The following is a 107,416-nucleotide window of genomic DNA, read 5'->3' on the forward strand; positions in this document are numbered from 1 at the left end:
TGACTCAATTTATATATAGGCAGTCATTGAAAAGTAGGGTAGAGGAGGAAATTTGGTGTCCCTGTGCAAGGTGGGGCCTGTATTTATCTACTATTATGCAGCAAATTACCCAGAAGTTAGCAATGGAAGATTATAAGCATTATCTCAGTTTCTTTAGATCTGGAATCTGGAATTCTATAGCTGGGCAGTTCTGGCATAAGTTCACTCATGAGGTTGATGTTAAGAAATCAGCTGGGGACACAAGTCAGCAGAAGGCTGTAGGATCTATTTCCAAGATTTCTCACTCACATATCTAGCAAATTAGTGCTGATTATTAGCTGAGGGCCTCAGTTCCTTATCATGTGGATTTCTCTGTAGTAAACACTATGTGACATGACATCATCTGACTTTTCCCAGATTGAAGAGAGTACGAGACAAAAACTGCAATATCTCTTACAACCTAGCTTCGTGAGTCACACACCATCATTTTTGCAATATCTATAGGTTACACAGGTCTACCCTATTCAATATAGGAGGGGACTATACACAGACATTTATTACTAGGAGTTGGAGATTACTGAGGCCTTCTTGGAGACTAGTTTTATAAGATCACAGTAGAGTTTTCAAGAAAAGTGAAAAGACAATCTTATCCGGGGACAAAGGAGACTACTTCTGTAAGTAAGGGACAAAGGATTTGAGGAACATAGGATGCCATATTTGGAGTCTTCTCTTTTCTAGTCAATGCCCTAAATTCCACATTGGAGATTAAGTAAAACTGTTAATTCTACCTTGGTCATAATTCATCATTCTTCTAAGTCAAATTTTGCTTCAAGTTTTTGGTGTGTTAGACCTGTAGCTATAGAGACAAGGAATTTTTTTAGGAAAATCTGAATAAAACCCTGGTTTTCTGAACATGCCCTGAACTAAGAATTTGAAATCTGGAGTCTACAATTTTCTTTAAGCTTTTTTTTAGCACAATTAATACAGTTAGAAGCAATCAGCAAAACCCTTGTGCCTTCCACAATGACCTATCACTGCAACAAGTTGATCAACCAAAGAATTGCCTTTAATAGATACTTCATTCCAGATAACCAAAGGTAATAATTTTTAGAGCAAAAAGAGAATATGTTTTTATACATAACTGAAATTTTTCTGAATTGATCTAGATCCAGGGACTCAAATTATGTTAGTAAGAATCTCTACTCTTGACTATATCATTCTCTGTTGTGTTTATTTCCAGGAAGACTCCTTCCATGTGATAGCAGAGATGGTCTCTGTCTTACATTTTACTAGCTTGGCAGTTCATAGATGATAATTTTTTTAATTTTTTTTTAGTTGTAGATGGACACAATACCTTTATTTATTTATTTTTATGTGGTGCTGAGGATCAAACCCAGTGCCTCACACATTCTAGGCAAGCATTCTACCACTGAGCTACAACTCCAGCCCCACAACTGTTTCTCCACTGTGTATCATTAACCACTTGCTTCTTCTAATAGTAATCAAATTCTCACTTTCATATACAATTAGTTCAGAAAACTGATCCCACATTTATATTTCCTAGAAATTTGATTGCTTATAACTTTTCTTATTATTGCATCAATCAGAGTTCAGCTGCATAGCAGATAATCCAGTTTAGGCAAAAAGGAATTTAAGGAAAAAAGCTAAATGCTTACCACTGAAAAGACAAAAGGAGCAAGCTCTTAGACCAACTCCTCAGAACAACCCCTAGTGTTCACAACCACTCTATTTCTACCATGATTAGAAAAACTCAATACAATTGTTGCAGAAACCTGCTGCCATTTTTGCTCACCACACAACCACATTACCTCTGCTACTGATGTTATAGGAAACTGCCAACTCCAGACACAACACACATCACCTCTGACAAATCCACACGTGCATCTTTCCTCTCTTGTGTTAGTTCTGAATTCATTTCTTACAAGATACATTGAACTGAACTCTGGAATCCTAATGGAAAGGAAGTCTAGGAAGTGTCACTTGTTAGCTTTCCAACTTTTGCAAATTGGAAAGGGGTTGGGCTTCCATAATATTCTCATAACATTAATCCACAGCTCTCATAATATTTTGTTTATATCAAGAATTGTTATTGTACTATAGAATTGTTAGTTATAATGTCTATGTTAGATTGAGATTTCTTTTAAAACAAGATAAATTTTTATTCATGGTTAGGATACCCTACATTTACCAGGGCCTCCCTCAAACTAATTCCACAATTAAACACAATAGTATTTTACAAATTTTTGTTGTTTACTAGGAATCTTTGTGCATCAGAGTAAAGACTGGTCGTTATACAGTCCTTTCAGTCAGACCCTACTCATTGCCTGCATCCTAACCCCTTATTAAAATGGAAATTTGCTTCACATCATTTCCTTTCTTATCATATAGTATGCTGACTAGAAATATCAAGAATCTGGGATCAATTTGCATTTGAATTTTGGCTTATTTGCTTACCAGCTATATAACTTTGGGTAAGTTATTTATCCCTCTAAACCTTAACTGTACTATGAGGAAAATACTTTCCTCATAAATCTGTTGTGAGAGTTAAAATATATGAAATTACCTGCCACACAGCACACACTCAAAAAGTAGTACATATTATTATAAAAATGTCTTCTCCTATCTCGTACATATAACAGTGAAGTTGGGAAGAACATAAGAATTTATCTAATCCAGCCCCATAATACAAATAAACCCAAAGTCAAAGGAAGTAAAGTTTCACATCTCTTGTTTCTGCTTGCCCCAGATCATTCATGAATCATCTCCTGTGTATCAACACAATATTTACTACATGTTAACACAATTGCACCTCAGATTTCCTGATTAAATGCTTACTTGAATAGCTTTTCATCTTCCCTTTGAGTGAGATTTAGTATGGAATTACTTTCAACTACTTGGCCCAGAAATAGCTATCTTATCTCTATCCATGATATTTAGTCTCAAGGACAAAATACCCCTATGTGCCTCACTCTGAAAGGCAGTTATTGCCTCAGCTTTCTGGAATCCAAGAACCCCCTTTTAGACACCAGAACATGTAGTCTTGATGGCAGCTACTTATTTTATCATCACTATAGATTGACCCATCTTTGGCTATTGAATCTCTCCTACATTGTTGAACATGTAGGAGAGATTCAATAGCCATCAGTCAGGCCCAACGTTGTGGCAGTGTCTAATGCATAGGTTCTCAGCTGGGGAAGAAGATAATTTTGGTCTTTCAGTAGACATTTGGTAATGGTGGAAGACATTTTTCATTGTCACAACTGTGGTAAATGTTCTACTGCAGTTAGTGGATAGAGGCCAGGGATGCTGCTAAATATCCTACAATACACAGAACAGGCTCCTATAACTAAAAGATTATTTGGCCCAGAATGTTAATAGTGTGAGGATGATAAATTCTGGCTTTTTAGACCAAAGTCTTGTTCACTTAGCCTTGTCTTATAGTGTCATAACTTACTAATAAGTTCTACAATAGGACATTTCCATCAAGATACAATGCCTTATCATTTCTTCCCATAGAAACTTCTTCCTCTGCCTTCATTAAGGGTTTTAATCATTTATAGTCTAATACTCTCTTAATAGCTAATAGCTCTCTTTTATCTTTTCAACAAAGCCATGAGTAATTTGGGGGCAGTATCCCCATTCCCTGTATTCTAAAGCTCTTTTGTGTGTAACAGTATTAAATAATCCATAAAAATAATAACCTAGATTCATATCAAATCTTTCAGAACGATCCCACTTTCTGGGCAAGGGCCCCAAAAGAAAAAGAATAGGGTCCTTCTTTATGGAAATATTCAAACTACTTGAAGTCAAACAAGTCAAATCTCCTTGGCTTCATGAATCTCCATCCATTCCCACCCATTCTTGAGTATTCCTGGGTTTTGTCTCAGCTTTTGATTTCTTTGCAATCAGAGTTTTCTTCTGCTTATCTTTAAGTGCTTTCTCCACTAGTTACCATAATACCTTGTGTCTCTGACTACTCTCTCCAATAATACCTACAGCACCCAGGATTTCCTGTGTCATAACACTTAACATTTGAATTTCTTTTTCAGTGCCTTTCTTCCCCAAAAGACTTTTAGCCACATGAAGGCAGAGAAAAATCCTGTCCTCTTCATTATTATATCCCCAGCATCTTAACAGAATGCCTAACACATAGTAGGCATTTAGTAGATATTTATTGAATGAATGCAGCACCTCTGTGCCTGGCCTGAAATTATACTGTCTCACATTTCTCTCTGGCCCACATTAGTAAATAACAAAATTTATTTCCCTTGTCATAAATGCATTTGAGATTTTTTTTTCCAAAACGAGTTTCATTAAAACATAATGGAGGGCTGGGATTGTGGTCAGAGGTATAGTGCTTGCCTAGCAGCATGCATGAAGCACTGGGTTCAATCCTCAGCACCACATAAAAATAAAATAAAGGTATTGTGTCCACCCACAACTAAAAAATAAAAGTTCAAAAACAAAATAATGGAGTGGTAGAGCACTTGCCTCACATGCGTGAGGCAATGGGTTTGATCCTCAACACCACATAAATAAATAAAATGAAAGTATTGTGTCCATCTACAGCTAAAAAATTTTTGAATTAAAAAAAAAAAAAAACAACAGACTGGACTCCAAAAGGACATTCTGTGAAAAAAAAATGCAAAAAAGAAAATTGAAATTTTTAAAGTATAGCTTTCTGTTCTAACACTGATTAATTCCCAGGCTCATGAGATCTGTTTCACAGCCTACTTGACCATCTAATTCACCCAGGGTAGCCTACCTTTCTCCTCTTTCTTCCCTGAGGTCTCAAATAGGTAAGTCTAGGGGAATGTTGTGCACGAATGGCTGAGTCTTATGTGATGCCCTTACTCTTTTCCTGGTGCCTGTTAGAAGTTTATCTTTCTGTACTTCCATCTGTAGTGACTGGACAAGGGAGATGGTAAGCCTTTTCAGTCAATGAGGGGGAAAGAAAAGAAACTGTACTATTTTTATCTAATTAGAACCACTTCTTAATTGTCTCATTTGGAGAAACAGATATGCCAAATAAAATTCAAAACTCCATTCAAGTCAAACTTAATTTCATAATCACTTCCCCTTCTAGTCTTCCTGTTACAAAAAATTGGCTTGAGACTATATTAGTCTATTTAGTATCCTATAACAAAATACCATATGCTGGGAAGTTAACTACAGTAATTTATTTCTCACAGTCTAGAGACTAGAAGTCTCAAAATGAAAGTGCCAGCAGACTTCTTATCTATTGAGGGCCCTTGTTTTGATTCAACCATGGTGCACCTTCTCTCACACTGTGTCTTCACATGTTAGAGAAGTAAACCTTGGTCCTCTTTTATTACAGCATTAATCTTATTCATGAGGGCTGTGACCTCTTGATCTAATCACTTCTCAAAGCGGGGAGTTAAGATTTTAACATACAAACTTTGGGGATGGCGGGGGCAAGGTGGTATAACATTCAGATCATAGGTAAGAGAGATTTTCTTTTTATAAAGCCATGCTTGTTATTACTTGTCCTGTGATCAAAAGGAATAAGGCTTTTTAGGAGCAGGAGTCCAGGGATGGAGTTAGAGAGAAATGTTAAAACTCTTTAAGCATACTGCCCTTTCAATTAATTCATCAATTTCAAAGCTTGGCCTCCTGGTTCTATCTGTTCCCTAACCCATCCCCCAATGCTAATTTTTGTCCTGGTTTTTAATCTCTTTTTTTCCATCTCCCTCCCCCTGACTTCTTCCTCCTTTTCCTCTTTCTTTTCTCCCTCATTCTTGTTCTCTGCAATTTCTACTCAACATATAAGTACCCAACCAAGAATTTATGAACTTCTGAAATGCCTTATTATTCACTAAACTGTGGGTATGAGTGAATATGTTTGCCCCACTCCATAGGCTGTCAGAGGCTTTTCTTGATTCCCAGAGCTTACTATCAGCCAACTTCCATTATATTTAGTAACTCCCCAGCTTAGTGTGACACTTCCTCTTCTTGATTCTTGAGTCAGGCAGATATCCAATTCAGATTTAATATATTGTAGAGTTACCCTGAGGCTCTTTGCTGATTAATCTGAGGTAGTATATAAGTGGTGGTACAGCATTTGGGCTCTAACCCATACTGCCTGGCCTCAAATCCTAGTACTACTACTTAGTTCTCTATGCTATTAAAGAGAGAATAATAATATCAACCACCACCAAAGGTTGGTATATATATGAAAGCATTTAGAACATAGTCTGAAACATGATCTAGTAAGTATTAGTTATTATTATGAATTTACCAATGACCTTACTGGGGAAAGACACAGGTTACTTCTAACACACTATTCAACAAATATTTATTGAATGACCACAAGTGACAGATAATGTGCAGGCAGAATATAGAGATGAAGCAAAAACTAGTTCTAACTTCAATGAGCTGCATTTGGTTTATAGATAGAACTGAGGGCAAAGGAATAGCTGCTTTTCTAGATAATCCTTTACTATTATCTCTATTGACTTGAATGCAAGAAAGAATGTTTATCCTTTGACTAATATATTCGGTTTTCTTCAGAAGGTCAGAAACACATTTTGTAACCATATATCATGATCCCCCTTGCTCTCTCCTAAATATACTAGGGATTACAAAATTATATCTCTTCCTATTTTACTATCAACAAAAAGAAATAATAGGGGCTGGGGCTACAGCTTAGTGGCAGAGTGCTTGCCTAACATGCATGGGGCACTGGGGTCAATCTCAACACCACATAAAAATTTTTTTAAAAAGGCATTCTGTCCATCTACAACTACAAAAAAAAATAAAAGAATAATATCTTTTCCCCAAACCTCAGTTCTTCAAATTCTCAGATATGATAACTTTGGATGATTCTGGTCCTTTTTTTCTCCATCTGGCTTTGATTTTGGTGGTTTATCAATATATATCTGTTTTCCCTTTGTGTATAGTGAAATGTGGAAAAGTAAGCTGAGTCAGAAAAGTGTCAGAATTTACCATTGTTGTGGTAATTATTTAAGGCCCTTTCTCAACAATTTTTCCCAGATTCAGCTGCATATCTCTCTGGCTTATGATAACATAGTAAAAGCATGCAGACAGGAAACAAATTTAAAATGTTTTCACCAGAAGATAACAAACAACACTTTCTAAAACAAAACATGAAGTTCTAATATAAATGGTGCTTGAGAGGGGAAAAAAGGATTTTAAAAAAAGATACAGTGAATTAACTAAAAAATAACCGCCAATTCTTTGTTCTGGTTATCATTTTTATTCAAAACCAAGACATTTTTATTTGTATACTCTGATAAGCACTGTCTCTTCTAAGGGAGGGAAGGAGTCATGGACAAGCCCTGAGCTCAGCTGTAGGAATATGAAAATGGAGAAGTGCAGCACTGTGGGACAGATTAGTCTCTGGAGAGCACTGGGTCAGCATTGTTTTATCATGGTATGTTTGCTTTCTGTTTTGAGATCTTTGGTGACTCACAAATGTTCTCTCTCTCTCCACCCTTTATCTAACCAGCCACAATAAAATCTAACTGTCAGAGAACAGTATGTTTATTACTAAGGAAAGGCAGGTATTTGATGCAATAGTAACTAAAATTTGCTTAATTATGTAAAATTTGCCATACTATCGTCAAATTTTTTTTTTTTAGAATTGATTCATTATTCTCTTTTTAAGCCAATAATTATTTAACTAGTGATAATTAAAATTATTTTAGTAAATCATTAATCTTTCAATAATCTTTAAAATCACAATTAGAATAAATATGCTTTAGACAATTTTAATATGAACAGAGCAATTACATTTAGTTTCTTTTCAGTTTGATGGGGGTAAATAAAACTATGTTCTAGTTTGAATACCAAAATGTAAGATTCAAAAAAGAATACAACTGGTTAAGCTGTAAAAACTACCTACTGCTTTACTTGACATCACAGAATTTTCCCATTTTCTCACAATATCTTTCCCATTTCCACTAATATTTTCAGTCTAAAATTTGTAGCCATGATGAGTACTCAATTCTAGATCCAGACATGCTAGAATTCTCAATAGTATATAAATCTTTCAAATTCTCACCTCATCATTAAAGTCACTCTTTAAGGTTATATGCAACCTGTGGCAAATTATTAGGAACATAGAATATCTGAACATATAACAAATACAACTCTTGTTCACTGCCTAAATCTGAATCAGAATCAGGGATCCTGAATTCCTGGCCCAGGAAACCTATGAATAAACAAATTTTAAAGGGAGAGTATTTGGTCAGGGAATGTGGTATCCTGGCTCCTACACCTTGTGCAACTTAGGAGCAAGTCCCTAAATATAGATTGTGCCTCAGTTTAATCACCTGTGGAACTGTGATACTGACTATCTATGCTTTAACATCCCATCTTAGGGATACTGAGATCTAACGCAGGAAAGTGCTTTGAACTGCTCAGAAAATAGTGCTTCATAACTTCGAAGATTATCATTATTGTCACCATCTTTATACTTGATACTTATTCTTGATGTTCTTTCCATCAGAAAAATTCAGATTTACAAAGAGATATATGTATTCATATAGCATATCTCTGGGAGAAATCTCTAATTTCAATATGCAAAATAAGTAATTAAGCAAATTAAGTTTTAAGACAATTTAAATGATCCAAAGCCAGAATTCCAGTCTAGTATATACGAATATATTGGCTCTCAGAGCAACAGCATTATAAACTCACCCGTAACTGAGTCAATCTTCACATGACTAAGTAGCAAATTTTGTAATTTTGTTGCTGAAAGCTCAGTCCTTGTCCCCAATGTTAATCCAATAATGAGTACACTGTTTTGAGAAAAAGGGAAAAGAAGGTTCATTGCTTTGCTAGCAAAGGAGAAACACAAGAAACTCCTATCCCAAAAGCTGTGATTCTGCCCATCCGCAGGAACAGGGGGCTTTTATAGAGGTGATTCAGAAAAAATGAGATTAGGGAGGAGAGATCAGGAAGGGGAAGATCAGGAAAAGAAGATCAGGAAGGAGACGTTTAGGGAAAAGAATATCAGAAGATCAGGGAGGAGATGGGAAAGGAGAAGAAGGTTTGGGAAAAGAAGATCAAGGAAGAGTCTGGGAAGAAGAAAGTTAGGGAAAAGAAGATCAGGGAGGAGAAAAGAAGATTTGGGAAAAAGAAAAAAACATGGAAGTTTCAAGCCAGAAGGGATATAGTCAAAGCATCAAGAATAAACAATGTATTACAATTTCACTTTTAAAATTTCCTACAACCAGGACTTCCTTTTAAATGAATGGCTTTTTAAATTAAATTAATGATCAATATTTCAAAGAAAGTGAGAATGAGAGAAATTTCAGGTTTCCTAAGATGACAACTCTACTTGATCATAATAGATTTCCAAATAGCTACTGTGTTAATAGTTCTCCAGAGAAACAGAATCAACAAAGGGTGTATGTAGGGAGTATGGGGGACAGAAGAAATAGACAAAGCACAGAGATTTTAAGGAATTGGCTCAGTTGAATGTGGAGGCTAAGTGAGTACAATATCTTATGGGCTAGTCCAGCAGAATGGAGATTCAAGGAAGAGTTGCAGGTCAAATCAAATTGCAGATTGAATTCAAAGGTAGTCTGCTGACAGAATTCCTTCTTGCTGGAGAGAGGTCAGTCTTTATTCAGTTAAGCCCTTTGTTTTAGTCAGCTTTTTCTCTACTGTGACTCAAAGTGAGACAGGGTGTCATTCAGAAGAGTATAGCAGAGGAAAGCATCTCAGGACATGGTCATTGAGAGGGAGAGGGGGAGTTGGGGAGAGAGAGCGAGAGTGAGAGCAAGAGAGAGAGAGAGATTGATTAAGCTCAGTTTACAAAATATATACCCCAAAAGCATGACCCCAGTGACCCACCTCCTCCAGCCATACCCTATCTGCCTTCAGTTACCACTCAGTTAATTGCTATCCAGGGATCAGTTCATTGATTGGGTCAAGGCTCTCATAACCCAATCATTTCACCTCTAAACCCTGTATTGTCTTACACATGAGATTTTGGAGGACACCTCACATCCAAACCATAACAGCCTTCAACTGATTGGATGTGGAAGGAAATCTGATTTACTCAGAATCCAGTTGAAATATTAATATCATTCAAAAAACACCATCACAAACACATCCAGAATAATATTTGACCAAATATCTGGGCATTATAGTCCAAATAAATTGACATATAAAATTAGTGATCACAGCTGCTTTGGTTTAGTGGCACTAAACTATAAAATATAAATATACATTATTACATATTGTCTTCATTCAAAACACTTTGATTTTTTAATTGACATAAAATTGTATGTATCAATAATGTGATATTTAGAAGTACATATACATTGTAGATTGACTAGTTAACGTATGCATATTTATTTTGGTGATGAGAACACTCAGCATTTTTCAAAAATATAATGTTACTAACTATGGTCACTATATGGTCACCATGTTGTATGATAGAGCTCTTGAATTTACTCCTCCTAACTGAAATTGTGTATCCTTAATCAACATCTCTCCAACACTCCCCCCACCTCGCCACACACACAGAGACACAGCTGTCCCAGCCCCTGAAAACCATTATTCTACTCTGTAGTTCTATGATCTACTTTTTTAGATTCCCACATGAATGAGATAATGCAGCATTTGTCTTTCTGTGCCTAGCTTATTTCATTTAACATCATGTCCTCCAACTTCATCATATTGTTAATATATATGGCAGTATTTCCTCTTTTTATGGTTGAATAATAACCCATTGTATAAATAAATATTTTCTTTTTTATAATACACATCCTAGCAGGTATGACATGATATAGCTCATTGTGCTCATTGCATTTTCCTGCTGTTAAGTTATGTTGAGCATTTTTTCATATATGTGTTGCCGTTTGTGTGTCTTCCTAAGATAAATGTATATTAGGGTCCTCTAACCAGTTTTTGTTTTTGTTTTTAATTTTTTAAGTTGTCAATGGACCTTTATCTTATTTATTTACATGCAATGCTGAGAATTGAACCCAGTGTCTCATACATGCTAAGCAAGTGCTCTACCACTAAGCCACAAGCCCAAGCCCCTCTGCCCAGTTTTTAATCAGGTTATTTGTTTACTTACTATTGAGTTGTTTTAATTCTTTATATATTTTGGAGATAAACCCTTTAGCAGATATATGATTTGCAAGTATTGTATCTCACTCTGTAGGTTATCTTCACCCTGTTGACTGTTTCCTTGAATGCACATTTTAGTTCAATATAATCCCACTTCTCTATTTTCATTTTGTTGCCTTGGATTTTGGGGTCAGACCACAAAAATCATGCCGAAACCAATGTCGTGGAACTTTTCCCTCGATCTTTTTCTAGTAGTTTCATAATTTCAGGTTTTACATTTAAGTCTTTAATCTATTTTCAATTAATTTTTATATCTAGTATAAGATAGTGATCTAATTTCATTCTTCTGATGTATATATCCACTTTTCCCAACACCATTTATTGAAAAGACTGTCCTTTTCCTATTTTGTGTTCTTGGTATCTTTGTTGAAAGTCAGTGCCTATAGACGTGTGAATTTATTTTTGTGCTCTCTGTCCAGTGGTCCAAGTATCTATTTTGTTTTGTTTTATATTTGTTTGTTTTGCCAGTAAAATGCTGTTTTGGTTACTATACCTTTGAAGTTGGATAGTGTGATACCACCACTATATTCTTTTTGTTCAACATTGCTTTGATTGAGCAGGGTCTTTTGTGGTTCCATGTGAATCTTAGAATTTTTTTCCTATTTCTGTGAAGAATGTTCTTGGTATTATCATCATAGGGATTACATTGAATCTGTAGATTGCTTTGGGTAAGTGCAGATATTTTAACAGTATTCATTTCTCCAATCCATGAACATGGGATATCTTTCCTTTTCTATGTCTTATTCAATTTCTTTCATTAAATTTCTTAAATTTCATTAAAATTCAATTTCTTTCATTAAAACATTTCATTAATGTTTTATACTTTTCAATGTACTAATCTTTCATCTCCTTAGTTAACTTTCATTCTTTAGTGTTTTTTCTGTATTTCTTGTAAATGGGATTGTTTCCTTGATTTTTTTTTTCAAATAGGTTGCTGTTAGTATATAGAAACACTAATGATTTTTATATGTTGATTTTGTATCCTGCAATTTTACTGAATTGTAGCAGGTTGGGTTTTTATTTTGGGAGTGTTTGTTGTTGTTGTTGTGTGTGTATGTGTTTGAATGCCTTTTCTTTCTCTTGCTTAATTGTTCTGGCTAGGACTTCCAGCACTATATTGAATAGAAGTGGTGAGTGTGGCATTGTTTTGTTCCAAATCTTAGAGGAAAAGATTTCATCTTTTCCATGTTTAGTATGGTGATTTCTCTGGGTTTTTCATGTATGGACTTAATATTGTGCTGAAGAATGTTGTTTCTATACTTAACTTGCTGAGGGCTTTTATCATAAAAAGATGTTGTATTTTGTCAAATGCTTATTTCTGTTGAACTGATCATATCTATTAGTGTGATGTATTACATTTATTGATTTGTGTATGTTCAAACATCCTTGCATCCCTAGTATAAATCCCACCTGATTATAAATTTAGTTTCCTGGTATTTTGCTGAGAATTTTTTTTAATCTATTTGCCTTTATTTTTTTCCTTTTTCTTTTGTTTTTTATTCCTTTTCTTTTTATACTGTCCTTTTCTGGCTTTAGTATCAGAGTAATGCTGACCTCATGAGTTTGAATGCATTCTCTCCTCTTCAATGTTTTGGAAGAGTTGAAGCATTGATATTAGTTCTTTAAGTGTTTGACAGAATTCAGCAGTGAAGTCATCATGCTCAGGGCTTTTGTTTGATGGGAAAGTTTTTATTACTGATACAATTCCCTTACTCGTTGCTCTGTTGAGATTTTCTATTTTTTCATAATTCAATATTGTAGGTTGTATATGTCAAGAAATTTATCCATTTCTTCTAGGCGTCCAATTGTTGGCACATACCTGTCCATATTCATCTCTTATGATCTAATCAGTATAAATATATGAATATTATTTATGCCAGTGATATTGAGCCCAGTTGTATATTCTATTAATTTGTATTTCTTTTGTATTAGGGGCTTTTATTTGGTTGGATTTTGTTGTTGTTGTTGTTGTTTTGTTTTTGGTGGTGGTGCCGAGAATTGAACCCAGGGCCTTGTACATGCTATGCAAGCACTACCAACTGAGCTATATCCTCACCCACCCACCCCCACCGTATTAGTTTTAATGTCTCTTTTTTTCATTTCTGATTTTATTTAAAGTCTTTCTTTTTTTTCTCAATCTACCCAAAGGCTTGTCAAATGTTTATCTTTACAAAAATCATTTCATTTCATTGACCTTTTTCCTATTGGTTTTCTATCTACTCCATTTATTTCTGCTAACTTGGTATTCTGTTAAGAGATAAAAAGTCAAGCAAAGCCAGGTAGAGTGGTGCATGCCTATAATCCCAGCAATTCAGGAGACTGAAGCAGGAGGATCACAAGTTCAAGGCCTCAGCAATTTAGTGAAACCCTGTCTCAAAAATAAAAACGACTTGGAATGTGGCTCAGTGGCAAAGTGCCCTTGATTCAATCCCCGGTAAGCAAGCAACCAAGAAAGAAAATCAGCCAGTAAAGGAAAAGCCACTGGAATCAAAATTTTTGAATAGATATGGATGTGCCAGGTGCAGTGGCACACTCCTGTAATCCCAGCAATTTGGTATTGCAGGAAATTTGGGAGGTTGAGGCAGGAGAATCAAAAGTTCAATCAAGGCCAGTCTTGGCAATATAGCTAGATCCTGTCTCTAAATAAAAATAAAAAAGGGCTGGGAGTGTAGCTCAGTGATAGTCCCCTTAGTAAAATTCCCAGTTGCTACCCCCCCCCCAAAAAAAAAGATGTAGATATATGTTTATCCAGACCTCAGTTTCCTCGTCTGTAAAATGGATATAAGGATATTTCTTTTGAGCTGTGAGTGTAGCGCAGTGATAGAGCACATGCTTAGCATGTGAGGTTTTGGGTTCAATCTCTAGCACCCTGAAAAAAATTTTTAACTTCTATACAGAAGTGTTCTTAAAAATGTAAATGAGCACTTTACATTTACATATATTTACATTTACATATATTTTTTATCATTTACATATATAACCTGCTTTTTAAAACTTTTAAAAATTTGTTCTTTATATATATATAACAAATGCATTTTGACCTATTTTACATACATGCAGTATAACTTCCCATTCTTGGGTTGTACATGATGTGGAGTTACATTGGTCATGTATTCATATATGAACATAGGAAAGTTATGTCCGATTCATTCTACTGCCATTCCGATTCCTATTCACCCTCTCTTCCCTTCTTTCCCTTTTGTAATCCAATGAACTTCTGTTCTTTCCTACCACCCTCTTATTGTGTGTTAGCATCCGCATATCAGAAAGAACATTCAGCCCTTGGTTTTTTGGGATTGGCTTATGTCACTCAGCATGATAGTCTCCAGTTCCATCCATTTACCAGAAAATGCCATAATTTCATTCTTCTTTATGGCTGAGTAATATTACATTGTGTATATATACCACATTTTCTTTATCCATTCGTCTATTAAAGGGCACTTAGATTGGTTCTATAGCTTAGCTATTGTGAATTGAGCTGCCATAAACATTGATGTGGCTGCATCACTATAGTATGCTCATTTTAAATCCTTTGGATATTGATGTGTGGGTTAACTGGATCAAATGGTGATTCCATTCCAAGTTTTCTGAGGAATCTCCATACTGCTTTCCATAGTGGTTGCACCAGTTTGCAGTCTCACCAGCAATGTATAAATATACCTTTCCCCCCCACACACATCCTTGCCAACATATAATCTGCTCTTAACATGTATTTTCTGCCCTCTAAAGCATGCCAAAATACTTGGTTTATTGCATGTATATCTATCTCTCTATTGCAGTTTAATAACAATAATTTGCATTTTCTAGAGAATGATTCATCAGCTACATTGTTTTACCACATTTTGGTCATACTTGGATATAAGATGTATTATAAATAGGCATTATCACTAATAAAATTTATAAAGTACTATATAGTTTGCAAATGATTTTCTTTTTTTTTTTTAATTGTAGGTGGACACAAAACCTTTGTTTTATTTATTCATTTTTATATGGTGCTGAGGATGGAACCCAGTACCTCACCCATGCTAGACATATGCTCTACCACTGAGCTACAGCCTCAACCCCTCTTTTTTTAATAAATGAGAATGGATTCAATATTACCCCTATAATAACATTCTCAATAACTTGTATTCATATATGTTTTATTTCTTTGTGGGAAAAAAAGGAATACTAGGAATTACACATAACTTGAAGCATATTGTCATCTAAGTTGTTGCAATAATCTTGGCCACCTTTTAGCAGTATTTCTTTTCTAAACTATCTCTAACTTTAGTTTTCCTAAGTGAAATAAATTATGATTACAGTAAACTGGAAACATCTGTTGTTCTCCTCTACTTAACACTTTCAGTTTACAAGTCTAATATTTGAGTGTGTTGATGAAGTCTATTGACATCACCTCAGTCGTGCTACTATTTATACATTTAAGAATTTTAAAAAAATTTACTAGGGCTGGTAATATAGCTTATGGTGGAATACTTGGCTAGCATGTGAAAATTTCCAGCACTACAAAAAAAAAAAATTAAATACTATGTTTGACTTATAAAAATATTAGCAGGCAGGGGTATTGTCTATTAATTCTTTTGGTCTAACAACATGCATCATAAGTAAGGGGATCAGAGGCCATGGATTGCCTGGTATACTCCTGATTTTTGCCTGCTGTACCATTGTAATTAATAATAACCCCCTTTTTCAATCTCCAAGTATAATGTACTCACTGCTATTTATCAATGTATTACACATAGCATGTATTAGGAGTTCAGTATTTGTTAATGAATAAATGATAGTCCATATCCAAAGAGATAATCCCATTAAATATAGTTCAAAGAATATAGTTCTTCATTAAAATACTATGAGCATTTTGGTGAACTAAATGAGGAATCCCAAGAAAGATATGTTCATGTTCTAATCCCCTGGAACCTTATATGGCAAAAGATGTGATTAAATTAAAAACTTAAAAGAGTTTATCCTGGATTATCTGAGTGCAATCACATGTATCTTTATAAGACAGAGGAGGTTTTGTGATACACAACACACACACACAGAGAAGGCACTGTGAAGACAGAGTAGAGAGATATGACCACAAGCTAAGGAACAACAGCCAACAGCCACCAGAAGTTGGAAAAGACAAGAAATTAATTCTCTTTAGAGCCTCCACTGGTAATATGGCTTGCTAACACCCTTTATTTGCGGTTTAGGGCCCCTAAGAATGTGAGAAAATAAATTTATGTTGTTTTCATTCACCCATTTTGTGGCAATTTTTTATGGCAGCCAGAGGAAGCTAATACAAGCTTTTTATACATTGCTTACAAAAGTAAAAAAATAAAAGAATATCCTCATGGTTACTTATGTTGTTGTAGAGGAGAATTTTGTGCACTTGGGAAAGTATGAGATTCTTCCACACATTAACTAAATAAAATTGGAAAAATTACTTAAATTTCAATTTCTTGTATCTGTAAAATGGGAGACCTGATACATCTCTGCTTAGCCCAAAGTGGTTTTGTATTGAAACTAAATTGCAAGAATGTATATTTCATACTCAACAAATATTTATTGATGCCTACTATGTACCAGGATCTATTCTAAGTTTTTAATCTCTTGTTTTCCAATACATTGTCTACCAATGTATTTGTGTGTTTGTGTGTGTGTGTGTGTGTGTGTGCATGCATCTTTTAAAACAGACACCAAACGACAGTCATGGTTCCTGATGTCATTGAGCTTACATTCTAATGCAATGAGCAGGCAATACACAATAAAAAAATTCAAAACATTATTTCAGATAATAATAAGGACTTTGAAAAAATTAAATGAGGTAACCTAATAAAGTGCTTGGGAAAGAGAGCAATTTTACACAGAGTGATCAGGAAAGGATTTTCTAAAAATAGCTATTCAGCCAGGCATGGTGGCACATGCCTATAATCCCAGCAGCTCACAAGTTCAAAGTCAGCTTCAGCAATGGCTAAGCACTAAGCAACTCAGTGAGACCTTGTCTCTAAATAAAATACAAAATAGGTCTGGGAATATGCCTCAGTGGTCAGGTGCCCCTGAGCTCAATCCCTGGTACCACCCCCCCCCCCCCCCCCGCCGAAAATGGCTATTCAAGTTAAAACCAATTTAGTGGGGAAAGCCATCTAAAAAACTGGGATAAGAGGCTGAGTGCGGTGGTGCACGCCTGTAAATCCCATCAGCTTAACAGGCAGAGGCAAGGAGGATCATGAGTTCAAAGCCAGCCTCAGCAATTTAGCAAGGCACTAAGCAACTCAGTGAGACCCTGTCTCTAATAAAATACAAAATAGGGTTAGGGATGTGCCTCAGTGGTTAAATGCCCCTGAGTTCAATCCCAGTACCCCCAACAAAAAAAGAAAAAAAAAACTGGGATAAGAGCTTTTAAACAGTGGAACTTGAAAAACTAACCATAATTTTTGCATGTTTGAGGAATGGAAAGCTTTTCATGAGTTTGAAAAAATAGAAAAAGGTCCAGTATGACTAAATTATAGAGATAAAGGGAAACAATGCAAGAGATGAAGTCAGATATTCAAGGGTCAGATCATGTAAGGTCATGTAAGCCATAATAAGGAGTTTTGATTTTATTGTGAATATAATGTATATCCATGATTAGAGGGTTGTATGCATGAAACTGGCATTATCTCATTTACAGTCTTAAAAGATGACTAGATTCTGAGTAGAGAATGTATTAGAAAGCAAAAAATGAAACTGAGGGACCAGCTCAAAGAGACTGTTACAGTAATATAGGCTAGATATAATGGTGGTTAGATTAAGGTGACAGCCATGTAGATCAAGCAAAGTGGATCAAGTTTAGATATATTTTGGAGACAAACTTCTGATGGATGGGATATAGAAGATGAAATAGAAAAATTACGACCAATTCAAAGATTTTTGGTCTTAGCAACTGGCAGATGATGAACAATAGGAGAATAACATTTTTTTTTTGTACTGGGTATTGAACCTAGGGGCACTTAACCACTGAGCCATATCCTCAGCCCTTTTATATATTTTGCTTAATATATATATTGCTGAGTTGCTTCGGGCTTCACTAAGTTGCTAAGGCTGGCTCTGAACTCACAATCCTCCTGCCTCAGCTTTCCAAGCTGCTGGGATTACAGGCATATGTCACTGCACCCGATGGAGAATGACTATTCTGAACATGTTAGATTTGGAATACCTAATAGATATCCAAGAGAAATTTTTAGTGGACATTTCAGTACATGTGATATACATTTAGAGCTTCCATGATAGGGAAGTGTGGATTAGGGATGAAGATATAAATTTGCAAATAATCATCATAACACTGATATTTAAAATCACAGAATAGATAAATTACTTTTGGAGAAAGTACCCAGAGGAAACAGAAGGTCCAGAATAAATCCTTGGGGTACTTCAATATTTGGACATCAAACAAGGCAGAAAACAGAACAAAGACTGAGCTAAACTGTTGAAAGAGCCAATGAGATAGGAAAAAATCCTAAAGAAAAATGAATCAATAAAATGTCAGCAAGATAATATTCACTTCTGTATGTGTAAATAAATCTATTGGTAATACAGATTTATTTACATATACAGAAGTGAATATTATCTTGTACCACCAGCACAAGAACCTTATAATTTTGGAAGGAAGATAAATATAAGCCTCATAAAAACAATAGAGTATATTGCCCTCTAACTGGTCTTCCTATCTCCAAGTTTGCCTTTAATTTACTCCATACAAGCCACAGGTTAATTTCCCCCAAAAAACAGTACTCGTGTCAATGAAAAGTTATTGGCTTTAAACAAAAATGATCATAGTTCTCATATGTTCAAGAATTTTCTTTGCCTATGTAGTCAATTATCATCTCATTCTGGTGCTAAACAAAGGATGGCCACAGCCTCATCTCCTGTTAAGCCATTTATGAAATCTTTTTTTTTTTTTTAAGAAAAGATATTTATTTTTTTAAGAAAAGATATTTATACCACTGAAATAGTCCCATAAGAACAATATACACCATGTTTATTTAAAAGGATCAATTCCTTCCAAATACAAGAACTGTATTAAAGCAATACTGTCAACACGAAACAATGGTCACATTACATATCTGCAGGCTTAAGCATTGCAAATGATATATTTTTTAATCTTATGGCTAGATATTTTCACTGAAACACAGTGTTAGCACTTAGACAAGATAGAGCTGGAACAGAACAAAAACATTTTGTTCATGCTTTTTAGAGCTAATTGGTGGGTAATATATCCCATTTTAAAGTTTATTGCCTTAAACTGCTTTTATGACAATGGTTCAGGCACAAGTGCTCCTACTTAGCCACAAAAAGAAACACTCTTGCCCCTTAATTTTATTATTCAGTCTTACGTTTTCTATTTCTCATACGAGGACATGTCTGTATCACAACTGATGTTCTCCAGTTTTTACTTAAAGAACACTGACACACACACAGGCCAAAGTGAGACAGCTCAGAATTTAGAGCTGTAACTAGTGAAATACAGAAGAAAAATTTTGTGACAAAAGAATAAAAATTCCTGGTAATTTTAATCATAACAAACTAGGTTCTATTTTTTTTTTTTTTTTTTTTTTTGGTCATTAAGGGAAAAGCCCTAGTTTCAAGATGGGTCTGGCCTTAGATTTAGGCAATCGATAACACAATGAAGTTAAAACACAAGACATAACCTGTTCCCCAAGTCACAAAATGACACTGTTGAGTAAGTTTTTCTTCACTTGTCTTTGTCTTCCTTTTTTTCCTTTTTTTTTTTTTTTTTTTTTTGGTGGAAAACATCTCAGTAATCAATGCTGGAGAAAATATTTTTCAAACAGCATATTCATATGAGGGGAGAAAGAATTTTTTTAGCCTATTGCTATGATCTTCAAAAAATATAAAATTAAATTTACAAAAAACTGGAAGACCAAAGGATAAGCAGTCTGGTATTTGCTTCAGTGTCCAGCACTATCATAATGATTTCTAGCATAAAAGCAAAAAGTTCATGGATCTCAAGTATCTTCAATAACTGCCAGTATAACTTGTAACTACTGTCCTTGCTTCTTGGAGAGATACCTTTCCCAATATTTGTGATTTAGCTCCAAAAAGTCATCGAATTTTGCTATTTCCTTGAGGTACTGAGTTAATTTTAGAAGTTCTTTGTCCTTATCTCAATTTAGGTGTGCTTTCATAAAAGGCCTTATCTTTAGTCCATTTTGTGGATTCATTAGAAAATTTCTTCCTATGTCATCAAACATAATGGTGTTCTTTTTGCTGTAAAACTCGGAAAACTTTCCCCATATAACACCAAGAGGCTTTACATCTATTAATCCTCTTCTTGGAGTATGCACCGTTATCATAGCAGCACTGTCCAACATGAAGGTAATCTTGTAATTTGCATTTGTGCTCACGCCCAGCTCTTTCATTTTAGCTTCAATCCACTTCATATTTGTTGCAGACCAAATAACAATGTCATAATCTTCATATGCAGATGTTAGAAATTCATGAAGATATGGCCTCATTAATTCTACACCAGTCTCTGCACAAGACCTATGGTCAAATAATGTATAATCAACATCTAGTACCAAAAGCTTTTTTCCTTCTCTGGGAGGATTTAATATTTCCACTTTGTATTCTTTCACTCTGCGAGAAATTTTCAGTAGGTTTTCTTCCCTATTTTCTACTTCAACGACTTCATCTTCAATATCAAAGTCATTGACAACATCATCATTGTCAGGGGGTGGACCTAAGACATCTTCCAAGCTCTCCTCACGAGTTCCCATCATCATGATTTTAGTATTTGGTTTCAGTTTGAGAGCTCCAAGCTTAACATCATTTTCTGCAGGTTTGCCTTTAACTTTGAGTCCAAGTAACTTTTGGCGTTCTGGCAGCACTCCTGTAAGTGTCTTGAGAAACTGTTTGAGTTCTAGCACAGTATCATCTTCTGAAAGTGTGGTCACTGAATATTCCTGTTCACCCCATTTTACAATGATAGGGAGAGCCATTCTTGAAGCATATGAGGCAGTGAGCTTTCCTTTGGGAAAAAATAGCTGGAGCGCGGCGGACCCTGCTGCAGAGGACGCTGACACCGTCCACCAAAGCCATTTATGAAATCTTATAGCATTTTTTTCTTGGTTGTCCCATTTATCATTGATTTCACCCATTCCTTCTCTTGTTTGTAACTAGTGTATTTATTTTGTCTTTGTCTAAATTGTGAGCTCCTTGAAAACAGGTTACATCTAAGCTCCTTGCTTAGCCACTAGTATAGTAACTAAATGTATTTATTTTTCTTCCAAATGGGCAAAGACCAATAAATTTTAATCATATAATATTTAACACTGGTGTTAAAATGGAGCAAAGTTTGAGTATCATAAAATTAGATTAGGGTTAACTGTGGGAATGAAGGAGAGATGAAGTAGTCTGAAGCCAGATTACAAAGGGCCTTTTATACCAAACTAAGGAATTCAGATGCTATTCAGTTAGGGGAGAGCTAATGAAAAATTTTTAAAATATTTTATAGATGTTGATGTACCTTCATTTTTTTATTTATATGTGGTGCTGAGGATTGAACCCAGTGCCTCACACATGCTAGGTGTACCACTAAGCCACAACCTCAGCCCCGAGCTAATGAAATTTTAACACTAATATCTGTGTCAGGAATGAATCAGTAGAAGGAATAAATGAGAGTAGCCTCAAATTGCAAGCAATAGGACATTAGTAGGAATGAATTTTTAGGGGTAGCCATACCAATCTAACAGGCTCCCCAAAAGAAGATTGGGTGTCTGGGAGTGGTGAAAAATAAGACCAATGAAAGAGGAACAGAATATGAAGGACTTGAAAGCCAAGTAAAAGCATATGACTTGAGATCCCTGGTTTCTAATGCCTGTTTCCCTCCTTGGGAAACACCCCTTTTCTTTTCTGGAATGCAGTTTCCTTTTCCTAAGGTTTTCTTCAACAATAATGTTAATTTTCTATAATGCTCTGACCTGATATAGAGATTCTCAACCCTTGACTGCACATTAGAAATTCAGCAGATTAGACAAAGGGGAATGAAAAGAAGGAAGGGGGGTTGGGAATAGGAAAGACAATAGAATGAATCAGACATAACTTTCCTATGTTCATACATGAATATATGGCCAGTGAAACTCCACATTATGTACAACCACAAGAATGGGATCCTAATTAGAATAAGTTAGACTGTATGTTTGTACAATATGTCAAAATACACTCTACTGTCATGTATACCTAAAAAGAAAAAAAGAAAGAAAGAAATACATGGAGACCTTTAAATACTATTGATTTCTAGATTATGGATTTCAGATATTCGTACTTGTCTGAACTTGATTGTCTGACCTTAGATGCAGTCCCCAAGTGATTCTACTGTACAGCCAAGGTTGAGTTCAACAGATGTAGAAAACAGTGAAGCATCAAGATTATTAAATATAGTAATGATATGTTGGGAGGGAATGTTTTAGGGAAGACTAACATGAGTATACAGACTAGAGGGAAAAGACTGGAGCAAGCAAACAAGGATTTTTCAATAATTCAGGAAAAAAACTTCTAAGGCCTGGATAAGCATGCATGCAATAACACTATAGGGAAGAAGATGAGTGAAAGAAACATTTAGAGAAAAGAAAAGTAATACCAGAACTCAATAGTAGATTGAATATTAAACCTGATCAAAAGGAAAGAGAAAATATAAAGTCAAATTTCTAGCATAATACATTGTGAAACAGCTGGTTACTCATGATTATTGACAATATGATAACCAACATTAACTACTATGTCAGGGTCTTCTCTGTGTGCTTTATCTCATTTAATCTTTACAACTCTATAGATACCATCATCATTACCATTTTATAAATTCAAAAACTGAAGACAAGAAAGCAATTAAAGAAGTTGCTCAACGTTACACAGCAAGTTGTAGAGAAGATATTCCACCTCAGTGGGTCTGACTCCTTTTCCTTAAAATAGGAAGATGATCCGCTACATATTGAATCTGGTGAATTTGAACAAGCAACTAAGAAAAAGCAAAGTGGCTACAAAGAAGTCCAGACAAGAACATAAATGACTGAATCAAGTTAGATTTGACTATAGAAAATAATCTTTTTCTTCAATGATAGGGATCAAACCCAGGGCCTCCTCACATATGCAAGGCAAATGCTCTACCACTGAGCTACATACCCAGCTCCAAGAGGAAAACATACAAGAGGCTCCTATCCTGCTATACTGTTGCCCTGTGTGAATTTCAGGCCCATTATTGCCACTTCTTAAAGACTTTTTCTGAAAAGATGGAAATCTGGATTCATATATACAATCTCCTAATACTTAAATGTCAATTAATTCAAGCGTCAACACTACTGGGTTGTGAGCGCAATAGCGCTCATCTGTAATACCAGTGGCTGGTGTGGCTGAAGCAGGAGGATAGTAAGTTGAAAGCCAACCTCAGTAACTCAGAAAGACCCGGTCTCTAAACAAAACAATAAAAAGGGATGGGGATGTGACTTACTGGTTCAAACTGGTTTTGTACTGGGTTCAATCCCCAGTACAAAAACAAAAAACACTAATGTGGCCCAAACTAAATATGGCTGCAGATTTGCCTCTCTGATCAATAAGCTGTTAGAAATTCAGTATTGGATTTAGATTGGAAGATGTATGATTAGGGAATCCTTCAGCACAGAGGATAGAAATGCTGTAGAAGTAGTATGCACTGGAATAACTACCAGCATATAACATTTGTTAAAACAATGCAAAAATATATGTTAACAAGACAGGACTCTTTCATGGTTTTTTTTTTTTTTTTTTAGCCTTATAGAAAGCTGACAAAATAGAAGTGTAAAACTAGCAGTTGGAAGTATGTTTAGTTCAGTTTTCTATGAACTAAATTTTTAAATTCCAGACAATGACTTGAATTTTCAGGTATCCAACATGTGATGGAAACATTTGAAATTGTGAAAATATTTTTATCCCCACTGATTGAAAGGTAAATAAAAAATTGTGTTTTATCTACATTTTTACTTTTTCTTTGCTACTTTGGGTTACTCCTTCCCAGTCCAGTTTCTCACAAACACTCATATTTTAAAAGCCTATAGCAGAGGGATTTACTAGTAGCAAACATTAAAGATTAAGTAAAATCTTTTTCATTTTTAATCATTCAGTTTCAAGTTCCTTAATTATTAGAACATTCAGGTTTTAGGGCTAAGTAACTACTCACTTTGATGTCTAGGTTACTATAGTGTTTCTGAAGCCCATTCTCACTATCAGATAAATGTATTCATTATCAGACATGAGGAATGTAAACCAGTTGTGTAAAAATACACATATGAAAGTATTTTTTGCAACTGCAAAATCCTACAAAAAAGTATAAACAAATATTATTCTGGTATTATTTTGAAGCTAGAAGTATCCTGAAATTATAACATGAAACCTTTTGTATTTGAAACAAAATTTGCATCTTTCCCAAAAATGTTTCCTTTTTTTTTTAACACACAACTAAGTTTATGAATAAAAATGCTTTTTTCTGGTTCTTAAAAATAAAGTGAAATTGATTTAATAGCAATAATTATAGTAACAATAAGGTGGGGAATTTTTCCTATTCCATAGCAAAAATCTAAAAATGCAGAATTGTGTCAAAAACCTTCAGAACCACACCACTCCCTTCTATTATCAGATTTAAATGTTCAGGATAGTGCAACTGTTATGAAAACGGTATTCAGGACTAGGTACTTGGAACACCTAGAGCTGTTTTGACATGTCAAACCTAAGTTTGGGTCTTTGAAAATCCTGCCCTCCATTGGACACTAAGTCATTCACGATAACACACAGTTTTTCTTTTGATTACATTGTATCAAGAACTGTGCTCAAAATGGAGAAGGGGACATTTCTGTTGTTAAAATATATAGAAACATGACTCCATTTTTGTAAAGCTAAAATGTCGCAAACGGTGGAACACTTACCCTCTCCTTTAATATATTACCTGAGAAATATAGTTCAACCTGCCAGCTTTGAAAAGCCTAACCCTGTGTCTTAACGTGGACTTTATATAAAATGGAAATAAAACTGCTAACAGTTTTCACTGTGCTTTAAAGAAAAAAACAAAAACCAAGAGTGAGCAATTTAAAACCCTCCAAGCGCCCCGCGCTCTACCAACACTTCTTCAGAACAAGTCTGGCATATTCTGAGCATTCCTCGGTGACCGGTGGCCGGACGTTCCTTTGCGGAAAGCTGTTTCTAACCAGAGGTACCAGGACAATAAGCCCCTTCCTTTCATCTCTTTCTCATTCACTTTGTAGACGGCAGGCCAATAAAGAGCTTAATGTTTTCTTTCCGCACTGGGGCTTTTCGCTTTCGTCTCCTCTCCTCAGCCCTATCCCCGGATCCCCCACCCCTAAGCCTGCCGAAACCGAGGACCTGAAGACAGGTAGCGATTCCCCGCGCGGCGCCCCGGGGGCGCCAGGCCTCAACGCTGCAGGCTGGTCCCAGGACGCCTGGCCCGCGCTGGTCAATCTCAGCTCCCTAGGGGCGCCAGGGAAATCAGTGCTCAGACACGCCACGGACAGGGGTTGGGTGAGGTAGGAAAATCGTGCGTTTTCTTCCCAGGTTGCAGCAGCAAAAACGAGGAGGGAAAAGAATCGTGTACAACTCGAGCTCGGGATCCGGATTCTGGGAACAAAGAGCCTATGCAGGAAGACGAGGCAACCACACCAACGCACTCAAAAGGGCTCTCCAGCTTTTACGCAAGCGGCCCGCAACTCAACAACGCTCGGCTCCCCTTACGCCACTGGCTTGGTCCCAGAGCCTTCGCGAATAAGGCTTTGCGCACTGCGGCGGGGCTGCGCCGCAACCGAGCTTGGCCCTCTGGCTCCTCCCCGCCGCCCTGCGCGGATTGGTGGCAGATGGCAGCAAGGCTGCTGATTGGGTGGCGAAGGAGCCATTCGGGGCGGCTCTGGTGGGTTCGGCTGCCCCAGAGTGATAAGTTCGGCTTCTGACACGCCTCAGCGCCAGCAGCGAGTCGGAGCTCTATGGAGGTGGCGGCTGGTACCGGGTGGTGGCTGCAGCAGGGACTCCTTTGAGCTGAGAGTTTCAAGCCGTCCCCGACTCCTTCCTCCCCCTTCCCTCCCCCTTTTTTGTTTTCCGTTCCCCTTCCCCCTCCCTTCCCCGTCCCCGACGACCGGATCCTGAGGAGGCAGCAGCTGGTGGCAGCTGCTGAGTTCTCGGTGAAGGTGAGTGGAGTCGCCGCCGCCGAGCGGAGCGCTCTAAAATGGCCGCCGTCCCCGGCCGCTTCTTCTCGAGTGGTACAAAATGGCGGCCGCAGGCGGAACCGGGCGGGGCGACCCTATTTTAGTGTTTCCTCTGTACTTGGGGCACCTGGAAATTCCTGGCTTTTGCTCTCCTTTGCCGTTTCTGATGGAGTAGAAGAAAAACTGCAGCTTGACTACGCTTCGTGTCGGGTGTTGGCAGGGTGCGCCGACGTAGGCCAGGCGGGCCGAGGCACGGTGTGCTTGGGCGGCGGGCGAGCGTGGCGCGGGCGCCGGCGCGCGCCGTGGCGGGAGGGCGATGGGCCGCGGGAAGGGCCCAGCCGTTGGCGGGGGACCAGCGACGCGCAGGAGTCCCGGAGCCCGGCCTCCCGGCGGGGCGAAGTTAAGCGGGGCCTGTCGGCCGGCTGCCCTTCGTGGGGGGAGGCAGAGGGTGAGGGCTTGGGCCCCTTTGTCGGCCCGCGGAGGCAATGGCGAGGCGGCTGTCAGTCCCGGGGGATTTATGGGTGGGAGGGGGCCTACCCAGAGGCGGCGGGTGGGCCGGAGGCCGCCTTCCTGCCCCGAGAACAAAGAGCCGGGCGCTGAGCCGGCGGGGGCGGCCTCCGCCGCTGCTCCCGCCGAGGGACCCACGGCCTCGCGAGGCGCCTGTCGGTAGCACTTACCTAACTCCAGCTGGGGTCGGAGGAATCCGCTGCCCTATTGTTCCCAGTAAGGGAAAACGGGGCGGAGGTTTTGCTGCCATGTTGTGGCCCTGGTCTTCCGTCTGCCGAGTGCCTGCACGCCTGGGCCGTCGGCGAGTCTTAACACAACATGCCTTCTGCGAGGAGAAGGGACGGGCCGTGAGGAAAGCAGCGGAGCCGCCTTAGGCCTTGTCCAGGCGGTGCGGCTCGCCACCGAGGCAGCACAATTATGAGAGCAGACATTTCCCATCTAGTGCTCTAGGTGTTGATAAGTTATCTTTTAAGTTTTAAAGATAGTAGCATGTGGCTTGGTTTTGAGCAGTTTGAGTTCTTGTGTGTCTTCGAGGGCTGGTCTTGCGTCCTTGAGCAGCCGGCAGTTTCTTAAACAACAAAAAAAAATTCTGCCCATTTGTTTTTTGAGTACGTTCTATTTTTAGTGTTATGAGACCTGCAATGCAGTGAAAGTTAAATCAGCTGCAGTGCCAGGATCTGAAATAATTTATTGAATGAAGGTTTATAGATCTGTGTGTTAGAAATGTCTAATTTTGATGCTCTTTCTCATTCTAGGTTTTTCATTTCTACCATCCCCTCCCTTCCCCACCCTATCCATTAATATTATTCTTTTGAAGATTCTTCGTTGTCAAGCCGCCAAAGTGGAGAGTGCGATTGCAGAAGGGGGTGCTTCTCGTTTCAGGTATGTGTAGATTTCTTTAGGCGGATGGTTTGGAAAAGTGATCACAAAATAAGAAGTCACTACACTAAATAATTCTGACTTAACATGCTACAATTTTTAAAGTCCTTAAGTTTGTTTTTGTTTTTGTTTTATGACAGTTTTCTCAAAGAATAAATGCAATTATTAGTGTTTTCTCAAGGCCCAAGTTCATCTGTGGTGTAATTTCTGAAGTATTTTTTAAAAAATAATCTTTATTCCTTTAGAATGAGACATGATTGGTATAATGAAGAAAAAACTTTTTTTTTAAATAGTGCTTCTTCGGGCGGAGGAGGAAGTAGGGGTGCACCTCAGCACTATCCCAAGACTGCTGGCAACAGGTATGGTAAACATGTAAAAACATCAGCTTAATAGTAGATTAACTCTTGATCATCCCTTAAATAGATCATCTAATGTGAGTTGGGACTCTGAAACTGCTTATTCTTGGGTTATTTTTAATGATGTTATTTTTTGAGATCAGTTATTATTCATGAAGGTGTTTTATATGGAATATGATCACAAGATATTAGTGTTCTCAAGGTGTGGCTCCTGGACCACCTGCATTAACATCATCTGAGAATATATACTGGAAATGAAAATTCTTAGGCACTACCCCAAACCTGCTAAAGCAAAACTGGGAGTGGGCCCAGTAATCTGTTTTATGAAGCCCTGTGAATGATTCTGATATACCATACTATTTGAGAATCAATGATTTCCAGAGTTACTTTGTGGTGGGGCAAGTAGAGAAAGCATAGCATAGATTTTTCTGTTTGGTAGAGTTTCTGATCAGTGTGAGATTTGGTGTGTAACTGGCTGCTGTTTCACATTTTCTTGATTTATGAGTCTCTTTTTTGACGTTAATTAGCGAGTTCCTGGGGAAAACCCCAGGGCAAAACGCTCAGAAATGGATTCCTGCACGAAGCACTAGACGAGATGACAACTCCGCAGCAAACAACTCCGCAAATGAAAAAGAACGACATGATGCAATCTTCAGGAAAGTAAGAGGGTAAGTTTTAAATCTGCTTTCATAAGAAGACGTATAGATTAGCTGTATTTACATAGTGTATATGTTATACTATTCATAAGGTAATGTTCGTGCCCAGAGAGCATATTTTTTTCTAAATGTTTATTTTTTTAGTTGTAGTTGGACACAGTACCTTTATTTTATTTATTTATTTTTATGTGGTGCTGAGGATCGAACCCAGGGCCTCATACGTGCTAGGTGAGCGCTCTACCACTGAGCCACAACCCCAGCCCAAGAATATATTTTAGTGAATGTTAATGTTCACAGTATCCCAAATAGTCTTAAACTGAAGAGAATCACGTCAGTATTTGTACTGTTGGTTCTGGTCAGTTGGTTATAGCCATAAGCCTGTTGTCCTGGCATTTCCATCTTGGCTTAGTGTGTAACCCCATTATAGTAGGGAGTATAACTATCGAAGCTAATGGTCTCTATTTAGTCCCTGATAATGAGAGGCCTTTGTGCTCTTAGTTTTGAAAAAGGTTTGTTGTCAGACAGCTGGGAACCCCCAATTTGACAGATACTGTAGTCTAAATAACAGTGACAAGGAAGAACCTTTATTCTGTTTGCTGATATTTCAAATGTGATTCTTTTTTCCCCAGCATACTCAATAAGCTTACTCCTGAAAAGTTTGACAAGCTATGCCTTGAGCTCCTCAATGTGGGTGTAGAGTCTAAACTCATCCTTAAAGGGGTCATACTGCTGGTAAGTTTTAAATGTTGGAAACTTGGGAAGACAAAAATATTAACCCTAGGTTGTTTTTTTGTTTGTTTTTACCTTTAATCATATCTTAACCCTGAGGTCTGAGTTAGATGGACATGTGTTTCTGAATGCTGATAGTAATAAAAACAGAACTATTAGCTTTGTCATGAGATTTAAGAGTGAAGTTTAAGTTGTTTATACTGTGTTCAAAGGGCTATCAGCAAGCTATTTGTTTTCCTTTTGTAGAAATTAATTGTATGATAGCAACAGATTATTAGTGCCTTTTTCCACACATACACACACCCCAGTACCACCACCCCCCCTTTGAACCTCTGGCCTCCTGTGCTAGGCAAGTGCTCTACCACTGAGCTACATCCCCAGCCTTCCAGTGTCTTTTCCAACTTGGTGGTAGGGGAAGGAATGAGAATACATGAGGTCTTTTTAACAATAAAAGAAGCAAAGAGAAATAAATAATCTGTCGTGAAATTTAAGACTACCCCCAAAAAATGGTCATAAAAGGACTTGTTTGAAAAGCTGCCAGTTGATTTATTTATTTTTATAAATGACTTTCTCTGTAGATTGTGGACAAAGCCCTAGAAGAGCCAAAGTATAGCTCACTGTATGCTCAGCTATGTCTGCGATTGGCAGAAGATGCACCAAACTTTGATGGCCCAGCAGCAGAGGGTCAGCCGGGACAGAAGCAAAGCACAGTATGTGGTGACTTTTATTTGCTTATTTTAAAATTGATTTGAAAGATATCATTAATAAAGCCTGTGCCTTTTATTTTCAGACATTCAGACGCCTCCTAATTTCCAAATTACAAGATGAATTTGAAAACCGAACCAGAAATGTTGATGGTAAGAATTTGTTTATATTTGAGGGCTGGGATGTAACTCAATGTAGAGTGCTTCTTTAGCATAAGCAAGGGTCTGTGTTTGATCCCCTGCACCACACCAAAAAATAATATTTGATACTAATTACGTACAGTATATTTTCAACCTAATTCTAAGTGTTGGCTTTATTCTTTTCCCCCTTTAGTCTATGATAAGCGTGAAAATCCCCTCCTCCCTGAGGAGGAGGAACAGAGAGCCATTGCTAAGATCAAGATGTTGGGGAACATCAAATTCATTGGAGAACTTGGCAAGCTTGATCTTATTCATGAATCTATCCTTCATAAGTGCATCAAAACAGTAAGTATTACTGGGAATTTACACTTAAATTAAGATAATCAATGAGAGCATCTTTGGGAGGAATTGAGTCAATTATAATTGTTTTGTGCCGTCTTAGAAAGTAGACTCAGTGGGGCTATGGCTCAGCAGTGGAGCACTCGCCTAGCATGTGTGAGGCCCTGGGTTTGATCTTCAGCCCCACTTAAAAAGAAATAAGGTGTTGTGTCCAACTACAACTAAAAAACAAGTTAGTGGATGGTTAGTGAAATATTTATTTAGATGGCCAACAAAACTAAATGCTGTAGAACAATATTTAATATGAAAATATGGCATGTGTTTTATAAAGTAGATGTTGAACTGATTGCCCACATCAGAACTGCTTGTTTTGAAGGGATTGCCTTGAAACAAAACTGTACTAGATGCTATAGGAACTATGAATGGATCAGTGCTAAGCGAACTACTACATAACCCAGAATAACTAAAATTTTGTCAACATGGGGCCTTTCATTCTTTTGGTAGCTTTTGGAAAAGAAGAAGAGAGTCCAACTCAAAGATATGGGAGAGGATTTGGAGTGCCTCTGTCAGATAATGAGGACAGTGGGACCCAGATTAGACCATGAACGAGCTAAGGTGTGTACGTTGCTGATGAAAGCAGTATATGTACTTTATTTTTTGACATTAAAGGGGGTTGCCATGGTCATTTACCTTGGTGATACTTTAGGAGTCTTAAAAGCCTAAGACAGTACACATTTATTTTAGTTCTTTCAATTACGTATTTTTCTCTTTTATCAGTCCTTAATGGATCAGTACTTTGCCCGAATGTGCTCCTTGATGTTAAGTAAGGAATTGCCAGCGAGGATTCGTTTCCTGCTGCAGGTAAAACTGGTTTGTTTGAATACGTTGTTAAAGCTGAGTTTTTCTGTTCAGGAATATGAAAATGAAATTTACACTTTTAAATTACAGGATACCGTAGAGTTGCGAGAACACCACTGGGTTCCTCGCAAGGCTTTTCTTGACAATGGACCAAAGACGATCAATCAAATCCGTCAAGATGCAGTAAAAGTAAGATGATATGTGTGTATTTAATCAAGTAGACTTTAAGTATTTTTGTAGTAGCACAGGGACACAAACCCTCTTATTTGAGATTGTCAGTGGGAAGTTCTTACAGAAACATAGCAGTCTAACATTCTATAGGTTTTTCTGTTTTCCCCAATATTAATTTTAGTTTTCAGTAAAATAGTGTTCAAAAATGAAAGTACTTATTCACATCATTTTCAAAGGATCTAGGAGTGTTTATCCCTGCTCCTATGGCTCAAGGGATGAGAAATGACTTCTTTCTGGAGGCACCGTTCATGCCACCCAGGATGAAAATGGATAGGGACCCACTTGGAGGGCTTGCTGATATGTTTGGACAAATGCCAGGTAATTTTTGAACAGAAGTTTGGTTAAACTAAAAAATTAGTCTAAATTTTTTAATAGTAGAGTTTTTAAGAGTTGCCCATGTGTGTTTTAAGGTAGTGGAATTGGTACTGGTCCAGGAGTTATCCAGGATAGATTTTCACCCACCATGGGACGTCATCGTTCAAATCAACTCTTCAATGGCCATGGGGGACACATCATGCCTCCCACACAATCACAGTTTGGAGAGATGGGAGGCAAGTTTATGAAAAGCCAGGTAAGAAGGCATTAGGAAACAAGTGTTAATATTGCAATGTTCAATTTATTTTGCTTCTTTATATAAAGATACAGCTATTTTAGGTGTCCTTTCTAAACTAAATTTACATCCTTGGCAGTTATTTCAAATTGAGTGAAATATTTATTAAGATTAGTAAAGTCACATTACTTTGATAGTTAGGCTAGATTTTTATTCTTCCCTGTTTCATCTTTTACTTTCTCTGGGCAAATTCAATTAAGCTTTCCCTATGGCTTGGCTCATCCCTTTGGTACTTGATTACCATAATTTGTGGACCCCCTTTTTATCTAGACTTTCTTTCTCCCTTTCTGAAATAGGGGCTAAGCCAGCTCTACCATAACCAGAGTCAGGGACTCTTATCACAGCTGCAAGGACAGTCGAAGGATATGCCACCTCGGTTTTCTAAGAAAGGACAGCTTAATGCAGATGAGGTACATTTGCCTATGTTACTTATATATGGTAGTTTGTCGATTCAGAAAATCTATTGCCCGATGATTATAAAAAGACGCGTTATTAAGAGGACTTATGCTGGAGTTCTTTTCTTTTTTTCTCTCTTTTTCTGTCTTTCTTTTTCTTTCTTTGAATGTCCAGCGTCCTATGAGCGAAGATTATGAGATATGAGGGCAAGACTTTGTTAGGGTGAGGAAAATGGTTGTCAGTATGTTGTTCCTCGTTTCCTTTTAAGTAGAGTGATTTAAGAACAAAGCAAGATGTTTTCTGAACTTCATTTAATTTGCTGGGTTTTTATTTTAATAATGCTAGTCCTAAGAGAATTCCAGTGGAAATGTAAGGTTTATGACAATATCTTATTTTTCTGTGGATCAGGTCTTCAATTTTCTTGCCAGAAATTAAATGTATTATGTTAACATTGAATCACTTTTTTTAGTTTGTTTTTAAGAAACATTTCTGCCCTAGATTATATCATGTCTATAGAATTAATTTTAGGATATTAGAGTGTTAAATTTAACGTTAGCCAACTATATGTATTAACTTGGGTGTCTGGTATGGTTTGTTTTTAATTCCAGATTAGCTTGAGGCCTGCTCAGTCATTCTTAATGAATAAAAATCAAGTGCCAAAGCTTCAGCCCCAGATAACCATGATTCCTCCTAGTGCACAACCACCACGCACTCAAACACCACCTCTGGGACAGGTATGAGCCCCATAGTATGACATCATTCTTCCTTTTTAACTTCATGTTTTCTTCCACTAATGTCACATGTTCCTTTTATCTGTCATGTTGCTTATCTTTTAGACACCTCAGCTTGGTCTCAAAACTAATCCACCACTTATCCAGGAAAAGCCTGCCAAGACTAGCAAAAAGCCACCACCGTCAAAGGAAGAACTACTTAAACTAACTGTAAGCATCTAGTGATTCTATAAATAATCTTTAGTTCTTGGGGTATATTTGGAATAGAGAAAACAAACAGTAATTGGATTGTATTCTTTTTAGGAAACTGTTGTAACAGAGTATTTGAACAGTGGAAATGCAAATGAGGCTGTTAATGGTGTAAGAGAAATGAGAGCTCCTAAACACTTTCTTCCTGAGATGTTAAGCAAAGTAATAATCCTGTCACTAGATAGAAGTGATGAAGATAAAGAAAAAGCAAGTTCTTTGATCAGTTTACTCAAACAGGAAGGGATAGCCACAAGTGACAACTTCATGCAGGTAGAATACTTTTCCTGATTGTGTAATAAGAACTCTCCACTCATTGAAAACTGTAACAAACTGACTGTTGTGTGTTCCTTCTAAGGCTTTCCTGAACGTATTGGACCAGTGCCCCAAACTGGAGGTTGACATCCCCTTGGTGAAATCATATTTAGCACAGTTTGCAGCTCGTGCCATCATTTCAGAGCTGGTGAGCATTTCAGAACTAGCTCAACCACTGGAGAGTGGCACCCATTTCCCACTCTTCTTACTTTGTCTTCAGCAATTAGCTAAATTACAAGATCGAGAATGGTTAACAGAACTTTTTCAACAAAGCAAGGTCAATATGCAGAAAATGCTCCCAGGTAAGAGAATGCTGGTTTGTTAATACTAAACCTAGAGGTTCTTGGTAACTTGAGTGGATTTATATGGATCAGACAACTTTACCTTTCCAAGTAATAATAAACATTTCCCTGGATACATCTTAAGATCTTATTTTAAAAGGGGATTATCATATCTTTTTACTTGATCCATGTATTAAGAGTTCATTTTGCGGTTGTGGGGTTGTAGCTCAGTGGTAGAGCACTTTCTAAACAGGCCAGTTGGATAAAGTGAACTGCTACTCAATGATGTGAATTATTTTATCTCTTCAGAAATTGATCAGAATAAGGACCGCATGTTGGAGATTTTGGAAGGAAAGGGACTGAGTTTCTTATTTCCACTTCTCAAATTGGAGAAGGAACTTTTGAAGCAAATAAAGTTGGATCCATCCCCTCAAACCATATATAAATGGATTAAAGATAACATCTCTCCCAAACTTCATGTAGATAAAGGATTTGTGAACATCTTAATGACTAGGTAAGATGAGTGGCCTTCTATAAACAGTAAAATCCATGTTTTATTTGCTAGAGAATAAGTCTGCGAGGCAGGGAGCTAAAAGTTGTCTGTTTCTTGAGCCAAAAAACTCACTTTGTGGTTCTAAAAAGGCTTCTTTTTGTCCAGCTTCTTACAGTATATTTCTAGTGAAGTAAGCCCACCTAGCGACGAAACAGATTCTTCCTCTGCTCCTTCCAAAGAACAGTTAGAGCAGGAAAAACAACTGCTTCTTTCTTTCAAGCCAGTGATGCAGAAATTCCTTCATGATCATGTGGATCTACAGGTCAGTGCCCTGTATGCTCTGCAGGTGCACTGTTACAACAGCAATTTCCCAAAAGGTGAGATGACAGGTGTTAAAGGAATGAGGAGTTCAGGGGCAGTGCATGATGAGATAGCCCACTAAGTGGGGATTTTGGTTTTTTTTTTTTAGGCATGTTACTCCGCTTCTTTGTTCACTTCTATGACATGGAAATTATTGAAGAAGAAGCTTTCCTGGCTTGGAAAGAAGATATAACCCAAGAGTTTCCAGGAAAAGGCAAGGCTTTGTTCCAGGTAAATTTTTAATTTGGTTTGGGGTTTCTTGGTTTTTGTTTTTCCAGTTTCGTTGGTAGTATTTCAATGAGTAGTGTGCTAGCGCGCGTGCGCTCGCTCGCTCGCTCGCTCTCACTCTCTTGTAGCCACACAAAATACCTGTATTTTATTTGTGTTTATGTAATGCCAAGGATTGAACCCAGTTCCTCAAATGTGCAAGGCAAATGCTCTACCAGCTGAGCTACAACCCCAGCCCCCACTAGTTCTCTTTTTTAAACTAAAATACAGGCAAAAGATAGTCCTGAAAGTTTCTTAATTCGCACATATCATTTTGTACTGTTCAAAGCTATTAAAAGTGGGCAGTTAGCAGCATGAAGTAAAGCTAGGAGGTGAAGTTATGCTTAAATCCTAGTGGTTTTATAAGATGTTGAATTAGAGGTGATTGACAACTTTTTGGTATTAAAAGTACTTAAACAATTTTGGTGATTGGAAGTTTATTTTTTAATTTATTCTATCTGTAAGTAAAGAATTTAGTATAAAGGTTCTGGTTTAGTAGTTTTCCAGGGGACCAGCCTTTGGGAAACTCTAACCTTACTCCTAAGGGTTACAGAGTAGCCTCACAGGGATCATCTTGACTAAAAAGATTTCCTGAAATATAAGTGGACAAATGTCATACTAACCTTGAATTAAAACTTAAGGCTGATTTACACAGTACATTTGCAGCTGTTTGCAGTAATCAAAATGTGGTTTAAGACTTTTGCCCTTGGGTAAATGTTTGGTTTTGGTTATGTCTTGAACCTGCTGTTGAATAATAATTACAAATCTAATTTACAGGTGAATCAGTGGCTAACCTGGCTAGAAACTGCTGAAGAAGAAGAATCAGAGGAAGAAGCTGACTAAAGAACCAGCCAAAGCCTTAAATTGTGCAAAACATACTGTTGCTATGATGTAACTGCATTTGACCTAACCACTGCGAAAATTCATTCCGCTGTAATGTTTTCACGATATTTAAAGCAGAAGCACGTCAGTTAGGATTTCCTTCTGCATAAGGTTTTTTTGTAGTGTAATGTCTTAATCATAGTCTACCATCAAATATTTTAGGAGTATCTTTAATGTTTAGATAGTATATTAGCAGCATGCAATAATTACATCATAAGTTCTCAAGCAGAGGCAGTCTATTGCAAGGACCTTCTTTGCTGCCAGTTATCATAGGCTGTTTTAAGTTAGAAAACTGAATAGCAACACTGAATACTGTAGAAATGCACTTTGCTCAGTAATACTTGAGTTGTTGCAATATTTGATTATCCATTTGGTTGTTACAGAAAAATTCTTAACTGTAATTGATGGTTGTTGCCGTAATAGTATATTGCCTGTATTTCTACCTCTAGTAATGGGCTTTATGTGCTAGATTTTAATATCCTTGAGCCTGGGCAAGTGCACAAGTCTTTTTAAAAGAAACATGGTTTACTTGCACAAAACTGATCAGTTTTGAGAGATCGTTAATGCCCTTGAAGTGGTTTTTGTGGGTGTGAAACAAATGGTGAGAATTTGAATTGGTCCCTCTTATTATAGTATTGAAATTAAGTCTACTTAATTTATCAAGTCATGTTCATGCCCTGATTTTATATACTTGTATCTATCAATAAACATTGTGATACTTGATGTACTTTTATGTGACTTTCAGTAGCACCTGCAGCTTTGTGGGGAATTGTTAGCTTTTGAGGGTTAGAAGATGCATCTCAGTTTGAAGATTTAGGAACTTTTAAACGCAATCTACTTTTTTTTATGATAGGACACAAAATGAGTAATTTTTCAGGTCAGTTTATTAGAATTATATAGAACTATCAACAGTTTCTATAATCAAAGACCATAAGTCTCATGAATTTAGAAGAATGTTGCTATCTATGCATAGCAACCAAAACTGATATCTTCTCATCAGGCTGAAGTAGGTTGATAATCTGTTCTCAGGAAGATTTCACATCCCCTCTTGAAAAATCCATTGTCCCAGTAAAATTATCTGGCATCTTTATTCAACTAAATGTTCATCATGGGGGTTAAGATGTATTTTTCAGAAACTCCTTAAGGATTTACCCATGCTCCCAAGCCTTGGAAGATTTTTCACAATCCTGGGCCTAATGTTAAAACTTGGGCAGGGACACTTCTGCCACCTGAGAAGAATAACCTGGTCTTGGTTTACAGAAACCTTCAAGGCAGGCAGTAGTACATCATGCTAATGGGCACTGTTGAAAGAGGCCCCACCTACTAGAAAGGGGTGATAGGTAAAGCCAATATTTTTGTGTTCCGTTGGGATCAGAAAGGCTAACCCTTTGTGGGAATGGTCATCACTAAAATTCTAACAATTTATAGCTTTTGGTGGCTATCAGAGCAAAAATGGTAGGTGAACACAACCTACTTTAGATTTCAGAAGACTTGAAGGGTGTTCCGATAAAATTGTGTTATTCTTAGCCATCTGCTCAGTGTTACATGCCAAGGGTGAAAATTGATTAACTCAGCAAAGGTAGCACGTGGTTAGGGGTAATGGGTTGGCCACTGGGTTCATTTTATAGCCATAAATAATCCAATTTGGCCAGGGACTAGCATATACAGAGACTTAGAAATCTTGTTCCAAATTTCTGATGTTGTATTCACTTCCTTTTCTCCCAATCTCAAACCTCAATACCCTTTGTACCTCTACTCTCAAGGTCACCAGTAACTCAAATGTTCTGCAGTAGATTTTTGATCATCCCACTCATTCCCACCACTACATCCCTTTTATAGCATAAATGCCCCACTGTTAAAGTGTGACAGCCTCTTACAAGGCTCAGGATTTTGTACCAAATTCTTGATTGGGAAGAAAAAAAAAACAGGACAACTAAGTAAGTAGAAAGTAAGTTTACTGGAACCCAAGTAACCAAAATGGAGCCTAGAGAACCAGGCTTAAATATGAATAGCAACTAAGGGAAGGAAGTTAGGCAGCCCAAGCCACAGAAATTGGGGCAGATTTTTAACTAGCCCATTAGTCCTTGCAGCTTCCCTTACAAGTATCTTGAATGAATTCTCCCGGAGACAGAAGCCCCAGTGTCAGAACCCCAGGCAGAAGCTCATAGTTGCTAGTGGACTGTGTTAGTGTCATGCCTCCACCCTTCACTACCTTGGCTTCCTGTAGCAGAGCCAGAATATGGCTTTTGGGGTCCCTGTTAAATAGGTGTTGACTTCCTCCAAGGCTTACAGTGTGGGAGAAAAACTTTGGAAGAAATTTGGGTGGGTAGTAATTAGAACTGCCCATTCTCAGGCCCCTCTGTACTCCACTGCCTGATACCCCTGCTCTCAGCTTTCTCCTGTCTCCGGAGAGGACCATCTCCCTTCCACTGTCCACCAAAAGAGCATTTTCCATCCACAGTTTTGAATGAGAGGACACACTTCAAAATCTGTGGGAGGGGGCAGCAGGGGCCAGCTGTGATTCTCAGCTGTCCAGTGAGGCCAGGAGAGAGACCAGGATTTACAAACGTCCCTACTCACCTCACTGGCTTTAGAAGCAATCTTCCAAGGAAAAACAACCAAAGAGATGCCCAAGCATGGAGTGGATTGGTAGAAACAGAACACAGAGCTACATGGGCTACTTAGACCAAGACCCTGTCCTCCCCACCCCACATCTGGTTTAGGAGGATAGGCAGGAGCCCCATGACCCTGAAGAGACCTGACTCCTGTGCCCTCTGCTTTGTAGCCTTGCCGGGTGAGAGACCACTTGGCAGGTGAGATTCAAGGTTCTCGTCCTATACATCCCAAAGGAAAGCAAGACCCAGACCTAGCGAATACAGTCGCCAAGAAAGGGGAGTGAGAATTTTGCTCTCAGCTTGGTTCCCCTTCAACTATGGAAGATGCCTGATGTGCCTGATGAGCAGTGAATCCTTAAAGGAGAATAAACTTATTGTTTGAAGCCACCTAGTTTGGCACTCTGCAAAACTGCAGCCTTGGGGTATCAGTCGCCTGCCCCCACAGACTCACCTCCAGGAGGGCACTATGGCCTCCAGCTGTTCCCCTCCCTCTCTCCCCAGACCTCTGGAGTTGTTTCACAGCTCAACTGAGTACAGAGGTGAAGGAAGAACTTCCACAAACTAGTGGAGGAAAGAAGAAAGGAATGTGGCAGTGATTAGAACTCTGTTGAGAATTCTTTGAAGAAACTTACTGCACTAGTAATCCACCTTGACAATGAAAAACTAGAAAATAAAAATAAATCAGAAGAAAAGATAAATTAACATTGTCCATAATTTGCGATGGAGTGACTTTTGTTAGTATCAGAGGAAGTTCCAGATTTTATGGGATTGGAGGGCTCTTTCACTTTCTGTTACTAGAAATTAAATCAAGGAGTACTCTGCCACTGAGTTACATCCTCAGGTGTTGAGGGCTGCCAATCAAGTCAAGCTGTGTGTAATCAGTTAGGTATATATACCGCTGTTGTTCCGTAATAAAGCAGTTCCCGTTTCAACCTTCAAGTTGCTTGTCACCTCCCAGTTATTTTGCCCAGCCGGACTGTGGCACTCAGGCCCTTTTATTTTTTAATTTTGAGATGGGTCTCACTAAGATACTGAGACTGGTCTTGAACTTGAGATCCTCCTGCCTCCACTTTCCAAGGCACGGGAATTATAGTCATGTGCCACCATGCCCAATTTGAAGGGTTCTATCTAAGAAATTGAATCCAGAATTATATATACAAGATGAAGTATTGGGTCTTGGAAGAAGCCCAAGCAAGTGCGGAACCCTGATGCATAAACTTTATAACTTTACAGAAAATCCACTCGTGTGTGGAAAAAAAAAATCCACAAGTCATAAAGGAAAATGTGCCTTTTAATGTTTGATTCGAAATGCTACAAAGGACAATCTAAGAAAAATATTTCCTATACACAAATTATAGGCTTGGCCAAAAAAAGCTCTTTAAAAAAAATGCCCCCCTATTCCCCACACACACAAAGTGAATTTTAGGGCTGGGGCTGGCTGTCACTCAGTTGTAGAGCACTTGCTTAGCATCCAAGAGGACCTGGTTCCATCACCAGCACTGGAAAAAAAAAAAAAAAAATCAGTGGGGAAAATGTTTTGAACCCTGACTATATTAAGATGTTGAAAACTCGGTCCTTGTCCCCAGTACCAATCCAATAACAAGGACAGTTTATTGCTTTGATAGAAAGGAGAAACACAGGGGACTCCTGTCCCAAAGGCTGTGATTCTGCCCATCCGCAGAAAATAGGGCCTTTCATAGAGGTGATTCAGAGAAAATGAGATTAGTGAGGAAAGATCAGGAAGGAGAAGATGAGGGAAAAGAAGATCAGGGAGAGGTCTTTAGGGAAAAGAAAAAAAAATGTAAGTTTCAAAGCCACAAGGGATATAGTCAAAGCATCAAGTGAACCCCTGTTACAATTACTCTCAGAAATGTCTTGGGATGTAGACAAATGTCAGTGGAAGACCTAGGATTTTAGGTTTTGGGTAAGCCCGAATCTTTCTGGTTAAACAGCTCGTTGAAATTGGAGCTGGTTTCTAAGTGTGGTGAAAACAAAACAAAACATGGCTCCTTCTAGGTACTTCCCTAAGCTTCCTCTAGCTCCCACCAGCCTCTTGATCTGGAAACGCCCTACCTTTCCACACCCCTCCCCTACTTGATGATATCACCTTCTTTAAGCCCAAGTGAAAAATGTGATGGTGCCCTCTAGCAAGGGCACATTTGTCAGGCTATAGATCCTTGCTACTCAAAGTCTAGGCTTTGATCTAGTACACTTGGAAGTTTGTTAGAAATACAAAGTAATAGCTGGTCTCCCTCCACACCTACTGGATCAGAATCCCCAGGTGATCCAGTAGCCCATTAGAGTTTGATGAGTTCTGATCCACAAGACAACCTAGGCCTGCCACAGTGGTCCACTTTATGCATTGAATGTAGCCTTGCGGCTTTGCCACTGCAACTGATTTTTTAAATGGATGTCTTTCTTTCTCTTTCTCTCTCCCTGCTCCTCCCAAACCTCTTCCCCTCTGTAAGTAATCTCCAGGGAAATAGGATTACCTTTCTCCCCCATCCTAGGCAGATTTATCTGTCCTTGAGTACACACCCACCATAGGAATGAAATTCCAGACTTTGAGGATGGCACCAGAAGATCTCAGAAATGACTACCTTCCAAATTAACAAGTGAATTACAACTCCAATAGAGGACATGTGGAATATAGCTTTTGAGTCACCTCTTTAAAGGCCCCTGTTCCTGCTGATGAGGAGAATCACAGCCTCTGGGACAGGAGTCCCTGTGTTTCTCCTTTGCTAACAAAGCAGTAAACCTTCATTTTCCTTTTTCTCAAAACTGTGTCCTCGTTATTGAATTGGCATCGGGGACAAGGACCAAGCTTTCAGCCACAGGCCCTCTTACTGACTGCCAAGGATTATCTTCCCAGCTAAGTTGACCCTATGTCTCAGCTTCTACTTCAATTTAGAAGCAAATTCTCTACTCTTGTATCTTCCTACCATCCAAAGTATTGACATGCCAAGTAGTGTACTGAGACATGACTTCCTTCTCTTTATAAGGATGACAGGTTCCAGCTCTTTCCAAAGACAAAACCTCCTTAAGGCATGGACTCCATTCCCTAGAGCCAGATCACAGCAAAGCATCTGCACCCTCACCACAGAGAACCAGGGCTCACTGGCCCCAGCACAAATGTCCTGTGGCCCACCCCCATCCTCCCAGCTCAGGGGACAACTGAGAACTTCAAAGCAGCCTTGAAGAGGTATTTTTTTTTTTTTTTTTGAGAGAGAATTTTAATATTTATTTTTTTTAGTTTTTGGCGGACACAACATCTTTTGTTTGTATGTGGTGCTGAGGATCGAACCCGGGCCGCACGCATGCCAGGCGAGCGCGCTACCGCTTGAGCCACATCCCCAGCCCCCAGAGGTATTTTGTTTTTGTTTTTAAATATTTGTTTTAGCTGTAGTTGGACACAATATTTATTTTTATGTGGTGCTGTGGCTCAAACCCAGTGCCTAACGCATGCTAGGCAAGTGCTCTACAGCTGAGCCACAACCCTAGCCCCTGAAGAGGGTGGGGGGTTGGGACAAGATCAGCTGTTTGCAATGTGAGATTCCAGAAGTTCGAGTCCCTGGCTCTTCCTAAAGAACAAGAGGATGGAAACCTGTGTTCTGCAATTTCTGTGAACCACGAAAAAGGCTATGCAAGGCACTGCTAGAGAGTTCAGAAGAGGACCTCCAAGAGGATTGTGGGCCGCTGTGGCAGGGCTTTTATGTCTACTAGACCAGCCCCAGCCCTGGTCCCTCACACAATTGTTCATGGTCAAGGAGTGTAGCAGGGCTCCAGTCTCCCCCTTCCTTGGCCCTCAGATGCCCCTTCACACTGCCTTAGCTGCTACTCCAAGCTGGAAGCAGCAGGAGGTGAGATAAGCCAGGAGCATGTCTGAAGGTTCCAGCGGCCAGGACAATGGGCAGTGGTTAGGCAGGAAATGAAGTCTCCCCTTCTTTCCAGTTAAGGAAATGGAGCACTAGCTCCCATGGGAGAAATCAAAGCAGTATTGTTTCAAAGAACAAAACAGTTCAGAAGAGAACAAAGTTTTTGGCATTGACTCCTCTCTGGAGAGGATACTATCATATACACCACCCCACTTGGATGAATGCAGCCTGTCTGGCGGGGATTAACGACCAATGTACATGTTCATTTATGAGAATTATGCTCAAGGGTAGGGATCTTTCAGTGTCTTTTAATACTCCATACCTTCACAACTGTCAAAATGAGAACAAAATCTGGCCAGCAATGAGAGCCGGTTTCTAAGCTGGGAAGCAGAAGAGTCTGCCAGTGCATTTGCTCAGACGCCATATCTGTGAAGGGCCCTTGGACTCATGCCACGTGGTTGCCATTGACATGATTTCCAATTTGCTGGAAGGGTAGAAGAGAAGGATGGAGCTACCAGAGACGGAAGAGCCTAGAATCTAGTCCCTTTCCACAACTTCCACTTTTAGATACAAAGTTAAATTTTAGGAACAAAATATAGACATTAGCGTCTATTTCTTGCCAGGTCTTATGGCTTGGCCATTGGAAAATTTATGAAAAAATGCATAAACCCTGTCCTTAGGTACACTGTGTGATGGGAATATATACACAGAACATTTTCTGGGGCCTGACATTGATCAAATTATATTGTTACATTGTTTGCATGTACGAATATGTAACAATAAATCCCTCCATTATGTACAACTATAATGTACCAATATAAAATGTGGGGCTGGGGCTGGGGCTCAGAGGGAAAGCTCTTGCCTGGCATGTATAAGGCACTAGATTCAATCCTCAGCACCACATAAAAATAAATAGATAAAAATAAAGACATGTTGTCCACCTACAACTACAAAATTTAAAGAAAAAAAAAACTGGAACTGTGACAGGGGTTCACTTGATGCCTTGACTATACCTCTTATGGCTTTGAAACTTACATGATTTTTCTTTTCCCAATCTGTTTTCCCCTAAATTTCTCCTCCTTCATCTTTCCCCCCTAACCTTCTCCTTCCTGATCTCCCCTTTGATCTTCTTTTTCCTGATATTCTTTTCCTAAACTTTTTCTCCCTCATCTTCTTTTCTCTGATTTTCTCCTTCCTAATCTCATTTTCTTTGAATTACCTCTATAAAAAGCCCCCTGTTTCTGCAGACAGACAGAATCACAGCCTTGGGGACAGGAATCCCCTGTGTTTCTCCTTTAGCAAAAGCAATAAGATGTCTTTTTCTTTTTTTCTTAAAACTGTGTCCTTGTTATTGGATTGGTATCAGGGACAGGGAACAAGCTTTCAGCAACAGAAAGAGAAAAAATAATTTCCAAGGATAGTGTGAGGGCATGCAGGGCAGAGACACACTTTAGTTTTTATGGCAGTGCATGATGATAACCAATGTCAGATTATAATCCTGGGTTAAATCTCCAGGTAGGTTTAAATGCTTCCCTCAGAAGTGTCATGTGGGAAGAAGAGAAATGAAATTGAGAAAGAGTACACAGCAATCCTTCAGCAGGAGTATAGGTATGTTATTTTTACATTTTATTACATCACATATTCTGAACCCATTTATCATGGTAACATTTAAGAATGAATGAAGCCATATCTTTGACAATACTGAGTCTTCTGATTGAAATGCACCTTCCTGTCACCAACTGCGCCTCACTCCCCACATCCAGTTAAAGGATGTAATTACCTTCTTAAATCAGTAGTGGGAAACAGTTTCTGTGATTTGTCACCAAAAGCTTCTGATTGCCAAAGGGCATAGCTTATCTAACTCTGGACCATTTTGTGATGGAGTAACTTTGGGGAGTAGGGTGTGCTGGAAAACACTCTGGGAACCACATTGGATTAGAGATCCAATTAGAGTTTTGGAAGATAGAATGGACAAGAAGGTGAATTCAAATTAAGGTGACTTCTGGGAGAGACAACTGAAAACCCAGCCCCCTTATTCTGTATATTCAGAAGTGTTCTTTACTAGTCAGCTGGGGGATCCATGAACAAATACAGATTTGCCTCCGGAATGTTACAGTAGTTGCAATTCTAGGATTGATCAATCATATCAAGACAAATGCATAAAATGTTATTATTTTCCAAAACTCAATATTTTCAACATGAAAAATGTTACCAAAACATTTCTTGTATAAAGCAGAATAAAGAAAAGCAAAAAAAAAAAAAAAAAAAAAAAAAAAAAAAGCCAAAATTTAGACTTGAAATAGCGGACATTTTGTTTTCATATACTCAAAACAGAAATACCTCAAGTTACTAATGCAGTTGGGATAGAGACACACTATTTAAAATTCTCTTGAAAAATGCTGGAATGTTAAAAGATTGCTAACGACTTTATTTTTATTTGCTAATTTATTTGTACTGGGGATTGAACCCAGAACATTTTTGTCACTGAGCTACATCCTCCAATTTTTAAAAGTTTTGAGACAGAGCTGGACGTGGTGATTTCATGCCTGTAATCCCACTGGCTCTGGAGGCTGAGGTTGGAAGAATGTGAGTTCAAAGCCAGTCTCAGCAAAAGCAAGGTGTTCAGCAACTCAATGAGACCCTGTCTCCAAATAAAATACAAAATAGGGCTGGGGATGTGGCTCAGTGGTTGAGTGCCCCAGAGTCCAATCCCCAGTACCAGAGAATCTTGCCAAATTGTTAAGGATTTTGATAAATTGCTGAGGCTGTCCTCAAACTTGCAATCATCCTGCCTCAATCTCCCAAATACTGGGATCATAGGCATGTGTCACTATGCCTGACAATAACCTTTATTTATATAGATAGGTTGAAAGTGAAACATTTTGTCACACCAATGTGTTAGGGTGGCTGAAAGCTGTGGCAACCTTCCCACCACCAGAGTCTGATGTGAAGTGAGAGTATTTGAGGGAGGCTGAGCTTCTCATTCACTTGACCACACTTCATAAGGTACACTGAGATTTTGCATGTGGTTTGCCTTTGGCATTTGCCCTCTCCTGTGTTCCTATGCTGCATGAGAAGCATTACCAGCAAGCTGATCCAACACACCCAAAGCCAGAGCACCAGAAGCTACCTTTAGAAGGCTGCAGTAAGCAAAGGCTCCGAAATCCAGTTCGTTGATCTTATTCTCTTTCAAGAGGTCTTTCTTGCCTCTGATGGCTACTTATACTCCCAGGGATGAAAACAATTCATTAATGGAATCTAAACAATGGACACCTTAAAAGCCCCAGCAAAAAATCATATTTCCTGAAGATTCTAACGAATTTTTCTCAAAGGGAACTAGGAAGAATTAAGAATTTTTTTAAGGACGACCTTAAGAAAGAATAACTGGCATAGTCTCCGTTTGATCCAGACAAGTTGAGCAGGATAAACAAAGCCCTTCAGAACTGATTTGATCACATGGGCACTGTTTTATTGAGAATTTATATTGTGCTCATCAATTAATGTACCTTAAGTTGTAATCTTTACACCAATCCTACGAGTTAGGTGTAGTGTTTTGCTATAATGAAATAACTAAGTTGTCTGCTAAGAACACCTGTTATAAAAATAGCAATTTCAGGGGGAAGGGGTTTAAAGTTTCAAATTCAGAATAAAATTGTTTTGTTTTTATGCAGCATTCCTGGACTCCATCATCCCTGCTCCTTATTCTACACCGCCTTCTCTGCAGACATTGACCCACTAGAAGATGGAAGGCTGATCCACGTGCATAGAGAGGCTGTGGTACCAGAGGATGGGCTGCTGAGTTCTAGGGGCAGCAGGAGTGGAGCCTTCCACTTCGTCAGAGGAGCACTTTCCACTTCTGGGTCATTCCTGTAAGTGGTCTGCCTCAAGCTGCAGCCCACAAGGAAGCAGTACCTGGAGAAACATCAGTCTCTTCTGGTGTGGGCAGGACGGTGAGGAACATTACTGCTTTGCTTACCTAGGGACAAGGGGGAGGGGTGGGGGGTGGAGGCAGATCTTCCCATACAGAAGAGTTTGTACTCAAAAGGTACCTCTGTAATCAAAACCTGGAAGAGGGGGTGAATCACTGGAGAAACCACCATATACATTAGGTAGAGTCTTCCAAGGAGGCCCAACAATGTTCATTAAGTTACTAAAGTGAGCCGGAAGTTCATTGAGCCTGAAGTGATGGGAGTTGTCAGCTGGGAAATGCTGTTGTTTTTTTTTTTTGTTGTTGTTGTTAGGGGGGATTGAATTCAGGGGCACTTGACCACTGAGCCACATCTCCAGCCCTATTTTGTATTTTATTTAGAAACAGGGTCTTACCGAGTTGCTTAATGCCTCGCAGTTGCTGAGGCTGGCTTTGAATTTTTTTTTTTTTTTTAAATATTTTTTAGTTTTCGGTGGACACAACATCTTTACCGCTTGAGTCACCTCCCCAGCCCTGGCTTTGAATTTTTGATTCTCCTGGCTAAGAAACATTAGTCATCAGTCTCTGTAATTCCAAACCACTGGGATTACAGGTGTGCACTACTGGGCACTGCTGGGAAATGCTTAATTTAGATGGATTCTTGTCATTTGGGGATTAATCCACCTCAGGTAGTATGGGCACATTGGAAAACACAGGCAGACAACAGAAGATCTGGATCCTAAATCTGAATGTCACTGGTACTAGCTGCACCACCTGCATGCATGTCACTGAACCTGAGGCTCTGCAGGGCACCCCCTGCCTGTAAGGACCTCCTTGACTCACAGCTTGTCCTGAGAGCTGCAGGAAGCCTCTTTGGTGCTACCATACCCCATGACATCAGCAGCCAGTCCCTCACATCAGAACGACTCCTCTTCATGAAGTTTTTGAGGACAAGATGAATTGAATGTACGATGAATTGAAATGCATTCTGCTCTCATGTACAACTAAGAAGAACAAATAAAACATTAAAAAAAAAAAAAACAATAATGGTAGAATTTAAATACTGACTGTACCTAACTATACCACTTTTGAAGAAGTCAGGATGCGTCCTGACAGCACTAAAACTCACCAGGGATTATCTCTGTAATTTCAATACCTTAGTGTTTAATACTTGTGGATTATAGTAATTAAACTTTTTTTTTAAACAGTTACATAAAATATTATTATTATTGGTAATAGGGATTGAATCCAGGGTGCTTACCCACTGAGCCACATCCTCAGCCCTTTTTATCTTTTATTTTGAGATAGGGAATCACTAAGTTGCTGAGGGCCTCACTAAGTTGTTGAGGCTGGCTTTGAACGCACAATCCTCCTGAGCTGCTGGGATTACAGGCATGTGTTACCATGCCCAGCATAAAATATTATTCTTAAACTGTTAGTTACTGAATAACAAAAAAATTACAGAGACACAGTTTTCTCGAAAAAAATCTGTAAAGAATTAGAGGAAACTACCTTTTGGTGTAATACAGGTTTCTCAAAATTATCTGTGTAATTTATTTATGTTAATTTTCATACACAAATGTTATCAAGCAAAAATTGGACACAAAGTTACACACAAAAGTTGGTAAAAGAATTTATTATGTGGCTTGGGAGGTCTTTGCATTCTAACAGAAAAGCATGTTTTCACACCTCATTTAACCTAACAAAGTATCTATTTGTGACTTTACTGCATGGCTGCAGCACTATACTATAAACACCTGACTTTCACATGTACTTCGGTGCAATTATACAGTAGACACCTCTTTTTCCAGGAAATAAAAATATTCTCATTCTAAACTCAAAAGGGAACAAAGACATTAAAAATGAACAATTTAAAGTTTCTGCACCACTTCATAAAAGACTGCAATAAAAATCAAAACAGTATGCTGCTTCACATACAAAGAAGAGACATCTGCCACAGTCCAGTCAAACCTTTGTAGGAATGATTTAACATCTGGGTTTATGTTTACTGCACTTTCACATATGACAGGTGGAACTGTACCACGATGAAGAATACTCTCATTTGCACAAGAGGTTCAAATATTGGACTTCAGCACAGGAAATGTCTCTTGGGGCTTAGTAATATACAAACGGGTAGAAAAAAAATTGCCTTAAGAAAAATTTCACAATTGTTTGACCAAACATCTGAAACGTTTTTATCACAGCTTTCATATATTAAAAAAAAAGTCTCCTCCAGAGATGAAGCTCCTTTATGAAACAACCTAGTCGCTATCATCTGACCCATGTTCTGAGCCTCGATCCGAGGCCTCGTTGTTGGATCCCTCTGGCTCGGATTCGTTGCCAGAGCCTTGCCCGGAACCCTCGTTGTCAGACCCTCGCTCCGACTCGCGCTCCGACTCCGCACTGGGAGAGGCTGCGCGGGAGTCGTCGTTCTCTGAGGCCGCCGAGGGGCTTCTCCCAGACTGCGCGGACTCGTTGTCGGACTGTTCAGAACCCGAAGGCCTTCTCTTTCTGGATGGTTGGTCGCTGTCGGAATCCTCATCTGACTGCTGTCTGCGGGGCCTGCGGGGACTGCCCGCCTCACTGCCAGACTTGTTGGGGTTCTCATCAGAGTCGCTCTCGGATGAGGCGCGTCTCTTTGGCCGTTCATCCTCATCAGAGTCGCTGTTGCTGTTGCTGTTGCTGTTCCTGGGGTGTCTGCAGGAGAACAATGCAGGTTAGACACTGAAGCCTCTGGCCATCTCAGCTCAGCTCAGGCTCAGCTTAGGCTCTCATGATTGGAGAATGCGTTTTTTACAAAATAAGGACACTGGCTCACGGCAGGCACTTTTTGTGGGAATTTTCCCAATTTCATACACAAAGGAAAAGGAAGGGATTTGTTAATCTTATAAATAAATTAATAGCCACCAAGGTAAAAACCAGGATCTCAAATGGCTGTCAAGATTCTGAAGTCCCAAGGACTCCCTGTCCTATGTACCATCTGAACTAACAGACACCTAAAGAAGAGTGAAGTCACTATTTTCTTCTGTCCTGGGATTTCTATCCTAGATCCCCTGAACCATGATGAGACTTTATTCAAGACAGGAAGCTGGACTAAGCAGATCCTGCAGCTTATCTACCTTTGCTCCCAAGCTTCACCTCTCCCCCCATGGTCAGCTGATACATGAAAAGGAAAAGGAACTGGGAGTCTTGGCTTGGCTTCCTGGAATCACGCAGATAGCTACTGGAGAGAAAGAAGGCACACTTCTCCAGCATTGTCAGTCCTACAAAGTTCAGTCTAGGAAGGTCAAACATATTATTCTCTTCAGAAACTAAGACATCCTACAGAGTAAAGAAAGGCTCTTTGCACCTAAATCTGAAAGAAGAAACCAGACACACATTATATAACCCAGGTCACTCTAAGAAAACATGAAGAATGACTGAAAAGGGGATAGTGTACACTCATTCTAAGTCCACAGGTCCTGGGGCTGGGGCTGGAGCCTAGTGGCAGAGCACTTTCCTAGCATGTGTGAGGCACTGGGTTCGATCCTCAAAATAAACACATAAAATAAAGGCATGCTGTCCATCTACAACTATGGGGAAAAAAAAGTCCATAGGTCCTCTATGATCTATTTCACTTCAATCCATTTGACTAAATACACAAACACATTTGATGATGGTCAGGATAAAGTTTAACTGACTCAAGTGCCTCAAATACATTTGGCCTTGATCTCAGGCATAGGCCTAGCAGCAGCAGCTCAGCCTCACATTGGACAGACCTTTCTACCTTCACATTTTAACAGACTTATTCTTCAAAAACCACACATTTCATTCCACTGATCATGCATGTAGCAGACCAGGATGACACTGTGGGAGAAAGGGCCAAGCAGTGCATTAGGGAAAGCAATCCAAATTTGTTCACCAAGTGTCTTCAGAGCAGCACTTCAAATCCTTACAGATGGATTTCTATACATTTCTACCCTATGAGGCTAGTCCCTCAGCAGTACCCTTATTCCCCTCAACATGTTAACTTCTCACTTTTGCCTCACCTCTAAGTCTCAACATCCTTTCTGTTATAAAAAATATTTCTTAACAACTTCCATCATCAACTCCAGATTAGATATGGTCCCTAGAGCAATAAATTCATCAGGTGGGCTGTGAGCTGAAGTCCTGTCTAAGCACCATAGGGTAAGCCCTCCAAGGACCAGAGTTGAATCACCACTGCCCTGAGCAAGGGAGGAAACAAATAACCTGAAGCTCCCCATCTGCACACGGCCAGGACCAGGCTGCTACTACAGTCAGTCAGTCAGTGGCAGAGCAGCAAAAATAAAGTTCATTTAGGAGGATGTTACCTAGGAAATACCAGCTAATATCCAGGAAGAAGTAAGATTTCAAAGATTTCTTCTATGAGGGAGAAACACATAAAAGGATAAAATGACAGGGTTGGGATTAGAGGTCAGCTACGGTTTCTTCATGTTGTAAGATTCTAAGAAGCTGGAAAAAGACATTTTGGCACAATGACCACTCCTAGTTATCTGTTTCCCCCATTTTTTCAAAAGTCTCTTTTCCCTCATATTAAAAAAAGAAAAAGAAAAGTGTATTTTCCCTAATCCAGACAGGGTATTTAACAACCACTTCTGGTTTTACCACATCAGTAGGAGACTTTACAAGGAAAATATTCTTACCCCTCATCAGCAATTTTTAGCTTATCCTCATCTGAAGAATCATCGCTTGATGATATTATGGCTTTAGATTTTATTTTCCCCTTCATTGAAGGAGGCAGACGTTCTGGCTTGGGCTAAAGAAAGAATGTCAAACATAATAAATTAGTCAAGACTCTTTTACATTAATTAGGACATCTTATTAAATTGGGCTTGCATAATAATGATATAATCACAAAGCTACCAGTAAACTTAAAAAAAAGATCTGTACTTGAAGAAGCTGCAAGGAGAGAATAATTCCAATGTGCTGAGATTTTCTGTTTTATCGGGGGTGGGAATTAAAAAGAAAAAAAAAAAAAAAGGAAAAAAGAGGATTATGAACTTACAGTCTTCTTCTTCTCTGCTCTTGGTGGACGGCGCTTCTTTGGTCTGGGCCCATTTTCTGTTTCATCATCATCTGAGCCCTCTTCTCCCTTTGGAGGTCTTAAACAGTGAACACCAAGAGCTTGTCAAGAGGCACTCATGCCTGTGAAGTCTACGACTACTTGTTATCAAGTACTACCCCCTGCATGGGTGCTGACCTCAGCCATACTGCACACTTAAAGGCAGAGGTGACAATTTACTCTTGGTGCACCTGTCTCAGTCTGCAAAATCATATTTATGCAATGTTTGGGACTTAGTCACTGCTGAGCTCCCCCCTCATCAATCTACATTTGAATCCTGCCCTTGGTGGAGTCATTGAGAATGGGAGAAAACATCCAGGCTCCAGAGCTCCACATCATTCCCCTCCTTTTCCCTCCCAACTACTGACTCCAGGCCTGCTACTAATGTCCTTATCACAGCTCCAATTATCCAGGTCGGTGTCTCAATGAATTCACCAGGTTCTTGCCCATGTGTCATCAGCTAAGGGCCAGGAAGGGCAGGTCTAGGTAATATAGCTGAGTGGAGGTTCCCAGATAGGAAAGTGCCATGAGAAAGGAACGGTACTGCTCAGAAGGCACCCTTGATCTTACAGCAAATGACACTGGGTGGTTTAAAGGGCACTTTCATACACGTTCACATTTTGTGCTCTGAGCAAAACCATGAGGTGGCCATCACTGCTACTGTTTTACAGAGAGAAACCTGAGATTCAGTTGACTTGCCAAGATTGACATGAATGAGTGTAAATATAATCCACATCTTCTCCTTCTATATCACATACATTTTCCAATAAGTATTCTAATTTTAAAGTCACAAAACAAGTGATGACTAATTTGTAGCTCTCAGAAAAATGTAATGGAAATTAAGCACTCGGAGGATTCTGAAATGGGGTCTGTTTTAGGATTAAAGTTGAGAGTGGGGGCACAAAAGTTCCACTGTTAGGGAAGATTAAGTGGTTCATAAATTCTCCACATACTCAGAAGATGAAGGGTCTTTTGCTACTTTTATAAGGCTATTTAAAACACTAATAATGATAGTACCTTCTCCTCTTTTTCTTTTTTCTCTCACCACCCTCTTCCTCTTCTCCTTCTTGTTCACTACCACTGCCCTTTCTTCTCTTCTTCTTTTTGGATATAGGTAGGTCATCATCAGTATCATCATTGACAAATTCATCAAACTCTCCTCCTTTCTTGGAACGCTAAAATCCAAACAAGAAGACAATCAGTTTTTTTTCAGGCTGGTGTAGTGGGGCTACAGGTTAGGAAGAGGCCATACAATATTGTTTAAAGTCATTTGGCAAATGAAAGATCTCTTACTAAGCTACATGAAAGAGGCTTGGCTAGGCCATTGTTTGAAAGATTCCTAATGGAAGAATGTTTCAACTGTTAAAAAGTTGCAAAAATCATCAACTCAAGAGGTTACTACAAGGTAAAAGGCATTTAGCTAACCGTGGAATGCATTTGTTTTTTTTTTAAAAGAAATGAATCTTTTATAACTTTTTTTTAATATTTATTTCTTAGTTTTCAGTGGACACAACATCTTTATTTTATTTTTACATGGTACTGAGGATCGAACCCAGCACACTGCGCATGCCAGGCGAGCACGCTACCGCTTGAGCCACATCCCTAGCCCAGTGGAATGCATTTCTAAATACGAATATTCAAATTAAGATGAAATTATGTCCTTGATATATGCACTGTAAGTTAAAAATGCATCGAATACACCTAACCCACTGAACATCACTGCTTAGCAACACAGCATGCTGTTACCTTGATTGTTTACCCTTATCATCACTCGACTGACTGGGAGCTGTTTCACTACTGCTGCCCTGCATCTCGATAGAGTATTACACTGCGTATCCCTACCCAGGAAAAAGATTAAAATTCAAAATTCAAAGTATGGTCTCTATTGAACGCTATCATTTTTACATCATTGTGAATTCAAAATTGTGAGCTGAATGGTTGTTAAGTTAGGAACCAACGTGGCTGAATGGTAGAGCATTGGCCTAGCCTGTGTGAGGCCCTGGGTTCAACCCTCCAGCACCACCAAAAAAAAAAAAAGGGGGCGGGGACAAGTCTATACTAAATGCCATTTAGATAATTCTGTACTGGAAGAGTCTAAATAATGGAGAAAGTTAAAGCTAAGAACCAAGTAGAGAGTAAATTTAACCAATTGTCTTCATTTCTAAAAGCCAAAAGACAGAGACTGATGTCATTAGTAATGGCAGGAATACTGTCTTACCCGTCCACCACCTCCACCTCTTTTCTTCTCTTTTGTTGCTTCAGTCTCACCAGTAAACATAAGAATATTTTTGGTCTTCTCCACATACTGGGCCCGCTGTTCTAAAAGCTTTTTTTGCTCTTCCTTTTCTCTGAGACGTTTCTCTTCCTATGAGGAAAAAAAAAATTAGGGAGGAAAAAAAAAAAAAAAACCCAAAATGTTCTTAAGATGAAAAAGCTCATGCATGATTATAGTCCTAAACAGAGGACTTTTTTTTTTTCTTTAAACAAAGCACATATATGCACAAAATGTTTTAATACTAGCATAAATGAACAATAGATACCTGTTCTTTAAGAAGTTTCTGCCTTAGTAGCTCCTTTTCTTGCTCTTGCTTGGCCCGCAACTCCCGTTCCTCTTCATCCTGTTTGCGTGCCCGGGCCACGTGGTACTGGGCCTGGCTCAGTAAATCAGAGCATTGCCTACAACGTTCAGATTTAGAGAAACATGAACATACTATAGATTATTTAAAACTTTGAGCATTTGTTTTCCTTACATGCATTTTAAAAATTTGAAGCAGAAAGATTGGCTGAAGTTGCACAGCTAAAAAGATTTCCAACATTAACTTCACATATGACTCAAAAGATAGGAATCATATCTTGATTCTAGTGACAGAGCTAACATTAGTGAAATAGCATTTTTTCTCCAGAACCCATGTACTTGTACTAAATCAATTTTGCTAAATTTCCTGAAAGGAAAAAGCAAAAAAGCCTTAGCACAGGTTTGGGCATCCCCATGAAGAGTACAAAAAGACTTACTTTTGGGAGGATGGGAACCCTGTTCACTACTGTGACAATCTCTCAGTCCACACCAATATCACTAAAATGGGTGACCGCTCGATGCCTTCCATATAAAACATTACCTGGCTTCTGTAGCAGCGAGGGCCAAATCGAATCTCATTTTATCTCCCACTTTACTTAAGTAACTGAAGTATCTAAATGAAGTGAGAAAATAATTTGCTTTAAAAAAAGATTCTAATGAAACAAGACCCTCTATATTTCTATAAAAACAGTCTGAGAAAAGGTTTATGTATTTCCCAACTTATATGAATTATTTAATGCATAAAAAGCCTATCATTTCAATAGGAAAATATACACATTTCTCATTTTTTTAAAAAAGCTCATCAATATGCCATTCAGTATGTTTAATAAAACATAAGTTTATCCAAAATAATCAAAGATTTATTTAATATTATCAGAAAATCCATAATTACCCCCAAAACCATGCAAGGAATGTTTGATACACTCTACATTTACTAAATATGTCATATGGAGATAAGAGTACTTAGGCCATGAAAGCACCTATACTTTATCAGATACCAAAACAAAAAAAGAATGTATACACAATTGGGATAAAACCTGAAGGAATGTCAATTTTTAATTTCATCACTAACTGAATTACTAAATAAATAATACAAGGTTAAACAAAGTTTTAGATGAGATAAATAAATCTATTAAGCAATATTTAAGAGATAAGATCTTATTCAATCTTAACAAAAATTAACATCATCCTAAAAAGACACACTATTGTAAAAAATAAAAAACAACGTAAGTGCAGTCTAAAAATTTCGCATTTAAAATGCTAGATCACATTATTGTCAGATTAATGAGCAATCTAGGGCAAGCGTGCAAAGCTAGCCCCCAGCTACATGATATAAATCTGGCAGGATAAGGGCTACAGTTTGGTGCCCCCTGGTGTAAGTATCTGCTTTGGTTTAAATATTGGCAGAATGATTCTAATGGAGTTATTTACTTATTTATTTTTGGTACTGGGGATTGAACTCAGGGGCACTCAACCACTGAGCCACTTCCCAAGCCCTATTTTTAAATTTTATTTAGAGACGGGGTCTCACTGAGTTGCTCAGCGCTGTTGCTGAGGCTAGCTTTGAACTCGTGATCCTCCTGCCTCAGCCTTCCGAGCAGCTAGGATTACAGGCTTATGTCACTGCGCCCAGCTTTGGAGTTATTATTATTTTTTTGTGGTGCTGGGGATTGAACCCAGGGCCTTATGCATGCCAGGCAAGCACTCTACCAACTGCGGTATACCCCAGCCCTGGAGTTATTTTTTGAAGAAAGTGATTTTCAGCATTTTTTTGAGACAAATAGTTTTTTTTGTGTGTGTATATGTGGTACCAGCAATAGAACCCAGGGCCTCACACAGTGTTCTACCACTGAGTCACATCCCCAGCTTTTGATTATTTTTATTTTGATACAGATTCTCAATAAATTGTCCAGGATGATTCAAAATTGCAATCCTCCTACCGGGTCTCTGAGTAGCTGCAATTTTAGGTATGTGCCACTGAACCTTGTAAGACAAACAGTTTTAAAGTGACAAATCATTTCAAAAGTGGGTTCTATAAAATCTTACCTATGTGCAAGCTCCAGTTCTTTCACAGCATTAAGTACTTCCTTCAGATTACTTTTTTCATCTTTCAGGACAGAGGTAGCTAATCTTTGCAACACCAATGCCACATTAAACATAAGAACTGTATCACTGGGTGCTACATGTCTAGCCTGTAAACAAAAAGAAAGCAGATTATCTCATATGATCTAATGACATGAAGAGTTTTAATCAAATAAGTGTGCTAGTACATTTACACACACAAACATACACACAAAATGCAATACAGCATAGGAATGGACAAGAGTAATAGTGAATTCTCCCTATTACCTTCAGTAGAGTCTGTTTGCATTCCTGTAACTTGCCACATTTGAAGAGGGCCCGGGCCAAATAGAGCACAACTTCAGTATTTTGATGTTTATAAAACTTTCTAAGGCAGTTTTCATACTTAAAAAAGAAAGAAAGAAAAGAAAAAGTTAATTAAAAATACAACAGATCAAGTGATATTTTCATTTTGTAGCAAAATTTTAAGCCATTTTAAAGCTCTGTGAAAATGTATTCTTCTCTGGTTAATTTTAGAGAATAATTTGAGAAATCATTTTTTTTTTTTTTTTTACATTCATCAGGAAACATTTTCACAACATAAAAATCTGATCACAGAAAAATAAATCTATTAACTTCCTTCTCTCCCTTCCTTTTCTCTTCTTTTTTTTTCTCCCAGTGTTAGGGACAGAATTCAGGGCCTCACATATGCTAAGGAAGCACTCTACCACTAAACCACATCCTTAGCCCTGGAAACTCTTTTTCATATGTTTAGCAATACTACCTACAATCTATTTATTGGCCACTTAATAGAAATTATATACCTGGATCCTTTCAGTTATAGTCTCTAGCGCCTTTCTTTAGATTTGTGGAACCTACCAGAAAGGAGCATAAGGAGTCTTATAGTTCTGTTTGTTAATTTGTTGGTAAAACCAATACAACAATACCAGTGTTCATTGTGACATGAACATGGCTCTTTTTGACCATGGAATACATCTTGTCAAAGGTAAATGACAAGATGATTTCAAGGAAAATGGTTAGTTCCCCCCCAACTCTCCCTAGTGATTTATTTGTGTTTATAAAGGGAAATATTATCATTTTGAGATAGGAAGTCTTAAAAAGTCTTAAAAAAAACCTCTGAGATTACCATATGCAATCTGGGTTCTGTTACTCTGTAGTAGTATCTAGAAAAATTGTATCTAGAAAAAATTTGTATCTAGAAAAAAAGGTAAACCACTTCCCAAAGCCTATGCTTATACTAGTTTATTCTGCCTTTTATAAGAAGCTTGTTCTTTCTGATCATATATTATGAGCATAAGAGTCTTTTTACTTTTTAATGTTATAGATGCTGAGTACAACTTTTATTTCAAGTTCAAGCACTCAACAAATATGATATGCATAAAAAATTCTACAGCCATGACACTCTATCCCCATAATTTTGTCTTTTTCAAAAGAAGTCATCTAAGATGAGTATAGTGCCTATAATCCCAGCTACTCAGGAGGCTTAATTGGGAGGATCACTTGCCCGAGCCCAGAAATTTAAGATTATCTTGGGCAACACAGAGACCCCCATCTCAAAATACATATATAAGTAAATGAATAAATAAAGTAGGTCATTTAACCTTTTTGAAACTCAGTTCAGTTCAACAACTGAACTAATATTAAATCTACTTTTCCTGGATACGTAAAGAGTATGCTAGGAATGTTAGTGCCAAATACTGGATCCTTACAAAATTCTATGTGGTTAAGGTACAATTATCTCCCTTTCATAGATAGGAAAACCAGGTCAAAGAAAATGTTCTTTGCCCAAGGCATGTAATTAGTGGCGGAACCAGGACTCACATCTATCAGGACATCAAAGTTTGGCCTTATCATTATATAATTATAAACCTCTGAACAAAGTATCAGAAGAGAATTCATGCAGCTTCACAAGAGGGCCAGAATGGTTAAGGAATTCTGTTTATCAATGAATATGACATGAAGATATATTGAAAGATAAGACATTACCATCTGAACAGCACTGATATACTGCTTTTGCTCCACATAGATGTGTGCTAAGTTCAACCACACATCACTGATATCTGCTGTTGCTTCTCTTACTTGGGCAAATACATCACGAGCTTCACGGAAATATCCTTTGTGGGCCAAAACAGCTCCTAAAGTTATAAAAAGGCTCACATTCAAAAATTTTCTAACCATAGCCAGAAAAACAACTAAAAGCGCAATTTTATTTATTTATTTATATATATATTTGGTACTGTAGATTGAATCAGGGGTACTCGACCACTGAGCCACATCCCCAGCCCCCTTTTTTATATTTTTTATTTAGAGACAGGGTCTCACCGAGTTGCTTAGTGCTTTGCCATTGCTGAGGCTGGCTAAAAGCACAATTTTAAAACAACTACATAGTTAGAGAGAAAAACCCGATTTACAAACATGCCTCCAAAAGCATTCACTTCACAAACCATTATGGATACCCAAGTCTTTTAAATTACCTATGCCATTAGCAGCATACAGATTCTTTGCATCATTTCTGAGAACTTGTTTATAGATGGCCAGGGCACGATCTTGATGACGCTTTTCCTGTAAGAAGAAACAAGCGTTATTAAAAAAATTTAACCAAAATGCAGAATCTCAGTTTTGCTTAAAAAGATAAAACAGATTACCTTTTCTCGGTCTCGGGTGGGCTGATGCAAAGTTTGGAGCCACACATTGCCAAGGGCTAGCATAGAGTAAGTGTCACTCTGTGTGGAGGGCTGTTTTAATATCCTCTCAAATTTCTTCTGGCCTGGACCCCATTCTTGTTTTGCCAAATGAAGATTACCAATCAAAGACCAAGCATCTGGATGATCCTGAAACACACATGTATAAAGAAACAAAATCGGTAACTTAATGAGCAAGATCAACCATCTTTCCATGATAGCTAACAAATGATGTGTTATAACTTTCAAATAGAGTTGAGACTCGTTAGTGAGTTGCAAAATTAGCTTAATGTATAGTTATCAGTATAAAAAGTGTAACAGAAAGGAATACAGTAAAAATATCACTATACTGCCCATTGGTGAGGGCAAATGATGATTTGCAAAACTTTCAGTTGTTTGTTTACACATACATTACATGTGTACTAGACAGTAATGTGAAATCTATTTCTGATTGGCTACAACCAAAATTAAATTAAATTAAACCAAAAAAATTAGAATTTTTTAATAACGCTTGTTTCTTCTTACAGCAAAAGCGTCATCAAGATCGTGTTCTGGCCATCTGCAAACGAGTTCTCAGAAATAATGCAAAGAATCTGTATGCTGCTAATGGCATATGTAATTAATTTAGATGACCTCTAAAGTTCCATTTAAAATGCTAAGATACTATAAACTTTTCTCATAAGGTGTAACTAAATCCTTATATGTGAAGAAAGTAGAGAGGATAAGAGATACCTGAGCTATGTCATATGTTGATGTACAGGTGAAAGGATAGAATGGAGATAATAGAAGGAACAAGAAGGGACATAGAAGAGATCTATATAAATAACGTAGTCCCCATTATTATATGATTAATCATGCAACCTATACTCTTCAATATCTTATATAAATAAGTGGAAAGAAAAAAAACACCAAAAAAAAAAAAAAATAAGCAAAACAAAACAAAAAAAAAACCCAGAAGGATGCCAAGGTTATTAGAAACACGAGTCATTAAAAGGAAAAACTGAGCTAGGCATAGTAGCACATGCTTGTAATTCCAGCTATTTGGGAAGCTGAAGCAGGAGGATTGCAAGTTTGAAGTCAGCCTGCGTGATTTAGTAAGATTCTGTCTCAAAAGCAAAAAATAAGAAGGGCTGAGAAAGTAGCTCGGTGGTAGAACGCTTGCCTAGCATGCACAAGGTCCTAAGTAGAATCCCTAGTACAGAGAAGAAAGAGAGGAGAGAGAGAAAGGAAGGGAGGGAGGGACGGAGGGAAAGAGAGAAATAAAGAAAAGCAGGGTATAAAGTGAAAATAATTATTTCTCGAGAGTCAGTATTACTAACCTGATTAATCTGAAGAGCTTCCTTAAACCAATCTGAAGCCTCATAAAAGTTTCCTTTATCTCTGGCCATGGCTCCTAGACGCAAATAGCCTGAAAAAATACATTTGAAAGTTTTTATGTTCAAAATATTAGCCATAAATGATCATAACTTTAAAGTCATACTTTTGAGAAAATTGTGTTTGTTAATACATCCATATAAGGAATAGAAAGTCTCATAGGTGAAGAAACATCAAACATCAACCTAATGAGTTATAATTTTGGAATCAAGTGTCATGTTTGAAATCTAAGATTCATCTCTTCCAGTTCATTCCAAAAGCTAGCTCCCTGCTGCAAGTCCTTACCTCAAGCCAAGATATTTTAAAAGTTCTGTTTCCAATTTCTCTGCAATGTATACTACTACCAGTTACTTTTTCTTAAAAAGCTACTTGTCATATGAAAAGTAGTGAATAGCTACTAGAGACCATCAGTTAGAAGGCCTGAGTTCTGACGTTGGTTCTTCCACTTAAAAATATAGTTCCATACAAATTTAAGTTGTTTTCTCTGGAAAATTTCTCCTCAAGAAACAATAATGTGCCAGGTGCAGTGGTGGCACATGCCTGTGATCCCAGTAGCTCAGGAGGCTCAGGCAGAAAGATTGTGAGTTCAAAGCCAGCCTCACCAATTTAGCAAGGCCCTAAGCAATTCAGTGAGACCCTGTCTCTAATAAAACATAAAAAAAGGCTAGGGATGTGGCTCAGTGGTTAAGCGCCCCTGGGCTCAATCCCTAGTATCAAAAAACAAAACAAAACAAAAAAACAATAATGGCTATTACCTATCAAATCAATTTAAATTTAATCTGTTATTCAACTAAAATATTATTTATTTTTGAGCTGGGGATACAGCTTAGTTGGTAGAGTGCTTGCCTCGCATGCACAAGGCCCTAGGTTGGATCCCCAGCGCCACATACACATACACACTTACATATAAAAAGAAAAGAAGGGCTGGGTTATGGCTCAGCAGTAGCGCACTTGCTTGGCATGCGTGAGGCACTGGGTTCAATTCTCAGCACCACATATAAATTAAAATAAATAAATAAATAAAGGTTTATCAACAACTTAAAAAAAAAATTTGTTTAATGGACTGGAGTTGTGGCTCAGTGGTATAGTGCTTGTCCCGCATGTGTGAGGCCCTGAGTTCAATCCTGCGCACCACATAAAGATCCATTGATGTCTAAAAAAATTTTTTTTAAAAAATCTTATTTATTCTAAATCACTTTTGCATCCATGATGGCAAGACAGATGCAAAAAAAAAAAAAGCTTCTGATCTGACTAGAATCAAAACATGTTTTAGGTACTTTTAAATAAAGTACAGAAGTCCCCATTATCCTTGAAGGATTCATTCCAAGTCCCCCAATAAATGCTAGAAACTATAGATAGTAATGAACACTATAATTACTGTTTTTTTTGATATATATAGAGAGAATTTATCTGATAAAGTTCAACTTATAAATTAAGATAGTAAGCCAGGCGCGGTGGTGCATGCCTGTAATCTCAGCATCACAGGAGGCCGAGACAGGAGGATTACAAATTCAAAGCCAGCCTCAGCAACAGCAAGGCACTTAGCAACTCAGTGAGACCCTGTGTCTAAATAAAATATAAAAATAGGGCTGGGAATGTGGCTCAGTGGTTAAGTGCCCCTAAGTTCAATCCCCAGTACCAAAAAAAAAAAAAAAAAAAAAAAATTTTAGTAAAAGATAAACAATAGAACAATTACAACAATATACTGTAATGAAAGTTATATGAATATGATCTTTCTCTAAAAATCTCTTATTGTACTATATAGATCTTAGTAACCTCAGCATACAATTTATTAATTTTTCTTCCTTATTAACTGATATGGCTACTAAGTTACTAATAGATGGGTAATATATAGAGCATTGATACACTGGACAAAGGGATGATTCATATCCTGGGCTAGATGGAGTAGGATAGGACAAGATTTCATCACACTACTTAGAATGGTGTACAATTTAGAACTTATAAACTGTTTAATTCTGGAATTTTCTGTTTAACATTTTGGGACAACAGTTGAACTGTGGGCAAATAAAACTGAGGAGAGTGAAACTATGGATAAGGAGGGACTACTATATGTTATTGTAAATTATTTTTTAATTATAAACTTTGAATATTTTACAATGTCTAAGTTGTAAAAACTCAAAGTAGGACATTTGAGTAATAATTGTTTCAAGGAAAACCACTTCTCTTACTCTTATAAACACTGTAAAAATGTTGATATGAAATCAAAGGATAGTTACAAATGTAAATCCACTATCAAAATATGCCAAGGAGTTATAAAAGCTTAACAAAGGTAGCAGACCCACTGAACATAGCCTAATCATTGAATACAGTTCAAGTAAATTTTGTTGTTTCTTTTGTTTTCTAGGATAAATGTAAGTGAAGCTGTACTTTTTTTTTAAGGCCACAGATCTGCTCTGAACAAAAAGGGACATCAGAACATTCAAAATATAATTTTCCCCAATTAAGTTTTTGCTGCTATTGTGGGAATTTTATTACATAAGCAAATTTAAAATTCTTACAGTCAACATAATTAGGATGCTCTCGTAAGATGTTTTTATATAGTTTTTCTGCTTCATGGAATTCACACATAGCCTCATACAGCCTGGCTAAATTGTATGATGTGGTAACAGAAATGGCATTATAATAATGTTCATCATGCTCAGCTTCTGCCTTTGCACGATCCAATGATGCCAAAAAATATTTCTGTGAGGAAGAAAAATTACATTGTTAAAAGATTTGATACATCTATAAAATATGCATTCAACTTGATCAAGTATAAAAGAAGGGAAGATTTCAATTTTCCTACCTTTGCCTCCCCTAGGTTTCCAAGTCTAAAATGGAGGGCACCAACGTTATTTAGAATCTCAGGAGGAACATCAGCCTGCACTTTCTCTTGAAGGATTCGTGTTGCTGTTCCATAGGCTGAAAGGGCACCCTGTATTTTTGCAGTGGACAAAATACGGTATGTGTGCAAATCAAAAAGAAATAGTACACCATGTTTTCAAAAAACACATATAGAAGATGAAAAGCATGATTACAATACCTGTATATCAGTCTGTTCCAAGATTTGTGCCAATTCAATCCAAGCTTCAACATCATCGGGATATTGTTCTGTGACCTTCTTCAAATGGCCCTGGGATAAAGAGAGCATCATATTAGTGCTGTAAAAGTAATAAATGGAGGCTAACTTAGCTAACTTAAGTCAACTGCTTTTTTATCTAAAGCAGAACAAGCTCATTTAACAAAACTGCTTCTACTGTAACTCTACTAGCAAAAACAATAAATGAGCCAGGCATAGTGGTGCACACCTATAATCCCAGTGGTTCAGGAGACTGAGGCAGGAGGACTGAAAGTTCAAAGCCAGCCTCATCAACTTAGCAAAGTCCTAAGCAAGATCCTTTCTCTAAGTAAAATATAAAAAGGATTGGGGATGTGACTCAGTGATTAAGTGCCCCTGGGTTCAATCCCCGGTACCAAACAAAACAAAACAAAACAAGAAATAAGGACTTTGTCAAGGTTTTTAAAAATTTACCTTGGCAATATCTCGTTTTTCTTGATCTTCTGAGGCAGCATAGAGAGAACCCAGAATTTTCATAGTTTCATAATTATTAGGATAAGCTTTCAAAACTTTCTCAAAACATTGAGATGCATTTTCTTTGTCACCTCGATAAATATACATTTGTCCCAAGCCAAAAAATGGCAGCACAAAAGAGGATGAGGCAAACTGTGTGGCTTGATAGTAGTACTGAAAAGCTTGGTCATAATCTTCCTAAAAACAAATAAGACCACAAAAAAAGGTTAAAAAGAGCTGAAAAACTATAAATGCAAGAACTAGATATTTAGAGATGTTATAAAATTATATTACCTGAACGTGGAATGATCTGGCCAGCTGATAGCAACTTTCTGCTTGCATAGCCTCCACTTCTGTATTATGGAATGCATGAAGAGCCAGGTGCTGGACTTTACTATAATCCTGAATAACAGAGATTAAGTTGGATTAGCTGCTCTATAAATCATAACATTTCATTTATCTATATAACACATTTCCATCTTCTCCCTAAATAGTTGTCTGTTAGTACTATAACCATTATAGCCTAAAGCTTAATCGTAATTCATATGAAAGTACAGTGTACTTCTATAGCCAGTGTAAAAACTACAATTAGTAGCCATGTACACTTAGGCTATTAATTATGTCTCAGTTTGCTCATCCACAAAATGGGGAGATTATTTATTTCAGAGAATTGTTGTGAAGATTACAGAATACTTGGAATGCATTTTTTAAAGTGCTTAGGATTTAGTAAGCAATGCTTAAATGCATATTGATAACAACATAGTAGCTCTTACCAATAAGATTTGATACATTTTTGTGAGCTTTTATCTAAATTGCTATTTAACTGGTTTAAAGTTCTTAGTATAATTTAGTACCTGGTTTCAATATGGTAGGTTAAATTTTCATGTTCACTTTATAAAAACTCTGTCAACAAAATCTTGGTTATATATTTTAATATACCTAAAATATCATTGCTTCTACAGAATTAGTGGCAACTTAAAAAATGTATCACAGTAAACTTGCAAACATAAAAATGTCAATGACTCCTTGTTACCCACATAAGTACATCCAAATTCTACTACACAAATGCCTCACTCTCTGGATCCAATGCATTGCCGGTCAAAAAGTCCACCACATGCTATGCTCTCACTGAACTAAAATGCCAAGACTATTTTTAAGAAGTCTATCTTTCTCTTTTCAACTGCTTAATGCTCACCTCCTAAAAACCTAATTTGAGAGCTTTTCCGTTGTGGTGAAAACCCTTCATAATCACTTGATCATTTCCTCATTTTTCTACCATTAGTGGGCAGAGACCTTTACTTTTACATTTACATTTGCTTACTCAACTGTGTTTTCTATGAAACTTAACTCCTTGAGTGCAGAAACCATGTCTCACTCATCTCCACATTCATATCACAGTGTCACACATAGTATAAATGTCAATAAATATTAAGTAAATGAATGAATAAACAAATATATCCAAGCCCAAGTAACTAATATAAACTAATTTAGAAAAAACTCTTTTGACATTTTCAATTTTTTTTTTTCCAAGTTAAAAAAAAATAAGGAATCAACTACATTCAGGAAAACAAAAATCAGGATTTAAAAATAAATGATTCCTCCTACCTTTTTGAAGAAAAAATGATTTGCCAAGTGGTTTAATACCATAGGGTTGCTAGGATCAATAGTATAGGCCCTGGAAAGAAGCTGGACACCATTTTTGATGGAATCAGCCTAAAAGAAAACATTGCAATAGAGTGGAGTGGAAACATTACTTAATTAGCACTTATTCAAAATTTTCTTTATACCCTCAAAAAAATAAGGTTGTATAATCCTAAATTCAGACACCAAGATACAACTCTTATTATAGTTAGTCTTTACCAAGAATGACAAATTTCAATCAATGAGTCACCAAATTGTTAGAATTTAGTTTTCTTAACAAAACTTAAATGATAAGTTACACCTATAATCCCAGATATCTGGGAGGTTAAGGCAGGAAAACTACAAGCTTAAGGCAGGCCTGGGCAACTTAGCAAGATCCTATCTCAAAAATAAAAAATAAAAAAGTTGGGGATGTAGCTTAGTTTTAGAGCAATTTAGTCCCCAGTACTGAAAAAATCAAACAAACCAACTAACTGTAATTATAAAAGCACCCTCACTGTAAAGAATTCCCTATTCTCTGACACTAGATTCATATAATAAATATATTTGCTATTATTGTTTTAAATAGTTCATACTGATCTCCAAGGGCAAATATTAGAATATATTCCCCAAACCTATTTTTCAACACCTTTAATGAACTTTTTATTTATTGAGCTATATACTTTATATGCTATATTGAGCAAATTGTGTTATTTTGCCATTGCAACAAGAAAGATCAGCTTCTTGTGAATTTTAAATATCTATGTTGCATCTGCAATGAAATCCCCCTTTTAATCCTCAATATTCTGCCACCCAGGGGGTTGCCCCATTTTTTCCTCTTTTTATTCTCTTGTTCAGTTCTTGAGATTTATCTGCTTTTTAGTTCCTGCCTCAGCTGTCTTTTTGGTGTGACAGCCATATCTATGGATAACACAAAAATGATTTTGCTTCTCTTCCCCTACTAAAAAAATGGAAATTTTATAGCCTGTGTGATTTCAGGAAGGAAAGCTCCCTTCCCCTCCTCCACAATCCCATTATTGATTTTCATCAGTCAAGAGAATCTATTCCCCATTTCTGGAGACTGGTTTAAAGCAGAGGTTCTCAACTAGGAACAATGTCATTTTTGGTTCTCTCAAGTGGAGAGATGCTACAATAGTGCTGATGCTGAAAAACACTGGTGACCTTATTTTGGACAGTAATAAATAAGAAACATGATGGGGGAACTTCTCAATATAAGATAGAGATTCTCTAAGAAATACTTTTATCCTTTCCATTTTCTCCTCCAATGTAATAACAAGATGCCTGGAAAGGTGGCAGCCATCTTATGAGATGACAGACATGATAAAGAAAGGCCACACACACTGGGCTGGGGTTGTGGCTCAGTAGTAGAGCACTTGCCTAGCATGTGAGAGGCAATAGGTTCAGTGTGCATATAAATAAATTTTAAAAAAAATGCTTAAACATTTCTACTTATGAGTTGCAAAATTCCCCAAATTAGCCTCAGTATAGCTACACTACAAAATTGCTTGGCCTATCACACTAAGGAAAGGTGGCCATACACTAAGGAAAGGTGGATAGAAAGATATTTTTAAAACTCTGGGTTTGATGACACTGAAGTGCCATATCTGAGAGCTTAGACATTTGGTTTAAAACCCTTATGTTTTCAAGTTGCTGAACTGTTTTTTTTGTTGTTGTTGTGGTTGTTACTTGCAACTGAAAGCATTCCAAACTGATACACAGGTCTACAATCCTTATCGGAAATTCAAAAACAATTTTTTAAAAAAATACCCAGGTTTTTGTAATCGTGGAGCAAATTCATTTGATGGGAACCCTTTACCTGAATTGTGAGGCTATCGTATTAGTATGAAAAGTAACCATTTTGCCACAGAAATATGTGTGCTTTGGGGGCAGTGCCCCAATAACTTAAGTATTATATATTATGCAGTATAAGTACCATATTAACCTTTCTATAATCAAAAGTCTTGATTTCTAAGGCATATCTGCCCTGGGAACTTTAAAATACAAGACTGTAGATTAGACAATGAGTCAAAAATATCTCCCCTACATACCTCTTTATTGTTGAGTTCTAGAACAGCCAGGCCAACCAATGCTCCGACACATTTGGAATTGAGTTCTAAGGCTCTGCTGAATGCTAGACGGGCTTTCTCTAATTTGTTAAGTTTCACAAAGCAATGGCCCATTCCTAAACGAACTTCAGCTAAAAATAAAATAAAGTCATTCAATTTGTCAAATTAAGCATTTTTAGAGTTCAATTACAAGAATGCTTAAACATTTTCTACTTATGAGTTGCAAAATTCCCCAAATGAGCCTCAGTATAGCTACACTACAAAATTGCTTGGCCTACCACAAATTGATTTCACTAGAGGTTAGATTGTAACACTCTCTACCTCTCTCACCTCTTTCTATCATTGAACAGAACATCTATAATAATATTGGTATTATTCTTTCTCCTAACACCCCTGCTATATTTTACCTTCATCAACATGCCTCACTCAATTTCAAATTCTTGAAGAGCAATATTTAAAAAGAGAAAAATTTCATTAAGACTTCAAATACTGTGTCCAATTCCACATACATACCATCATTCCCTTCAGATCTATGCTTATATGTGCTATCTCATTTCAAGACCATTCAGAACACAAACAATTCCTACCTAAGGCCAGCCTCTATGATACACAGTCACTGGATTCTTTCTCATCTATTTGAGGCCACTGCTTCACCAACCCTTCCCTATTTTTCCTGCATAAAATATATTTTCCTTCTCTACTGGATCATCCTCATTCACATACAAGCATCATTCCCTCAATTTTTTTTTTTTTTTTTTTTTTTTTTTACAGTGCTGAGGATTGAAACAGGGCTTTGCATAGGCTAGGCAAGCACTCCACCAACTAAGCTATATTTCCATCCCTATAAACATCCTTTGTTGAATTAATTTCCTTTTCCAGTTATCAGTTTATTTCTGTTCTTCCCTTGGGAGCAAAATTCCTTGAAACACACAACAACTGCTGTCTCTAATTCCTTTCCTTCCATTTTTCTCTTGAACTCACTCCAGTGAGGTGCTTGCTTCCACCATTCCAGAAAAAACTGCTTTTATCAAGGTCATTAATGATCTAAATGCTCTTTAATCCAAAGATCATTTCTCTGCCCCTATTTTATTTGGCCTAACAATACACCTATTCTTTCTGAAAATGTTTTATACTGGCTTCAAGGACACTGCACTTACCTTGTTTTCCTCCTATACATCTAGCTTCTCCTTCTCGGGTCCCTTTGCCGATTCTTTCTCGTTTTCCTCACCTCTAAATATCAGAGTGTTCTAGAGCTCCACCCAGGACCTCTTTTCTGTCTCCATTCACTCCTCTGGTAATTTCATGTAGTCTCATAGCTTATACACCATCTATATGTTGATGACTTTCAAATTCATTACTTCAGCCCAGACTTTTTTCCTGAACTCTTGAGGGTCTGATCTCTTCCCTTGTTGCCCCTTCAAACTTGACACTTCAAACTTTTCATGTCTAAAACTAGCTCCCCTTGAACTATTTTTCCAAATGTAGTAAAATGTAACTACATTCTTCCTACTGCTTATTCAAGAGTTATCTTTGCTTCTTACTCTTGTCTTTACACATCACATCTACTCTATCAGCTCTCCCTTCAAATTACACCTAGAATCTGACTACTTGTACCTTTGCCACTATTAGCACTCAGATGAGCCACAATCACACATGACCTGGATGACTGTGATAACCTTCTCCCTAGTCGTCCTACTTCTGTCATCGCCTACTCACCCACATCCCACTCTAGACTCAATTCAGAAGCTCAAATGACTCTTTTTAACTCTAAGTCAGATTATGCTTTTCTTCTGCTCAAAGTTTTCCAATAGCTTTTTATCTGTTACATTAAAAACTGATAATAATCTAGGATGCCCTACATGATTAGTATTAAGTTGTATCATTGATCCCATTTCTTACTATCCTCTCCCCCCATCCTGCAGATATTACTGTTTCTCAATCTTCCTTCAGTACCTTTGTAACTCCTATGTTCCTCTGGGAATGATACTCTCCCATATATCTGCATGGCTCTTAAGTTTTCTTAGGTCTTTACACAAACGTTACTATCTATGATGAATTTCCCTGATCACCTTTTTTACCAACTCCCAATGCTTCTCATAGGCCTTTTTTGCTTTATTCTTCTTTTCAGCCTTTGGCAATATCTTACATAGTATACATTTTCCTCATTTCTTCCCCACTGGAAGTAAATTACATAGGGGTAGGGACTTTGGTCTCTAGTTCATTGCTACATTTCCAGGGTTAAGAACAGTGCTAACATGTGTTGGTACTCAGTAAATATCTGCTAAATGAATAACATTTTGCAAAGTGTCATGGTTTGGATGTGAGGTGTCCCCCAAAAGCTCATGTGGGAGATAATGCAAAATTCAGAAGAGAAATGACTGGACTGTAAGAGTCTTAATCCAATCAGCAAATTAATCCCCTGATAGGGATTTAACTGAGGGGTAACTGAAGTGGTAGGGTTTGGCTGGAGGAGGTGGGAATCGGGGCATGGCTTTGGGGTATATATTTGTATCCAGCCAGTAGAGTTTCTCTCAGCTTCTTGATCATCATGTGAGCTGCTTCCCTTCACCACACTCTTCTGCCATGATGTCCTGTCTCACCTTGAGTCCCAAAGAATGGAGTCTGCTGTCTATGGACTGAGATCTTTAAAACTGTGCGCCCCCAGATAAACCTTTCCTCCTCTACAATTCTGCTGGTTGGGTCATTTAGTCACAGTGGCAAAAAAAAGGCTGACTAGGGCTGGGGTTGTGGCTCAGTGGCAGAGCATTTGCCTCGCACAGGTGAGGCAGTGGGTTCGATCCTCAGCACCACATAAAAATCAATAAATGAAATAAAATATTATGTTCATGTGTAACTAAAAAAAATTTTTAAAAAAAGGCTGATTAAAACAGAAATAAAAGTTGTATAGGGCAAAAGATCATAATATGATCCATTATCCAGCTATTAAATCAAAGATAACACTAAGAAAAAATAATCTTTCAGGAGGCTGAGGCTCTAAGGAACTTAGCAAGACCCAGTCTCAAAATAAAAAATGAAAAGGATTGGGGATGTGGCTCAGTGGTTAAGTACCCCTGGGTTAAACCACTGGTTGCCCCCCACCTCCCAAAAGAGAAAAAATATCTTGATTCTGTCATTTTAATACTCCAATAGTACCTTTTCACAACTGACTTCATAAGAAACTACCAAATTATCAGTATTTCAAGTTGGGCCATATACAGATTAGACCTAAAATAAAGTTTTTCTTTTACCTGGGCATCCTGGATTAGTACGTAATGCCTTCTTATAGTAAGCAAGAGCTCCTCTGTAATCCTTTTTGTTGAATGAAATGCAAGCTTTACCTATAATGATTTAAAAAAAAAATAAACATGCACTGCCTGATTAATACAAATTTACCTCACTTTATACTAACTACTTAAATTTAATACATCTTTCAGTAAGAAATACTTAAAAATAATGAACACGATTTCACATTAAAAACTTGTTTTCCATTTGGGTATATTAATTTATGTCGAAGACAGGATGTTCTGTCTTTATATTAAATGTTATAACGGAATAATTGCAACAACTTGAGTTGTCTAAGTATAGATTATTGACTTTCTGGAAGCAAATAAATTACTTTTAACTGGTATGTATTTTATTTTTGCAATTGTAACAATAATCTATTGTAGATCATTTTATTTTTTAACAGGATAAAGCTCTTCTACTTTGCTATCCTGCTCAGTTATTAAGGTGCTATTACAAAGAGATACAGTCTAGACATATGCTGAAAAAACTAGATTCCTAAGATGGTTGCAAAGATCACTCACCAAGAAGGGCTGGGATGTTATTTGGAGATTGGTTGAGTACAAAATGAAATTGTGCATCAGCTTGATCCATTTTGTCACCTTCAAGTAGACAGAAGCAGGCTCTTCCCAACAAATGGTTCTATAAAATAATGTATCACCTTAGACTTTACTAAGGGCAAACAATAATTTACCATAAATATACAAATAAAAATGAAAACCACATAGGAAGGAAGTAGAGTATAATACAAATTTCTCTCTCAACTGTAATGTTCAAGCTACCAGTAAACAGTTCTTCATTACAAAATGAGAAATTATCCCAAAATGTAAAACCTCTGTGCCAATAACAATGACAAACAACTATATTCAAGATTCCTTAAAATATGGTTGAATTTTACCTGGAAATGTTAGAATTATTGATTCAACATAGGAGGACGTTTTACATACTAAATTTGTCTATATTACTTCAACAGTAAGTATAAGGATTGAAGGAATTCCAATTTTAATGAGGAACCCTTCTTCTTTTTTTTTTTTTTTTGATTATATCAACATGGTTATTTTAAGAAACATTCTTTCAAAAACATCTGCTGCCTATCACACACATTTTGCTTTCATATGGTAGTTTTATCCTTTCAGAAATTTCAAGAAATTTGATTTGCTTTACCTGATCATACATAATAATTTTATCAGCCATTGTATACAGCAAGGTTGCCTGTGTAATAAGATCCTTCTTATTATCCTTGTTCTTTTCTTTTCGAGCCTGTTGTACATAATAGGCTGCTAGTGTATCCAGGCAAGTCATCTGGTCTTTTTCATGGTCTCTATAGTCCAAATTACCATCTATACGTGCTGCTTCCAACAACTTTACAAACTCTTCTGTTTTTCCTTGCTTGTAGTATTCCAGCTATAAGGTAAAGGATCAAATTAGAATCATTAAAGCATAAGCCCATATTAAAAAAAAAAAAACAAAAAAAAAACTACACAAATATTTATAGCAGCTTTATTTGTAACAGCAAAATACTTGAAACAATCCAAATGTTGACTAATAAGTGAATAAATAAACAAATTGTAGTATAGTTGTACAACAAACACTATTCTGCCTCAAAAAGAAGTAAACAACATGGATACATCTCAAACCAATTATGTTGAGAAGAAAGCCAGAGCAACAACAAAAAAGTACATATTGTGTGATTACATTTCCATATATTCTAGAAAATGCACACTAAATTTTAGCAAAATAAAAGAGATAAGGTTTGCCTGTCACTAGGGGGTTGGAGTACTATTAACTTAAATGAATTTTGCCTTTATCTTTATACATACTAATTTACCAGCAGAGTAGCATATCACTTAAGAAACTAGTCTTATTGTTCAATAAATGATAATTTATTTCCATACAGATTATATAAATCATTTACTTATCATGTACCCAAATTGGCTATTGCTACATCTGAAAACAGAAAACACATATTTTCCCAGTCAACAAATAAAAACTATTTGCTACATGAACACTGACCGCCAAAGCAATCCATATGTGCAGTTGTGTGTGTTCCTGTTTCAGAATACTGATAACTTCATCTCCCTCCGGTAACTGATCGAAGTCAAGTTCGATGACCTAAAACACAAAATGTAGGTTTTATCTCTTATTTTTATTTTTTAAATTCCTATTTTTCTTTTCAGTTTTTCCTGACTATATATCAACACACATATACAGAGGATACTCATTTTCAACAAGGTTTAGCCAACAAACAGTTTTTATAAACATAGATTAATTGTACAAATTAATGGGTTTCAGTGACAATTTCATACATGCACATATATCTTGCATTGATAATGTTCACCCTCCCTTCTACTCTTTCTTAACCTCCCTTATTTCCCCTTTCCTCCTGCTCCCCCTTCCCAATTCCATAAAAGTCCCTCTTCTACTTTCAAGTATTTTTTTTTTTAAAGTTTAGTTTCCACATTTGAGAGAAAACATATGTCTGTGTTTTGGCCAATATGTATTAATATTTAGGGAGCACAGGACAAACAAACTACTAACACGTTAAAGTAAAAGTCTAGAGAAACAAAGAACACTGGTAATTGTCTCCAAATACTAGAACTATAAAATGCTACAAATGCTTTGTTTACTCAAAAGTAACAAAACAAAACCCTATTTCATCTATAAATCCAAGTAAAGTGCTGATAAGCACCCTGAAGAATGATGCCATAGGTCTGACACCTTGGAGAAACATGACTCTAGAGGCCATGCAAAGTTGAATGCCACTGTACACATAAATCATGGAAGCAGCATTTGTGTGTCACAATCATTACTGAATGTGGGAACAAAAATAATAATAGAAAAATGTTCTGGAACTAGATGGAGGTAATAGTTTCACAACTTTGGGAATATATACAAAAGAAAACTGGATTTTATAAGTGAATTATATCTCGATATTATACCTCAAACCAACCAACCAAAGTAAGTACATGCAATATCCAAGAAGATTGAACATCAAAGCTGAGATTTACTCAGACAAACCAAAGGCCACCCATGAATGAGGCAGTGTAAGGGAAAGGGGGTTAATTCCATCAGCACGCTGTAGTGGCTAAGTTTACTTCGCACATAGTGTACCACGACATACTCGAGTTTCTAATGCATAAGAGGCAACCTGCTATATATTCCTAGGAGTTCGAGTAGCAGGTGGATCACGGTGACATCAGCGCCCACCTCTGTAATCTGTGAGGTGCTTCAGTTTATTGGGCACTCTCACGCCCCTGCGCCGGTGAATCGGGGAAAAAAAATAAGAGTACTGTCAAATAAAAACAGGTTGGAGAGGAACTTTCAAGAACTCCTCCTCCAGTAACCTGCCAGGATGCAGCGCAGGGGCGAGGGAAGGTGATCAGGGCTTTGGCTGGGGATTTCGATCGAGGCTCCTGCGGGAGAAGGGTGTGCCCTCTTCGGAAACGAAGTCTAGCGAAGTCGGTGGGGGTCATAGTCCAAGTTCACGACCCCCACCCCTTCCACACTGGACACCTACCTCGTCAGTGTCCCGGAGGGGAATCTCGATAGAGCCCCGCGACATGATGAGATCCAAAGGCGAGCGGGAATAGCGCTCGCAGCTCCGCAGCCGGCAGTCCTCGCTTCTGGCTCGTCCAAGAGATAGCGACCGCCCAGGAGCTGGTCGTGACTGCCGCCCCGCGGCGTTGTCGGAGCTCGGGCCTCTCCTTCCCGTCAGCCACTAAAACAACGAACAGCAGACGGCGACCGGTCACTTCCGGAGGCCCCGCCCCCTGCCCCGGAAGCACTGCCCGCGGGGGCGTGTCCGACGCGAGCTCCGCCTATGTCTCTGTTGTTTCCCTCTTTGGAATTATAGCTCGGAGGATGTTGGCGTGTCCGCAGCAGCCGGCCCAAGAGCCTGCGTCAGGGCTCTGCGGCTTTGGAGTCTGAGCCTGGCGCTGGCGCGGGTCCCAGCCAAAGCCCGGAAGGCGTAGCCGCTCCGCCCAGAGGTGGGCGGGGCCTCTGACTGACGTGTCCTCTGGAGGCGGGGCCTGGCCAGCCTTGTTTTTTTTCTCTAGATTGTTGAGCACGATTCCATTCAGTTGTTCATCTCACCCAATCATTAGTTCATCGTCCGACAGCTTCTGCGTGCGAGTCATACCCCCCATGGTGACCAGTTTAAATAGGTTGCAATGAATTCTGTAATCACAGGATAATACATGTAATCCTTTTTAATAGTTTTTTGAAGTATAGAGGATCTATTAGATTTGTGATTTTAATAAAATTGTGGAAGAACCTTATTAAATCTGTAATCAATATTTTGATTAAAGTATAGCATTTGATTAAATTCGTTTATAATCAGTGTTTTTACTAAATCGGAGAAGAATCTCATTGAGAGTATGAGTTTTACTTCCCAACTTTTTCTCAGATGCATGCCCTCCTCTTCACCATCTCTTCACCATCTAAACCACTATCATTACTCATCTAGATTACTACAGTCGCATTCTTTTGTACCCAATACTTTATCTTTTCTGGCCCTGAGCTCCAATCTAGCTTCAACTGTGTTACACATTAGGATTTAAAAATATCTATCTGATTTTGTTTTTTTCTCCCAGCTTAAAACTCTTAAGTGGAAGCTTTGTTAAATTTATGTTTTGATTTATTGGTTGTGTAACTATTTTAATGTGTGTGGGTAATGTTGTTCAATACAAATACAATGCTAATAATGGGTAATTTAAAATTTTCTAGTGGCCACATTACAAGAGTGAAAAGCAGATGAAAAAAATTTTAGTATATTTTATTTAACCCAATGTATCAAAGATATTATCATTTCAAATGATAAACACTATAAAATTTGAGATAATTTACATTTTTTTTCCAGTATATACGTAATACTGGTTTACTTCACCTTTAGAAAACAGCCCTTGCTGCTTATTTTAAAAAGGGACATGTTTTTCTTTTCCTCTTCTTCCTCTCCCTGTCACTAACCTTTTCCCATCCTGGACCAAGTTATCTTTCTTTGAGTGCATACCCACCATAGGAAAGAGATGTCACCAGAAGACCTAAGAAGTGGCTATCTCACAAATTAACAAATGAATTTCAATACACCATCAGGGACTGGACCTCTGTCAAAATACACCTGGAGTGCAGCTTTTGAGAAAGAGCTTCCTTAAAAAGCCCTCTGTTCTCATTTTTGGGCAGAACCACAGTCTCTGGGACTGGATTCCCCCGTGCTTCTCTATAACTAGCAAAGCAATAAACCTTTTTCCTTTTTATCAAAACTGTGTTCTCATTATTAAATTGGCAATTTAATAATACTCAATTCATTTGCTTACTCTTAATTAGGTCTATATTTAAATTTGCTAAAATTTACAGTTGAAGAAAGATCTACATACATTAGTTTTTCTACAATTTCAATTAATTAAAAATTAAAAAATTTAAACTCAATTCTCAATTGGATGAGTCATATTTCAAGCACTCAACAGCCCCATGTGGTTAGTGAATACTGTGTTGGATAACAAAGAACAGTATTTCTTTATTTTATTTTATTTTTGTGTGTGTGTGTGTGTTGCTGAGGATCGAACCCGGGGCCTCGCACGTGCTAGGGGAACACTCTACTGCTGAGCCACAACCCTAGCCCCAGAACAGTATTTCTAGAAATATGTTTAATACATTTTTAAGGTTTATAAAGTGAGCATTAAAAACATAGTAGTGGGGCTGGGGATGTGGCTCAAGTGGTAGCGCGCTCGCCTGGCATTCGTGAGGCACTGGGTTCAATTCTCAGCACCACATAAAAATAAAGATATTTTTAAAAAATGGTCAAGTTGGTAAATTAAAAACAAAAATAAAAACATAGTAGTGATTGTTTTTCTCTGTGCCCCCAAAACATTGCTGGTATTAAAGACCCTACTGATATGTTTGGTCTTTCAGCTTCTGAAAACCAAAGGCATCTTAACTTACAATGCAGAACACTATGATTGAATAGTAGAGGAGCTCAATTTAGATTGGGATTTGGAAGGAGGGACATTTAAGTTGCAACAGGGAAAATTAGCAAGATTTTGTTAGGTAAAGGTTACAGGGGAATATATTTTAGTCAGTCAGAGAAGACAGCACTCTGGTGAAGACATTTCTGATCTTGAAAACCCACGTGGCTAGAACAGAAAAAGTGAGGGAAGCGGTTGCAGTGGCACATGCCTGCAATCCCAGCTACTCAGGTTGAAGCAGGAGGACTGCCCGTTCAAGGTCAGTCTGGGCAATTTGTCTCAAAACAAATATTTTAAAAAGGCTGGGGATGTAGCTCAGTAATAAAGTGTCACTGTATTCAATCCCCAGTACTAAAAAAAAAAAATGAATTAATTTAAAAATAAATAAATAAAAACGAGAGGAGAATATCATGAGGAGAAATTGAAAACAAGAAATACTCTGTCCATGCTGGATTTTATCCATAAAGCAAAACAGACAATTTGTACTGCTTCCAATGTAAATTAAATGTAGATATCACGCCCCATAGTTAGGAAACACAAATACTTGGTGCTCTGAAATAAGCCTTAAAAGAACAGTAATTCACTATTTATTGTATCCAAAGTGAGTGAAATAGTATTTCCCATATGTTACTGACATATGGGAAACCACTGTTGCAGCGACAGAATAAATAGCTAGGTATAGGTAAAACAATTTAATTGCTGACTTTGAAAATGCAAAAGTCAGAAGATATGAAATAATTTGGGGGTGCAGGCAAGTATATAAGAAAACTGCCTTTTTCCTAGCAGAATCCAACTAATTATAAGACTGTAATCTGGGTGCTTGGAGTGTTTGTGTGTGTGTGTGTGTGTGTCTGCTGCGCCATCAGCACGCTAGCTTCATACTAGAGGTTCTAAGCATAGAAGTTAACTAGTGAGATCAAAATTAATACACATAAACTCAATTTACCTTTTTCTTTGACCAGGTCTGAAACAGCTCCCCCTCTGGCTCCTGCCTGGAGCCACCCAGTGGGATAGCGAGGTTTATACAAGAGACTTGCAGGAGAGAGGGGAGAGAGAGAGAGAGAGAGAGAGAGAGAGAGAGAGAGAGAGAGCGAGCACACCAGAGGATAGCCTTTTATTGGGGAACAAGAAATTCAGGGGAAAATTCCATCCAATGAAGGTCGAGGGGGACAGCATTCCAAGGTCAGGGTCAGTGATTGGTCTCAGGGTCAATGGTCAGTCACACCCCCATACGGATGGGCTCTCGCACCTAGAAAGGGTGGGGATTAGTTCTGACACAGTTTAGCAGGAACGCCTCACACCCAGTCAGGGAGGTGCCCAATCACTTGCGAGAAGGGCTTCCCGTGTGTGTGTGTGTGTGTGTGTGTGTGTGTGTGTGTGTGTGTGTATGTATTTTAAAGCCTGAACTTGCTTATAAACTTTTTTTGGGGGAGAGGGTGGTACTGGGGATTGAACTCAGGGGCAACCACTGAGCCACATCCCCAGCCCTATTTTGTATTTTATTTAGAGACAGGGTCTCACTGAGTTGCTTAGCATCTTGCTATTGACGAGGCTGGTTTTGAACTCTAGATCCTCCTGACTCAGGCTCCGGAGCCTCTGGGATTACAGGCATGGACTGATTTTTTAATTTTGAGACAGGATCTCACTAAGTTGCTTAGAGACTTGGCTAAGGCTGCCTTTGAACTTGACATAAGGTTTTATCTTAGATGCTATGTGACTGAAGAGATTTAAGTGATGTGTTTATGTCAATGAGAGGATGAGAGAGAATTGATTTTGTGGTTCTAAAAGATTATTCTGACAATGGGGTAGAAAATGGATTACAAAGTGAGAGGATGTAGGCAGATCACTTGGGAAACCACTGTTGCAGCGACAGAATAAATAGCTAGGTATAGGTTTAAAGAAATGGATGTAGAAAGAAATGAATGGGTTTAAGCTGTATCTCAGCCTATCCATTGATTGATCAATCAGTAATCACAAGGACTTGCCAAGGTATCAATATAGGGGTAACTGAAAAAGTAGTGTTGAGAAAAACTTTAAAAATCTCTGGTATAAACAACTGGTTAAATATATGCCATTTCCTATGGTAGAAAAGACTAGTGGAGGAGCACATTTGGACGATGATGGATCATTAGTTGAGTTTTAGATGTGTTGTTCACACTGTCTCTGGGACATCCTACTAAATTCATAGCGAAGTCATCTAATAATTTGATTAACAGGCAGTGAGGGCTTTGCTAAGGCTAACCAGATAGTGGTGGGTGAGAGCCGAAGGTTGTCCATATTCTAGTGACTTGTGTTTTAACTCCCACATGGAGACAGACTTTAGGCCTATCCTGGAACCCTTAAAAGACCACACCCTAAGTGAAAGGGGAAGCTAGAAACAGCCCCACTGTTACAAATATTGCAGTGACGCAAAAAAAAAAAAAAAAAAAAAAAAAAAGATAGAAAAGAAAAATAAAAAATCTTGAAACTGGGTGGGCAAGGCAAACTTTTACCCCTGCCAGAAGAGTGAGCTACCAGAACCAGGCTAGCAAGCAGCTGGGCAGGCAGGCCTTGTGCTCACATCTCTAATCTAAGCTGCCCTTCACTCTGATTGGAGGAGTTTGGGGTTACAATTTATGGGAATGGCTAGTTTTAAAATTGGGGGTGGACAAAGGGAAGGGCTGTAATTAAAATAGCTACAGTTGGATCCAATGAAGGCTATATTCTGGAAATGGACCACTGGACTTCTATTTCTCATACTACCAAAAGAGATGCCAGTCTGGCTCCTGGGTATTCCAGTTAAAGATGTGCATAGGTCTGTATCTCAGGTAGGTTCCATGTTGGACATTTACCTGTTTGTCTGGGAGTCTCCAAGGCACGAGATTAGTACAGAAATTATCCCAAAATGTGACATTCTTGGCATGCCTAGTCTGGTGGCCTAACCTCTTTGGTTGATCCTTACATCCTCTGGTAGTAATTACATAATAGTAACTAACAGGTGGTGAATGTTTGTGTCAGATTTTACATGCCCAAACTCATTGAATCTTTAAAACAACCCTATGCAGTAAACACAGCACCATCTATGGATGGTGTGGTGTGACCAGGATGGGAGAAGGGTAGTCCTATCTGTCTCCTAGGATTGGTTTAAAAATAAGATGAAGTGGGTGGGGAGTAAAAGGGGGTTGGCGCATGCTGGTAATACTAGCAACTCAGGAGGCTGAGGCAGGAGAATTGCAAGTTCCAGGCCAGCCTCAGCAAGTTAGTGAGGCTCTAAGCAATTTAGTGAGACCCTATCACAAAGTAAAGAAAAAAAAAAAAAGCATAAAAAGGGCTGGTTATGTGGCTCAGTGGGTAAGCTCCTCTGAGTTCAATTGTTCAATTACAGGTACCTAAATAAATAAATAAATTAAGTGTTGGGTGTGTTAGGTCAGTGCTTATCTGTGTCTGCTTTGGATGCTGCCACCATCTATTATATCCCTTGGGGTTTTCTCACTTCAAGTGGGACACAGACTCTCAAATTCATTTCTTCCTCACTTTCTTCTTGTCCCCACAGATAAGATCTGACAAGAATTTCTTATTGTCTCTAAAAATAGTTTGGCATTCCAAACTATATTTAATTTGGAAGATTAGTATTTATCACAGCATATTTATCCCTTTCTCTTTAAAATACACTCTGTGTGTGTGTGTGTGTGTGTCTGTTTGTCTGTCTGTCTTTCTTTCCCTCTGACTCTGACCTTCTGGAAGAGATACTTTCTGAATACTCCCCTCTTCTAGGGTGAGGACCCTAGACAGCCTAGACAGTGTTCAGTAGATAAAGATTTTTAATTGCTTTTTAAAAACTATAATTGAAAGCATAGAAAAGGACTTTTATTTCCAAAGACAAATGTACTCATGGAATTTGCATGTTATTACATCCTATAGATGAAGCTTTCTACTTAAATGTTTAAAGAAATAATTTGAAGATATTTTCAGGACCTCAAAAAGAGAAGATTGCTCTTCACATGCATTTCTAAAAATTGTGAAGTATTTTAAATTTAAGGAAAGATGGGTTATTTTGACTGAATTAGCCTAGACTTTATGTATTAAAAGACCAATGTTTATAAAATGATTTTAGACCTATTTAAAAATAGTTTTTCCTGATTCTTTGTCTCCATTTATGTATGTTATAAACATGCTCCTGCATCTTGGGACTTCCTGGGGCCAAGAAAGTTAACATGCTTTCCAGTGAGAATTTTTTTAACTTACCCCTGGAGTGATTTTATGCCTAAAGAAGTATAACAATTTAAGAAATTTCTTTCCCAACTATCCTATCTGCTTGCCCCTTCAATTAGTGTGGAAAATCAACTTGACTATGTTTATAGTTTGGTCAAATTAATGGTTTAAACAGTGTACCTAAACTTAGCCAACTTATCAGTGTGTTTTGACTGAGGAGGTGTCAAGGCCAGGTCATACTGACATGTACCCTGGAGGACAGGCTGCTCCCACACAAGAGACCTGCTTACAAAGGCTTTTTTTCTTTCTTTTTCTTTTTTAATAAAGTCTTGGGATCAAAATTTCAACACTATTTTTATTTTCATTCCTTTTGTTTGAGAAAATTGTTTTCCAATGTTAATAGCATTTTAAAATAACTTTATTTTATGATAAGATAAAGAAAGAGCTTTTCAAGTTTTGGAGAGATTTTTCTTTTCCTTTTCTGTTTCCTAGATAGGACTGTTCTTTAGAACAAACTTTTTCAAACTTTATTGTAATAAGCGTCACCTAGAGAATAAGTTAAAACTCAGATTTCTAGGCCCCAGTGTCTGATTTGGTAGGCATGAAGTGAAGTGGATAATTTGCATTTCTGCTGAGTTCCCAGATGATGCTGTTTCTGCTGGTCCAGGGACCACATTTTGAGAACCTGTTGAGAGAACGTGTGATTAGAGAAGCCTAGAGTTAGACCTTAGAAAGAAAAGCTATAATTTCTTGAGCACTTAAGCTGTGCTAGGCACTGTGCAAATCACTTATACACATTCTGTTTAATCCATACCTCAATCCTACAAGTTGGGGGTGATTATTACTTCTTTTTAAAAATTAATTAATTAATTTGTTCTAATTTGTCATACATTACAGCAGAATGCATTTTAATTCATATTATAGAAGTGGAGTACAATTTTTCATTTCTCTCTTTGTACACAAAATAGTCACACCATTCGTGTCTTTATACTTGTACCTAGGGTAATGATGTCCATCTCATTCCACCATCTTTCCTACCCCCATGCCCCCTCCCTTCCCCTCTTTCCCTTTGCCCTATCCAAAATTCCTTCATTCCTCCCATGCTCCCCGACTCACCCCATTATGGACCAGCATCCACTTATCAGGGAAAACATTTGGCCTTTGGCATTTTGGGATTGGCTTACTTCACTTAGCATGATATTCTCCAACTCCATCCATTTACCTGCAAATGCCATAAATTTATTCTGTTTTAATGCTGAGTAATATTCCATTGTGTATATATACCACAGTTTCTTTATCCATTCATCTATTGAAGGGCATCTAGGTTGGTTCCACAGTTTATCTATTGTGAATTGTGCTGCTATAAACATTGATGTGTCTGCATCACTGTAGTATGTTGTTTTTAAGTCCTTTGGGTATAGACTGAGGAATGGGATAGCTGGGTCAAATGGTGGTTCCATTCCAAGTTTTCTAAGGAATCTCTATCCTGCTTTCCAGATTATTTGCATCAATTTGCAGTTCCACCAGCAAATGTGTGCCTTTTCCTCCACATCCTCGCCAACACTTATTGTTGCTTGTATTCTTTTTTTTTTTTTTTTTTGTGGTGCTGGGGATTGAACCCAAGGCCTTGTACATGCAAGGCAAGCACTCCACCAACTGAGTTATATCCCCAGCCCTTGCTTGTATTCTTAATAACTGCCATTCTGACTGGAGTGAGATGAAATCTTAGTTTTGACTCGCATTTCTCTAATTGCTAGAGATGTTGAATATTTTTCATTTATTTGTTGAACTCAAACTTCTGAGAAGTGTCTGTTCAGCTTTTAGCCCATTTATTGAGTTGTTTGTCTTTGACTTTTTGGTGTTAAGGCTTTTTTTTTTTTTGAGTTCTTTATATATCCTAGAGATTAGTGCTCTATCTGATGTGCGTGTTGTAAAAATTTGCTCCCATTCTGTAGGCTCTCTGTTCACCTCACTGATTGTTTCTTTTGCTGGGAATGATTACTACTTCTTTATAGATCAAGGAACTGAAGCTCAGGAAGTTAATTGAATCATCCAAGATCACATAGTTAGTAAGTTGCAGCTAGTAAGTAACTTTTGTTGTTGTTCTGAACCCAAGCTATTTCCATTAAAATGTTTTTTGTTTGTTTTTGCACCAGAGATTGAACCCAGGGCACTTAACTATTGAGCCACATCCTAAGCCCATTTTTGCATTTTCTTCTTTTTTTTTACAGTGCTGGGGATTGAACTCAGGGTCTTGTGCCTGCGAGGCAAACATTCTACCAACTAAGCTATATCTCCAGCCCCCTTTTTTGCATTTTATTTAGAGACAGGCGAACAGTTCTGCTCTCTCAAATGTTGAAGTTTGAACATTAGAGAAGCACGCCAGGGCAAGCATATAAAGCAGAGTTTATTTAAAAAGGGGTAACATAGACTTCTCCCAGGAGGGAGAAGGGAGCCATAGTATCCTGGATCCCATGAAGTGAGGTGTTCTGCCCTTTTTGTGTGTCCTAGGGTTCCTTTGTTCTACCCTCTTCCACTAATCTTTCTCCCTCCTGTGTATGTAACTAGGAATGCTGGGTGGTGTGGCCAAAAGATGGGAAACAGGTGGGCTGAAGGGGGAAGGGCAGGATGAAGTAGCCAAGGACACATTAACAACCTTACAGCTCCCTGTGGGAGGGGAAATTCCTGGGACTGGTTACTTTGGCAACAGGTTGGAGCAGGGGGACCTTCTTGATAAGGGTGGAGAAAGGGCTCTGAAGGAATCCCTCTGGGGACAGTTTCCAACTTGCCAGACTCACTCAAAATTGGCCTCCTTGATCCGACCCGATTCGATTTACCTATCCATACTGACTGCCTGTCTAATTCTGGCTTCACAGGGTCTCGATCAGGCCCTCGATAAGTTGCTGAGCATGGCTTTGAATTTTCCATCCTCTTGCCACAGCCTCCCAAGCCACTGGGATTACAGGCACTTGCCACCATGCCTGGCTAAAATGTGCTTTTTGAATCTGAATTAAAGTTCTATACCTGGTTCCTTTTGTGTGCTGGAATTGGCTCTTTGGCTTCTGTCCCCACCCCCATCAGAGAGAGGCACTCAAAGCTTCAATGAACAAGAACTTATTGGGGGACAGCTAGAGTGACCAACCATTTGTCATAGATGGGACCATTCACCTAGGACCATGCAGTTTCCTAGGGTAAAATTTTCATTTTTAAACATTCTCAGACAAACTGGGAATGTTTGGTCACCTGAGGGCAGCTCAAGCCATTTCAAATTCTTCATAATGAGGGGAACCTCCTTTCCATAGTTTTGTACTTCTGTTCTTCCTCCAGAGAGTTGAAGATGGCAAACCTTCCACCAGTCTCCAAGCCATCTTCATTTCCCTCAGAATTTCTTCATGCAACATCATTTCTATTGCCCTCCTCTATGTCAGGAGGTTTTCTAAATGAATACTAACTAAACCTATCTTCATGAGAGTCCTAAGAGGTAAGTAGTGTTCTAACTCCTATTTTGCAGGTAAGAAAGTGGAAGCACAGCCTAGTATCTTGCCCAGGGTCACAGTTAACCCATGCAGTAGGGCTCCAAATCCATGCTCTGAACCTCTGCTCCTTACTGCTCCTCACTCGTCAACATGGCTGAATCGAGCACCTACAGTGTACTGGGTGACAAGATTCTGAAGAGACACATGGTTCTGGTCATTGTGGTTCTGGTCATATGGTTCTGGTCATTGTGGGAAAAAAAAAACAACCTTTTTTCCCCCTCCCTCCTTATATTCTCTAAAATGTCACTAAAATCTATGTGGGCTGTTTCCTCCACATCAATCAATTCCGTAGTGGACACCAGAATTAAGGGCTCAGTAACACAGATCGTTCCCCTACCACCACTTCAGATGCCAATCCCAAGGCCCAGGTTGGTGGCCCGTACTTTCAACCAACTGGCTATAAATTGGGAGTTCACATGACCCCCTTCTCCAGTTCCATTGATTTGTTAAAGTAGATCACAGATCTCAGAGAGACACTTAATGGTCACTGGCTTATTATATGAATAAAGAATATGATAAAGGAGAGAGATGAAGATACAGATGAAGAGATGCATAGGTGTGGGGGAAGGGTTTGGGTCCTCTGTGCCCTCCCAGCAGCTCCATGCATTCAGAAATCTCAAAAGTCTTTGAACCCTACACATAATATAATACATACAACACATAACATTATAGTAAAGGCCTTATAACTTTTTACAGGTGAAATCTCCATTGCAATGTTTAAAAACTCTATAGTCAAAAAATAGAACTGATCAGCAAAACATTAACCTAGGTCTGTATGAGCTCAAAAAACAAAATAGAACTTCATGATATGGCAAAGGGCAATAATAAAATAGATATTGAAAAAAGCATCCTGGTTCTGTTGCAGATGTAAGAATAGCCAAACTGGAGTTTTGGATATCAGTTGTTATGGATTTGAGCCAAATCATCTTCTTTTTGGTCTGTAGAAATCGCTTTAGTTAATCTTTCTGGAATCCAAATCGGCTGCTGTTCTCCCTGTGGAAACACATAAACAGACCCCCGACTCCAGACAATCACTGGATCAGGACCTTGGTTAATCTCTCTGGAATCCAAATCGGCTGCTGTTCTCCCTGTGGAAACACACAAACAGACCCCCGACTCCAGACAATTACTGGGTCAGGACCTTTCCATTGTCCTGTTAGAATATCCTTCCAAAGTACCTTGGGCTTATGCACATTTTTTGGACACATATGCCTTTCCGCAGCACTAAGTCCTGTTGAATCCAAATTTAAAAAGTTTAGAGTAAAAAGGGTTATTTTAAGTTTATCTTTGGGGAATATATACCCCTTCCCAATTCCTTCTTTTTGCTTTAATAAGTACATTTTAATAGTTTGATGAGCTCTTTCAACTATGCCTTGTCCCTGTGGATTGTATGGGATTCCTGTTATATGAGTAATGCCAAATGTTGAGCAAAATTGTTTAAAAGAGGTAGAAGTATAACCAGGGGCATTATCTGTTTTTAACTGTTTTGGAACACCCACAGTGGCAAAATTTTGTAAGCAGTGAGCTATAACATCTTTAGTTTTTTCTCCGGCATGAAGGGAGCCCATCAAAAATCCAGAAGAAGTATCAACTGTAACATGCAAATATTTTAATTTTCCAAATTCTGGCAAGTGTGTGACGTCCATCTGCCAAATATGGTTAGGTATCAATCCTCTAGGATTGACTCCAGGATTAACTTGTGGTAAAAAGGTCACACAATTTTGACATTGTTTTATTATTTGTCTAGCTTGTTCCTTAGTTATTTTAAAACGCTTTTGTAAAGTATTAGCATTGACATGGAACTTTTTATGAAAATTTATAGCTTCTTCTAGTGTAGAGAAAATATGTATGTCATGTGTAGTTTTATCTGCTAAATCATTGCCCAAACTAAGGGCTCCAGGCAATCCTGTATGTGCCCTGATATGTCCTATAAAGAATGGATCTTTTCTGTCCCAGATTAGACTTTGTATAGTGGAAAGCAAAGAGAAAACAGTAGAAGAAGGGGAAATCCTACCAGCATCTTCAAGAGATACTATAGGATTAACTACATACTGACTATCAGAAAATAAATTAAATACAGAATCTTTAAACATCACAAAAGCTTGTAAAACTGCATTAAGCTCTACCTTTTGAGCTGATTGTTTGGGTACTAAAAATGTAAAAGTTTGATCAGGGGTAACTACTGCTGCTGTACCATTATTTGACCCATCAGTGAATATATTTGGAGCATTCATGATAGGTGTTTTTCTTGTCATTTTTGGAAAAATTACAGGATGCAATGACCAAAAAGACAATAAAGGATTAGATGGTAAGTGGTTATCAAATGAAACATTAGATTTGCACATGATTATTGCCCAAGTATTTAACTCATTAGCTAACTCATCAATTTGATTCATAGTATATGGAGTAATAATTTTATTGGGAGAAATTCCAAACACTCCCTTTGCTGCTTTTATTCCTTTGAGTATTAATTGTCCTACAGCCTCAGGATACCTAGTAAGAATAGTGTTAGGAGAATAAGATAAATGTATCCATAATAATGGACCTTCTTGCCAAAATACTCCTGTAGGAATATTTTTTGTTGGTAGTACAATAAATAATAAAGGCAAACTTATATCAATTCTATCCAAATGCATATTTTCCATATATGTTTCAATGATTTTTAATGCCTTTCTTGCTTCAGGCGTTAACATTCGGGGTGAATTTGGATCTGATGGACCTTTTAGGATATCAAATAAAGGTCCCAACTCTCCTGTTGGTATACCTAAATAAGGCCTTATCCAATTTATGTCTCCTAATAACTTTTGAAAGTCATTAAGTGATTTGAGTTGATCTACTTGTATTTGAATTTTTGGTGGACGGACCATGGTTGAGGATAATAGAACTCCTAAATAATTGATTGGAAAATTTAATTGTACTTTATCTATTGCTATCTCTAGATTATAATTTTTTAATAAGTTTGTAAGTGTGGCATAACATTCTAGCAATGTGTTTTTATCTTTGTGTGCTAATAATACATCATCCATATAGTGAAATATTTGTAGTTCAGGATTTTGATTTCTAAGTGGCTGGATTGCTTTGTTAACTTAAATTTGACACATAATTGGGCTGTTAGCCATCCCTTGAGGGAGTACTTTCCATTCATATCTCTGATCAGGACCTTCATGATTCAGTGCAGGGATAGTAAATGCAAAACGTGGACTATCCTCAGGATGAATTGGAATTGAAAAAAAACAATCTTTAATATCTATAACTAAAACATACCAGGTTTTTGGCAAAGCAGACAACTGAGGAATCCCTGATTGAGCAGGTCCCATAATAACCATCTCATTATTAATGGCTCTTAAATCTTGCAATAATCTCCATTTACCAGATTTCTTTTTGATGACAAAAATGGGAGTATTATGGGGAGATACAGAAGGTTGTATATGTCCTTCCGCTAATTGTTGTTTGACCAGGTCATGGGCTGCTTGTATCTTTTCTTTAGTCAGGGGCCACTGAGGAACCCACACTGGTCTTTCTGATTTCCAAGTAATTTTTATTGTCTCAGTGGCCCTTTCTGAAAATCCAACCCATGTCTTTCTGTTCCTTGATCTATTTGTATTGGTGCTGCTATACCTTGTTCTTGTTTTTCTAATCTTTTTCCTTTCCTAAAACCTTGTCTAGTCATAATAGTGGGTGCATTTTGGTTGATGTTATTTGTTAATGTCAAACCTAATTGATCTAGGACATCTCGTCCCCATAAATTTACGGGAAGATGATCCAATACATATGGCTGTATAGTTCCTTCACATCCTTCAGGATCCTTCCAATCTAATACCATTGCACTTCTATGGGGATTAGTCGCCACTCCTAGGCCTCGAAGCGTTTGAGTGGCTTGTTGTAATGGCCAATGTTTTGGCCATTCTTGACGAGAGATGATGCTAAGGTCTGCACCTGTATCCAGTAGCCCATTAAATTCATGTCCTTGAATATTTAGTTTTAGCATGGGGCGAGAATCTAAATTTAAAGAAAGCATAGCCCAATCTACACCTGTGGAGCCTAATCCCTTGGAACCTCTTTCTACAGTACGACTGGAAAATTTATCATGTAGGCTGGGTATTATTAGTAACTGTGCTATTCTATCTCCTGGTGAAATTACTGATATACCCTTTGGAGAACTGGCTATAATTTTTATTTCACCTTCATAATCGGGATCAATTACCCCAGGACTTATCATAAGTCCTTTTAGAGTAGAAGAGCTGCGTCCCAATAATAAGCCTACTGTTCCTTTGGGAAGAGGTCCTTTCACCCCTGTGGGAATGATTTGAACTCCCATCTCTGGAGTTAGTACTGCTCTGGCGGAGGTGCAGATGTCCAACCCTGCGCTCCCTCTGGTTTGTCTGATGAGGGATCTGATGGACAATGTGTCCTGGGCACTACCCTGATGGGGTTGCTGGGTTCCTCCAGTGCTCCGTATATTTGTGGTTTTGGGCCCCGGAGCATTGGGCCCCCCTGTCCATTTTTTGGCAATGGAGCCCAATGCCTTTCTCCACGATATCGTGGATAAACACCTGGTCCTTGTTCGTTTTTTGATAATGGAGTACCCTCTATGGTGGTTTGAGAACGGCATTCATTAGCCCAATGTCTCCCTCTACGGCATCGTGGGCAAATACCTGGTATTCTACTCCTTTGATACCTAGTTTTGTTAAACCCTCCTCCAATGGGGCAATTCCTTTTAAAATGTCCTGTTTGTTCACAATTGTAGCATGTTCTTGGCCTGGCATCTAAAGCCTGTTTTACTGCAGCTGCCACAATTTGCCCTTGTTCATTAATGTCTCTGGCATCTAAAGCCTGTTTTACTGCAGCTGCCACGACTTGCTCTTGTTCATTAATGTCTCTACATAATTTAATATATGTGTTTAAATCTTCATGTTTCCATGGTCTAATGATATCTCTGCACCAACGATTCGCTTGCTCATAAGCCAGGTGTTTTAGTAATGGCATTGCTTGTTCTGTATTCCCAAAAACTCTGGTAGCTGTTTGAATAAGCCTATCTACAAATTCAGCATAAGGTTCATTAGCTCCTTGTATTACCTTAGATAATTGACCTTGTAAACCTCCATGTCCTTGTAAAGTCTTCCATGCCTTAATTGCATCTGCAGCAATTTGTGCGTATACGCCAGGATCATATGCAATTTGTTGCTGCTGATCCTCATAAGGTCCCTTTCCTAACAACATATCTAGATTTCTCTGAGGATAACCAGCTGCTGCATTTCGCCTAGCCGTCTCCTTGCAAAATTCCTCATTGGCAACCTTCCATAACAGGTATTGTCCTCCATTTAGCACAGCTTTACACATATTAGCCCAATCTGCTGGCGTCATGTTCAAGTTGTTAATGGATTCGACCATGCTTACAGTGAAGGGTGCTTGAGGACCATAGGTTGTTACAGCCTCTTTTAGCTGCTTCACTGTTTTGAAATTTAAAACTTGGTAAAATCGCTGCCCTCCTGCCTCAAATACAGGGCATGTTAATATTTGAGATCTTGTCTCAGGATCCCAACTATCAACTGCGGGGGTTGGGGACCTCCCAGCATATGGAGGTGGCCTTGTTAGTTGGACACTTACGTCCTCTGGTGATAGAAAGGTGTTAGTAGCAGTCTCCTGTTGTAACTTTCCCCCTGATGGCTTTTTCTGTTTTACACTTTCTTTCTCTGTCTGACTAGCTTGAGAGGCCTTCTCTTTTACTTGAATTTTTTCCTCTGTCTGACTAGTTTGAGAGACCTTCTCTTTTACTTGAATTTTTTCCTCTGTCTGACTAGCTCGAGAGACCTTCTCTTTTACTTGAATCATTTCCTCTGTCTGACTAACTTGAGAGACCTTCTCTTTTACTTGAATCAATATGTCTTCTCCTTCCTCTACCATTGTCTGAACTGAAGGCTTTGGACTAAGTAAACAAGATATGAACGTCCACAATGGCAATGTGCCAACTGGCAGAGTCCCTGGGCTTTTCTTTTCTATTCTTTTTAAATCTTCACCATGATGGTTCCATTGTGATATATTTAACAACTCCTCCTTAAAAAGCCATGGGCTACATTTTTGTATTGTATCAACGTATGCCCTGACTGCTATTGATTTTACTGGGATGCCTCCTTCCTCTAACAATTTACTTAACACTCTTTCAGTTTGTTTTTTACTAATTTCTGATCCCGTATTTCTACTATAATACAACCCAACAAGATGACGCCTAACAAAACTGAAACAGAGTGAAACAAAATTGAAACAACACAAAATCATTATAATAGCCTCCTGAAATGTCCATCCGTCCTTTCTCCCTATCTGTTCCTCATATGTGAGCGGTTTTTCTTCCATCTTACACATCTCCAGGGACAGGCAACTTAAAACAAAAGTGAAACAAAATAACAAAAGAAGAATCTTAAAATGGCTACCCATCCTCTCGCCCTGCCCTCAGGGGCGAGCAGTTTCACTTACCCTCAGTCGCTCCCCGTGCGAGCCACCAAATGCCGCAGTCTGGCTGGGCACAATCAGAAGCCACTTGTCAAAAGAAACTAACTTTATTTTTAGAACCAAACACGCCAAACAAAACAGCCTCTCAGGAAAAATCCTCAGAGCCTCAACTGCCACCACCGGCTTACCACACGCCTGTCTCTCCCCCCACAAGCTTCTTTTCACCTCCCACAATCCTCCTGCTCTTGAGGCCGATTGGCTGGGTCACGTGGGCAGAGCCAAAAAGTCCCCCAATGAGCAGCTCCGTGGTCTGAAAGGGCAGGGAAACAGTCCAATGAGCATCACCGCAGAGGAGCCAATCAGCTAGATGTTGCTGGGGCTGAGGAGCCAATCAGCTAGATGTTGCTGGGGCCGCTGTGAGCCAATCATCAGCCGGCAGCTGGATTGCTGGCAGCTGGAAGTTTGCTGGGGCCCCTTCGGCTGTGGCTCTCAACAGTTTAGGACTTTTATGGAGGCATCATCATGTAGGCATGATCAATTACCAACTCAATCTCCCACTCCTCTCCCCTTCCCAGAGGATGGGGATAAAGCTCAAAGTTCCGTGCTCCTAATCATGCCTTCATCTTGCTGGTGACCAGCTCCCATGCAAGAGCCCACCCAAAGTCACCTTATACCCAACTTAGATTCCTACTTAGACAAATTTATTAACAATTCCCCTTAAGGCTTCTGACTTTTATATTCATTTCAGAAAAGGTGTCACCTTTCTTAGATTAGTAATAGGCTAATCCACATTTTTTTAAAGACTGCTTTTTCTTTTAATTTTTTTTTTAGTTGTAGATAGACACAATATCTTTATTTTATTTATTTTTATGTGGTGCTCAGGATTGAACCCAGTGTCTCATACATGCTAGGCAAACACTCTACCACTGAGCCATAACCCCAGCTCCTAATCCATATTTTAAGATTTATTTTTTACGTTTGCCTATTTGATTCATCTGGTGTGCATAAGGAGTGAGATAAGAACTCAGAATTGACATCCTTTCAATAGGTGCTAACCAGCTGTGCTGGCACCCTATATATACTAATCTTTCTTTCTTTTTAATATTATTTTTAGTTGTAGTTGGACACAATACCTTTATTTTATTTATTTATTTTTATGTGGTGATGAGGATGGAACCCAGGGCCCCGCATGTGCGACGTGAGCCCTCTACCGCTGAGCCCCAGCCCCAGCCCCCTACTACTCTTTCTTTTTCCAAGTGATTTGAGATCTCACCTGTACAGTATATACAGTTCCCTGCACACTTGAGTCTATTTTTGATTTTTCAAAGTACCTTATTGACTGAAGTTTCCAAGTCTGTTTTGGTATAAGTGGAGACTTGGAATGGAGTGGCCAGAGAGAGTGTTGCTAAGACTAGGGAACATTCAAATTGACCTTCGCAGAACAAGAAGTAACCAGGTCTTGTGGAGATGGGAGCAGAAACAATCAAGTTAGAGGGAGCAGCATCTCCAAAGCCTGGGAGGCACAGGACAGCTTGGTGACAGCTTGGTGCCTTTGAAAGTACTAAAAAACAAAAACAATCAAACAACAACAACAACAACAACAAAAACCCTCCCGGCATTGTGATCACATTCAATAAAGAAGAGAAGGGTGGGAGATGGGGTTGGATGGACCAGATAGTGTAGGACCTCACAGACCCTAGTAAGGAGTTTGGTTTTGTCCTCAGCACAAAGGGAAGCAGTTAATGAATTTGAAGGAGGGAAGTGACACGCTCACAATGTCATTCTGGGGGCTGGGGCTGTAGCTCAGTGGTAGAGCACTTGCCTAGCATGTGTGAGGCCCGGGGTTCGATCCCCAGCATCATATAAAACTAAATAAACAAAATAAAGGTATTGTGTTTGTCTACAACTAAAAAAGGAAAAAAAAAAAAAACCTAACAATGTCATTCTGGTCATTAGTTGGAGGAGAGGTGGGAAGAGAGAAAGTTGCATGAGGGGCCAAGTCAGAGGTGGTGGCAGTGTTCTAGGTCAGGCATGGTGCCGCTCTGGTGTGGGCAGTGGAAAGGAGAGAATGGTTACTGTCTAGACACATTCTGGAGCAGAATCAACAAGATTTGTTGATGGATAGCTTGGGTGTAGGGTAAGGAATATGAAGGAATCATGGCTGATTCCCAGGAGTCCCCCTTTTCATTTTATGCTTTTCTCAACCACTTATATTATTCACTCATTTTATTCATATATACATTTAAAAATGGGAAAATGGCAATGGATTGAGGAGGGTTAAGGAACTTTAAAAATACCATCTTTGGATTCATTTATATTCTCAAGTCTCAGCAAGTGGTATCATTTACTGAGATAAGGAAGACTTAGAGGGGAAACAGGTTTGGGAGTGAAGGGATGGGGGCCGAGTTTATATCAAGAATGCAGTTGAGATGCTAAGGTTGTCTGAGAGATACACAAGCAGAGGACAAACAACCCTTATTGTATGTGGTTCTGGAGCCACAGAGGTCCAGGTGGAGACACCAACCCACCATGAATGCTATTTAGAATCAGAGCAATGATGAGATGATGTAGGAGGAAGAGGGTGCAGAGAGAGAAGAGAGCCCTAAAGGGATGCCTACATTAATAGGTGGGTGGAGAAGGAGGAGTGGGTGGGAGACTGGAGAGCAGCCGGAGGCATGGTGGGAAGACAGGAGGGTACCATCTCCAAATGCACTCCCCAACCCTTTCTGGTTGCCAGTGCTCTTGGAATAGAGGCCAAACCCCTTTCCACCTTAGGTAAGGCCCTGCCCACTTTGAGGGGTGTCCACTCCCTGCTTCAGCTCTCCTAACTCCCAGCTCTGTCACCTTCTTTGGTTCTCACCAGGGTCTTCTAGCCTTTCTGCTAGGAAAGCCAGCCCCAAACCCCTTGTCTCTTGGGTGTGACTCATTCATCCTCAAGTTGCCTCCTTCCCATCTGAGCAGCCTCTCCTTGTTACGGCCCACCCTAACATCTTATTTATTGTCTTCATGATTCATCTCTCTATATTTGTTTATACAGGACAAAAAGCTCCATTAGGGCAAGGATTGTTTCTTTTTTATTCCTTGTTGTATCCTTAGTTCCAACAGTATCTAGCAAACAGTAGGCATACAATAAACATATGACTCATGAATGAATAAACCCTTTTAATCCTACCATGGCTCCCTAATGCAATTTTAACCCTTTTCTTTCCTTAAAACAAAACAAGGGCTGTGGCTGTGGCTCAGGGGTAGAGAGCTCACCTAGCATACATGGGGCACTGGGTCCTATCCTCAGCATCACATAAAAATAAAATATTGTGCCCACCTACAACTAAAAAAATAATATTAAAAAATCAAAACAAAACAAAAGCGCAGTTGAGAACTTGAGACTCAGGACCAGCCGGTGATTGTTCAGAGGTTCCAGCACAGTGTTCAGGGTGAAAATACCTGCGAGCAGCGTTCCAGCCTGGGACCAGAGGGGCAGGTGCTGGCTAGGGTTGCAGGACTGGGCGCCACGGTGCATGCAGGGTCCCGGCAGAGGGCGACAGAGGCCGTGTTAGCGGGACGGGTCGTAGGGCTGGAAGAAGATGACCTGTTTAGTTCTTCGTGAGCCGAGGTGGTGCTTTTGCTGGCCTTCCTCTAGGTGCCGATTTCCACCGCAGAGTCCCGGGAAGCTTCTTCCCGTGCGTCCCTGTTGGAAAGGGCTAAAGGAGGAGTCCCTCCCAGGACCGGGGAAGAGGTGGCGCGGACGGGGCGAAGGAAGGTTGGGGTGGAATGAGGAGTGCAAATGGGATTTTTTAGATTGGCTGCAGGGGACAGGGGACAAAACTCCTAGAGACTGTTATGCAAAGCAGGAAATAAGGTGGCGCCAGGCAGGGAGTGGGAAGGATCACAGGCAGACAGCACCTTGGGGAAAATAGGTCATTATTATCCAGCCCCCCATACATTGTCAGAAATGTCTTTGTATGTTTCTTACGCTCTCTGAATTGATTTTCTTTCTGTTCTCCTTTTTTGGTTGCTATTTGTTAGTAAAAGTGTTTTTTGTTTGTTTGTTTTTTTAATTTCCAAACTATCGTCTGTGCCTCTGGGAAAAGGGATTTTGCACGGGCACTGGCCCTGGGGCCAGTGGGGGCACAAAACCCCTGGGGCCAGCAAGGTGGTAGCAGCAGAGAATAGAGTGAAAGGCTCCACTTTGAGACGACCCTTAGTTCAGGCATATGATCTTTCAACTAATACATACATACTTCACATAAAGTAACAAGCACACACAACATACACGAATGTACGTACACATCTCATATGCATGCTCATACAGATACGACACCCCTAACATACACTTATATATGCACAAGTGTACACATCACACTGACACACACAATATAATCACCAACACTGATAAAGAGTTTTTTTATTTCTAATTATTTATTTTTGTGCTGCACTGGGGATTGAATCTAGGGATACCAGTGAGTACATCCCTAGTCCATTTTGAGACAGGTTCTTGCTGAGTTGCTCAGGCTGGCCTCAAAACTTGTGATCCTTCTGCCTTAGTCTCCTGAGTAGCTGTGTGAACCAAGTTCTGATGATGAAAGGTCTTGGTGGTGGATATTATTGTTGTCTCTCCAGTAGTCATTTGAGGTTTTCTCTCCCCCAAACCCATGCCATTGCATACAGCAGCAGAGTGGTTAAAGTCTTGTACACAATCAACTCTTATTTTCAAGGGTAGGTTCCCACTGGCCTAAATCAGTTGACATAATCCTAATCCCTGGGCTACTGTGATTGTTTTAGGAGTGGGCACACCATTGTACTGATCCATTAGATGTGAATAAGGAAGCATGTAGCCGCCATCCTGTTACCCCAAGAAAAGTCCAGTTTAAAAAGCTAATGGGGAGATGCAGGTACAAGACTTACAAAGACTCCCAAACATGATTAACCTGTGCCAGAAGTCTTTACTGCTTCTGGACTTTAGATTTGATCAGACCAATGAATTGTTACAATTGCTTATGGCATTTGGGTTGGAGTTTCTGTTTCTTATATCTGAAGACCTCAAAGTGAATCAACTCCTCCCAGAACTCTTGTGAGAGGTCTGGGATGGCCTCACCTCTTCTTTAATAAGTCTGTTATTAAAGAAGCTGTTCCTTCTCCTCTTCCTTTAGCCTCTTGGTTTTTGATGTGACCACAATGCATCTTGGCACAGTTCTTGGAGTTTTACACATATAGCAGAGAAGCAGAAAATGGAATTTAAAATCAAGACCAATTGTAGCTTCTTTGCCTTATAAGGAAAGTGACACAATTCAATTTTATGCAGGAATAAATCTCTAAATGGATCTTATTTCTTGCAGAGGCTGGGATGAGATGCAAGCCAATGGTTTTGAATTACAAAGAGCAGGAAATCTTGGCTGATGATATGTTTGCATACACACACACACACACACACACACACACTCATTTAACCCCTCTTAGTACCCTAAAGAGGGCACATTACTAACTCCATTTTATAGGTAAGGAATGAAGGAGTGTCACCCGCTCAGCCACAAAGAGGTGAAGCTCAGCTTCCATATCAGGAGTCTTTGGTTCTAAGGCGTGGTTGCCTTTTCCCATGGCTACTTCCTACATGTGATTTAATCTGGGTGGGCTTCTTGAGGAAAAGGGTAATGAAGAGGGTCAAAGGAAGTTATTCTAGTATGTTTATTTAACTTTTCATGGGTGTGGTGGAGCAAATAGGGAGAAAAGTGAACCTCTTACACCAGATGCTGATTGTGGTAGAAAGGAGGAGCAAAGTGAGTCTTGGAGAGCCAACTTCTGCTGGGAGGCAATATAGCATAGTAGCTGGGCATCCAGGTGCAGAGCCTGGCCAGTATGGGTTCAGGTCCCAGTACAATGGTGCATTATTTCTATAACCTCTTTTCCTTACCACATGGGCTCATCTCTTCAACATGACAGTTTTCTTTCATCAAAGTCAGCAAGCTGAGAAGGAGAAAGAGGGAGAGGGGGAGGGAGAGAGAGAAACTGAAAGTCAGGGTCCTAGTCTAATCTCAATAGTGATACACCATCATTTTTGTCATATTCTTTTTTTAAAATAATTTTTAAATTTGTTTTAATTAGTTACACATGACAGTACAATGATCTTGACATTCATACATTTGAATCAGATGGGATATAATTTCTCATTTTTCGAGTGTACAGGTTGCAGAATCACATTGGTCATGCAGTCATGCATGACTGTGTATTATTGTACAGTATTCTTGTATTATTGTAAAATAATACAGCAATATTAATGTCTATTTTATTCTGCTGTTCTTCCTTTCACTCCTTCCCCTCCCCATTTTTGTCATATTCTATTTGTTTCTAAAAGTAACTCTATGGCCAGTCTGTCCCCATCTCCTGTGAAGAGATTACACCAAGGTGATCTGCTTAGAGACCAGATCTTCAGGAACCATTTCAGATGAGACAGGGCATGTTTGGGGTGGGATGGCAATGGACCAGGAACCACTTCAGAAGCCGCCTACCACAGGAAGGGGGTAGGGATAAGCAACTGGGATTTATTGAGATCCAAACGTGTCAGGGCCCATTAAGTTCTCAGCCTAGGCTTGGGAAGAGACTGGCCTTAGTTGTCCTATGCATGAAAGAATATAGAGGAAGCCTTTGAGGATTTAAAGGCCATTTGGGAGACCCATATAAATCTGAAGAAGACAAATCTGAGAGTAGTGAGAAACTGCCTGTGGGAGCCTGAGGTTGGAACTCAGAGATTAGTTCAGTGTGTAGTAGGACTGGTAACTGACAGACAAGCAGACTTGAGATCCTAAGCCACTCCTTGAATGGGGCAGGTCATTGTTCTCATGCCAAGTGAATGGGGGGACAATGATGAGGCTGCCAGAACAACTCCCCAGAGGCTGAGGCTGGGATTGGATTTACAAAGAAAATGCACTCTGATGTTCCAGAATTGTCCACGATATTGTAGAAAATGGTGAGAGGCTCCTAAAAGAGGAAGTCATCTGAGAATCAGCCTATGTGCTTTCAGAAGGGTGGCAGTGGGCATGGCAGCCCCATGGAGCCTCACCTGGGTCGCAGCCTCAGGCAGAAGCCAGCAGATGGGGTGGTTCCTGACATGATCAGAATGTCTAAATTAGGAAGAGTTTGTGTGGGGAGGACCTCAAAGTGGAAATCATGAACATTTGGAATGTTTATTGATGAACTAGTTCTTAGCCTGTATGGTGGGAATTCTCCCTACTATCCTGGGATACATCTGTCCTGATGTGACTTGGAGTGAACAGCTTGGCCATCATAAGCCTTAGTTCCCATGCCTTAAATATGGTGGTAATATCTACTGTGATTGTGTTAAGGAATTAAATAAGCAATGGATATAATCACCTCATATGTAATAGGTACCTGATAAAGTACTCACTGTCTTCTCTCTGCCTCTTTTCTTTCTCCTCCCATTCCAAATGATATGGTGTGGTCTGTATACACACAAGTGATTGACATTCAACCTTCCCGCACATATACTGCAAAGACCTGGGAAGCTAAACACTACTTTTCCCAGATTCTCATGCCATAGGGGTTCTCGAGGGGATTCAGATGCACTGTGGGGACCTGGGCAGAAGCCAGTAGAGACCATGCTTCTGCTCCTTCTCTTTCTGCTGGCCCTGCAATGGAGGGACTGAGTTTTATCTGGGTGCATGAGCAGACAGCCTGGACTCCTGTCACTAGCCTCACAGATGTTGGAAAATCAGGGGTATCTCTTTTGCTGGGGGTCTTGTGTCAGGAGCAGCTCTAGTTCTGGAGCAAGCAACCTCCTGGTCAGAGGTGACCCTACAACTCCCTTGGTGACCCAGTTATCCTTTGTGGAGGTTTTGAAAGCTCAACCTAAAGTCTTTTCTAAATCCCTCCTTGTAGTTCTTTAAGACACTTAATACTCTGTTGTAAATCCTCTCTTGCCTAATGTAGCCAGAGTGGATTTTGTCCTCTTCAACTAACCAAGCCAAGTGGGATAGTGAGGTTTTAATTACTGGGCTCCTCATAGAGAAAGTGTGTGTGTGTGTGTGTGTGTGTGTGTGTGTGTGTATGTGTGTTTTGGAATGATGTGTTGACTAGTGCTTGGAGAGAGGGTAGTGCCCCTCTCCTGAAAGCCTCCCTCCTACCCAAGGCCCAGGTGTCAGCTCACACTAACCCTTTAGGGAATTTTTGATTTTCTCCCTAAAAAGACAGACAAAAGTGTAGCAAGAAGGCAGAGGAACTCAATGAATGGCAGAAGGTCAGTGCTATATCCTATGACCTTTTCTGGGACCCCTCCCCATATTTTCCACAAAGCCTGTGTATATGCTTGGTGTGATTGACTTTTTTTTTCTTCCTTTTCTTATTTTTGTCATCAAATCCAAAGGAGTGACTGAATTTCATGTTGGGGAGAACACAGAACAGAGATGGAAGTGGTGTGAGAGGAGGCGGGAGTTCCAGAAAGTAGAAGAGGCAGGAGACCATGGGTCTTCCTGATGCAGGGCACTGGGATCTTTGGACCTGAAACTGATGTAAATGAAATTTAGTTAAGTGAGGGAACATGAAAGCAAGATTTTATTGGGACTTCCATTTAGAAAGGGAGACATAGCTCCAACAAGAAGACGTCAGGGTTTCCTGAAGGAAAGAAGGGAGCTGATTTTATTGGTTCCTTGCAGGGGTGGGAATGTAGTGTTACTCAGCTTGACGTTGCACCCTGTTCTAAAGCTGAGTTACTGCTGCTGACTGAGCAAGAGAACACACTCGGGGCACCCTGATCTCAGTGATGTAAGGCTGACCCTGATTGAGGGTGGCACACACCAGACCCCCTGGGACCTGCTGTCAGTCAGCCTGCAAGCCAAGGCCCAGAAGTGCTTTTGCCCTTTGTGCCTATGGTGTCATATGTCATATCCTATGACCTCACTCCCAGGATACCAGCAGAAATCTTGGGGAAGGTGTTGAATTCCTCAGCCCATGGGATTCAGAAGTGCAAGGCCATCTCATTTGGCTATCAAGGAACAGAGGCCCTCCAGAGACTCTGCAATATATACAAATGGCATCGAGGATGGATTCCCTCCCCTCCTCTTCTGCTTGGCTCTTGACCTTATGACTTGATCTCTATCTCCTTGGACTCTCCAAATACTCAAGTTCCACAAAGCTTCAAGTGCTGGTCACCTTCTCATCCCTATTTGCATGGTTGCTGTTTCTCTTCTCTGAGAGCCTATCAGCTCCTGGAGGGCAGAGGCCTGAGTTGAGTTTACCTTTCAATCTCTGAAGCTACTACATGCAAGAATTGTGTGCATATGGCTTTGTGCACGTTTCTGAGGACAGTACCCAGAACTTTAATCATATTTTCAAAGGAATAGGGGCCTAGAAAGTGTTTAGAAGTTGCATGAGTGGATCTTTGGGGGGAGGTAATCTGGACACTGTTCCTTTATTACATATCCAAAAGAGTCAGCTTTCAAGGGTCAAATCCAGCTTATCTACATGCGAGTCTTCCATCGAGACTGTGCAGCCAATATGGTCTAAAACCCCCAGGCAATGCAGCAAACTTGGAATCTGTCTCTGCCTTTTAACATTCTGCCCAGCAGTGGGTGTTTATAGCTTCTTCCCCAGGACGCTCTGCCCTGCACTCAGAGAGGTTTACAAGGCAGACCGACACCAGGCAAGCCTCCTGGTGGGTGGGATCCATGGCTGTTGCGTGCTTTCCAATCTGCTGTCTCTCAGACTGTAAATATTTATCGGGTGAATGTGGGCATGTCGGGCTCCAAAGAGTGTCCAGGGCAGAGTGTGTGTGTAGGGAAGAGAGCCCCATGGCAGCTGACAGGGGATGTTGATGTTTTAAAGATTGAAGACAAGGGCAATAAAAAAAACCATCAGGAGTCCGTGTCTCCACGCTTCACTCTAACCTGTATATCTTGGCTCAGTAAAGCACAGCTGGGTTCCCAAAAACTTACTGAATTGGTAAACTTTCTCAAGTTCCCATATTTCTCTCCTAAATTAACTGAGGGACACTTCCATTTGGCCGACAACATTGCATGTGAGGGTGTGGAGGGTTTCAGCAGGGGAGGCAGTAGAAGATCAGAGAAGGCCAGAGTATTTTTTTTGTTGTTGGCATTTTGTGGTTTCTAACTTGGCATTGTTGGTTGTTTAAAGTGGAACTGTTTGATTCTCAATTAGCAGAGGTTCCACAATTCTGGCATTTTCCAAAGTAAGATCAGCTGTGAAATGCTTGCAGAGGGGTGGTCCCTCACTCACTTAAGGCTGTGAAAGAGCTGACATTGAGGTGTCAAGAAGGAGTCAACCCTGGAGGAAGAGATGGAGGGAAGCTCTCTGTGTGCTCAGAGTCTCTCCACCCAACTCTAGATGGGGTGCTGGAAGGCCTGAGCATTTTCTACTCTCAGGAAGCCACCTGTGAATTTGCACAGCCGACATCATGGAACCATGCCACACCTTCAAGATATCACAGCAAAAGAATATATACTCTTTCACTGGACACCATGAGCTAGTGTCTGAACAGAGAGACCACATCCACCTGTACTAAAGAAAACGCCAAGGTCTCCACAGCAGAGCATGCCAGCTGAAACAGTAGTAGGCACAGAACCTGGTCCTCCCCTGATGTGTCCTCCAAGACTTGCTATAGTGCATACTACTGGCAGAACCTAGATCCTATCCAGAATATCACTTGCCAAGAATCTGGAAAATGCTTTATCTTATCATGTTCGGTACAGAAAGGCACACCAGAAAGGGTGGGAATGGGTGTTGAGCTTCAGTTCAGCTCACCTAACATACTCCTACTCATACCCCAAGACCCACATCAAATGCCCCTCCTTTCTGATAATCACCTCCCTCTCCCTTCTGACTCCCCTAGAAATCTTCCTCCTCTATGATCCCCAGTTTTGTTTTGTTTTGTAATCCAAGGTAACATATCAGCCTCCTTTGTTAAGATGAGAATTTTCCTGAGAGCAGGGATTTTGTATTTCTATGTCTCTAGCACTTAGTAAAAGGCCCAATAGGCAATAACTGTGGTGCTTTTGAAATAAACCCTCACAAACTTTGATACTTCTCTCTTCAAAAAGTAGAGCCTAATTACCCTTGCTTTGAGTTTGGGACAGACTTACTTGCTTCTAGTGAATAGAAATGACGCATGATTTGGAGAATGGTCATAAAGACATGGCTTGGTCTCTCCTGGATTGCCACTCTGGGGGAAGCCAGCTGCCATGTTGTGAGGACACTCAAGGATCCCTGTGGAGAGAGCCACAAGGCAAGGAGCTGAGGCTTCTGGCCAACAGCCAGCACTAACTTGCCAGGTCTTTTTCTTCTCCCAGGAGGGAAACTCTCACCTAATGTGAGAGGATGTTCAAGACTCTTGCTTCCTCTGATTCACTGAAGTGGGTAAACCACAGCCTGCTGACTCATCCTGTCTGTTTCCAATGAGCTGAGGTGTGGTGGACAAAAGGAGAAGGAATCAAGGGTGGACAGGGTAGAACAGAGGCTGGGACTTCCCTGTTTTCATTCAGGGTTACTGATTGTGGTTTGGCCAAGCCTGGGAAGGACCTCAGTACTTCAGAGTCCCTTCACTCTCCTTGTCAGGAGGAGCCTGAGGTTCTAGTGGATCCCGGAGTCTGGCGTGATTCTTGCCTGAGGAAGGAAAGTCCATTAGGAAGCAAGCAAATGATCTGGAAAGCTATACCACACAGCTGAGGGAGGAAAAGGATTGTTAGTTGCAGTAATGCTCAAGGATCTAACCCAAGAGTGTTAAACCAGTTAATCCAGCAGTGCCTCCACCAGGACCCTTATCCCCAACACCACCATCTTCTCTGCCTGTGGAGTCAGTTAGTGATCCATTTTTCAATGTCATTGAAAAATTCTAATGACACAGTTACATATATAAAAAAGCAAATATTTCCCTTCACATTCTTCTACCTCCAATCTCATTCCCCACCCCCCACAGGTAGCAGCTGAGGCTAACACCGTGGCGCATGGTCTGCCAGAGCTTCTGGACGTGCAGGTTTCATGCTTTACATATTGCCCTGCCATGTGACTGGGTTTTTAAAAAAATTCTTTTATTTGATAATAAATCTTGGACACCTTTTTGTTTTTCTTCCATGTTAGTGTGTACAGATCTAATCATGCTCTTCCTAGGAGGTGTTGAATTCTCCATAGCACGTGTGAAAGGAAGGAGACATGGTGGGAATTACCACTTCTGCTGCTGTCCGTGGGGAGGGCTGAGCATGTCAATGGAAGGCTCTTTGCTCAGCTGAGCATCAGAGGGGCGAGAAGGGAGAGCATTGGGAGGGGGTCATGGGGAGCTGAATTACTGTGGGATGGAGTGGGGGAGGCATTTGGAGCTTTGGAGTCATCTGGAGAGGAGGGAGGATGGGGGAAGTAAGGGGTTGCTGATAAGATGGCATATGGGGGGCGTTCTTCAGAGAGACGGCTCTCCCCTGCCCTCATGTCTTCAGATAGTTTGCTAAATTCATGAATGAACATAGTTCTTATCTTTTGAGCATTTCCTTAGTATAACATCATAAGGATTCTATTACTGGGTTGAAGGGTAGGACTTCCTCTGTGGCATTTGAGACATTGTTTTAGTTGTTTTCCCAGAGGACTAGAAGAATCATGCTGCTGCTTATAATGTTTCCCTGTGTTAGGAGCTGGAATGAAACCCCAATTGGGGATGTGTACTTCTAGGATCTAAGAATTGAGATGATCTTCCAGAAGTCTGATGAATCAGCACCTAAATATGGATGCTTGTGATGTGCTAGTCCCTGATGCCAACGAGGGTGACCAAGCTCAGGTATCCACCTCAGCTCCCAGTTCCATGGCACTGACAAGCCTGGAGGTCAGGGCATGTGGATAGAGAGTGGCCAAGAATACTAAGGAGGCCACAGGCCAGCCATGGTGTATGTGTGGCACCTGTGCTCAGGATGTTTTGCAAATGTCCCTGATTCATCAATGGACATTTCTTTCTTGCTGGCCCAGAGCCTTCCTCAGAATCCTTTTTTTTGTTAGTTTTCGGTGGACATAACATCTTTATTTTTTTATTTTTATGTGGTGCTGAGGATCGAACCCAGCGCTCCACGCATGCCAGGCGAGCACGTTACCACTTGAGCCACATCCCCAGCCCCCCTCAGAATCCTTTTCAACACAGTGTTCCACGGATCCCTTATCAGTCAGATATGGATACTGGATGGAACATATTTGGAATATATTTGCTTTCCCTGCTATAGGTTTAACTTAAAATGAGTTTCAGAAATTTTGCCTTTTCCAGGATTGTTTTTTTTCACAATGTAGATTAAACTATATAACTAAAAACATTTAAAATGCCTCTCCATGCCCCACCAAAAGTTGGCAGGCACTCTTGAGAAAGTAATGGCATGTTGGAAAAAAGGGTGAGCAGAACCCAGAGGAGAAGTAAGTCTCCTTACTCCTGTCACCAGCTTCCTGAAGGCTGATCGTGGGCCCATCTGGTGAGGCTGTGAGACCATATCTGAGACTCCAGACTTGGGGAAGCAATGGTGGCCTGCTGATAGTGGCTGGGAACCTTGGGAAAGTGGCGAGGGCACTTCTGCTGAGCCTGTTGGTATGCTATCTGGCAGGAAGTCAGGGCTGAAACTGGAAGAGAAATGAAGGGGGTGTGTTTTGTTTAGCAGCTGTTAATTCCTCTTCTTGTCTCTGCCTTTTCCCTACAGAGTCAGACCCTAGGGGATCAGCCCCTGAGACCAGTTAGTTCTGATGTTGGGACAGCATCTTCCCAGAGGAGCTCCTCTCCCCATCCTACCTTCTGGCCAGTACTAGGGTCATTTTGTCCTTGAATCACAGTTTTCCTGGTCTTTGTAGGTCCCAGATCCTGCATTTTTAACCCCCTCTTTAATCCAATTCCTCCCTAGGCCCTGTTCTACATAACTGTCCATCTGTTTCCTGCCTACCCTGGGTTCTCTTGGTGCCCAATGCCACTCGCTCTAGAATTGTGGCCCAGCCTTCCAGGCCCATGGATACTGACCTCACCTCCTTGACTCTTCCTGACAGCTGGTCTTGGCCTACTAGTCACTCTAGCCCCTGTGTGGCCATCTGGGAGTTGTCACATGCTGTCTGTCCTGAGTGGCATGAGCAGGAAACTCATTTGTATTGACAGTGCTTTGAGAACGTCCACACGGAGAACTCACATGAGCCCAGGACACAGGACAGCATTACTCAAGGGACAGAAGTAAAGAACAGGGACTCCAGACCTGAGCAGCAGACTTCAAATACTGGCTTGACAACTTAATACCTTGGGCAAGTTTCTTAACCTTTCAGTCCTTATTTGGACAATGAGGACAAATAAATCACCTAGCTGAGTTATTGAAATGATAACTGAAATGAGTCAATAGGATTTATAGTGAGGAATTTGGGGTTGAAGGTTCTGAGGATTGAACCCAGCAGCTCTTAACCACTGAGCCACATCTCCAGACCTTTTTTTTTTTTTTTTTTTGTATTTTATTTTGAGACAGGGTCTCGCTGAGTTGCTTAGAGCCTCTAGTTGCTGATGCTGGCTTTGAACTCACTATCCTCCTGCCTCAGCCTCCCAAGTGGCTGGGATTACAGATGTGCTCCACCACACCCAGCCTTAGCCCCTTTTTATGTTTGTTTGTTGGCCTGTTTGTTTTAGAAGGGGTCTTACTAAGTGGGTGAGGCTTGTCTCAAATTTGTGATCCTCCTGCCCCCGTCTCCTGAATTGCTGGGATTACTGGAGTGCACCACTGTGCCCAGGTACAGTTAGAGTTTTTTTAAAATATTTTTTTTAGTTGTTGATGGACCTTTATTTTATTCATTTATTTATATGTGGTACTGAGAATTGAACCTAATGCCTCACACATGTGAGGCAAATGCTCTACCACTGAGCCACAAGTCCACTCCTACAGTGAGAATTTTTGAAGTGTATTATTGGTTTGTCAGGGCTGCTCTAGCAAAGTGCTACACACTGGGTTCTGGAGGCTAGAAGTTTGAAATCCAGGTCTCCTGGGGTGGTTCCTGCTGAGGGCTGTGAAGGAAGGATCTGCTCCAGGCCCTTCTGCTTGGTCTGTAAATGGGGTCTTCTCTCTGTGTCTCTTCACGTCCTTCTCTCCCTGGGTGCATCTTGGAGTCCAAATTTCCTTTTCTTAATAATAGTCATATTGGATTAGAGCCCACCCTAATGACTTCATCTTAACTAATCACATCTCCAACAACTGTATTTCCAAATAAGGTCATATTCTGAGGTACTGGGAATTAGGACTTCTATATATATGAATTTGGAGGTGATGCAATTCAACCTACAATAGTAAATTATCACTATTTGTCAAAAGTTTTAATAAAGCCCTCATTTATTGATAGGATTTTTGTGGAATTTAGCAGTAATCATCAAACCTTCTCAGTGAGCTGCATTCTATTTGAGCCACCTAGTATATCAGTCATTGTTATGGTTTAGATGTGAGGTGTCCCCCAAAAGCTTATGTGTGAGACAATGCAAGAATCTCTGGAAGTGAAATGATTAAATTAGGAGAACTACAAACTAATCAGTGGATTAATCTACTGATAAGGATTAACTGGGTGGTGACTGTAGGCAGGTAGGGTGTGGCTGGAGGAGGTAGGTTCCTGGGGGAGTGCCTTTGGGGCTTGTATTTTGTCCCTGGTGAGTAGGGTTCACTTTGCTTCCTGATTACTGTATCCTGAGCTACTTTCCTCTGCCATGATGTTCTGCCTCACCTCTGGCTCAGAGCAATGGAGTCAGCCATGGGTGGACTGAGACCTCTGAAACTGGGATTTCATCTTCTGGTTTAGCTTAGATCCAGCAAGTGTTTATTGACTATCTTCATCATTGTTAGCAATTACAGTTGAATACTAACACACAATCCGATTTCAAGGAGTTTACATTCAAGAGAAAGATGGAAAAAATTCACCAAGTATAGGCAGAGAGTGACAAGAATGGCTCAATAGATGACAGGAAGTCCCGAGAAACAGAAAAGGAGTGGTTACTTCCAACTGAGGCCGTGGAAAGTCTTCACGGAGGAGGTGGTGTTTGTGCAATTTGGAAGGATGAGGGTGGATCTCAGTGAGTACAGAGAGGGAGGAGCAGAAGGAACAGACTGAGTAAAGACAGGAAGGTTGGAACATGCAGGTCGGCGATGGTGAGCGGGTATTCAGGTGTGGTTGAGTATGGGGTGGCGGCAGGATTCATGTAGGGATAAGATGGGAG

The 107,416-nt window shown here is 39.2% G+C and overlaps 2 protein-coding genes, 1 long non-coding RNA gene, 1 other non-coding gene and 1 pseudogene across 4 annotated transcripts; 2 read left to right on the plus strand and 3 right to left on the minus strand.

Moving 5' to 3' along the window:
• Positions 1-19,098: 19,098 nt before the first annotated feature.
• LOC114098187 (ubiquitin-like domain-containing CTD phosphatase 1 pseudogene) lies at positions 19,099-24,292 on the minus strand (annotated as a pseudogene).
• On the plus strand, positions 24,042-37,056 carry Eif4g2 (eukaryotic translation initiation factor 4 gamma 2). Its single transcript, XM_071616962.1, has 25 exons — positions 24,042-24,091; positions 25,473-25,579; positions 25,708-26,056; positions 26,294-26,898; positions 27,611-27,737; positions 28,028-28,093; positions 28,618-28,758; positions 29,376-29,478; positions 30,054-30,185; positions 30,266-30,332; positions 30,514-30,665; positions 31,164-31,274; positions 31,437-31,520; positions 31,608-31,706; positions 31,925-32,066; positions 32,159-32,319; positions 32,655-32,768; positions 33,363-33,488; positions 33,591-33,695; positions 33,789-34,004; positions 34,090-34,348; positions 34,637-34,841; positions 34,986-35,197; positions 35,290-35,411; positions 36,225-37,056. Exons 1-25 carry the CDS (start codon positions 24,042-24,044, stop codon positions 36,288-36,290), a joined length of 3,921 nt encoding a protein of 1,306 aa, XP_071473063.1. The 3' UTR covers positions 36,291-37,056.
• Positions 32,822-32,964, plus strand: LOC114098289 (small nucleolar RNA SNORD97). The gene has a single exon (XR_003583723.1). It is a non-coding gene; the product is annotated as a small nucleolar RNA SNORD97 (small nucleolar RNA).
• Positions 37,057-48,334: 11,278 nt separating the features above from the next.
• Ctr9 (CTR9 homolog, Paf1/RNA polymerase II complex component) lies at positions 48,335-74,817 on the minus strand. Its single transcript, XM_027942344.3, has 25 exons — positions 74,599-74,817; positions 73,095-73,193; positions 72,246-72,485; positions 71,606-71,723; positions 71,048-71,137; positions 67,782-67,930; positions 65,698-65,805; positions 64,387-64,494; positions 64,054-64,290; positions 63,565-63,654; positions 63,328-63,456; positions 63,041-63,224; positions 60,467-60,555; positions 59,112-59,297; positions 58,941-59,028; positions 58,453-58,601; positions 56,734-56,850; positions 56,431-56,576; positions 54,926-54,997; positions 54,350-54,485; positions 54,028-54,174; positions 52,827-52,984; positions 51,753-51,849; positions 51,391-51,503; positions 48,335-49,423 (listed from the first exon to the last, which is right to left on the minus strand). The coding sequence occupies exons 1-25, from the start codon at positions 74,641-74,643 to the stop codon at positions 48,988-48,990; spliced, it is 3,531 nt and encodes a 1,176-aa protein (XP_027798145.1). The 5' UTR covers positions 74,644-74,817; the 3' UTR covers positions 48,335-48,987.
• A 6,788-nt stretch (positions 74,818-81,605) lies between these two features.
• LOC139706879 (uncharacterized) lies at positions 81,606-91,358 on the minus strand. Its single transcript, XR_011708560.1, has 3 exons — positions 91,240-91,358; positions 82,349-82,454; positions 81,606-81,917 (listed from the first exon to the last, which is right to left on the minus strand). It is a non-coding gene; the product is annotated as an uncharacterized lncRNA (long non-coding RNA).
• Positions 91,359-107,416: the final 16,058 nt, after the last annotated feature.

The sequence above is a fragment of the Marmota flaviventris genome, chromosome 9 (assembly GCF_047511675.1).
Source record: "Marmota flaviventris isolate mMarFla1 chromosome 9, mMarFla1.hap1, whole genome shotgun sequence".
Lineage (NCBI taxonomy): Eukaryota > Metazoa > Chordata > Mammalia > Rodentia > Sciuridae > Marmota > Marmota flaviventris.

What these genes read in the sequence shown, in the direction of transcription:
- Ctr9 (XM_027942344.3), bottom strand. Translation starts at nt 74,643, where the DNA reads ATGTCGCGGGGCTCTATCGAGATTCCCCTCCGGGACACTGACGAG. An exon ending in CCAGATCATTCCACGTTCAG is followed by an intron (nt 64,291 to 64,386) that starts GTAATATAATTT and finishes ATTTGTTTTTAG; the next exon opens with GAAGATTATGACCAAGCTTT. An exon ending in AAAAAGAAAAAGAGGAGAAG is followed by an intron (nt 51,850 to 52,826) that starts GTACTATCATTA and finishes TCACTGTTTAAG; the next exon opens with ACCTCCAAAGGGAGAAGAGG.
- Eif4g2 (XM_071616962.1), top strand. Translation starts at nt 24,042, where the DNA reads ATGGAAACATTTGAAATTGTGAAAATATTTTTATCCCCACTGATTGAA. An exon ending in AAACACCACCTCTGGGACAG is followed by an intron (nt 33,489 to 33,590) that starts GTATGAGCCCCA and finishes CTTATCTTTTAG; the next exon opens with ACACCTCAGCTTGGTCTCAA. An exon ending in CAACAGCAATTTCCCAAAAG is followed by an intron (nt 35,198 to 35,289) that starts GTGAGATGACAG and finishes TTTTTTTTTTAG; the next exon opens with GCATGTTACTCCGCTTCTTT.